Source organism: Petromyzon marinus, chromosome 46 (assembly GCF_048934315.1).
Source record: "Petromyzon marinus isolate PM22_M1 ecotype Great Lakes invasive population chromosome 46, UKy_Petmar_22M1.pri1.0, whole genome shotgun sequence".
Taxonomy (NCBI): Eukaryota; Metazoa; Chordata; class Hyperoartia; order Petromyzontiformes; family Petromyzontidae; genus Petromyzon; species Petromyzon marinus.
This window is the reverse complement of record NC_133712.1, coordinates 18,421,515-18,544,464: the sequence shown is the minus strand read 5'-3', so window position 1 is coordinate 18,544,464 and position 122,950 is coordinate 18,421,515. Positions and strand designations below refer to the sequence as shown.

Genomic DNA, 122,950 nt, shown 5'->3' with positions numbered 1-122,950 from the left:
GCTAAGATAGAATCCATCTTCTCGGTTGAAATTGTCTCTGTGTTTGTATATGTGGATAGCCTCATGAACGAATCTCTCATGGAAGCCAGATGGCTTACAAAGAACCTCCGTCTTGGAAAAGTCAATGGCATGTGAGCCTACTGAATTAGAACAATGATCTGCTACGGCCGAGGTGTTGGTCCAAGGTGTTGGTCCAACACCTCGGCCGTAGCAGATCATTGTTCTAATTCAGTAGGCTCACATGCCATTGACTTTTCCAAGACGGAGGTTCTTTGTAAGCCATCTGGCTTCCATGAGAGATTCGTTCATGAGGCTATCCACATATACAAACACAGAGACAATTTCTACCGAGAAGATGGATTCTATCTTAGCAATCATTGGAAAGATTTGATAAATCATTTCAGTTCTTGATTGATTGTTCACGCTTACAGTGGCTTTCAGACAGCATACATAAAAACAAATTTCGTCTCCCCCCTCCTCTTTTCAAAAAATAGATGGACTAGTCCTGGCAAACAGCCAATCGTTGCGCGTGACGCAAACGTTATTTTTATATATATAAATAAATAAATATGCCGTTTTCAAAATAAATTTATGCAAACCGACACACCTGATGATGACTGTTTGAGTTATGGTCGAAACGTCGTGAGAATTTTTTATTGTTTCATATATATTTTGTTATTTTGTTGTTTCTCTTCAACGTGACTTTACTGAAAAAACTAAGAATATGAGCTCCAAAGTTCATCATGCCGAATGGGTAGAGCACAAAAGCCGTCCCAGCCAATCGGTAGTCGGGAGGCTGGCAACATGGAGCCATGCGTTATGACGTCAGTACGCTCGCCCGCAATATACCCAGCTGACAAATCAGGCTCTGCCTGTCTCACATATAAACCATTGTGTGTAAGCTAACGCCGAGATTTTCGATGCCAACATGATTGATAATACAGTACATTTTAGTATTAAGCCCCGTAATCTGCAACTACAGGTGTACCTCTTATAGTGCTGCCTCGTATAACGCTGTTTCCTTACAACGCTGTTTGACCTGGAGGAAAATTTGTGTGGATCAGCCCATATATGTAAGTAGGCGTGGTGTTGCCTGTAGGGGCGTGTCTGACCATATGTGGACCTGTGGAACCTGAATGAAGGCGATTATTGTATTTATTCTGCTCATAGTTAATTCCCACAGCTATGTTAGAGTATCGATTTGTCGAGGGTTAATCAACTGCATCGATTCATTGGCGATCTTTGAATAGAGTAATCCCATTGTTTAGTATGTATATTGAACTTATTTCGCACCATATGTAACGCGCTAATCAGAGGTGGAAAGGAAGGACAAACTAAACACAAAGAAGTTCTAAAGAAATGAGTGTGCACTGTATAGCTTCCCACAGAACTTGTGTTTACGGAAAACATCTTTGGTAAGCTCCGACCGAATGCACTGGTGAGTACGGAACTTATTATACTTTTTAATTAATAATAAAGGTTTTTGGGTTCGATAGCATCATTTATAAATGTCACAACCCTCCACCACCCGACATGCCCAATCAGTAAAAAATGTGTCATGTTGACAAAAGACAAATATTTCACTACTTTAGCCCAATGGTGTGTTGAAGAGTGGATCCACAACATTGACAATGAGTTTCGTTGGAAATTACATCCAGCATCTTCGGGCGATTTGCCGGAATAGTGAAGCCATGCACCTGCTTCCGGTCTTAAATAGTACAGGATGACGTCATCATTGATGAACCCCATCAGGATTCGAGATCAGAGGCGGAGGTGGGGCGGGGGTGTATGCAATTATGTAATAGATCAGTAATGAGCCACTAAGCATGTGACTCACCTGTAAGGAATTGTGTGGTGCCACAACCGCAGAGCAACTCCGCAAGCGCTGTGATTGTCCACTACCCCCCACCCTGAGCACACGCACCCACGTAGTGTCCTGGCAGGGGAAAGCCTGGCACATCAGGTTTTAATCTGAAGGGCCCCTCGAGGGAAAGTCCCACGGTTTCCCGGTGCCAGAAGATTGGCCGACCCTCGCAGGACAGGTTACATTGCGATGCCCTAAAATTGGTTTAAAATTTTGATTTAAAGCTTTCGTGACTACAAGGATTAATCTTCTTTGGTTCTTTCGGTAAAGTCACGTATAATGAGAATAATAAAATAAAATAACACAAAATTCTCACGACGTTTCGGCCACAACACAAGTGGCCTTCAGGTGAAAGGAACAAACATGTCGGGACGACAGAGCTTCAATGAACGTTGTTAAGATTGGTAGCGTCTTTTAAGCTGGTTTAGAGAAGTGAGGCACTTTGACAAAGGGGTTTACATATCACACAGGAGAATTTAGCATTGAAATAGCTGAGGGATTAGCTTGTGACTGGTTACACAAATGGCTATGTTAAAGTCAAAGCCTACACATCCACAGAGGCACCTAGTACAAATCAAACAGGAGAATTTAGCATTGAAATAGCTGAGTGATTAGCTTGTGACTGGTCACAGAAATGGCTATGTTAAAGTCAAAGCCTACACATCTCCTGTTTGATTTGTGACCAGTCACAAGCTAATCACTCAGCTATTTCAAGGCTAAATTCTCCTCTTTGATTTGTACTAGGTGCCTCTGTGGATGTGTAGGCTTTGACTTTAACATAGCCATTTCTGCGACCAGTCACAAGCTAATCCCTCAGCTATTTAAATGCTAAATTCTCCTGTGTGATATGTAAATCCCTTTGTCAAGGTGCCTCACTTCTCTAAACCAGCTTAAAAGAGGCTACAAATATTAACAACGTTAATTGAAGCTCTGTCGTCCCGACAGGTTTGTTCCTTTCACCTGAAGGCCACTTGTGTTGTAGCCGCAACGTCGTGAGAATTTTATTGCGTTATTTTATTATATTATTTTATTCTCATTCTACGTGACTTTACCGAAAGAACCAAAGAAGATGGTTTAAAATTGTATGGGCGTAGACAGAAAAGGTTCCCTGGGCCAACCGCAATGAGTTACAACATTGGTGGGAGGGCGGAATATTAGGCAAGCAAAAGTGCAAGCGCCCTTCCAGACAATGGGCAACGAGAGGGATAATGGGTGGCCATCGCCGCTGTGCAGCAAGCACTTGAGGGAGGACACAGTAACGGGGGGGGGGGGGGGGGGGCTGTAACCGCAGGTAAGCGCACGATTGGCCACGCGGTACAATGGCACCACAGGCCTTTAAAGTTAAGGGAATAAAAATAGTAGCCCGGGACGATTTTGGGCTTGTCTTCAACCTCCGGGCCGTCAGGACCCACTCCCTGCTGTCCTGCCTCAAGCCGCTCACAGCATCCGTGTGATGCCAACGAGTACTGCTACGAGGCAGTGATAGGTGAGGTTTTCGCTCGTCCTTCTCCCTCCGACTCTCACAGCGTCCGTGTGATGCCGTGAGTACAGCTTCGAGGTACGTGGTTAGACGTTTGAGTGACTGGGTTCGTAGGCAGAGTTAGGCTAAGCTCTTCTCGCAAAATATTCCCCCAGGTGGTGTATTTGTGCCATTAATAAACTTTAGTACAGAGTATCGGTGCAGTGTGATTTGTGTGTGTGTGGGTGGAACCTCGACATGGTGTTGGTAATTTGAGGGTGTGTGTGAGGCGCGCGTGTATTACAACATAAACGGCTGCCGACGCACACGCGTTCGAGCAGCCGTGCCGCGCGAGTATTAGGGCAGGTACGGGGTAGCGAACGACCACCCGCTGGCATGCATATTCATACAGCCGCTTTAGCGCTAGTCTTTGTGTGAAACAAGTGCCTGCAGGGGCGCACGCGTGTACGCAGCTGCCTTCGTATTAATGGTGGTGTACTTGGGCGTGTTCGGAGTAACGCCGTGCGGTGATGAGCCAGCGCTGCAGCCATGTCCCTCAGAGAGAGCGCCAGAATGGGGGGGGCCAATCACCTGGTCGGCGGGGACCCGGCGGGAGCCAATCGACGCGGTGGAGGAGGGAGTGGAGGAGGGAGTGGAGGAGGGAGTGGAGGGGGCAAACGTTGCGCCCCACCTGCCCGGCGAGGGTGGTGGGGCGGACGTCGGCCCCTACAATGCAATATGTGTTGTGTATTACTTAGCAATACGCTTCCAGACTGCGCTGAGTCTATCACTATCACAGCGATTTAAATTATTTGAATTCTTCTCAATTTCAATTGATTCTCCAACTAATCTTGGCCAGTAATAATTAGTTCTGCATAACACTTAAACGTTATCAAAATATATGGAATGGCAACATTAGCGTGAGACTAAAAGACCACCAAAGGAACATTAAATTCTCCCAAACAACTGTCAGCAGTGGCAGAGCATGATTGCCAACAAGGCCATTCATTTGTCAATTGGCGCGAATGGGAATTTTCCCTGGAAGCCTCCCGCGCTTCAGAAAGCTTATGAAGGCTAAAGTGCACAGAGTCAGAAAATGTTTATTTAGCCTTGTTTGGGGTGGCTCGTAACTGGACTTCAATCGGGGGGTCGTGTTCTCTCCCATACATAAAAAACGGCGAGTAGCTGGTACATGTGTGAGGAGCCATTCTATATGCAGCCAGGACTTCGGGAATATGCAAATCCCAGTCAAGTTGAGACTCGCTGACCTGATGGCTCAACATGGAGGTCAGAGTCCTGTGCAGCCGCTTGACCATGCCATCCACCTGCGGGTGGTATGGTGACGTGCGTACTTTCTTTGTTCCCAACAAATTGCACACCTTGCGCAGCAATTTCGAATATTTTTTTTTGCCCTGATCCATCCAAAGACGTTCGGGAGCACCCTTGTCCATTACATAGCGATTGAGGAATGCCTCAGTGATCGTCGCCGCCGAATGGTTGGGGAGCGTCCAGGTCACCGGCCATCGTGAACAATACTCGACTCCCACAAGCAAATACTTATTCCCACGAGGGGTAGTGGAAAATGGACCAAGGATGTCCAGAGCAACCAGTTCATTTATGCAGGAGACCTGAATCGATTGCAACGGTGGACAACAGGGTTTCGACGGCGGTTTCTGCCGCGCGCACTGCACACACTCTTTCAACAAATTAGCGACATCTTCCGCCATGCCAGGCCAGAATAAGTCCAGCTTAAGTGTGGCCAATGTCTAATGCACCCCTAGGTGCAACAGTCGCTCGTATACTGGCCAAATGACCTTATCCCGCAGGGCAGTGGGCACAGCAATGTTATAACAGCGCAACCCTCCGTCCCAATGCATGAGCAAGCCGCCTCTGAGAATGACAGAGGCAACACCCCGTGGATCCCCACTCCCATCAGCCTCCCTGACACCGCGTCGCAATTTAAGCAGGGAAGCGTCCTCAACCTGGAGGCGCCCCCTTTCCTTGTGGTCTAACCCAATGACGGCGTCACGCGCCACAAGACCCTCGGCCACCTCAGAAGTTCCAATCTCGGCCGACGCCACAAGGGGAGGGGGCGAATGCTCGTCGGGTGACTTACAGCACCCAGAGCACGAAAAACACGCGCACCCATCGCTCGTTGGTAATCACAACATGGCGTCCGCGTTCGTGTGTCGGGAGCCTTTGTGATAAGTAACGTTAAAGAAGTAGTCCTGGAGGACTTCCAACCAAAGTGATAGTTGGCCAAGTGGCTGTTCAATACGCAATGCGTAATGTAGCGCTGCATGGTCAGAGCGCACCTCAAAGCGTCTACCATACAAATGGGGGCAATACTGTTGCGCGAAAAACACAATATCTAGCAGTTTCCGGCATGTGACACAGTACCGTTGTTCGGCCAGAGACAGTACTTTGCTTCCATATGCGACAACACTCTCGACGCCATTGACAACTTGAGACAGAACAGCTCCAATTCCTGTGTTACTAGTGTCTGTATCAAGGATGAACGGCAAGGAAAAGTCAGGGTAGCGGAGGGGTGTTCACCAAGCCATCCCGGAGCACAACAATTGCGGCCTCCTCCTCCCCCCAATAGAATTTCTGACCCTTCGCCATCAAGGCGTGGAGAGGTTTAGCGATGGTAGCGAACCCGGTGACAAAACGGCAGTAATAGGACGCGAATTCTATGAAACTGCGCACCTCCCCTACTGACATGGGGGTCGGCCAAGTACGAACACACACGGTTTTGTCCGGGTCAGTCACAATACCAGATTTACTGACTATGCGGCCAAGATACTGAACCGATTTTTGGAGAAGGTGACACTTCTGTGGTTTAAATTTTAGATTGGCCGCACGCATTTTAAGAAAGACAGCATGTAACCGTTCGAGGTGTTCGTCAAACATACAGCTGAAAATGATAACATCGTCGACATATATCAGGCACGAGTCTCACTGGAGACCAGCTAGAACCAGTTCCATCAATCGCTGCAACGTAGCCGTCGCGGAATGAAGACCCATTGGAAGCCGATTAAATTCAAACAAGCCTTGTGGTGTATGAAAGGCTATTTTGGGCTTAGATGCTTCGTCTAGTCGCAACTGCCAAAGCCCGGATAGGAGGTCAAGAGTGGAAAAGAACCATGCTCCTGCTAGAGCATCCAGGCAGTCGCCCATCTAAGGTAGAGGATACGCGTCCACAACAGAGATCTTATTAAGCTTACGAAAGTCAACACAGAAGCGCAAGCTACCATCCTGCTTTTTAACAAGGACATTAGGGCTCCCCAGGGGCTGGTGGATGGTGAAATAATATCCACGGCTAACATTTCGTCAACTGCCAGCCGTACATGTTATTTTTCCGTAGGGCTCAGCTGGTAGGGATTCTGCCGAATGGGAGCGGCGTCACCCATATCGATATGATGACTCAAAAGCATAGTGGGGCCGATGTCAAATTTGCCTTTGCTACAAACATCCGAGAATTCACGCAAAAGCGCCTTCAATTTCCCCCTCTGGACCTCGGATAATTCCGCATTTTCCGAACCAAGCGTATCCATCCACCCTTCATCAGAACTCTTGTGTGGCCGCGTATGTGATGCGGCCCCCACACTGCCAAGGATGCTTTCTTCATGAAGCGTTGGCGATGCATGAGCGAGCACGGTACCTTCCTGATCATTGGATACCAACGTCTGGGCCCCTACTAACATCAATCCACGAATGGCTTTATTAGAGGGTCCCAAGAGGATTCCTCCAGCTGTTGCCTCCTGGTCTAGCGGCTTCTGCAATCGCAAAGGGACCAACATTTGTGCGCCAGGGGGAATCTTTATTGTCTCACGTGCAAGTGCTTGCACGGTAGCGTTGGTTGTGCACAAGTGAGTGGGAGAAGGCAAAAATGCCAATCAACGGCCATAGGGTAATTCAAGGCACCCTTGGTCGATTAAAATTATCAGGGGCATCATTCCAAAAAAGTTGATCCCGAGTAAGCAAGGAATAGCAAGGGACATCTATACAAGAACCGGACCCGTCAATTTGACATCCACAATGCACACCTTCGCTGTTATTCTCCCAATGATACCCAATGAGCCACCATTTGCGGCGAAGCATGGAGCTTCGACAGGACATAAAGTACGACATTTAGGGGGCAAGATGTTATAAATCAACTCTGAAATGATGGTCGCTGACGCACCGGTGTCAACGAGCATTCTGATTTCAACCCCCTCTATCAATCCAAACCTGCGGTCGCGGCAACCACTCTATGGGCCAGCTCCGACCACTGACCCGGTTGGAGCGGCCAGTCGGCCCGATAAAAGTCCGAACTCTCCCGCACCGACGCACGACGGGAACGGAACCTGAACGAATGAGATGGGTGAGGTGGATTTAGGGGCCAAGTGTGTGATGCGTCGTGACTTGCCTTTGGTTATAGTGGAGTGGTGGACGGTCGGGTGGATGACAGCAGTGGTCCGGGGAGGCGTCGGTGTGGTACGCGGCAGCCCGACGAGACGTGACCTGGCAGGCCGCAGTTGTAGCACACGACGAGCCTGCTCCCAGGGCGAGGAGATGTCTTCCGCCATCGTTTTTCTTCCACCCGTCGCACCATGCCATCTTCTCGCCAGCCTCCGCCCTGGGTCGATGCGTAGGCTGGGACGGGCTCCACATCTTCAGGTGTATCGCGCGCATCACGAGGCGCGGTACTCGCCGCCAACACCATCTGCCGTTGCAAGAGCTGTTGTTCCTGGATGCATCTTGCAAACTTGATGGACGATAGATCGTCGTCGTCGACAGCTGGCAGGACGATGTTGAGTTGCTTCGCCAAAGCCAGCAATCTCTTGAGGACCAGCGAGTCGACTCTGTCGTGGTCCATCTTCGGAAAGGCAGCCTTTACTAGCGCCAAAAGTGCGCTACGAAAGGCGAGAGGCGTCTTGGCCTCCCCCCTCCTCCGTGCAGTGAACCTATGGTGCACGTTTGACGGCGGTTCGTAAATCGTCATTATTTGGTCAAAGGTTTGAGTCAGCGTGGCCCTCTCCGACGGCGGGATGGTGAGAAACGCCGCCAGGGCGTCGTCGTCAAGAGCGGCGGGCAGTGCTCTTAGCGCCTCCGCCTCTGTTCACCCCGCCAAGTCGGCGTTCGTCAGGAACCGCCGCTTGAAGGCCACCCAGTCACCTCCGGTGGCAGTAAATTATTTTACGAAGGGCAGTCGTCGCTGGAGATATGGGACGTCCACAGGCAACCCCGACGCAGCTTCAGATTTGGCGGGCTCCACGCTCCGCTCCTCCACCAAGATGGCGGTCGTAAGCACGGGCTGCGCCACGGAGGTTCCTGGTTGGCGGGAAATGACAGCGGGATCCTCATTCCCGCGCAGCTCCATTGCTCTCCCCTCCCCTGCTGGCTCCTCACGGTAGAGCTCCGCGACAATATACGCTGCGGCTTGGAGGAGCTCTGCGAGGCAGGAGTGTGCTGTCCGACGCTCCCTCCTCGACGGCGGTGAGCTGTCGCGTGCCCGGTCGGTGTGCTGCTCCGCCGACGGCGCCTCGCTTCCCTTCTCTGGGGTCACCATCCCCGAGGCTGTTTGAGGGATGAGGTCTTCGTCCTCGTCGTCCGACGTCTTGGTACGTGGTCTGCTTCTTGTAAACATAACCTAAGATGGCTAGCTTACTTCAAAGAACATTTGGCCACTTCCGACACCAGTTGTAGTGAGTTCAACTGAGTTGCAGACGCACTTCACGGAGGCAACACATTTATTAATACCAACACATGGGGTAACTGCCCCTTAACAACATAACAACCTATGGTGGTGGGCCACCAGGTTAACTGCACTAATTACACCGTAACTAGCTACAACGGACCGGACCACAGCTTCGGTCCAGGTCCACGTGTTGGTGACTCTGTAGGACGTAGAAGATAGAACGTAGATTATTCAGGATGAAAACAGCAGCCGGTCCCTCTCGAGGACCCGGCTTACATCCTCTGTGGCGTGGCTGGCTCCGCCCTTAGCCACGACCACCTTCTAGAATCCTCGAGCAGGATCTCGACCCTGACACTTGACCACCCCTAGCTCCGACTTGGGGGCCCTGTGTAGACTTAACCGGTCACGTGTCCTTCAGTGTCAACCAGAGTGCCATGGCCCTTAGTAACCCCATTTCCATGGCCAGCACTCACACCCTATCCTGTAGGGGTCGGCACTGCACGCAGAGTGTGGTGCCATCCAGCACTATCAGGCCATGCTCACCGAGCCCCTCGAGGGCCGATACTGCACCCACATATATGTGGTGTCCGCGATGTCAATACATTGCATGCCGTGCCTCTCTAGGGCCGGCATTACAGAGTGACATCCGCGATGTCACTACACAGGTGAGTCACATGCTAGGTGGCTGATTACTAATTTATTAAATAATTGCATACACCCCCACCTCCGCCTTTGATCTCGAATCCTGATGGGGTTCAACAATGATGACGTCACCCTGCACTATTTAAGACCGGAAGCAGGTGCATGGCTTCACTATTCCGGCAAATCGCCCGAAGATGCTGGATGTAATTTTCAGCGAAACGTCATGCTCAAATTGTAAATGTTGTGGATCCACTCTTCAACACACCAGTGGGCTAAAGTAGTGAATAATGTGTCTTTTGTCAACGTGACACATTTTTTACTGATTGGCCGTGTCGGGTGGTGGAGAGTTGCGACACATTTATAAATAACGCGATCTAATCCAAAACCCTTTATTATGAATAATACTGGTCGCGAAAGCCTACGTGTTGAATATATTTTTTATGTCATTCAAATGTATTATTTTCGTTTATAAAATGTGTTCATACAAGTATCATGTGTACAACATCATTCTCTTTGGTTCTTTCGGTAAAGTCACATAGAATGAGAATAAAACAATAAAATAACGCAATAAAATTATCAGTGACGTTTCGGCCACAATGCAAGCGGCCGTCTTCAGGTGAAAGGAACAGACCTGTCGGGACGACAGAGCTTCAATGAACGATGTTAAGATTCGTAGCGACTTTTAAGCTGGTTGGGAGAAGTGAGGCACCTTGACAAAGGGGTTTACATTTCAAATAGCTGAGGGATTAGCTTGTGACTGGTCACATAAATGGCTATGTTAAAGTCAAAACCTACACATCCACAGAGGCAACTAGTAATTTAGCATTGAAATAGCTAAGGGATTAGCTTGTGCAAATAGCTGAGGGATTAGCTTGTGACTGGTCACAGAAATGGCTATGTTAAAGTCAAAACCTACACATCCACAGAGGCAACTAGTAATTTAGCATTGAAATAGCTAAGGGATTAGCTTATGACTGGATCCCAGAAATAGATGTTAAAGTAAAGGCCTACACATCCACAGAGCTTCAATGAACGCTGTTCGTAGCGACTTTAAGCTGGTTGGGAGAAGTGAGGCCCTTGACAAAAGGGGGTTTGCATATCAAATAGCTGAGGGATTAGCTTGTGACTGGTCCCTCAGCTATTTGATATGCAAACCCCCTTTTGTCAAGGGCCTCACTTCTCCCAACCAGCTTAAAGCCGCTACGAATCTTAACAGGGTTCATTGAAGCTCTGTGGATGTGTAGGCCTTTACTTTAACATCTATTTCTGTGATCCAGTTACAAGCTAATCCCTTAGCTATTTCAATGCTAAATTACTAGTTGCCTCTGTGGATGTGTAGGTTTTGCCTTTAACATAGCCATTTCTGTGACCAGTCACAAGCTAATCCCTCCGCTATTTGATATGTAAACCCCTTTGTCAAGGTGCCTCACTTCTCCCAACCAGCTTAAAAGTCGCTACGAATCTTAACATCGTTCATTGAGGCTATGTCGTCCTGACAGGTCTGTTCCTTTCACCTGAAGACGGCCGCTTGCATTGTGGCCGAAACGTCGTGAGAATTTTATTGTGTTATTTTATTATTTTATTCTCATTCTACGTGACTTTACCGAAAGAACCAAAGAAGATGAATCCTTGTAGTCACGAAAGCTTTAAATTGAAAAATACAACATCATTATTAAGGTTATTACCAATACCCCAACGAAGCCATCATATATCGCTCATAGGTAAAAAATAGCAGTTGGGAACGCATCTCCATGAGAACTGTGGGGCCTGACGTCCACCCCACCGCCCTCGCTAGGCAAGTGGGGACGACGTCTGCCCATTCCGCTCCCTCCTCCACCGCGGCGGTCGGCCCCCGCCAGGCCCCCGCCGATTGAGTGATCAGGCGCCCCGCACTCGCACCCTCTCTGAGGGACTTTGCTGTGCTGCTGGCTCACTGCCGCACGGAGTTAACCCACACACCCGTGCACGCCGCAGCGTATCGGCTAACACAGCACACAGTGACACGCTCGCTCTCACACCTGTGAGCGATTCCCTCAACGTGCACGTACACTGCGGCTCTGCCCTCACTCTCGCCGCGCATTCGCCCATGCAGTCGCTCCACACAGGAATCACAGACACCATGCCTATGCTCCGTAATTACTTTGTTTGTCGGCCCAAACCCCGCACTGCCCGGAGGGAATATTCAGGCACCCTATCACGTACCTTGCAGCTGTACTCACGGCGTCGCATGGATGCTGTGAGAGTTGGAGGGAGGAGGACGAACGAGAACTTTACCTATCACTGCCTCGTGGCGGCACTCGCTGGCGTCGCATGGATGCTGCGAAAGACTCGAGAAGGCAGGACGGCATGGAGTGGGTCTTGGTGGTCAAAAGGTTGAAGACAAGATCTCATCTCAACGGTCCCAGGCTCCCCTTTTTATCCCCCCTTACTTCAAAAACCCAGGGTTACGTTAATCCTGCACGGCCATTCGTGCGCCTACTTGTGATTATCGCTCGTTTTTCTTCCCTTACATGGAGCGCTGCGACGGTGACTTCTGCAACCCATTGTCTATCCATCCGTACTCATTAATTTATTACTCTGCCTGGTTAGTCTGGAAGGATGTCCGGCTGGCAAATATGTGGGGGCTAACGCACCCCTCCTCCTCTCCCCCCTCCTCCTCCGCCCCTTCTCGCCGGGCTGCCGCCGATTGAGCGATCGGTCTCCCCGCGCCAGCGTCCTCTCTGTAGGACATGGCTAGTGGCTGGCTCCCCACCACCTGGAGTTATACCACACACTCCCCCACGTACACCACCACTAATGCGAAGGTGGCTGCGTGCTCGCGCGTGCCTGCATGGGCGCACCCCCCGCTCAACACGGCTCGCGCTAAAAATAGCCATATGAATATGCACGCGACCCTCCCCACCTCCCGTTGGGTCGGCTTTAATCCGCTGCGCAAACATGCACGCGGGCACGGGCACGCGGGCAAAACGACGGCCGGACTGATGATAATATTCGCGTGTTCCACCGCTGAGTGCTATCGTCGCTACGTGAACACACTGTGTAAAACACGCTATGTAAACACGCACGCAAACGTCAGCGATCGTTTATGATTGAATACATGCGCGCTTCACACGTACGCACGTACTCACACCACACCTACGCTCTCCCCACACACACAGAAATAACGCGGTGTCGGTGTTCTATGCTAAAGTTTATTAACGGCGTGCCTGAAGAAAAACCCTTTGTGGCCAGGAGCAAAATTCTCAGCGAGCAGCGCCCAGTCTATTCCTATTCAATCCCTGGGTGGATCCCTTACTCTGCTTCTCACCTCGCGGACGTACTCACAGTGTCGCAAAGACAGGGTGGGCGTTGGAGGGACGAGGGTCCGAGAGGTCTCTGCCTGGGGTCGAGTTGTAGCAGCACTCGCCCGCGTCGCTCGGACCCTGTGAGCGGCTGGGAGTCCGACCGTGTGCTCAACCGCTGCAGGAGAACTGACTAACGTTTTCCCCTCCCTCCTTGTGTCTTCTCCAAATCCAAAAATCTAGGGTCACGTGGTGTTACCCTGCCGGCCAATCTGGCGCCTACCTTTCGATTTTAAATCAATGCCCCACCCCCTACCTGGTGCGGCACCGCCGAAGCACCTTCACCCATTGTTTGCGCACCCGTCCTCCCCCCCCCCAGACCCAACCGGTTTCATCGGGGTGGCCATTCCGTAACCACGCAGGAATTTCCCTCTCACCTCGTATGTGCTGCTCGCTGAGCGTTTGCCCCCAAGGCCCTATTTCCCTGTGCTGGGTGTGTTCTCACTGCGGTTTGCTCGGTGAGCTTGTCGTGCCCATACAATTTTAAGCTAATTCATGAGGCCGCAATGCAATTCGGCCTGGGGGGGGGGGGGTCGGCCAATTTCCTGGCACTGGGAAACCGTGGGACGTCCCCACTAGGGGCCCCTCGGGTACAAACCCATGGTACCAGGTGACCCCCCCACGAGACCCTACGTGGGTGCATGTGTGTGTTTAGTGGGAGGAGGGCCAATTCCGATTGGCCCCTCCCCTCATGGCGCCTGTGACCACCACAGTGGCTAAACGGGGGCTCTGAATGGGTGCGAGGGGCTGGTAACCCCGCCACCTTCAAAAATATAGCACAAAACCACGCATTAAAAATGTAACTAATAAGCTTGTTCTGGAGGCCCAGGGAAGACAGGCGTCTATGACGTCTCCTGGTCAAACCCCAATTGGCGGAGCCAGGAGATTGAATCTCTACCCTCGGGGCTCCTCCAGAAACAACAAAAAGCCACTTCGTGTGGCCACGTTGAATGTTCGAACGCTCACTGCGGAGGAGAGGCTGCCACTCCTCTGTTGGGAGCTGGACCGGTACCGCCTGGATCTCTCTGGCATTCAGGAGGTCCGGTGGACTGGTTCTGGCTCCTGCCACCATGAGGGGTGGACAGTCCTCTACTCGGGGCAGCAGACTGCCAAACAACAGGGTGTGGCTCTTGTTTTGAACAAAAGAATGAAGGGGGCATGGGAGCGTGGCGGTGAGGTGTGGGAATCTGTAAGCCCCAGGTTACTTTGGGCTCGCCTTCCCATCAACCGAAGGCGAGGAGTGGTGGTCGTGGTTACTTATGCCCCCACCGAAGACGAACATCCGTGGAGGGATACAGGCAAAGCCGATGAGTCAGATGCCTTCTATGACCTCTTGTCACAGGTGCTGGCTAAAGTGGCCCCTCGGGATAGAGTCATCTTGTTGGGTGACTTCAATGCCCGAGTTGGTCATGATGTTTGCACCTGGTCTGGAGTGATTGGAGGGCATGGACCAGATCAGCTTAATAACAACAGTAGGAGGCTGCTGGATTTTTGTGCAGCCCATGGGCTTGTAATTACCAAGACGCTGTTCCAGCATCGGCGCATCCACACAACATCATGGATGCATGCCGGGTCCAAGCAAGAACATCTGCTGGACTACATAGTGACAGAACAGCGGATGCGAGCCCATGTCCTTGACACCAGGATCTACGGTGGAGCTGATCTGCCCTCTGACCATCGACTAGTCATCTGTAAGGTGCGCCTGCCATTCTTCCACTCCGGTGGTGGGTGTACACCCACGACCCCATTCCAACCTACAGTGGCCTGGTCTCAGTTATCTGATGAAAGTTGCAAGCAAGAATTTCATCATCGCTTGCGGCTGAGGTTGGCATCGTCCCCCACTCCTCCTGATGTCGAGGGTAAATGGGCGAGGTTTAGGACTGTGACTCATGCAGCTGCAATGGCTGCTTTGGGTACGGGGTCCAGACCTCCCCAGAGACCCTTGCTGACAGAGGAGGTGTTCAGGATGGTTGAGAAAAAGCGACAGGCCAACTATCATCGGCTACAGAATCCCACGTCAGAGAATGAGGAGGCTTACCGCAGCCGTCGCTCGGAGGTTCGGATAGCCATGAGGCGCTGCCTGGATAGGTGGTGGTCGCGGGTTGCTGAGGAGATGGAGTCTGCCTCAGTGGCCCGTGATCACAAATCTCTATTTAACTCCATCAAAAAAGTAACCTGCAGTGCCACACCTATTACCATCATTAGGGGAAAAAACGGTGATCCAATCTCCGACCCCCAGGAACAGGTTTGCAGATTTGCTGAGCATTTCTCTGAGGTCCTGGGGGAGGGGAAATCCCTCAGCCAGGAAAACATCGTGGTACAAAGTGGGGATGACCCTGCTGAGGCTGCAGTGCCTCAAATATTGGAAGAAGTCACCCCCTGTGAGTGGCTGGCTGAGGTGCTATCTGTTGAGGAAGTACTAAGGGCGATCTGGAGTCTGAGACCAGGAAAGGCACCGGGCAGAGATGATCTCCCAAGCGAAATGCTGAGAGAGGGTGGCGTTTGTGCACAGACTGCCCTATATGACATCATTTTAACAATCTGGACCACTGGACGGGTTCCGCAGGATTGGAAGGATGCCCTGGTGTAGATTTGAAGCTTTCGTGACTGCAAGGATCCATACTCTTTGATTCTATTCGGTAAAGTCTCGTAAAAGTATTTAAAAAAAACAAAAAAAGTAAAAATAAAAGATAAAATATTTTTTTTTTATCTTTTTGTTGTTTTATACTTTTACGTGACTTTACCGAATAGAACCAAAGGGTATGATGCCCTGGTGGTCCCCCTTTTTAAGAAGGGGGACCGCACAGACTGTAATAACTACAGGGGCATCTCACTCCTCAGTGTGCCGGGAAAGGTCCTGGTATGGATTATTCAACATCGCCTTGCCAGGCACGCTGAGGAGAGGCTTACGGAGCCATAATGCAGTTTCAGGAAAGGGTGATCCTGCACAGATGCCATATTTTCTGTCCGTCTGTTACAGCAGAGGTGTAGGGAATTCCAGCAAGACCTACATTTCTGCTTTATTGACCTGGTCAAGGCCTATGATACCATCAGTAGGCCTGGGCTCTGGGTTGTTCGTCGTGCTTTTGGAGTCCCTGACCCTCTGCTCACGATCATTAAGCACCTTCATGATGGTGAGCGGGCCCGGGTAAAACTACGTGGCCGGGAGTCAGAGCCATTCCCTGTACACCTTGGGGTGCGACAGGGATGTCCTCTGGCTCCCACATTATTTAACATCTATTTTGACCACGTAGTTTGTGAAGCCTTCAATAGCTGTACCGGGGGAATCTCCATTTGCTACAGATATAATGGGAGGCTGATCGATGCCCGGGTGCAGTCAAGGGATGGCTCCCTATTGCTCAACCATGTTATGTATGCCGATGATTTGGTAATAGCTGCTCATTCAGAGGAGGAGTTGGAGACGCTGCTGCTGAGACTGGAGCGTTCCACTAAGAGATGGGGCCTTACCATCAGCCCCACCAAAACTAAGCATCTGCCTGGGTATTTTGTACCATCAGACACTCCACCCCCACAACTCCCAATCTGTGATGGGGCAGTTGTGGAGAGAGTGGAGAGTTTCCCATACCTGGGTAGTGTGCTTATGACCGGCTCCATTTTAACAGCAGAGGTCTCACTCGGAATAATTCGAGTGGTGATATCTTTTCATCGGTTGCGTAACACTGTGTGGAAGCTACCTGGTCTGTCGCTCTGCACTAAGCTTCAGGTCTTCTCAGCCATGGTCATTCCCTCCCTTCTCTACGCTTGCGAAACGTGGACCTCCCCTAATGGAACATCTTCGCCGGTTAGAAACATTTAGGCTAGCCTGCCTACGATCCATCCTGGGTTTAACCAGGCTGGATTGTGTGAGGAGCTCACAAATCCTTGAAAGATCTGGGCAAGGTCCCATCGGTGAGCTCCTCCGGCAGGCAAGGCTGCGTTGACTGGGTCATGTAGCCCGCATGCCCAGCCACCGCATTCCGAAACAGTTTTTGTTCGGCCAGATCGAGGGGGCTAAACGGGCGCGGCATGGGCTAGAGAAGAGATGGAGTGATGTGGTACAGGAGGACGTGGAGCTGAGTGGACTTGTCGATGACTGGTACCAGCGGTGTCAAGATCGGCCTCTGTGGAGGAGGCTCGTGAAGGATGCTACTGGGCAGTTGGAGGCAGTCGCCCTCCAACAACAATGGAGGGCGGAGGAGCGACGCTCACAACAACGAGCGGAGCGCCGGGTGGCTAAAGCACAGCAGGTTGGCACAGTAGGGGGCACAGGTGGTGCATCAGCCAGTCATCTCAGTCATCTTAGTCAGTCGACCCGTGGCACTTGGGTCTGCCCCGTGACGTCATTCCAGCGGGCGTTCAACACTTCACGTGGCCTCAAGGTGCACATGGCCTGGCACAAGCGTCGTGGTGGCGATTGTTGTTGTTAGTGGAGGTGTGCATGCGTTTGTGTGGGGGGTGCGAGGGGATAGCTAGCAGAGTTGCTCCGTTGCTGTGGCTCGTGTGTATTCGGTCTGGGGCCGGGGGAGGTCATGGCGCTGCGATCCCCTGACCTCATGGCCTGCTCTGCTCGCTTAATATTCCACCCCCCCCCCCCCCCCCCCCACATGTGCATGACTCATTGCGGCTGGCCCGGTGTACCCTTTTGCACCCATATAATTTTAAGCCAACTCAGGGGCACTGCAATGTGACCTGTCCTGCGAGGGTGGGCAAATCTCCTGGCACCGGGAAACCATGGGACTTTCCTCCTAGGGACCTTTCGTATTAAAACCCGTTGTGCCAGGCAATCCCCCACTAGGACACTGCGTTTGTGCGCTGCGTGTGTGTGCTCAGTGTGGGGGCCAGGGGGGAGTCGCGGCGCTTGCAGAGTTGCTCCGAGGCCGTGGCACCACATAACCATGTTATATTGACCTATAGCGCTCCATTTACCAAGAATGAATTCTGAGCGCCTGTACTTAGATTGATCATCTTTATTCAGATTGGAGGAATCTGATAATCTTCAAATAGTCCAGGTGGGCGGGTCAGCAAATTACAACAACAAATAATGAAAAAACAATAGGAGTGCAACAAAGAAAAAAGGGAAGCCACGAAAAAGAAAGTATATACATTAAGTACAAATGCATAATGATGTAGTGACATATGATGTCACTACTGTGTTGGCTCGGTATGGGTGCTGTAGGCGGGTGTCACAGAGGTCATGTCAGGCCGTGACACTTTTCGTGAACCCAACAGGACACGTGACCAGACAAAGGGGGGCTAGGGGCCCCAGGGGGGAGCTTGGGGGTAACGTGGTTGGGGGCCTGGACCTTCTCGAAGGATCGAGAAGGGGGGAGTCGCCTGGGGCGGAACCGGCCACACCACGGCAGATATTAGCGGGGTGTGAACAGAGAGCTGGGCTGTTCAACCCCGGGATGAAGACGCCATCAACGGTCCACGAGTCTCCGATCATCGTTCGTGACCAGGCAGCCTATCACCTGGCTTGGTCATGCTGTGTAGTATTCCCCGAGTCTTAGTGAGATTAGGAACGGTGGTCACCACCTTATGTATAGTGTTCACGTTGGTTGTTATGTGTTAGTAAATAGTGTTGCCTCCAATTTGAGTGTGTGCCTCAATTGAACCCACTACAATTATATGAATTCCTGCTGATTTTCAACACTAAATGCAAGCTTGGGCAAGGCAGCAAAACAACAAAAACAGTCCCACACCACCAAGACAAATTGCACATTAAAATTGAACTATTGAAACACGAGTAAGGATCAACGTGACAATCAAATTTGCAAATGTAGTTTTATCCAACACTAATCTGCTTCACGATATGTTTTGAAAGAAGATTTCTTACGATCTTCAGGGGCGGAAACAATGTTGTTGTTCCAAGATGTTGGTGCTACAACGGCAAAGGATTTGCCACCTATTTCCATTCTTGTTCTAAAATTACACTTTTATACAAATATATTTTTTATTTTACCAGGTGAGCCCCACTGGGCTATATAGCTCTTTTTCATAAGTGAACTGGCCGAAATGATAGCTCAACGAAGTGGCTTATTTGGAAATTTATAGCAGGCAAATATTATTAATGCAATATTTACGTGGAGGGAAACCCCAGAGGACCTGGAGATAAATACGCGACCACGGGGAGAGATAGAGACACGCAAACTCCAAATATACAGCAGCAGGCATCATGGTCGGGATCGAACCCACGACCTCCTGCACACCAGGCGATGGAGTTAAAAGGCAATTAGATGAACGTTCTGGTTTCTTGCGTTTACACCCAAATGGTTGCATGGACGTCAACGTATAAGCTATGAGTCTTTTATTTGTATATAGCGTCATTAATGAAAATTACAGACCAAAACTATTGTTGTACAATTGTTAAGGCCACGTGCTGTGTTCACACGGAGGCGCAGGAACCCACACACAGGCGGGAGGGGAGGCAACCAGAAACGGTGCTCTACATCAATTGCCCAAGCTCTGTGGTCCTACATTGGGGACGTTTGGCCAACTCCATTCATACGTGGATACCAATTATAGAGGAAACCCGAGTAACCCTGAGACAACCTGCGAGTGCGAAGAGGTGGGGAAGGGGGAGAAATTTGATGGGAATCCACGTTTCCCTGACTACCCAGGGCCTTGGCAATCCAATCAGTTGCACGCAACCAATTTTTAATTGACATTTTTTAAGTCATTTATTTTACCTTTCCTATACTTTACACTCATATCGTGCTTTTGTATTGTTTGTTTTTTTATCTTGCTGACCCGTCCCTACTGGACATTCACCGGATTCCTGCAGAGTATGTTTTTTGAAATTCTGACCACAAGTATTGTGGTTAATGCAGAGATGATTCCTTGTAAAAGGTTTCAGTTTGGTGTTTTAACATCTTAACACCTGTTTTGTTGCCAGAAAAAATGGGAAAACCTTTTCTCAGTATAAAATTAATATTAAAAAAAAATTAAAACACGCTCTTATGAAATGTGCTAGTAATGGTAGAACTCCACTATTCCAGGAAGTGGCCCCGAAGCTTGCCATAACGTAAGGGACCGTGGTCAATTACACCCAACGTCAGTTGACCGTGAACAATTAGACCCAAGCCGAAACATAACATATAAAAATGTTTAAAAAATATGTATTTATGATAGAATATAGTATTGTCATCAGTATGACATAAGTATTCCAAGTTTGCAGTCTATACCACATTGGGAAGTGGGTTAAAATTTAGTTACAATATTTGAGGATGCGACAACAACGACAAGAACAAGAGTTAATAAAAAGCGTGTAATAAATTTTGATTTAAAGCTTTCGTGACTGCAGTAATTCATATTCTTAGCTCTTTCGGTAAAGTCACGTTGAAGGGAAACAATAAAATAATAATATATATAAAACAATAAAAATTCTCACGACGTTTCGACCATAACACAAACGGTCGTCATTAGGTGTATCGGTTTGCATAAATGTATTTATTTTTAAACGGTGTATCTATTTATTTATTTAAAAAAACGTCAGCGCCACGCGCAGCGATTTGGCAGTTTGTTTAGAAGGACTAGTCCATCTATGGTCTGAAAAGAGGAGGGGGGAGACGAAAAATTAATGGATGCTGTCTGAAAGCCACTGTAAGCGTGAACAATCAATTAAGACCTGAACTGGTTTATCAAATCTTTCCAATGAACCAACACCTCGGCCGTGGCAGATCACTGTTATAATTCAGTAGGCTCACATGACATTGACTTTTCCAAGACAGAGGTTCTTTGTAAGCCATCTGGCTACCATGAGAGATTCGTTCATGAGGCTATCCACATATACAAGCAAAAATACAATTTCAACCGAGAAGATGGATTCTGGCTTAGCAATCATTGGAAAGATTTGATAAACCATTTCAGGTCTTAATTGATTGTTCACGCTTACAGTGGCTTTCAGACAGCATACATTAATTTTTCGTCTCCCGCATCCTCTTTTCAGAACATAGATGGACTAGTCCTTCTAAATAAACTGCCAAATCGCTGCGCGTGGCGTTGACGTTTTTTAATAAATAAATACACCGTTTAAAAATAAATAAATTAATGCACACCGACACACCTGATGACGACCGTTTGTGTTATGGTCGAAACGTCGTGAGAATTTTTATTGTTTTATGTATATTTTATTATTTTATTGTTTCCCTTCAACGTGACTTTACCGAAAGAGCTAAGAATACGTGTAATAAATGTTACGATTCTGAAGTTGCAATTGATTTTTTTACGTCGTGACGTCGTTTTTTAAATATTCGCGATGACTCACCAGCGACGTGTTGACGTCATAGCGTTTCCCCCCCACCTCCCCTGGCCAGTCACGCGCGTCAGTCACGTGATCTCGTGAGCGCAGGCACGGACGGGAATCCGCCACAGTCGCAGCCATGCTCGCCTTCTTCAACCGCTTCCTCGACTGGATCCGCTCCCTCTTCTGGAAGGAGGAGATGGAGCTCACGCTCGTGGGCCTGCAATACTCGGGAAAGACAACGTTCGTCAATGTCATCGCGGTGAGTCGATCGAACCGGACTCGTTCGAGCTGGCCGCCCCAACCGGCCTCGCCTTCCCACCACTCGGACGCCAAGCGCGGTAGCCGCGCTAGGAAAGTCGTAAGGCGTGGTTTGGTGCTAGGCCGCGTATAGTGGAGCAGCAGTCGGGGTTGGGTGACGGACTCGGCGATTGGATTCGAAATAAACAAGAGGGCACAATAGGTGTCCTTCACGTGTCTGTCTCTACACATAAAGCAAAGTGTACTTTACGCCATTCCATCAGCCGTAGGGCCTTCTGGGAGTGCATCATTTCAACATGATTTGGTCAACACCGGCTGAACTCTGGACCAGTTTCAACATTCACTATCTCATCATTAGCTTGAGTCAGGCATGACTTGAATCAATGCTGGTGGACTGCTAGATGTTTATAGGCATTTTTAGATTCTTACGAGAATGGACCATTCTGTGGCTCGTTAGATGTTATACGATTTGTTTTTTCTGCATAAAGCAGTCCTGCTGGGACTGCGGATGAACGGCATAGACCGGACGGCATGAACAGAACAGTACAGTACCAACTAACCGTGTATAGAAACAAAGAACCAAATAGGCGAAACGGCACACGGTGTGGACGAGTCATTATCAAGAGGACTCGAAACATCTGATGCCGTCTGCTCTGTTGGCAGTGGTGCACAACCACAATTAAACTCAACACACTTGTCAATAAAACTGTTTCCTTAAAAGGAAACAATGTAATATGTTTGTGGATTTAATACTGTATCTTTCTACGCCTTGTTTAATCTACAACCCATTTTAACATTCTTTCCGACTCCACTGCTGGATGAAGCCCGCCTCAGGCCCTTTAGGTCATTGGTTTATTTGACCATACTTCTCCATGGTAGTCCGGATTTATGAAGGGGGAGGGCAGGACTAGTTCCGATCTCACTCGCCGGGCCAGAGTACTGAGCTGGCACCGATCGCTGAGATCCTTTCTTTCATTCGACCAAGTTCACCTCACGCTGCAATATATACACCATAATATTACAGTTGGGTTCTGGTAGTCGGTGGTGGGGGAAGAATAGAAATAATGGGACCGGGTTCGTAGCGTAGTGCCCAAACCACTCAGTCCTGCGAAACGATTGATACATTTTCACTCTTGTCATTTGTCTGGACGAATCGCCATCTGCTTCCATCTGTATAGGGATATAGTGTTGTCCCCACGCACACGTGGGTTTTCTATGGGTCACCTGGTTTCCTTCCACATGTATAAACGCTCATTAATTGGCCGAAAACATCTTTCAATTAAAAAACAGTGCAGGACGCAGCTGTAAAATACTCCCACGACTCAGTGTGGCTCTCCTGGATGAATAAGTAAAATAAGTTTCCTTGTGTTTTATTAATTCAGTCACACGATTGTTGCAATATGGAGGTGTATATCTTTAAATAGCAATTTATTATTTTTTCATGCTTGTTTACCCAGGATAGCCTGATTCATCCAGATTTTTTCGGGAGGGTGTTGCCAGGTTTTTGCAGATGTTGCAATGTATAATCCGAATTTGAGCACGTACTTTGCAGACATTCTTTCAGTCGAAGGATATTTGGCAAATACCAGTTAGATTGCGTGGTATTTTGAGAGGAAACTGTACAACCCAGCGGAAAACCCACGCACAACAGGGGGAGAACATTCAAAATCCATACAGAAAAGCACCCAAGTCGGATATGAAACTCAGGGCCTTCTTGCTGTGTGGCACAAGTGTTACCGATGTGCTGACACCCTGCCGCATAATCAGTTTAGTTCCAATGTTGACGTGTACTGTATATGTTTTAGTCAGGATTGTAGTGCAGATTGTAATAAACTGTTGACTGTATTCAAAACATTGCGACGCTATAGTTAAAGCACCACAATCATAAGCTCGCCCAGAGTTATCCTTCTGGGGTCAACTAATAAACAAATTTTGTTGAAGGTCAACAGTAATCCTTTGGATATACTGCTTCCAACCACAGCAACGTGGTATTTCCTGCACTGGCTTAGAGCCACATAAAAACGATCGCATTCCTCGCTTTGTTTTAACAGGTGACCGGCCACTTTGACTTGAGGCAGGTAAATGGCGGTACTTCTGAAAATGGTCTGGCGCCTGCCATAGCAATGTGGATTTATGTTCTTGGATCAGGGCTGGCAACAAAGATGTTTAGTTGAGCAAAGATGCATTGTCCTTAAGAATCGAAATATTTTTTCAGAATATTTACTTATTCTGGAGAAATACGACTTCTTTGCACTGATACTCTGCACAACCTTTTCACGAAGAAATTAAACATTGCTGTATGTATAGGAAAACGAGAACACAATATTTATTTCATGCTGATTCTGAACAGGAAATTATTGTCGTGCTATTTCAACGCGTGTCAATAAAATGGTGTATTTAGCACCACGTGCCGACCTTGGTAAGGAGCAACTAAGCTATCAGTTTAGCTCACTCTGCAGCTTAAACAATCAGTTTGCCACCTTGCATGAATGCCCAGCCTGAGCAATCATTGCATTGCCCGGTGTAATTCTCAATGTCAGCCTTTGTCGCTTTTCGCAAGAGGTGTGGATTTGTATTTATTGTAATGGCCGTTTCTGTGCAGTCATGCTTTAGACGAACGTGCAAAAAATATTGTTTTGGTCAATGTTCTGGAAGATGCTGCTGTACCGTGTCAAGCGAAAAGTGAGCAGTTTGCCAAATGACCGCCGTGTTAACATGCAAGCCAATGGGAAGGCGAGTCGCCAGCATCACGGGGTGGGGGGGGGGGGTATGAAGAAAGAGACAGAAACAGGAAAGGTAGGCCCTTTGAGACCCACCCTCCATTTCGCCCCTGGGTGATGATGAGGCTTTGGTCTTATGCTTGAGAATTGGTCTGCTGAAGAGTTGTGGTGCATCCTCATCCACACTAACATTTCGTAAACATAGAGTGAGGGAAAAAAGTATTTGATCCCCTGCTGATTTTGTACGTTTGCCCACTGACAAAGAAATGATCAGTCTATAATTTTAATGGTAGGTTTATTTGAACAGTGAGAGACAGAATAACAACAAGAAAATCCAGAAAAACGCATGTCAAAAATGTTATAAATTTATTTGCATTTTAATGAGGGAATAAGTATTTGACCCCCTCTCAATCAGAAAGATTTCTGGCTCCCAGGTGTCTTTTATACAGGTAACGAGCTGAGATTAGGAGCACACTCTTAAAGGGAGTGCTCCTAATCTCAGATTGTTACCTGTATAAAAGACACCTGTTCACAGAAGCAATCCATCAGATTCCAAGCTCTCCACCATGGCCAAGACCAAAGAGCTCTCCACGGATGTCAGGGACAAGATTGTAGACCTACACAAGGCTGGAATGGGCTACAAGACCATTGACAAGCAGCTTGGTGAGAAGGTGACAACAGTTGGTGCGATTATTTGCAAATGGAAGAAACACCAAAGAACTGTCAATCTCCCTCGCCCTGGGGCTCCATGCAAGATCTCACCTCGTGGAGTTGCAATGATCATGAGAACGGTGAGGAATCAGCCCAGAACTGCACGGGAGGATCTTGTCAATGATCTCAAGGAAGCTGAGACCATAGTCACCAAGAAAACAATTGGTAACACACTACGCCATGAAGGACTGAAATCCTGCAGCACCTGCAAGGTCTCCCTGCTTAAGAAAGCACATATACATGCCCGTCTGAAGTTTGCCAATTAACATCTGAATTATTCAGAGGACAACTGGGTGAAAGTGTTGTGGTCAGATGAAACTAAAATGGAGCTCTTTGGCATCAACTCAACTCGCCGTGTTTGGAGGAGTGCTGCCTATGACCCCAAGAACACCATCCCCACCGTCAAACATGGAGGTGGAAACATTATGCTTTGGGGGTGTTTTTCTGCTAAGGGGACAGGACAACTTCACCGCATCAAAGGGACGATGGACGGGGCCATGTACCGTCAAATCTTGGGTGAGAACCTCCTTCCCTCAGCCAGGGCATTGAAAATGGATCGTGGATGGGTATTCTAGCATGACAATGACCCAAAACACACGGCCAAGGTAACAAAGGAGTGGCTCAAGAAGAAGCGCATTAAGGTCCTGGAGTGGCCAAGCCAGTCTCCAGGCCCTAATCCCATAGAAAATCTGTGGAGGGAGCTGAAGGTTCGAGTTACCAAACATCAGCCTCGAAACCTTAATGACTTTGAGAAGATCTACAAAGAGGAGTGGGACAAAATCCCTCCTGAGATGTGTGCAAACCTGGTGGCCAACTACAAGAAACGTCTGACCTCTGTGATTGCCAACAAGGGTTTTGCCACCAAGTACTAAATCATGTTTTGCAGAGGGGTCAAATACTTATTTCCCTCATTAAAATGCAAATCAATTTATAACATTTTTGACATGCGTTTTTCTGGATTTTTTTGTTGTTATTCTGTCTCTCACTGTTCAAATAAACCTACCATTAAAATTATAGACTGATCATTTCTTTGTCAGTGGGCAAACGTACAAAATCAGCAGGGGATCAAATACTTTTTTCCCTCACTGTACGCCTTTCGTAGAGGCCAAGTTGTGTATGTTATTGTTCACTCTAACATGCACTGCAAGGTAATGTGTGTTTATGGTTATTACTATTAATTGATCAATACTTTTTTACGTAAATCCTATCCACAAATGAGACTAATGTAAATGTGCAGTTAAAAAGTTGGGGGAAATGGGCCATTTGTGTGACGTATAGATCAGTGCATTTGAACAGATTTAAATTTGGCTCTGTTTCAATCCTCTGTTCGTGAAATAAGTGCCACCTATAGTGATGGCCAATAGTGGCTGTCACGTGGAGATTGGCCTCAATCTTATGAACATATAATTTCCACCACTGGCTCTTAGCTGCCAACAGAGAGGAATCCCATCAATGCGATGTTTGAGCCTGGAGACATTTGTAATGTTTTCGCGTGCATTATGTACTATACATGGGTCCTGGATGAGCTCATAGTTTCAGTGGGCACTATTCATGGTGTACGGGAAGGTACGTGATAACAGTCGGCAATACCGGGCCATTGGAATGTCATTGAGTTCCCCGAGTTGAAACCTTTGGAAACACGGCTGCTGAATTTAACGGCAAGTGATACTACTGAGGGCACAGCTCTGACCTTTGGTTTGGTGCTGTAGACTAATTTGGCTATGTTGTTCAGTAAATTGTACTGGACCGTAAATTGTGTGCAAGGCAACCATGTCACCCATGCTGTAATGGGTGTGATTATTGATGGAAGGCTCACCCACCAAAAGAGTTTAAAGGCTCCAGAGCAATAATGTGGTTTTACTTTTCGTGGGTGTCGTTCACAGACACTTGTGGATTCAGTGTCAGGCTGCAGTCAGTAAACGATGCTGAGAGCTCGAACTGGATGTTACCTTAAATGTCCAAATCCAAGCCTTCTATTTTATGAGCACATTAGAGACATATATACAGTTTTAACAATACATTAGGCTGTAATTATATGTATGAAAATTGTTAGCAAAAAATATTCACATGATAGTACTTTGTAAAATAAATATTTAATTTCCTCATGTTCTTTAGACATCAAACTGCACTAGGTTTTCAACATATGCATAAATCTCGCACATTGTGCAAGTGTCCATACAGTACACTCAAGTGCATGCTTGATACAAACAGGATCACCAAGCCACTTGGTGGCTGATCGTTTCAGTGTAATATATGTGTCTTCAACTTGTGGCCCTTTAAGACCAACGCAGTGGCCCACAGAGATATGGCCCACCGAGAGATATGGCTTGTCAAAGCATAGAGATATATACTGTATTAGTAATATGGCATCGAGATAGAAAAATATATAGATGAGAGACCTGGAGAGGAAGTAGAGATTTAGTGGTCACGTGCAATAGGTGTGATGTCATGGTGTCATATGACCTGCCAAGTCATACCTGTTTTATTGTGGTCGGCTGGCAAATATAGTTGAACAACCCTTGACATGCATCTTCCTTTGATACATATTTTGATACAAAATATTAGTCCTTAATACAGTCACATTTTCAAATATCATTTGTAACTTTGATCCTTACCGATGTATCGATAGTTCAATTTTAATGTCAAATTTTATTGAGGGACTGTATTGCCTTGGTGTGGTCTGCAACAGTTTTTTTGGTCTTTTACTGCCTTTTCCAAACTTGAAAATTGATGTACTTATGCCTTTTGAACTTATATACTTTTTAATTTTTAATTCAGGGGTGCCACAGTGGCTTGATGGTATGCCGCCATTGTACTTGGAGTTTGCATGTTCTCCCTGTTGTCACGTGGATTATTTCTCCGAGTCCTCCTGTTTTTCCATTTATTCATAAAAATTCGTTTATATTATTTATATTATTTGGCTGCTTTAAATTTACACGTGATAAGCCACTTCAATGAGCTATCATTTATGATCAGATCACTTCTGAAAAGTCGCTAATAGCTCAGAGCGCTTTACCTGGTTAAATAAAAAAATGGTTACTTTTTTCTATATTGTACTCCAATCGTTTTTGTATTCTTTGTTGTTGGAACTTCCTGACCCGCCTGTACTGGACATCTGTGAAAAAGAGCTTCATAGCTCATCGCATTCTTCCAGTATATATTCAGATTCTGATAAGCAGAGCCAGCTTTCAGATTGACTTTGGCGAAAACACATAATTACTTTTCAAGGTTGTCAGTTCAAATCTCAGAAAGCGTGGCCTTCCTCTACTCATGGATGGATAAAGAAGACGCACTTTGTCGAAAGTAACCAGTCCCTGCCATGGGACTGTAGAATTTCCACCATTGGTTCTACGCCACTAACTCAATTGAGTAGGGAGATACTGATTTATTTTTGGCATGCTGTTTAGTAATGAGTCCGTAACGCCAGTTAAACCCCCCAGTGGCACAGCATGAGTACTCCGTGTACACCCTGTGAATTGCTTGTAATAGCCTGGTACATAATGTACATTTTTTGGGGTCTTTGAGGGTCAATGCCAAGATGTAAACATTTATGCATTTTGTTAGTTTCGAGGGACTTCTGAAAGGGGTTAACATACGCCACTTTTATTGTACCATTTATTCACATTTGCTTTTGGGGCTGTGATCCAATTATAATGGTTTCAAGGTGATCCACAGTAGACACAGACAATGCAAGAAGTGCTTTGCACTATGGCCAAATGCTCATTCGCCTGTAAGTCGAATGCATTCCCATAACACTGGTTGAGGTGTGGTTCTTCTGGTGGCACCGATGCCCGTGAGTGCTTGCCGCAGATCACGCACCCGACCTTGCCACACCTGCTGAGACGAGGGTCTCATGTGTCGCTTGATACCCACCAGTGAGTTTTGTGCTGTTGGCATAAAATATAATTCAAAATGTATTTAATTCAGTCCCAACACTGCAAACTTATTCGAAGCACAGTGAATGATGCACCTCCAAGTGAACTGCTGTATATACAGTGACATGCCTCTGCTGCTGTGTGAAATCTGAGATAAAATCCAAAGTTTCCCTGACCCTCGCTCTGCACAGGACCTTTCTGCATGGATTGTGACAGCTGCATGGTATATTTCTTACTTCAAATATTTAGGAAGCAGCACAGGTCTTGGTTCACAGCTGCACGGTTGAGGAGTGGGTGGTGCAAGGAAAGAGGTGGTGTGGTACGCGCAACGGTCGAGCTGTCCCACACTCCGCGTGTGACTCGCTCTCTCTGATCCTATTATTCAGTTGAGTCCGGGAAAAATGCCACACTCCTACATGCAAAGGGCTGTCTCACTTCTCCTTACCTTTTCCCAAAATCGTTCATGAAAGATTGGTCGTCCTGAGTTTGCCCTAGCTACTGGTGTATTGTTTTAGCATTTTGACAATATTTAAGTGAGATAAACCACACAAAAATAAACCAAAACTTTTCAAGATCATGGAGGGAGAAGTGAGGCAGCCCTCCATAGCCCATTGTTGAGTATGGATGCACGTGGCATTGTTTCCATAACTACCAGCCTTGTTGAGTACAGTACTTTTTGGTGAGTACAGTACTCATTTACTAATTTATCTTGTGTAATTATACAGCATGTCATGTCTTGTTTGTTAAACTGAGGTCACTGCTCCGTTTCGTGCAGTTAAACTGGGGTCACTCTAATGTCAGGTGTATTTTATTTCCTGCCTCAACACCAAGAGCACGATTGGGCTATAAATACCCAAATATATTGATAATGCTGGTGAAATCGCATTCTGCTGTCTACGCACTGATTTGTCCAAGCCCAAGGACGCAGTTTCATGATCACCAGCTCAACTTGGTGTAAGAAAGTTGGGTGTTGTGCTGTTGTCGCAGATAAAATCGCGCTGGATTTGAATTTCTTAGCCAACTAGCCTATAGCCCGTCCAAGGACGGGTGTATATTGCAGTTAATCTGATATATCCAATCGAAAATAATGACCCGCTCATGATTATCAATGAGGGGGTGCGGGCGGGACCCACATGAGTGACGTCATTAGCTTATGATTATTGATGAGGGGGGGAGCTCCATGTGCAGTGACGTCATCTGCTCATGATTATGAAAGGGGTGCGGCATGTGGAGTGACGTCACGCGTGGGACACATTCTTGGCTTATATTAGTAATGAGGCGTAGATAGATATTGGCGGCGCTGTCTTTGCCGAGCTGCCTAAACATCTTCGGCTGCTGGGGGGAAGGAACGCAGCACCAAAATAACCGGTGTCGGCACCATGGGAAAGGTAGCATTTGTTCATGCTGTTGATGAACAGCGACGTGAAGAGCTAACACGTTTTAGACAAACACATCAAATGCCTCGAGACGTCACTATGCCACGTGCCCCCCCCCCGCGCTGGAGGACTTTAGTTCAGCGGCCGTCTCCTCTGCGATTGGCCAGAGGTGGAGTTGCAAGTCTGCCCTCGTGTGACCACGCGTCATCGGTGTGAAACCCGGTCTTGTGAAACCGCAAAGTAGCGCCACGTTTGTGTCGCCTGAAGCGCCACCACAAAAATCCCAGCGGGGGAATTTAAAGTCCATGTAATTGACTGCAGCCGAGTGACGTGACCTGACGCCTCGTGTTTTTATGGTCCAAGACACCTGCTCAAGTAGCTCTGAACATGTCTTTATTTTACCTTAAATTTAAATACTGTTATAAATTTCACACGAGAAATATTGCCTAGGTTATTTTATAAAACAAGATGCTGCATTTGGCAAAACACGATATTGTTTCGTTAAAATCCTTTTGTCGTCAACATTTACCCAACGTGCTTTAATGATGTTCCATATTTTCGGTGTTAATTGTTTGTCTTGTTACATGTGGCATGAGCATTCTGTACGAGATATGATTCATGGATAGGGTTCCATTGTGAGTTTGCCAATGAATTGCCAGAATGTTAAATCAAGTGCACTAGTTCATGTTGAGGGTGTTTGCACGCTCTAAATGCATACACTGTTATTGAATAATGAGTTAATTCAGTGCTAGAATGCATCGTGGCCTGCGGAAGTGCCGTGTGCCTATTTGGCGCACTGCTCAGCACGAGTTGTCTAGTTGAGTGGCACGTCTGTTCCTGCCAGCATGTTTGTTTGGGTAAATCTTCCCGTTTGGTGACCAGACTCCCACGGTGGATTTTGGGTATATATCATTAGTATCTTCATATGCATCCTATTGTGCTTTTACGATTTAAAAATATTCCCCTCACCCCTATCCAGCAAGAAGAAATGAGAAACAAAACTCGGAGGTGCAGGAATATTTTCGTTCAAGCGAAAGTGCCAATAATAAATGTATTCTCTGTTTGTATTATTCACTTTAGAGAGCTATGTCGGTTAGTAGACAGGCAGGTACATAAACAGGTGTGTTTACGTGTCGGTATGCATGTATAGTGACATCGGGGATGTCACTGTATCGTGCCGGCCCGAGAGGGTCGTGCCGTTCGATGTTCCTACATTGTGGACAGCACCGTGTGGGTGGCTGTGTGTAATACCAGCCCTAGCGGGGCTTGGCGAGCACTGGGATAGTGCGGGCACCACGCACAGCGTGTGGTGGGGGCTCCCTCAAGGGGGAGGGGGTGAGTGTCAGCCCAGGGGCAGGGTTTGGCCGTGGCACTCTGGTTGACCCCGTAGACACGTCATCAGGAATGTCCACATAGGGGGCCCCAGGTGGGGGCACTGGTGGGTGATCACATGTCCGGAGGTAGCTCTTGAGAAGGTTCGAGAGGGAACGAGAATGTTCATGAAGGCGGGCGGGGCCGAGGGCGGAGCGGTTCCGACCGGAGAAGGATATAAGACGGGTCCCTGAGAGGGACCGGGGGTCTCTTCGTTCTACAAGCTGGAAGCTTTGCGTCTCAAGCTGAAAGCTCTTCGTCCTACAGGGGACCACGTGTTCGGAGACCCGAGTGAGGGTCCGACCCTTCGTAGCAGTAACTCCCCCTGTATAGTGTAGTGAGCTGGGTGGTCACCACCCTAGGTTGTATCTGGTAAAGGGGCAGTTACCCCTTTGTGTTACGGTGTTACAATAAATGTGTTGCCTCTAAAAGGAACAACGTCTGCGACTCAGTTGGACTCACTACACATGCATACAGACAGGTAGGTAGGTTGGAAAGCAGGCAGGCAGGTAGGAAGGCAGCTGAAACGGTTTTGCCCTTTGTAAAGGCAGGATGAAAGACCTGTGCAGGTAGTTTGCAGGCAGACAGGCTGCGAAGGTAGGTTGACCGGAAGGTTAGCAAGCAGTGCTTACTCGCCATTGGTAGTCCAGGTAACCCTACACCTGGGTTGTCATTGCCAAGTTTGAGCCAGTGTCCAGCTCCTGCAGAATACCCAGCCTGCAGGCAATGGCTGCCTGCAACGTGCACAAGGAAAAATTTTGAGCGTGCCCTGGCTGGTAATGCAAGAAAGTGACGTTCACAACCCTGGGTTTTATTTAGTTGTGGTAATGACACGAGCACACCACCACGACCAAGAGGCTCCTGCCAAGAGTGTCGTGGAGCGAGTTATGCCGACGTTTGTCTGGCGTCGTGGTGACGTTTGTTTTGGTAGCTCGGAAGCAGTGTGCCTGTTCGTACCACGTGTGGTATGTGTTTATTACGTTCAGGCACGAGTGCATCGATGAATCATCACTGTTTACATACAGGCTCTGCACACTTGGTACTCAGCAGCTGATTTTCTAAGGCTGGTCATGTCAATAATTGTTAATACGAGACTCATCACTCTTCTGTTGCTACTGCCATGGTTACTTTTCCCATCAACTTTAATTGTTGATTCCTCCACCACTCATGTTGAGGACCCGGGATATCAGACACTCCTCAACCACAACACTGCAGGTCAAAACGCACTCATACACTCACCCAACCACTCAAACTATGCCACACACTCAAACACTCACCAAATGACTTGCTTGCCCACTCACCACACTGAAGGTCAACACTCATCTTCTGCTTCTTTTCTCGCACTGCTCCACTTTGGAATTCCCTCCCATCGTATCCTTTCCCCAAGCTCTGAAAATAATAACCTTGCTCAATTGAAAACGTGTTACACTTTCTATTTAAACTTTGATAATCGTGCTGTTTGTTGCTGACCGCTTGATGTTTTTGGGCCGTTTCTCAACAACTTTAAAATAAATAAATATGTATAGCGAGCGGGGGGACTCACGTAAGTAAGATGAGGAACTCAGCTTAAACACGTGACAAGTTGACCCTGTTGCGCTTGCTCTACATTGGCGTATTTTCCTTTAGCGTGCCTTTGTGTGCCAATTGGCCGGGCGGCCCCTTTACTTTGAGCACTTAGCTCAAGATAAGGACGGTTCAAGTTTTTAATTCCACTCAGCTCATCCCATTGTAATGAATATCACTGGAAAGTTAACGTTGGTTGTTTTGCAAAATGTCTGCTGCTGACTCAGGGCTGGCTGCTAGTGGGGACGAGAACTGCCCCAACACTTCACTGAGCAGGGAGACACAGTCCCTTGCTTTTCTTTCATTGCAATGGAGTCGATTGGCTGCAGAAAACAAAGTAATAATAATTCCTTGGGCGGGTGGTGGGCACTTGCATAGCGAGGTTTATTATCAAACAGGTGTTATGCATGGTGGCGTAAGCCTAAATTATATTTTTGGGAGGGATCTTGGTGGATTGTATATAGTTACGTAAAATTACCAAATCTGCAAGGTGGTCAGAATAATGCAGTACAGCAAGAGATTTCTTCAACTAGTCTGCAAAATCCCCCCCCTATTAATTGTTTTCTTCGGGTACTCCAGTTTCCTTCCACTCGCTGAACACTCATTGAAATGTATTGTCTAAATATCCCAAAGCAGGACTCCTCTGAAATAGACTTGGTGAGCTTTTGTTGATAAATTACATTGTCGTTAATATTATTTATACACATGAAGTACAATGTCGGGCTGATGGTGTTGGGATCAAAGACGTGCAGTGGTGGAAGAGAAACTCATGTCTGTCAATTTATAATCATGCAGTTCAGACACACCACATATTGAACCCTCTGGGGCAGCTCACGCCTGATGCGCAGGACAGCTGGCAATGCTAAGCAGCTCCTTTTGCTTGTAGAGAAGCAGGAAAGAGCGGCTTGCATCCGTTCATCACACGTGGCCAGCTGGCCTCTCATTGAGCAGGTACGAGAGGCAGATAATGAGAAATGCAATCGTTCGCTGCGGCTCGGCAATAAGCAGGACGCGGCTCAAAGACTCCCGAACACAGTATCCCTACAGGACACACGAGGAACCCCTTAATGAACACGGGAGGCCGTGGCGGTGCGCACACGGCATCGGCGGAGCCGCTTTGGGTGCGGTAACGAGCGGAAGGTGGGAAGCCTGGCGTCGTGTAGCGAGGGTGCGGCTGCCCTGGGAGCCGCCGTGAAAACAAAAGACGATTGTTCATCGCGCGTCGCACGCGAAGCCACGATGATGACAGGAAAATGAACCGTGCCAAGAGGAGTCACGTTTAAGTCTAATTGGTCATTCCTGTGAGACCTTCATCCAGATTTAAGAAGCCGGGTCAGGTGACACTGGTATTCTGACTTCCTGGATATGCTTGAAGATGCTTGGTGCAGTTTCTTGCGAAATGCCATTTATGCTAAGTATTGGTTGTGAGAATTGTTTTCTAATTCACCATTGAGCTGAAACAAGGCCAACTGGTGCACACAGTTAAATGCTTGTACACATGACAATTTCATTTGTTTGGCTGTGTGAGTTGGTGGAGAGTTACATGACAAAACATTTTCAAGATTTCTGCGTAGCCTAAAACAAACATCAATTATGAAATAATAATCATTGACGTATTTAATTTTATATATTTTTTTCTTTACGCAACACGTTCTGTGATTTTCTCTTTTTACAAATCTGTGTATTGAGTGACTGATAGATGGGGGAGTTCACCACTTAGTATGAGAACATGCTTTTATCTGTGATGGCCACTTGGCATCCGAAGGTGGGGTGTGAGTGATGCTGGCTAGGTGCACTTCTTCCTGCTGCAAGCCCATGTGTGCATGCATCTGTGGTGGAGGTTGCTGTGTGGCAGGAAGCGTTTCCCAAGACACCGCAAACACGAGGAAGTTACTGCTCGTTCAGGATGAGAGACCGGGCAAACTGACCACGTGCCGCATGGAAGCCTAGCGAGGGGCTTTGTTATTTACTCGCCAGCGTACCTCCAATTCAGTTCTCACTTGGACACTTGGCTTATCCCATGAAGTCAGAGTGGTACTCATCTTACCGGTGACCTAGAGTCCATGGTGAAAATTCCACATCGCCATGGCCTTTCTCAACCCAGGACATCAATCCATTTCTTGGCTTTTATGAATTGTAATGGGTGTACGATTGAGCTTTCTGCTTGAGGCCTATGTTTTTAAATCATAATGTTTTTTAACTATAATAATGATAATTTAGCACATTTGCTATTCGCTCACACGAAGCGCAAGGCTATCACATACCTGTCAACCCCTTATCAGTGCCTATCTTATTACAGACCAGTTCAAACTGTATTGGTCACCCCGTGCCTTTATAAATATCAACGGTCATCCTACAAAGTCCCATCACATGGGAGAGACGAAAAAAATGTGTTGCCCATATTGAAATATAGACCTGAACTCAATTTCCCTTTTACAAGAATACGGGTAAACCGTATGGGTTGACAGGTATGCTATCATGGAAGGCGCTATGTTTCACAAAGATTACCATTAAGGGATGATTGCTCTGTGTAATCCCAATTGATTAATTATTGTGGGTGGTTTTTCCAGTTTTGGAAAATGTGGACCGTGATGCAGGCACACAATGGCCTACTTGTCACAAATTACGTCATGGGATCTTTAACAGCCGCTGTGAAGCAAACGGAGTGTAATGTTTCGTTTCGGTTATTACACCTGTTGTCATGACTAGGACAGCCTCCCGAATTCGAGCCTCAAACCTTGTGACAAGCGGCTATCGCACTATTGCTGGGCCATGTCACTGCCCACCGCAGTCGGGAGTGGTTGAGAATGGCTTTCCAAGGATTTCTGTCGAACGTGTAAATGTCGAGAAACTCATAACAGATGCATGAGCGCAGGCCGGAAAACCATGAGTTTCAAACAACACGCATTATGAAAAGACCATCAGCAGTTTTTGAAGTTCTGCATTGTGGTCCTCTCGTCTTCGGGTCACCATTTTGAGCAAATGTGGCCGTCTAACAGGGAGTAATGAGACACAACTATGAACCGATGTCGTCATAATTGGGACTCATCAGTACAGTATAGTAACTAAATCTGAAACAAAAGTTGTCTGATAAATTACTTTTAAGTGCTGTTCACCCACTTTCCTGTGAGGTGGGATCCATTATCGTTGTAACAAAATGTTAACGCCTTGCCAAGTGCTGCTTGTTTAATGGGATAATCTGACACTGGCCTTGATTTTAACTGACAATCTCAATTGGTAACGCAACAATATCTCGGCATCTTGAAGCGGTTAGCTCTCGTTACATTTCTGTGCAGTGGTGAAGTCCAGTGTGTGCATTGCTGGCTGTGGGCCTATACAAAAATGAAGGCTATTATTTCACTCTGCTTAATTCCCAGCCAGTGGTTTCACATGTGGAAATATATTTGGCCGAGCCATAAAATTGACGGCCGCACTTTCTCTGCACGTTAGAAATTAAATGAGCGATACTGTGGAAATGACAATTTGCAGTGTGAAGCCTAATGAATAGCCTTTGGCAAATCAGTAAAGGAAGCCAGTGAAAACCGCACAGTGAGCTCATGAGTCAGCCTTTATAAAGGAGGAACCAAGCTTTTCTATCTCCATACTTCTGCCAAAATGTCTTGAAAATACAGTGCAACATACCTGTCATGTGTGATGCTTGCCAGCTTGCGTACCAGTTCAAAGGCTGATGTGTCTTTCAAAACAAACATGGTTTCGTGTTGGATTGGGGGTTACCACTGCATCAGGTAGTTTGGGCCCTTTTACATAAGTTTATATTTTTACTATTGTTTTTTTTGCTTTTATCTCTGTCATAAAATGGCCACTTGCACTGTCTGCATCATGAGACGAAGACTTTCATTTGCAAGCTATCGCAATGAGCAGAGCACCACCTCGAGTCCTCGGAAGATTATATCACGGACTTCGTCTGAAGTCGCGTCGGTTGGCCTTTTCATCCACCTTGAAAATATGTTCTGAGAGAAGTGAACTTTCTTGTTTTGCAGCAGGTGAGAGGGTGGAGTTATATCCTGGTTTGCAGTCTTTACACTGCGCTACAACCATAACGACAGTTCAAGGCACATTTCATTAATTCCTTCCAAGGGCCCTGAAAATGAATCGCAGATCACTTGAACTATTGCAGAGGTACAACGCTTGGTGCATTGTGATCGCCCAATGCATCCGTCATTTAGAAGCACAGAGTGGCAGCTTGAGTGCATTCACGCCATCAGCTGCGGTATAAAGGTACACCATGGCTTTTATCCTTGCACACATTAATTTATCCTCCGCATTTCCATAAATGAGCACATTTATGTTTCGTTCCTTTATGACACGAGCGCAACACAGAGAACTAAGAGAGTGATCATGCCCATCGGCTTCTCCATCAGCAGCCTGAAACCAGCTGTGTAAATTTCACATCCTTCTGGAGAGGTGCATCTTCTCAATTGGACAACTGCTGGCAACTACTCGCAGAGACCGATTATTATTTTTATTGACTAAAAGATGATGAGCCAAGTGAACAGAATCCTTGACTTGGATCTGGACTTGCTACCCTTCTAAAGTGTGAGTCGTACTCTGGCACAGTCTTGCCCCGCTGGTTCCTGTTATAAATGAATGACCCTCACAGATAATTATTATTCGGTGACTTAAATGAGATGGATCTCCTCCCCACCAATGTGAAGCGTTGAGCCTTCTCCCCAAGTCCACCGTGGCTTTTGCTGCTTTGTGTTGTAAAAAATGAAAATGGGCCACCCATCTTCTCTTGGGCGGGTCTTTTTTTACGAGTGTGCCCTCGTGCATTTTCCGCCGCGGCTGTTGCTCACTTCTGCATCACTCGGCATGCTGCGCGTGGGAATCCCATTTCGGTTTGCTTGGAAGCCGACAGTTGGGATTGTGTCTGCACTGAACTATCCTGCCTGCAAGAGTTGAAATTAAATCAAATCATCCTTGTGCAATGATCGTCAATGTACACACAAAGACAAAGATCTCCTCTCCCCCTCCCATAGCCTTTTAACCAACTGCTAGGGATAAGTGTTTTTAGTGAGCATGTGGCAGCTGAATTGAAATTGCAATGAAAACGCCCATGTGCAGGTGCTGTGTTGAATGCACAACTCCGGTCTGATAAATGATTGTGTAGACTCGCCTGCATTGATCTTTGTGTGGTGGCTTAACATGGCCCAGCCACGGTGACATGGCCCAACAGTAGAGCGTTCGCCGCTTGTTGCAGAGGTTCGCTATTACAATCCGGCAGGCTGCCCTAATTAATACTGCGGGAGTGTATTGGCAAAAACAATACTACGCGCCATCTGCTTCACAGTTGATATTAATGATCCCCCCCGATGGCATTCGAAATTAGGAAGCCATTGTACGCTGATGCCTCGGTCAAATTTGCCAATTTTTTAAATTTACTCATGGGATTAAACATAGTAATCACCTCCCCTACTAGAAGACTATACCTGTCTGTGAAACATAGCACCCTGGACAACAAGAATGTAGAGAATACCCAATGTGCTAAATGCTTGTCATTAATCACTAAATTAGACTTGTGCCACCACAGGTTACAAGTGCTAATTTCAGTCTATGTTAACTCAGCCCATCATTCCTTCATGCTGAGTGAAATATGTACCAATTTGTGAGAAATCAGAAGTGATTGTTCAGTGGAGAGGCTGGCACCCCTACGCCTCCCGCCCACCACCTGCATCCTTCCTGGGACTTCCAACAGAGATGAAAGATGACCCACGGTCGTTACAACAGGGAAACACTTTTACTTTGAATTGTTCTAACTTTTTTAGACAGTATTTTAACCTACAAAGGCAAAGATCCTCCGTATAGCCCTAAGAGGCTGTAGGGCAAGTGCGGTTCGCGAGTACTTTTTAAGGCAGGCACAGCACACAAGCGGGTGGGGTGGCTGGTACTATGCCTGGCTGCCTTTGTACACCGGGTACTAATTTAAGGCTTAGTCGACCAAAGGAAGGCTCGCATCTGGTTCAGATAGTTGTCATCGATATTCGTCGTGAGTGGAAAGCTGGGTTCATAGCACAGTGCGCTAACCACTGCTTATTTTTGTCTTTAATACACACACACACACATATTCTTTGGTTCTTTCGGTAAAGTCACGTCGATAGAAAATATATATATATAAAAGCCACGACGTTTCGATCACAACACAAGCGATCGTCTTCAGGAGGAAAGAGGGGGAAGGTCACAGAAGGCGACCGCTTTTGAAGGCTTAAAATAAGTGGGCGTGGCACAACCGCTGTGGCGGCTGGCATGGAACATATGCAGGGCCACAAAACGTACGGGTGTCAGAACGAAGTAGGCGGGGCATATGTGCCCTGGGGTAAGGTAACAAGAAAACACATCACAAATCAAGTCATGACTTGACCTGTGCTCCCTTAAGAAAAACACAAATCAAGTCAAGACCCAAAGTGGTTGACGACATCTTTCCAATGATTGCTGAGTTTGTACCCATCCTCTCGGCTGAAGTTGTCTGTCTGTATATATGGATGGCTTCATGAACGAATCTTTGTTGATAGCCAGTGGGCTTGCAAAGCACCATCGCATTAGAGAAATCAATTTTGCGTGAGCCAGCCGCATTAAAATAATGATCTGCCACGGCAGAAGTATTGGTCCTACCGTGTTTCAAATCTGCCTTATGCTCACAAATACGGTCCGAGACATGTTGCTTAGACTTGGACCGTGTTCGTATATTAATTCTGTAACCGTCCCCCTCTTTCCTCCGGAAGACTATCGCTTGTGTTGTAATTGAAACGTTGTGGTTTTTATATTTTTATTTTATTTTTTCTATTTACGTGACTTTACCGAAAGAACCGAAGAATATGAATTCCTGGTAATGTAAGAGGAGGGGGTTCATCATCACAATGTCTGTGTGCAGTAGGCAAGTGAATGTTCATGTGGCGCTTGAATTTATTAAAATGCCAACGTGGAACAAATCCACCGTGGACTGCCTCTAGGACTTACTTTGTCTATGAAAGGGTGGCAAGAGTGGCAGGTGCAGTGTTAACACTCGTGCCTCGTAGCAAGAACCTGGGTTCGATTCCCAACTTGTGTGGCTTTCTTTCTAGAGTTTGTATGATCTCACCCTGTTCTGGATAGGTTACCTCCAGCTAGGTTCCTGCCAAAGTTAAAATTAAAAAAACACAATTTAACCGGTATTGGCCAAACATCCAATTGCTGATCATTTACCTCCAAATCACACATGGGGACATCACCCCCTGCTCTGAAGACATTGCAGGAGTCTACTGAAAACAGTCTTGAGATTCATTGAGGCATTCCTGGGTAAAAATGCATCATAATAAATAATGCAATAATTCAGAGCGCTGTTAGAAACAGACTCATTCAGGCTTCTGCCCAGCTACACGGCTCCTCCAGTGGTTTGTTTTAGCAGTCGTGCTGCAGCACCCTCCTTATGCGATTGTCACGCTCTTTTGATTTTCTCAGCGATTGTCACAGAAATGCATTTACCCTCTTTCATAGCCACAAGGTGAGCCTGATTGTTCTTTGGGGGGCGCGCTATTCAATTATTTGTGGACAGAAAATAGCCTGGCGACAGGGATTGTTCAACTTTGCTTCGTGGTGCTCATTTTTCTTGATTTTGTCTTGGCTGCGGAAGCTGTGTTCAGCATGGACACGACCCAGAGGTTACTAGTTCGAATCCAGTGGCTGCCTTGGTTAATGCTCCTATGTGTATGAGCGAAAAATATACTACTTGCCATCTGCTTCACAGTTGACATGAAAGATCCTAGTAATAGGTTTTTACCCTTTTATCTGGCACCAGAACTGACACCTTTATATATATCTTGCTACTGGCAAAGGAGGTCTCATAATGTCAATGCTTACCCCGAGCTCTCAATACTCTGATAGTGCGCTGTTTTTGAGTTGTACACCTTTTGGCGTCATCTGGTCCAACACCAGTGGAGACTAGGCTCTAAGAAAAGCCGTCTCAGGTGTGGACCAATCAATTTCAAGGACAGTGCATATCATTATCAGAGTTTTGATTTAAAGCTTTTGTGACTGCAGGGATTCATATTCTTGGTTTTTTCGGTAAAGTCACGTTGAAGGGAAACAATAAAATAATAACCGCCACTTTTTTCAAATTTTCTTGTGGTTTTCACACCTGATGATGATTGCTTGTGTTGCAGTCGAAACGTCGTGAGAATTTTATTGTTTTAGATTTTTATTATTTTATTGTTTCCCTTCTACGTGACTTTACTGAAAGAACCAAGAATATTATCAGAGTTTTCTCTTTTTGTTTGCATTTTGACTGCTTGTGTTGTGGTTATTGCAAACATGATCCCTTGTATAAAGGTGTCAGTTTTGTTGCTAGGTAAAAACCTCAGTTTAACACGTAGGCTTTCGCGACCAATATTATTCATAATAAAGGTTTTTGGGTTAGATCGCGTTTATTTATAAATGTGTCGTAACCCTCCACCACCCGACATGGCCAATCAGCAAAAAAAAGGTGTCACGTTGACAAAAGACAAATAATTCACTACTTTAGCCCACCGGTGTGTTGAAGAGTGAATCCACATTTACAGTTTGAGTACGACGTTTTGCTACTGGCAAAGGAGGTCTCATAATGAAAGATCCTGTGGTGTCATTTGTAAGAGTGCCATTGTGTGCCGGCGTCATGGTGCAAATTTGCCAAATTAAAAAAATTGCCTGCAAATGACTGTTGAAATATATATAGCAACATCTCCACCGACTGCCAAAACCTGGCAGGACCGTCCTGAAAAAAAATATTTGGTGAGGTTTTCTGGGAATCACAAGCAGAGCAATAATAATAATGAACCTTCACCTCACGGTGCCCAGCTGTTCACACTGTTCGTTTCGATGGTCAGTATGTCACACACTGGAGTGCTTTCTCATGGTTTGAGAATATCTCCTGTCTCGGCGCACAAAACAAATGTGGTGCACTTATTTCCATTGGTGGCCATGACTTTTTAGTAGAAATTCCACATTCCTCTGGTGGGCATCAGTCTCAATCTCCAGAACAATCTTGTTTAACTTCTCAGAGTAGTGCAGTGCAATTTTATCGACCACAGATATAATGAGCCAATCGCTCTATCTGCAGCACCTCCCCGCCACGTCAGGAATGTAGCAATTCACCCGTTCTTATGTTTAATAAACTATAACGATTTGGGATTTTTAATTTGATTAGTATTTTTCCCATGCATTGTAAACCTATTGCAAGCAGCATATATTAATGAGATCAAGAATTATCAGAAACAAATATATATTTGGTAGCTCGGGTTAAACACAACTTTGTTGCTTTCTACAAATGTTGCTTAATATCCTGTGATTTATGGTGCAACTGTGTAGCTTTTGTTGGGCAACAAAGTAGCACATTGCAGAGCCATTCAACTCATTAGAGGACCAGGAAGTCCGGTAAGGGTCCATCTAGGCAAGAAAAGGTGACTACTCACACTATGAATTCACAAACTCCAGGTGTTTTAGATCGGGAAATAAACCACCGTACGTAGCCAACCGTGCTAACAGGTGATTTCATTTTTTTTCCTTCATGCCTATGACGAAATCTTATCTTGCCAGTCCACTGCTTGATGAGGGCCTCCTCATGCCCAACACGTTGTGGGGGTTGTTTGACCATACTTCACCATGCTGGATAGTGTGGTTTGGTGAAGGTGGGGTACATAGATTTTGGAGCACAGTATAGTACAATGGCTTTTACTGTACCCTCCTACTGCTCACAAACGTCGACCCGCATAAGCCTATAGCACCTGTTATTTTATGCATTGTGATCTCTTATCTAAGCACTATCTACGCTCAACTCTGCTTTATATATACCTCTTACGATGTGGCTTAAATTGAGATGCAGATGGTGGCATGAGGTCACGTGGCTTTGAGGAGTGCATTATTTACGCTTGTTGTTGCATTTCTATGCTGTGGTATGCTGCTACTGTATGAGTGGGTGGTGGTACAGTGGTTAGCGCAGTGTGCGGTGAATAAGGTTTTTACTGGCTTATACACAGACCAAGCTCAGTCGTAATGATTGTCATGTTAGTGACCCAGGTCACTCTTTCAAATAGGGCTCATTCTGTTCTCTCACCTTGTTAAACGAATACACTTGAAACGTGATATTTCTCAGTCAGCCAAGGTCTATCGGAATTGTTCAATTCACTGGAATAAAGTTCAACACAAGACTGGAATGAGATCTCATTGCAAATGAATTTGTCCTGAACAAACAACAGATGCCAATTCCTGGATTGTCCAAATCAAACCCGGACAGGGGGCAACTCGAGCCATGAATCTACATACTCAACTGATTCCTAGCCACAGCTCACTCCCACCACCACCTTCACCAATCCACACTGACCAACATTCTGAAGTATAGTCACACAACCCCCCCATGACTGACATGACATGACGACGCCCTCACCCAGCAGTGGAATGGCAACAGGGCTGTACATGTGTGTATATGTGCATATGTATATATATATATGGGGTCTGGCAAAACAACCCCCTACCTCGTGCTGCCAGACAAGCAACGCTGTCATGGACAGTGCTGAGGCCCTTCCCCTCAGGGTGTTGGTAACCACCACAGTGGCCAAATGGGGGCTCTGGGCGGGTGCGAGGGGCTGGTAACCCCTCCATGTTCAATAAAGTGCCACAAAACCACGTAAAGAAATATATATCTAATTAATAAGCTTGTGCCGGAGGCCCTGGGGGAGTTTGGCGTCTATGACGTTTCCTGGCCAAACCCCATTTGGCGGAGCCAGGAGACTAAATCTTTACCCTTGGGGCTCCTCCAGAAACAACAAAAAGCCACTATGGATGGCCACGTGGAATGTTCGAACGTTCACTGCGAAGGAGAGGCTCTGACTCCTCTGTTGGGAGCTGGACCAGTACCACCTGGATCTCTATGGCATTCAGGAGGTCCGGTGGACCGGCTCTGGCTCCTCCCACCACAAGGGGTGGACAGTCCTCTACTCGGGGCAGGAGACTACCAAACAACAGGGAGTGGCTCTTCTTCTGAACAAAAGAATGAAGGGGGCGTGAGAGCATGGCGGTGAGGTGTGGGAAGCTGTAAGCCCCAGGCTACTTTGGGCTCGCCTTCCCATCAACCAGAGGCGAGGAGTGGTGGTCGTGGTTACTTATGCCCCCACCGAAGACGAACAGCCATGGAGGGATGCAGGCAAGGCCGATGAGTCCGATGCCTTCTATGACCTCTTGTCACAGATGCTGGCTAAAGTGACCCATTGGGATAGTCATCTTGTTGGGTGACTTCAATGCCCCAGTTGGACATGATGCTGGCACCTGGTCTGGAGTGATTGGAAGGCATAGGGCAGATCAGCTCAATAACAACGGTAGGAGGCTGCTAGATTTTTGTGCAGCCCATGGGCTTGTAATTACCAACACGCTGTTCCGGCATCGGCGCATAAACACAACATCATGGATGTATGCCGGGTCTAAGCAAGAACATCTGCTGGACTACATAGTGACAGAACAGCGGATGCGAGCCCATGTCCTTGACACCAGGACCTACCGTGGAGCTGATCTGCCCTCTGACCATCGACTTGTCATCTGTAAGATGCGCCTGCCATTTTTCCACTCCGGCGGTGGGTGTACACCCAGTACCCCATTCAAACCTAAGGGTGGCCTGGTCTCAGCTAGCTGATGAAAGCTGCAAGCGAGAATTTCATCATCGCTTGCGGCTGGGGTTGGCATCGTCCCCCACTCCTCCAGATGTCGAGGGTAAATGGGCGAGGTTTAGGACTGTGACTCAGGCAGCTGCAATGGCTGCTTTGAGTACGCGGTCCAGACCTCCCCAGAGACCCTGGCTGACAGAGGAGGTGTTAAGAATGGCTGAGAAAAAGCGACAGGCCCACTCTAATCATCGACAGCATCCCACATCAGAATGAGGAGGCTTACCGCAGCCTTCGTTCAGTGGTTCGGAGAGCCGTGAGGCGCTGCATGAATAGGCGGTGGTCACGGGTTGCTGAGGAGATGGAGTCTGCCTCAATGGCAGACTCCATCACCTATTACCATCATTAGGGGAAAAAACGGTGATCTAATCTGCGACTCCCAGGAACAGGTTTGCAGATTTGTTGAGCATTTCTGTGAAGTCCTGGGGAAGGGGAAATCCCTCGACATGCAAAACAACGTGGGAAAAAGTGGGGATGACCTTGCTGATGCTGCGATGCCTCAAATATTGGAAGAAGTCACCCCCTTGTAAGTGGCTGGCTGAGGTGCCATCTGTTGAGGAAATACTAAAGGCGATCCAGAGTCTGAGACCAGGAAAGGCACCGGGCAGAGATGATCTCCCAAGTGAAATGCTGAGGGAGGGTGGCGTTTGTGCACAGACTTCCCTACATGACATCATAACAACAGTCTGGACCACTGGATGTGTTTTGCAGGATTGGAAGGATGCCCTTGTGGTCCCCCTCTTTAAGATGGGGGACCGCACAGACTGTAACAACTACAGGGGCATCTCACTCCTCAGTGTGCCAGGAAAGATCCTGGTAAGGATTATTCAACATCGCCTTGCCAGGCACACTGAGGACAGGCTTGCGGAGCCTCAGTGTGTTTTCAGGAAAGGGCGGTCCTGCACAGATGTCATATTTTCTGTCCGTTTGCTACAGCAGAGGTGTAGGGAATTCCAACAAGACGACATCTCTGCTTTATTGACCTGGTCAAGGCCTATGATACCTTCAGTAGGCCTGGGTTCTGGGTTGTTCTTCGTGCTTTCGGAGTCCCTGACCCTCTGCTCACGATCATTCAAGACCTTCATGATGGTGAGTGGGCCCGGGTAAAACTACGTGGCCGGGAGTCGGAGCCATTCCCTGTTCACCTTGGGGTGCGACAGGGATGTCCTCTGGTTCCAACATTATTTAACATCTTTTTTGACCACGTAGTTCGTGAAGCCTTTGATGGCTGTGCCAGAGGAATTTCCATCTGGTACAGATATAATGGGAGGCTGATCGATGCCCGGGTGCGGTCAAGGGATAGCTCCCTATTGGTCAACCACGTTATGTTTGCCGATGGTCTGGTAATTGCCGCTCACTCAGAGGAGGAGTTGGAGGCACTGCTACTGAACTTGGAACTTGCCACCAAGAGGTGGGGCCTTACCATCAGCCCCACCAAAACTAAGCACCTGCCTGGGTATTTTGTACCATCGGGCACTCCACCCTCACAACTTCCAATCGGTGATGGGGCAGTTCTGGAGAGAGTGGAGAGTTTCCCATACCTGGGCAGTGTGCTAATGACCGGCTCCGGTTTGTCAGCAGAGGTCTCACTCAGAATCAGTCGAGCGGCATTATCTTTTCATCGGTTGTTTAACGCTGTGTGGAAGCTACCTGGTCTGTCGCTCCGCACGAAGCTTCAAGTCTTCTCGGCCACGGTCATTTCCTCCCTTCTCTACACTTGCGAAACTTGGACCCCCCTAATGGAGCATCTTCACCGATTGGAAACATTTAGTCTGGCCTGCCTACAATCCATCCTTGGTTTAACCAGGCTGGATTGTGTGAGGAGCTCACAAATCCTTGAAAGATCTGGGCAAAGTCCCATTGGTGAGCTCCTCCGGCAGGCAAGGCTGCGTTGGCTGGGGTCATGTAGCCCACATGCCCAGCCACCGCATGCCTAAACAGCTTTATTTTGGCCGGATCGAGAGGGCTAAACGGGCGCGGCACGGGCTAGAGAAGAGATGGAGTGATGTGGTACAGGAGGACGTGGAGCTGAGTTGACTTGCTGATGACTGATACCAGCGGTGTCAAGATCGGCCTCTGTGGAGGAGGCTCGTGAAGGACTGCTAGGCAGTTGTAGGCAGTCGTCCTCCAACAACAACAGGGCGGAGGAGCGACGCTCACAACAGCGAGCGGAGCGCCGGGTGGCTAAAGCACAGCAAGTTGGCACAGTAGGGGGCACAGGTGGTGTATCGGCCAGTCGTCTCAGTCGGTCGACCCGTGGCACCTGGGTCTGCTCCGTGACCTGCCAGCAGGCGTTAGACACTTCACGTGGCCTCAACGTGCACATAGCCTGGCACAAACGTCGTGGTGACGTCACCGCCACTTAGTGGCGTATGGCGGTTGTTGTAGTTGTATATATGGGAAGCATTAACGTCGTGATTCGCGCACTGCGCTACCAACCCGACTACCTGGGTTCAATTCCAGCTTGTGACCAATAACAGTGGTAAATATCTGAACTGGTCCTGGGCTTCCCCTAGGTCGACTCGGCTTTAATTGAGTACCTGGTGCGGTGTGTAAACATCGGCACTGGGGATACAAAGGTAGCCGGGTGAGGTATTGGCCACCCACCCCCCTCGTGCGCCATGCGAGCCGTCATACCTGCTCGCTAACAGCACTTGCCCCACGAGTCTGTTAAGACTATAGGGGGGATGTTTGTGCATATGTTGAATATAGTTGTGTATGTTCTGGTGTCTTTCTCTTTTTGCAGTCTGGACAGTTCAGTGAAGACATGATCCCAACAGTGGGTTTCAACATGAGGAAGATCACCAAGGGGAACGTGACCATCAAGGTTTGTTACACTCACTCACTTACACACTCGCTCGCACACTCGATATACAGTACGATATTCTTTGGGTCTTTGAGTAAAGTCTATCTACGTGACTTTACCGAAAGAACCAATAAATATGGATTCCTGCAGTCACGAAAGCTTTAAGTCAAAATTTATACAGTACGATGTTTCACTTTACATTCAGGTTTTATACACTGCAAACCAAACATATTTCTAGGTATGCCCATGCAGTCATGAGGCAAATAGAAATTGGAGCAAAAACAACCGCGTTGCAAGTAAAATCGTAAACCACATCCAAACATAATCAGTGTTAAATGAAATACATTTCCAGGAACTTTGACTAAGACGAATAACTTGTGAAAACCAATCATAGTAATATTATGTTCCAGAAACCTAAAAGATTCGAGGTGATTATTGCACTCATATGTAAACATACAAGCACGTATTACTTATGAGCTAACTCGTACTCTCTCGTACAAATGCTCCTGCTGGCCGGCAGAGCTGAGATCTTTCTTTGCACTCTGCACTCCTGAATTGTAGAGCCACCTGGTCAACCCTGCGGTGTTTTACCAAACAAGTCCAGCGGGCGGTGGCACAGATGATCACAATGCGGTACCGAGGCACGAGCCCTACTTTAAATGTGGTGTCGTCTTTATTTTTGCAGCTTTGGGACATCGGAGGACAACCTCGCTTCCGCAGCATGTGGGAGCGCTACTGCCGGGGCGTCAACGCCATTGTGTGAGTGCCGCGTGCGCCCTCAACCCTTTCCATGCAAGGGCGCTGATGAACGTTCCTGAAAATCAAAAGTCAAAGCGTCTCCCTGCTCAAACAAGTTGGCGGTCCGTATCCATTTACAGCCTCGAGCCAGTGGATGGAAATTCCCCTTTGCTCACGATGTGGCTAGTACTCTCAGTGGGGCAGCCAACGTTGAGACTCCCCGCAAAGCGGTACCTGTGTATACAACGTTGCGCTCAGTGGCCTACCCCAGTGGTTTTCAACCGGGGGTACACGGATTCCAGGTAACACGTGGCAATATCCCCTGGAGGTACGTTAGGTGATTTGTAAATGTGAAATTATATCGTACATGAATCATTGGTCAATAATTATGTATGAATCTCCCATTAAAAAATACAGGTAGACCCCGACTTACGATGGAGATGCGTTACAACGACCCCATCGTAAGTCGAAAATGGCCTAGCCTACCCAGGAGTCTTAAAGAATGGTGATAATTTAGCAAAACAGAGCAATTTACAGTACCGTACTGTATAAACTGTATACTGTATGTATTTATTAATTACAATACTGTATTGCACAGTAAAATTTAAAGTAAAAAAACAAGGTAAATTCTTAGCCTACCTACAGTGAGGGACAAAAGTATTTGATCCCCTGCTGATTTTGTACGCTTGCCCACTGACAAAGAAATGATCAGTCTATAATTTTAATGGTAAGTTTATTTGAACAATGAGAGACAGAATAACAACAACAAAAATCCAGAAAAACGCATGTCAAAAATGTTATAAATTGATTTGCATTTTTATGAGGGAAATAAGTATTTGACCCCCTCTCACTCAGAAAGATTTCTGGCTCCCAGGTGTCTTTTATACAGGTAACGAGCTGAGATTAGGAGCACACTCTTAAAGGGAGTACTCCTAATCTCAGCGTGTTACCTGTATAAAAGGCACCTGTCCACAGAAGCAATCAATCAGATCCCAAACTCTCCACCATGGCCAAGACCAAATACCTCTCCAAGGATGTCAGGGACAAGATTGTAGACCTACACAAGGCTGGAATGGGCCACAAGACCATTGCCAAGCAGTTGGTGCGATTATTCGCAAATAGCAGAAACACAAAAGAACTGTCACTCTCCCTCGGCCTGGGGCTCCATGCAAGACCTCACCTCGTGGAGTTGCAATGATCATGAGAATGGTGAGGAATCAGCCCAGAACTACACGGGAGGATCTTGTCAATGATCTCAAGGCAGCTGGGACCATAGTCACCAAGAAAACAATTGGTTACACACTATGCCGTGAAGGACTGAAATCCTGCAGCGCCCACAAGGTCCCCCTGCTCAAGAAAGCACATATACATGCCCGTCTGAAGTTTGCCAATGAACATCTGAATGATTCAGAGGACAAGTGAAAGTGTTGTGGTCAGATGAGACCAAAATGGAGCTCTTCGCCGTGTTTGGAGGAGGAGGAATGCTGCCTATGACCCCAAGAACACCATCCCCACCGTCAAACATGGAGGTGGCAACATTATGCTTTGGGGGTGTTTTTCTGCTAAGGGGACAGGACAACTTCACCGCATCAAAGGGACGATGGACGGGGCCATGTACCGTCAACTCTTGAGTGAGATCCTCCTTCCCTCAGCCAGGGCATTAAAAATGGGGTCGTGGATGGGTATTCCAGCATGACAATGACCCAAAACACACGGCCAAGGCAACAAAGGAGTGGCTCAAGAAGAAGCACATTAAGGTCCTGGAGTGGCCTAGCCAGTCTCCAGACCTTAATCCCATAGAAAATCTGTGGAGGGAGCTGAAGGTTCGAGTTGCCAAACGTCAGCCTCAAAACCTTAATGACTTGGAGAAGATCTGCAAAGAGGAGTGGGACAAAATCCCTCCTGAGATGTGTGCAAACCTGGTGGCCAACTACAAGAAACGTCTCTGACCTCTGTGATTGCCAACAAGGGTTTTGCCACCAAGTACTAAATCATGTTTTGCAGAGGGGTCAAATACTTATTTCCCTCATTAAAATGCAAATCAATTTATAATTTTTTTTATCATTTCTTTGTCAGTGGGCAAACGTACAAAATCAGCAGGGGATCAATTACTTTTTTTCCCTCACTGTATATGAACTGCAATTTCATAGAAAGTTTTTTTCTGGAAACAATCCTATCTGCTATAAAAACTTTTAACATGCGTTGAACGTATGTATCGTATCGTGGTAACTCTAAAATGAAATCGCTAAAGCTATGTATCATACATGCATTGAACGTATCGTAACGTATCATATGTACTCGCCAAGATTTGGTCCGTCGTCTGCATACTTGAACGATGTTAGGTTGTTGATGGCTACATGAACTTAGTTGTCTGAAGAGGCGGATGGCGATGATACAGTACAGTATCGTACCTCGTACGCTGCTGCGTTTGCCTACCGCGCGTAAGATCGAAATATCGTAAGTCGGACCATCGTAAGTCGGGGACTACCTGTAACTAGGATAACATTTTAATCCACATGGTAACTTGTAATGATATAAAATACCTTTCTAAACTCACTGATTGTAAAAAATGTGATTTTCAAGAGTAACCAGCGAACGCGAACAAATACGTCACGCGTGCACAGCGTCCATTGAATGTTTGTTTATTCGCTTGCAATTGGTTAAAATATTGATGTTCATTATTCATACATTTGTCTCAGAACCATTTTGGGTCAGGCAAGGTGTTACTCTGTTGAAACAATGCAACTTGGGGTACATTAGCCAACCAAGGTTGAGAACCACTGGCCGATGCGGTATGTGAGCCGCACCAATTTAAACGTGAATGTTGTAGCACAAGCAAGATTGCCAGTGCAGGATATGCACCTCTCGCTTGCCTTGGGGAAATAGCGGCGGGTACCCAGTTCTGTTTTCACAGCCACTCATTCAGCATTGCCCTTGGAGATTTCCAAAAAACACTGAGTGTTCTATAGCTCTGTAACTTGGTGTGCTCTTCAGCATAAATAAGTAGACAACAATACTCCACCTCCTCAAATCTGTCTGTCCATATAAAAACATGTTTTTACACATCCCACTAGCCACACAGCCTTCTAGGAGTGCATTGTTTCAGCATAATTTGTTCGAGAACTCTGGACTGCTTTTAGCATTCAATGTTTCATCAGCAGAGTCGGGCTCTCTTGAACCATTGCTGGTGAACTGCCTGATGGTTATAGGCAAGTACCCTCACTGTTAGGTATGTGTCCTAGAGTTTTACCCAAAATAATACAATGCACAACAATAATCATTTGTGACAGAAGGCCGTGAGTGAAATAAATGTATGTTTTTTTTATGTAGAGGGGGACAGATATGTGTCTGCTTGTTTATTTTGTTATTTATATTCTCAACATTGATGTGTGGAGTGATCTCTTCTGTTATTTTCTGAATGCAATGACTGTTTAGATAGGTGCTTCTTGAAGAAAACAAACTCCCTACTCGAACAGCCATGGCTTGGTGAACATATCCAGTTATAGCCCTGAGTCGGTGACATAAATTCCATATTTCTGTGGCATCAGCTAGTGTATCGATTGGGAAGTCACTCTTGAGCTTCCACAAAGTGGTACTAATTTTTGTCGACCACAGGTGATGCTTTGCTGAGTTGACTTCTAAGCAGGATGTGAGCTCTCGCCCTCCCGGTTGTCAGTGGAGCGCTGTGCTCTAGTATCGTAGAGCTGAATCCCGGATACATGGAGGATGGTGGCAATTCTCACTCGTTGATACGATTATTGTTATTATTGTCAGTGTATGACTGCACAAAGCATTTTGTGGAGTCATGGGCCATGCTGATGTGCCTCAGCATTCACTGCATGTTTCAGAGGTTCGCAGTTCAAACCCGGCGGCCACTCTGATTAATGCAGCGGTGCGCGTTAACCATAACGTGCTGTGTTCTGGCTGCTTCTCAGCGGACATTAAATATCCCCACCCCCACGACGTCATTCCGAAGGGGGAGGCCCAGCTGAGCACCAGCGCCCGTGCCCCGTGTTGTCTGTGCAGGTACATGGTGGATGCAGCAGATCTCGACAAGGTGGAGGCGTCTCGCAACGAGCTGCACAACCTGCTCGACAAACCGCAGCTCAACGGCATCCCGGTGCGTGTAGTGACAGAGCACACGCGCACCACGAGCGGCGCCCAATCACTCGGAGGGCTCTCGACATCCCTCGTTACGATTGCGCCCGAGTCCGGTGGACGGGCGACTGCCGTGTGTAGACCAGGTGCTGGAGACTACTCCGGGGCTACGTGGCGGGCGGTGGAAGGCAGTGCAGAAAAATCCATTGTTGAACTGTACTTCTATGCTAACCTCCCTTCACTGAGCCACACTGACGAGCGTGGTCAGGTAGTCAAATAACCCCCCAACACGTAGGTAAAAAAGTCACCTACGTGACTTTACCGAATAGAACCAAAGAGTATGGATCCTTGCAGTCACGAAAGCTTAAAATCTAGAACCCCCCAATAGCGGATTGGCAAAAGGGCCATGTTCTTAGAATGCAATGGACAGGCTGCAAAGCCGGTGTTATAATGGATTCCCCCCAACCCCCCCCCCCCCTCCTGAGAGCAGGGAATGTTTGAAGCCTGGAAGTGGAGGGTTATGTTGTGAAGGACAGGGAGAAGGTGGGGGTGGGAGTGGGTGGTGTTAATGGTAATAGCAGCAGTAACTAGTTGGAGGGTGGCAATTGATTTCAAATGGGATTTTTTTTTCACATACTTTTAACATTTTTGCAAGTGAGAGTCACATGCACAGCAGTTTTGATTTTCAGTGTTGATTAAAAAATAATCCGGCTGGGTTATCGCCATGAGTAGAGTTGCGCAGTTCACAAGCGGAAGGTCGCGAGTGCCAATCTCAAGCCGTCATCTCAACATCTCACGAAACATTTGTTTCAAGCAACAGAGTAGCCACCTGTGCTCGTAGCCTGACAATGAAGACAAACGTAAATTGGGCCTACATCACAGTGTAGAAATTGGGTTTGTTTACTTGTGTTTATGTTTATTTGTGCCAGGATTAGCTGAAGTTGCACCCATACTTGGGTTTCTTAAGTGTGGTTGCCAAAGTTGATGCATTGCACGATCTGGATACGAATTGGTGCATGACAATAATTACTCAGCACTGTGAATGCAGTGAAGATCGGTGGGTTACACACACAAACTCGTGAAATTCTCTCCCAATCCATGGGGGCCGAGGTCACGGTCTCCGGGCTTATAGCCAGGGTACAATGGCAGTACAGCAAGTGTGCGGGGATTGGATGTTACCCCCCCGTATGCTTGGGCTTTCTCCGGGTACTCCAATTTCTTCCCATGTGTTAATACAATTTTCCATAGATCCCAATGTTGGACCAAATAATTTGGGCGATTGTTGATGCTGGTTCTGGCTGCCTTCCCACTCGTCTGTGGTTTCCCAACACCTCTGAATCATGAACAAAACTGCACGTACTACAAATGTAACAATCGTTATGGGTGCTATCCTCTATGCTGAATCGAACTTGTTCCTAGTTGCATTGGAACAAGCTTTTGGATACAAACATCTGCCATAGGCAAGCTCCATGCAATGATTGCTAATCCCAGTATCTTCCAATCTCGGAGTCTTCGCGCGAGTCGTCCCTCCCTGCGAGTCGCCCCTGCCGGCGAGTCACCCCTCCCTGCGAGTCGCCTCTCCCTGCGAGCTGCCCCATTGGCTCAGCCCTGAACCAGTGGTGGAAATACCACATCCCTCTGGTGGGGGTCAGTCTAAACAAAGGATAACCACTGTTGACTTTTCCACAAAGTGGTACTCGTTTTAATGATCAATTTCTCGATCTACCGCTGAGCCACCAGGATCTATTATGGTAAAATATCCCTGCCATAAGAATGTGGAATACCCAGCATGGCCTTAGGACTGCCAGCAGACTACCAACAGATGGGCACTCCTTCCCACTCATGCATAACTGTGATATCTGTGTATGGTGCGTTTGAATATTGCATGAATAATAAAATGCAGCCATCAAATGTGCTAAATAGTATCTGTGCTTACAATAGCGGTTGTGTGTCTTGTCCAGGTGTTAGTTCTCGGAAATAAGAAAGACCTGCCCAATGCCTTGGATGAAAAGGAGCTGATTGAAAAGCTGTAAGTATTGCCTTTGGGTCGCAGTGACAACAGAGTGACTTACACAGACATCCATAATCACAGCTTTAAAATGTCAGCTGTAGCTTTTAAAGTACTCTCTAAAATGACAGCTTTTTTTGTACAACAGTCATGACCCACCGTTGTAGCTGAATAGTAACTGGGCCATGGCGTAACGATGGTCTCTGACGAGGAAGATGCCAGTGGACATTCGTAGCGCTATGAACTCCGCAAACTCGGGAACCAGTCTATTGATGGAGCCTCCGGTTTGCCAGGGGCCAAGCGACATGGCCCAGTGGTAGCATGAACACAGAGGTTTGTGGTTCAAATCCAGCGGCCGCCCTGGTTATGACTGCAGGTGCATTAGCCGTCAAAATACTGCTATGCGATGTCTGCTTCAGCAATGAATGTTGAATATTCCGTGATGTCATTGTGCGCCAGTTTCACGTTACAAATTAGCATCATTTGAGAGAAAAAAATTCTTCAAATTACTAGTTTAAAATTTTACAGTCACCATCGCCCCCTACTGCAGAACGCCTGGCAGGTCCCTCTAGAAAAAAAAGTATTGGGACTCAGTGAGGCTGTCCTGTGCAAACAGGTGCAATAATATAAAATAACAGATCAACTCCTGTTCCAATCTCCCCATCACTGTTGGGTTTGAGGAGTTCATTTGAGGTGGAGTCAACCTAGGGAGGCCTATACTTGGTTCATTTGAGGGAATCGGATCGTGCTAGGTATTTTCATGCACATTGCACTGCTCTCAGGGTTCGTTGTGATGTTGTCTGAATATCTGAACATCATCATTGGCCATTGTCCATCCACTGCTGGATGAAGGCCTTCCCAATCCTCCGCCATCTTGCAATGCAACAATCTGTCCAGCACCTGCCGCAAACTGATCTCATTGCTCCATCCCTACAGTGAATTCCTCGCGGATGCATTTCGTTCCATTGGCTGCTGCTCCATTCTTATTCTTGAGCGTCGGCTATCGTTCCGTCTAGCGATGTTGACGCTATTTAGACATATGGAGTCTTCCCCTTTTCTTCTCACCTCGCTGATACCAACTTAGTCCGTGTCTTGTGCGCAGCAATAGTCAAATTCACAAGGTGTTCGGATCATGCCCAGTGATGCTTCGCTCCCCCTGTACCTCCACCCACCCAGCCAAGGGCACAGAGATCGTCAGAGTCTCACACAGAGACCGGCAAGGTCTCACACGGAGATCCGCAAAGTCTCGCACGGAGATCCGCAGAGTCTCACACGGAGATTGTCAGAGTCTCACACAGAGACCGGCAAGGTCTCAAACGGAGATCCGCAGAGTCTCACACGGAGATCGTCAGAATCTCACACGGAGATAGTCAGAGTCTCACACGGAGATCCGCAGAGTCTCACACGGAGATCGTCAGAATCTCACACGGAGATAGTCAGAGTCTCACACGGAGATCCGCAGAGTCTCACACGGAGATAGTCAGAGTCTCACACGGAGATCCGCAGAGTCTCACACGGACATCGTCAGAGTCTCACACGGACATCGTCAGAGTCTCACACGGAGATCGTCAGAGTCTCACACGGAGATCGTCAGAGTCTCACACGGAGATCCGCAGAGTCTCACACGGAGATCGTCAGAGTCTCACACGGAGATCGTCAGAGTCTCACACGGAGATCGTCAGAGTCTCACACGGAGATCGTCAGAGTCTCACACGGAGATCGTCAGAGTCTCACACGGAGATCGACAGAGTCTCACACGGAGATCGTCAGAGTCTCACACGGAGATCCGCAGAGTTTCACACGGAGATCGTCAGAGTTTCACACGGAGATCATCAGAGTCTCACACGGAGATCGTCAGAGTCTCACACGGAGATCCGCAGAGTCTCACACGGAGATCGTCAGAGTTTCACACGGAGATCGTCAGAGTCTTACACGGAGATCGTCAGAGTCGCACACGGAGTTCCGCACAGATGCTATGGTTGGTGGATCTAGAGACGCTGGAAACTGGGGGACCCATGGTTTAGTTGGCAGGGGAATGACCGTACATCACCGCGCCGGTCAGCAGTGCGGGCTGAGTACCTGACTGTAATGGGTGGCCCTGTCCAGGTCTGCGGTGACTCAGGGCCACACGGCACTCGGGCCTCTTTGCCAAGTGTCAGATTGAATGAATGTTCATGGTGATTTTATGTCTGTGTAGGAATCTGTCTGCCATTCAGGATCGTGAAATCTGCTGCTATTCCATCTCCTGCAAGGAGAAGGACAACATTGGTATGCTGCTTGCATCGCATTGCTCTGCCATTAACACACTAGCAGTTTAATTGTTTGGGACTGTGCTGTCCATGCGCAAATGATACACAAACATTCAAAGTTTGTTCACTATCCATTGGCTGCTCATCTAATTAAACAGACACTTTGTCTCAAATATTCCTGTTTCCACGTAGACATAAATGATTTATATACACATCCCATCGACACACGGCCTTTTGGAAGTGAATCTTTTATTAAAATAAATTCCACCCACTCGCGCACACAGCACTCGCACGCACACAGCACTCGCGCGCACACAACACTCGCGCACATACAACACTCGCACACACACAGCACTCGCACAGCACTCGCACGCACACAGCACTCGCACACACACACAGCACTCGCACACACACAACACTCGCACACACACAGCACTCGCACGCACACAGCACTCGCACGCACACAACACTCGCGCGCACACACACAGCACTCGCACGCACACACAGCACTCGCACGCACACAACACTCGTGGCACACAAAGGGGTGGGTAGCCAGCACCATGCCTGGCCGCCTTTGTCTCCCCTGTGGCAATGTTACACATCACACCAGGTACTCATTTTTGAGGCCGAGTCGACCTAGGGGAGGCCCAGGACCGGTTCAAATATCTGTCACCGATGTTGACCATGAGCAGAAATTGAACTCGGGTCCCAGGGTTCGTAGCACGGCACGCTAACACTACCGCTCCCCCACACCACACACGTACACACACACAGACACTCCGCAGAACAGGAATATAAAATGTAAACAGCAGACAGGCACCCGAGTTGGGAGTCAAACCCAGGATACTGGCTGCGAGGCCCGAGTGTTCCCACCTTGCTGCCACCTTGCTTCCACCTTGCTCCCACCTTGCTCCCACCTTGCTCCCGCCTTGCTGCCACCATGCTGCCACCTTGCTCCCACCTTGCTCCCACCTTGCTCCCACCTTGCTCCCACCTTGCTGCCACCTTGCTGCCACCTTGCTCCCACCTTGCTGCCACCTTGCTGCCACCATGCTGCCACCTTGCTCCCACCTTGCTGCCACCTTGCTGCCACCTTGCTCCCACCTTGCTCCCACCTTCCTGCCACCTTGCTGCCACCTTGCTGCCACCTTGCTCCCACCTTGCTCCCACCTTGCTGCCACCTTGCTGCCACCTTGCTCCCACCTTGCTGCCACCTTGCTCCCACCTTGCTGCCACCTTGCTGCCACCTTGCTCCCACCTTGCTCCCACCTTGCTGCCACCTTGCTCCCACCTTGCTGCCACCTTGCTGCCACCTTGCTCCCGCCTTGCTGCCACCTTGGTGCCACCTTGCTGCCACCTTGGTGCCACCTTGCTGCCACCTTGCTGCCACCTTGCTCCCACCTTGCTCCCACCTTGCTCCCACCTTGCTGCCACCTTGCTGCCACCTTGGTGCCACCTTGCTGCCACCTTGCTGCCACCCTGCTCCCACCCTGCTCCCACCCTGCTCCCACCCTGCTCCCACCTTGCTCCCACCTTGCTGCCACCTTGCTCCCACCTTGCTGCCACCCTGCTGCCAACTTGCTGCCACCCTGCTGCCACCTTGCTGCCGCCCCGTGCCGCCCCAGTGTAACGTGCTGCTGCTTCCGCTGCTGCGATGGTCCTCCCCCGCCCTGCCCACAGACATCACCCTACAGTGGCTGATCCAGCACTCGCGGTCCCGGAGGAACTAGGTGCAACGGGGGCGGCGCCGGCTCTGCCAACGGGGACGGGCGGCCGCGCCACCGCGGGACGCTCGCGCTCCTACGGAGCACCGGACGCGGTCGCCGTTCGGCAAACGAGCGGATGGAGTTTTACAATGGGTAACGAACGGTCCTCACTACGGAACCTCCACGCGGACGTGACAACGACACCGACGGCCGCCGCACAGGCCGCAGCGGTCGGGGGGGGGGTGGGAAGCAAGAACACACGTCCAGCACCGCGCCGGGTGACGTTCACAGTTACAGAAGGCAGTTTTTCAGGGAGGGGTCAAGATGTCTCCTGTGCTTATCAATGCCTGCCACCCCTCCCCCACCTACCCCCGCTGCCACCCACAGTGGTATAATGGTATGCTCCGAAGTCTGTAAATCATGTTGCCACCTACCATAGCGGTGGAGGCAGCTTGTGAAGGCGCCGGCTCAGTGCTAGCCGTGGAGCGTACCACTTTAATGGGGTTTTTTTGCAGGGTCACGCTTAGCTTCGCATTTTGTTCCAAAGTGGCCGTGGGGGCGCACCACAAGAGCCGTGTGCCACGGCAGCCACCCGGGAGAGCTACATGTCTCTGCTTCGGCGTTCGATCTTCCACCAGGATCCTCTTGAGTTGCAATCCGGGCAGCGGCTGCTCTCGGTGCATTATTTACGGAATGACAACAGGCAGCAGATGCCAGACATCCAGTGCACTGTTACGCACGGCACAAAACACCGTCTACTTGCACCCACAGAAAGCAATTGCGCTGCTTTCCTCATTACTCGGACGCGAATCTTTTCTGTATTTTCTTATAAATGCCGATTGACCACTTTAGATATTTTTGTCATGAGTGAATGCAGCACTGGTGCGCAACTATAGAATATATTTGTGGATTTTCATGGGTTTTTTTGTTAGTTTCTTCATCTCTACATTTCTGTTTGCACCCCTGGAGAGACTTAAACACAGGATTGCTCCAGGGGCCTGTGTAGGCCTTGGCGCTCCGGTGAACGCAAGCATGTGATGTACATTCAAACAATACGGGAACTCGCGCCGTCTGACTTTAGTCTTTAGCGCCGTGCACACGGGACACGGCGTGAAATAAAATAAACCCCGTTCTGACGTCCGATTGTGAGACACAAGCAGAGCTAATAAAAACGAATCGTGGAAAAAGTTTGTGCCAGTCATATACTGTAAATTGAGATAAGATCCGGTGTTACGGGGGCTGGGGGTGCGCAGGGGGGGTGGGAGTTATAAAATAGTGAGAAAATATTGCTTATTATGAATGTGTTTATCCCCCATTTGTACAGTATACATGTAATCGCAGCTCACTGAAAATGTAATAAATAAATAATACGAACTGTGCTGGGACAGGTGGCAAGCCAACTCGTGCTTTTGTTTGCTTAGGTACTGGATTTCTAGACATTTGTGTTCCACTTGGTCGTGCTCTGCAGTCGCCCCGTGCATTTCCAAAGGGGGGGCCCGTGTTTGTATAGAGGCCCCCTACACAGCCTCCCACCCCACCAATGCCACTCAAGACAGATACAGAAATCGTAAACCTCTCCTTTGTGTGGTATTTCTATGATGGGATTGTTTGGCCGCCCGTGCTAAATTGCTGAAACCTCGAGGCTGCCATTTCAACGACCGCGACCGGCGAACAGAAGTTGGACTATGACGCAGAAAACAAAGCCAAAACAAAAACACAAAAACATGTTCTGATTTGGTCAACTCATTTAAGAACTCATTTCAGGATTTACGTGCACCCCTTTATGAGCGTTCAAACCGCAGCAGTGCCCATTGCCCAGATCGCCGGGGAGCATGGGCATTGTCTCGTTCACGTTGCTGCCGCCACTAAAGCCTGGGTTGTCTGCGCGCTCGCGACAGCCAGTCCCTTGTTTTGCATCCCACGGCCGCCGGCACCCGGTGCCAAATCATCAAAGCGAGCCGGCCCCTGTGAAACGCATGAAAGACGTCGTCTCTTTCACAGGTTTAGGCCGTTGTTGTGGCTGTGCCAGCACCAGCGTTAAACATTTAAAGCCACCCGACTACTTTGGGGCTGTGCGATCTGTAAGCAACCACCCTTGCCCGGTCGCCTTGCAATCATCCGAAATGGATCTCGATGCATTCACCTGGATTTAGAAACATGCTTAATCACGTGGTTGCGTTTCCTCTTTGGTGGCTCTCGAAGAACTTTCACGTGGCCTGTAATTACCGCGCGAGAGCTGGGAAAATACTATCGGTGATTTGAATGGAGATTAAATTTCAATTGAACCTTAATAATAATTAACATTATTTCATGAGGGTTGTTTGACCATGCTTCACCACGTCAGCGAGGGTTGGTGAAGTGTGGGATGGAGGGCGTGGACCAGTTCAGATACTGTTCACCGCTCATTTTCCCATAGCTGTGACCAGGAATTGAACCCGGATGCACGGGTTCACAGTGCAGCACACTCGCCACTGAACCACCGTTCCATTTTCACTTCATGCAAGTGGTGTTGATGCTGGGGTTTTAGGGGTAGGTGTAATGATAATAAATGCAAGTGCCATTGATTATTACTTTAGTCGTGCTCAGTGCTAGAGCGAGCGGCTCGCAATCAGAAGGTTATGAGTTGAAATCCTGTTTAGGGCTCGACTCCCAATTCATCAGCCCATCATCTACCTACGGTCCATAATATGGATTCCACTGCGTAGAGAAGTCAATAGGAGTTGCCAAATTGATAGGCTCGCCCCTGCCATAGGAATGTGGAGTTTCCACTACTGGCTCAGGGCTCGAAACAGATGAGCACCGTCCCAATGCTCATGAGCAGGCAATCACTAACTTGTTTACTTTCATATTCGTGCCTTATAAAGAGTTTCTCCATTCTCTTTTCGAAAGCATAGGCAGTGGCTGCTATGCTGCACGTGGCCTGGAATCAAAAATGGTTGAAGCAGCGATGGTTGGTGGATCACAAATGTTGCAAAATCCCTTCCTGTGGTCATTGTAGTGCCAGACCCTGCCTTGCCAGGAGAAGGCAATACACCAAAATGTGGACTAATCTCCATCAGTCCGATCTGTACGGGATATTGATGCCCACTGGCACGCGAGGGTTTTCTCGGGGTGCTTTGGGTTTTTCCCATATGCATAACACAATTTGGCTGAACACAATCATATACAGTATATACATATACGCCTTAATGTTTGCGCATTTCACAGCATTGTGTGATGCCTTGGCATAAATTACCCTCCTATATAAAAACAATTTTATATTATAAAACCATTGAGAAATGGCAGGACCATCGACCATTGGGTGAGACGAAAAATATTTTATTTTACCAGGTAAAGCCCACTGAGCTATATAGCCTTTTTTCAGTAGCGACCTGGACAAATGATAACGAAGTGGCTTATGTGAAAATGGTAAGATGCACCTCCTAACACCTGCACATCACATACACCGCCCAGCGGGCCGGGGTCCTGTAATCCTCCCTGGAGTCACCCGGAGATGCTCCTGATGGCCGAGAAGGACGTCCGCATTTGCTGGTGCTAAAGCTGGATGGCATGAAACTTCCCGACGCTCGAATGACCTGGCTTCAGTCTACTTATAATTTGGAACAAGTCTTAATACCAGATTTATAATTTAGTTCAAACAATGCCCGTAAGGTGCGGCCATCTCTTTCACACGTGGAAAATTAATTGTGAGGGGCCCTTTTGTAAATGTGGTGAATCGATTTGGTACCAACATTGCCTTGTTGAACTTTATTGCAGTACAGTGAACAATTTTGAGAACAGACCAAGTGCGACCTGCCAGGCTCCATTGTGGCACTAGCGGCCACGGGGAGGCCCTTCTAAACCTTGATCGTTACTCCACTGGTCTTCCGAGTTCTCGCCTAGTTACACAAAACACACTCGCTCACCTACCCATTCACGACTCAAACATCCCCCGTATCGCATTAACAATGTTGGGACAATGGCTGTTAGCGAACACCTATGAAGGCCGGCACGGCACATGAGGGGGTGGGTACCCAGCACCACGCCTGGCCGCCTTTGAGGCTGAGTCGACCTAGGTGAGGCCCAGGACCGATTCAGATAATCGTCATTGATGTTGGCCAATTCACCCACTAACCCATTCATTCACTTGGTCACCTACTCAATCTTCCAAATGGGGATCACCCTGGTCTCTTGAGTTCCCACCTGGTTAAACAAAATAAAGCCACATTTGTTGATGACCCATTGTACCCATTATTCATGGCAGTCATACACAGCGAGTGAGCTGAAACCATAACGATCGACGCATTGTGAACTACGTCACGTTATCATTTGTTTGGCTGTCTGGTGGTGGAGGGTTTCACGACAAAACTTTGGCCAGATCGCTACATGTCATAAACCAAAACCTATACGATAAATTATCGATGGTATTTCCCATCCCTCCAACTTTACCACCACTGCACTCACCGCCCTCCAAGCCTGCCCACTGGTTTGTTTTTCGCTCTTTGATTCGAATTTGTTTCCAGATCGGTTAACACTGCTGCATGTGGCCCACGGTTCCCGCACTGCTCACGGCGCAGTTCCCGTCTCCAAGAGTCTACGTCGGTCATCTCGCCCACTGACCGTAACTGGAATCCAATTTCCGATGTCGATGTTCGTTGTGTTTTATCGACATGAAAACTCGTCACAAGGTGGAGCCACCGCGAGGAGGACATGCCGTCTCCACCCAGAACAGAATGGAACAATGCGGTCATCCAGAATAAACACCTCATTCGAGACCCAAACGTCCTGGCTTTGCCATTGCTTCTCGAAGACCACTGGTGGTGTAACCATCAACCACACCAGAACATCGACAGCAGCATGCTGGTGCGGTACCACATTCATAAACAGAAAATTAAAGACAACCTGTGGCCATGGAACCCAAACTATGGACCGTCTCGTAAACCACTAGACTGCGCTCCGCAAGATGACACGAACTCTGCTGAAGCCCTCTCGTGGCCAGCAGCAGCACGATCTCGACATTGGCAACAAGCTCCTCGCACACTGCTGCCGCTGCCACGACACGCCAGGACCAGACTTGGTCCGCGTGTTCACTTCACAGGCTGTCGGCCCACGGTCCACCCGCACGTTCTGTCACAGTCGGAAATTTTACGCTCGTTCCGCTTGGCCGGCATTTGTTCAGCGGTGCGTGAGAGCTTCGGAGAGGAGAATCGTTCGCGAGCAACACCGTAGCGCTCCCTTGATGCCCACCTCCGGTGACCGTCAAAGATGCAGCGCAGTCTCCGAGCGGCTCCACTTCTGGAGAGGGGAAAATCCTCGGCTCGCGCTGATTCCACACCGTGTGAGACCCATTGCTCGGAAACGGGTTCAGCCAATCGGGCCACGAGAAGGGTGGGGGGAGGGGATTGAGTGCCCAGGGTGGTGCCCTGGATAATTAACTCGGCTGCTACTGCTGTATCAGGAGACTGGTGAAGCCTGTAGTTTTAACAATATTTGTACTATTTTATTAGGTAAGGTCCACTGACGTATATAGCTCTTTTTCAGAAGCGACTTGGCCACAAATTATAGCTCAATGAAGTGGCTTATGAGGTGGAAATGTATAGTAGCTAAATGCTCTTAAACACATGTTGCTAAATGTGAAAGGAAAATCCAGATGACCTGAAGAAAAATCCACACGACCACGGGGAGAGACACAAGCAAACTCCAAATATACAGGCGTCAATATCGGAATCGAACCCACAAACTCCTGTATACTAGGCGAGGTAGTTAACATCTCGCCACCCTGGTGCCCAGAGCAGACGGGAAGGAATTGGGAGTTGATCGGATTGTGGCTGTGCTGCCCCCCTGTGCAGGCAGCTGGCTGCTTGCCAGCTGCGCATCTCTACGCAACACATGGCCTGCATTTGCATTCCCTGTGAACGACCGTGCTGGGAAGCAGGGCCACGGTCAATGGCTGATGGGATCTAAAAAAAAAGTATCTTTTTTGTGGAAGGACGGATACGGGGAGAAAGAATAATTACTTGATCTGGTGGCCCAGTGGTTGTGTAATTGGCCGATCTTTCGGACGTTTGCTCTCATCTAGGGCAGAGAGAGGACAAAGATGACCTGCAATCTCCGTGCCGCGGCCGGAGATCACCCATCACACCGTGGGGACTCGACTTGAGAGCGAAAGCGGTTGGAATTGACGAATTACCGGATTTTCCCTTAGGGCTACGGCATTATTATTGACGTATATATGGTTTTGTTATTTGCGCTTTATGCACAGTGCCAAACATAGCAGCAGCATCGTCACTACAATAACATCAACCGTTTTTACTTTGCAACAACTCGATATTGCGTCGCTTGCAAATGCCTCTTGCCACAAGTCGGCATATTACAGTGCAGTACATACACCGTTATTGTGTTATGGCGCAGTGATCGTGATGATCACTGGTGGTGGTAGCACGTAGCTTGTAGCCCAGTGCTGTGGTTGCAGCCAATGCTGCGAAACTCCCTGTGTGAATCGAGGAGGAGCAACACCCTGGCTCGCCATCAGAAGGCAGTACAGCAAGTGGACTCATCGCCATCTGTTTCCATCTGCACGGGCACAGGGTTCCCCCCCTCCCCCCCTCGCGTGTGAGGGTTTCCTCCCACTTGTATAAAAAACAACTCATCATTAATTGCCTGAAAACATCTTAAAATAAAAACCCCAATGAAGTAGGACCCTCCTGAAAAGAGTCCTACCGTTCAGTTTGGCTCTCCTGGATAGATAAATAAGTAAACAAATTAATGAGTGCAGTGAGCGTCACTGCCAACAGCAGTCCCTTATTCTCACCAGGCATCGCTAAAGCGAACCGTGCCACGCGCACGTTAATAAGCCTTTGACCTGCTGCTGTCACTCTGTATGGCAAGTGCCCTGTCTCTGTGTGTCGACTGTGTCCATCATTGCTTCTGTGACGTGCTCAGTGGTCGTGGCTATCGAGTGTGCAGGCGGTGCGATCGCACCTTGGCCCTGTCGCACGTACGTGGCGTGCATGACGCGCCCGCCACTGCACGCAGCTGTTGATCGAGAAACTTAGCAGCAGCCAAAGGCGCAGCCCTGCAAGCGCTCACTCCTGCCACTGCTGGCCCGAAGAGGCCTCCACTAGAGGGAGCTCTGGATTGTATTTGGTCTAATCTTCCACGCTGCAAAGAGATCATTAGGCTTGCATGGAGATGCGTAGACTCCCAAAGATAACTTTAGACAGAGACCCATTGACACGGATCCATAAACTCAGATAATTAATCATACTTACACAGAGACTTATAGACGTACGTATAATCCTATAAACGTACACAGATACATGTACACTCGCACGGGGACCTATATACTTAAGATACAGATGCATAAACTCTGAGGCCCGTAGACTCGCACACACAGAGACCCATACATAGGCTGACACTGAGGCCAATAAACTCACAGAGACCAATAGACTTCTTTCCCCCGGTCGTATTTAGACCCTGTACAAATCCACATTGTAACTGTATTATACCCACACTTGACCCCACCACACGCGACCTGCCAGTTGGCTGTGGTGAACCCATCCACGCTGCTCAATGAAACACGAGGCGACGAGTGGCGAGCGCGCTAGCACGAGGCCACGTCTCAAGGGGCTGTTTGTGCGCTGCAGCCACTGCTCGGCGTCTGCTCATCGCCCTCATATAGAGAGGACTCGAGGCGTGTGGAAGAAGCACAAACGAGTGGGGAGGCAGCGGCTACGCGGTGAGCCGGCGCCAACAATTGCCCAAGCTCTGTGGCCCTCTTTACATTAAGGTGTTATCGGCCAATGAATGAGTGTTTACGTGTGGGAAGAAATTGGAACACCCGGTGAAAACCCACGTGTGCGAGGGGGAAACACTATCCCACATGGACAGAGCAGGTGGAGTCCATACTTGCTGTACCGCCTTCTCCTGGCAGAGCCAGGGTACAGCTCCTAGATATATGCACGGGAAGGGATTTTCACAACACGTGTGTGTGTGTGCGATCCACTAACCCTCGCTGCTGCCTCTGCCTCCACAGCGCGAGATCACGGGCAGCCGCGCGTACCACCAAATCTCCTCTCACTCGAGCCCCATGCTCTGGAGTCGCGCTTGGCCCTCCCTGGTGGAGGGAGCGATGGCACGGAGACCGCGCGTGGCCCGGCAGTCGGCACTGCGGTTGGCAGAGCCGACTGCCGGGGCCACAACTGGATTTTTACAAAAACGATACAAATTAAAAAGCAGTTGTTGAGCGCAGAGCCAAAGGCCACAAACGTCAAGTCGCTGGCAACAAACAACACGATTGTCCAAATTGTGAAGAGATACGAGTGTAACGTGTTTCTTGAATTGAGCGAGATTATTATTTTTGTAAGAGATTGGGGGAAAAGAGACGACGATGACGATGATAGTAGTCCGTCCTCGTTTTGGACTACGACAATTCTCTTATACTTGGTCTCCCCATTTACTCTCCCCCCCCCCCCCTTCAACACACATAAAACAACTCTGCTCGTATCATATTCAACCTTCCCTACAATTCTCATATCTCGACTCTCGTCACGCAATTGCATTGGCTCCCTGTGTACTACCGTTGCCTGTTCAAATTCCTCACCCTGGTCAACAAATCCCTTCATGGTCTTGCCCCACCATATCTTGCCACTCTTGTATCTTATGTCCCTTCCTCACCCTCTATGTTCTCAATCTTTGTTGTCTCTCTCTGTGCCTCCTCCTTGCACTCAATCCACGCTTTCGCTCTCTCTCTCCTCGCTCCCCTTCACTGGAACAACCGTCCCCTCCATGATCACCAGTCACCTTCGCTCACTAGTTTCCGCTCCTCACTAATAATTCACGTCTTGTTCCCTAGCTCACCCCACGACCCCTGAATCTCCCCCCTCATAACCACCGTTACTGTTCCCTCTTCTTAATCTCATAACATGGCTACCATTCCCTATTCATTCAATCTATTCATCATCATCATTTGCTCTCATCAATTTTGTTTTAAATAATTCACGCATCACAGATTTGCTCATTACTTCCTCACATCTATTGTATTCACCTCATCTCCACCATTACGTGTATATGTACCATTCCTAATTCTCTGTAAAGCACCTTAGTCAAGGTGTTATACAAATTACGTTAAAATAAGGTTGTGATGGCAGGAGGGAATTCCAGTGGAGCCGTGCAAAGGAAGAAATGCAAAGAGAAACGAGGTGACCTGCAGTGTGGTGAGTGCTTAGATGAGCGATTGCTTGGGTGAGCGAGTGGGTGAGTGAGTAGTTGGGTGAGTGGTTGGGTGAGTGAGCAGATGGTGGAATACTTAGGGCAGATCTATAGGTCTCTGTGTGTGTCTATGGGTCTCTCTGTGAGTCGAAGAGTAAATGGTGGAATATTGTTAGGGCACATCTATGGGTTTCTGCGAGTCTATGGGTCTCTGCGTGAGTCTATAAGTCTGAGTCTAAGGGTAGAAAGTAGAATTCTGTGAGGGCAGATCTTTGAGTCACCGTGATTCTATGGGTCTCTTTGAACTTATGGGTCTCATTGTGTGTCTACGGGCAGATGATGGGATACTATTAGGGATGATCTATAAGTCTATATGTGTATCTGTGGGTCTCTGTGCGAGTCTATGGATCTCTGTGCGAGTCAATTGGTCTGGATTTATGGGCCTCTATGCGAGTCTAATCGCAGATTGTGGGATACTGTTAAGGAAGATCTATTGATCTGTCTGTATGTAGGTCTGAATATGATTATGTAGGTCTCTATTTGATTCTGTAGGTCTCTTTGTGAGTGCTGGACAGTACGCTATGAACCGGAAAGCCTGGGTTCACAACTTCCAGTGACGGCCAAAGTCAGTGGCGATTCTCTGCACGGGTTCCTGAACGCTGTCGCCAATTACATTCATAAACTTCCAAGGACAGACGCGTGAAACGTGTGGGAGGAATGTTTTTTACTCCGTGTAAATTAACAGTGGAGGATGCGAGAGCTGCTTTGGAACCTTGGCTCCGGCTCGACTAACGGGGCCGTGGCAGGGAACAGAAGCAGCAACGCGTTCGCCGCTTGCATTTAAATCCGGTAGGCCGCCCTGGTTAACCCTGAGGGTATGAACCGTAAAATACTACGCGGCGTCTGCATCACAGCTTACATTACATATCCCGTGACGGCATTCATAAGTGGGGGCACCGTGTGCTGGCATTGGAGTCCAAATTTGCCAAATTCGAAAACTGCATCACCAACCGTTCAACTGGAATCAATGACAAAATAGCACAGATCGCCCCCTACTGGCAGACTATTGCCATTTGCAGACCGCACAGGAACAGCTGCAACTGGCGGTGCCCTTTCGAATGTGTCCAGGTGAGATGCAAGGCGCCTATCGTCGCATGTGAAGCGCTCTGGGACGCCCCGGTATGAAGGCGGTTCCGTCAAACATGACTCGTAGTCATTACTCCCACTCACAGAGTTCACGCAGCGGGTCGCTGACATAGACGCACGGCGCGGTGCTCCGGAGACCCCAGTGTACATCCTCATTTCGCAATGCACATGACACACACAAAAGACAAAGATTCCCCGTATAGCCATGCAGACTGTTGGGGCGTGTGCTGTTAGTGAGCACCTATGAAGGCCAACGTGGCTAACGAGAGGGTGGGTGACTAGCACCCCGCACGGTCGTATGTCTTCCCCGTGCAAATGCTTACACATCGCACCAGGTACTCATTTAAGGCTGAGTCGACCTTAGGGAGGCCCATGATTTGATCAGATGTTTCACTATTGACCGTGAAAGGGAATTGAACACGGGTCATGGGGTTCATAGGACAGTGCGCTAACTGCTACACTACCAATCCCCAACAACAGCCGCCATTCACTGAGTTGTCTTGACGTCACCACAGTGCTGGTGCCAGGCTAGGTTCACTCCGAAGCCAAGTAAAGTGTCGAAGGCTCGCTGACAGGAAGAGGTTAGGGGGCAGACCCAGCTGCTATGGCTTGACTGACTGAAATGACAGATACACCACCTGTGCCCCCTACCATGCCATATTGCTGCATTTTATCTGTACTCGTTGCGAGGCTTCTCTTCCCTCCGTTGTTGTAGAAGGGCGACTGCCTCCAACTGCTCAGGAGCGTCTATCACGAGCCTCCTCCATAGAGGCTGATCTTGACACCGCTGGTACCCGTCTTTGGCAAGACCACTCAGCTCCACATCTTCCTGTACCGCATTACCCCGTCTCTTCTCCAGCCCATGTCGTGCCCGTTTAGACCCCTCTATCGGCCCTAACAGAAGCAGCTTGGGTATGCAGTGGCAGAGCATGCGGGCTACATGACCCAGCGAATGCAGCCTTGCCTGCTGGAGCTCACCGATGGGAATATGACCAGATCCTTCAAGGATTTGTGAGCTCCTCACACAATCCATTCTGGTTAAACCCAGGATGGATCATAAGCAGGCCAGCCTGTGTCTAACTGGCGCAGATGTTCCATTAGAGGGATCCACGTTTCAAAAGCATAGAGAAGGGAGGGCATTATCGTGGTTGGGGTGATCCGATGCTTTATGTGGAGTAACAGACCAGGTAGCTTACGCACAATGTTACGCAGCCGGTGAAAAGATAATGCCGCCCGACCGATTCGCAGTGAGACCTCTGCTGTCAAGCCGGAGCTGGTCATAAGCACACTGCCGAAGTATTGGAAAACTCTCCACTCTCTCAACTACTGCTCCATCTCCAATGGGGAGTTTGGGCTGGTGGAGTGTTTGATGGGACAAAATACCCAGGCACGTCCTTAGTTTTGATGGGGTTTATGGTAAGGTCCCACCTTTTAGTAGCGCGCTCCAGGTTCAGCAGTAGCGCCCCCAACTCCTTATTTGAGTGAGCAGCAATCACCAGATTATCAGCATACAAAACATGGTTGGCTAATCGGGAGGCATCTCTCGACCGGACTTGCTATTGTTAGCCGTGATTGGGTATCTAACCTGGACCGCCGGGTTATATGTATGTAGCGTAATGCGCTAACAACTGTGCCACCCCTCCCCGTATGGACATCTACACGATCACAACAGCAGCCACCGGTGATGTCACCACAGCCTTTGTGCGAGGCGGCAAGGTGTACCTTGAGGCCGTCACGTGAAATGTGGAAGACGCCCTGCTGGCAGCAGGTCACGGGCCAAACTAAAGTGCCATGGGTTTACTGCAAGGCCGTAATTATAATATATTGGGGGGGGGGGAAATCCCCACCCCCATATACTATTAGACATTGTAAAAAATAAATAAAAAGGCCATCCTATGTGTTAGTGAATTTTTAAAAATATTTTAGGCAGGAAATTCGTTTTCAAATTTAGATATATATTTTTTTCTGGGGGTGGACCCCCATAACCCCCAGATTTGGTCCCCCCCCCCCCCAATGTTGACTCCATGGCTACGGCCTTGGTTTACTGAGACAACTGGTAGATACGCCTGTGGTGCACTCCAGTGCCGCGTTTTATCCGCCCGGCGCTCCGCTGTCGCTCCTATGCCCTACACTTTTGCTGGAGGGCGACTGCATCCAACTGGCCAGTAACCTCACAGTGCACGTAGCCTGGCACGGCCCAGGAGCGTCCTTCACAAGCCTCCTGCACACACTGACATACAACGATAGTCACAAAGACATCCGTATAATTACAGACTGCTGGGGCAAGTTATTGTTAGTGAGCACCGATACGGCGGCACCTATCAAGGGTTGTAGTGTGGTCAGAGCTAAGATTCGGCCGCCTTTGTCTCCCTCGCGCCAGGTATTCCTTGACGCTGGGTCGACCTAGGAGGGGAGGCCCAGGACACGCACACGACGAGGGAACGGGGCGCGCCATCCGCGGAACGTGTGGCAGCGCCCACTCGACGCGTCCGTGCGCACGGGGCGGCGGCGGCTGGAGCAAGCCCCCCCCCCCACACTAATCCGGCCAGACAGAGACACAGGCGGGGCCGCGCTCACCGTGAAACGACACCCTCCCTAGCGCCATCGCGCACTCGCGAGCTGCTTCCTTGCAACGAGCTAACGCGGCGGAGGAAGCGGCGCTTGACCCCCCCCGTACCCCGCCGCACTGCGCCCTCGCCGGGGCAGGTAGCGCCAGCCCCACGGCACCGCGCGCGTTTGCGCGCGGTGCCGTGGCGGGGGTCGTGCACGGGCTGCGCGTGAGCGCCGAGCGCGCCAGTGATGGCGCGCACATCCACACCGCACGGCGCTCACACGCAGCGCAAGGACCGCAGGCGCCGCGGTTCGGAATCGCAATCGCTCCGAGCGCCGAGGCCCGCGGCAGCGGCAACGGCGGAGGCGGCTCTCGCAAATCCGGCCCTCGTCGCACAGAGCCGCCGGCCAAGCCCCTTTAGACCCACCCATGCTCCCACCCACCCACGCAGCCCTGCACCCACCCTGCACCCACCCTCCATACACGCGCGCAGCGAGAGCCAGGGGGCCCTGTGTCTCGCCAAAGTGGCGCTCTATCGGATAGCCACAGAGCGCGTTCATCTTGGCGTGCGTGCGTGTGCGGGGTGCGTGCGTGTGCGGGGCGAGGCTGTCCCGTGTACGTGGTGCGTGGTGTGGAGGAGAGGGAGGAGGAGGAGTGGAGAGTCCGTGGGGGAGACTCTCGGTCGTTCCCTGGCCCTGGGCTCTGGCGGGTGTGGGGGATACAGTAGCTGCTGCTGCTGCTGGGCCCTTGTATCACAAGCACATCGCGGGCGGAGGCGCAACGCGAGGGACGAGGAGCGGTGAGCGGTGAGGACGGCGGCGCTCGTCCAGCATCGTGGGCCCGGCCGGTGAGCGCGCAGTGGCCGTGGGTGCGAGCCGGCCCGGGTTCTCACGCACGCACCACCGGCAGCACGCGGTTTTAGCGGTGGTGGTGCGGCGGCGTAATGGTCGGCAACGCCGCACTCGCAAATCCGGAGTTCGGTCGCCAGTCTCGGGTCGATTTCCCGGCGCGGCAGTTGAGAGCTGACGGACGCGCGGCGCAGGTGAGCGGGTCTCGTCCGCGGCCACTGGGCCGTGGTGCGCGCCCCCAGGGCAATGGCCTCTGACCGTCTCACCACGCTCCACGGGCACAATGCGTAATGGAGCGAGCAGCAGCAGCAGGAGAGCGCCGTGTTTCACCGCGATGGTTGGGGGGGAGGAGGACGGGGGGCGGCGGCGGCGGCGGCGATGATGATGGGGCGCCCGGGGAACGCACCAGCCATGGTGGGAGGGGAATGAGCGGCGTGCGAGGAGGGGATGGCTGTGTCCTGTGTATCTTGTGTGTCCTGTGTGTGCACGCGTGTGCCTCGCTGCTGGCCTGTGCGCCATCGCTAAGCGAGGACACGCCGCCTGCTGCCACGCCACGCGGAGGGGAGTGGGTGGATGAGTTACGTGGACGCATGGGGTAGAAGCTATCGGAGCCATGATGCGGTGGTGGGCGCGGTGGTGGACGCGGCGCGGCTCGCGCCGGTTTCGCCCGCGAGTCAATGGCGCGCGCGGCGTGGGTTTGAGTGTCCGCAGCCGTGTGGTGGTGGTGGTGCTGTTGTTGTTGTTGGGTACAGGCGGACGGGGAGGGGTGTGCGGTCTCGCTGGCCCCATCAGAGGCGCGCGCACCCCCCATGAATGGACGGTCCCAGACCCTCATCCCCTCGCACTTCAATGCCCCCCGCCTTTCCCCTGGGGCACTGCACCCCTGTGTAAACTCTGGCTCCACAAGTAGGGGTTACCACCTTTTGCTGCAAGAAAGCTCAATAAGAGCAAGCCCGGTACCGCATCTCCGTATAAATCAGCTGCCACCCAAATCCAAAAACTCTCCTGGGCAAAACCGGACAGGTGGCAACCCGAGCAAGCCCCGTGGGTACAGTGCACACTGCGCCATTCCACACCTGGCCGGGGGTGTGACCCGTTCGGGTGGACCCCAGTGCTGGTTGGGAGATATTCCCGGGTGCCGGTCATCAGCGAAGAAAGATAGCGAGCCGAGTTGTTCCACACTTTGTCACGGGAATGCAGCCGACTCCACACGCATCCACCTCCACGCAGTACTTGATCCATCCTGCCGCTGCTGCTCCCAGTAGCCACCATCTCCCTGTGCCATGCTGATGATGCCGCCTCTCCTGTTACACCACGGCGTGTTGTTGTGTGTGTGCGTCTGGCGGTCATCGGCTGTGTGAACTGGGGTTGTGTGCCTCGGGTGAGTTGGACCCGGGCACCTTGAGAGGTCGGGTCGGGGTGGGGGACTTTGGGGCCTAGAGGATTGGGGTTGCGAACCCAGGGAACTTGGGATCGGGGTCCTGGAACGTGCCGATAAAGGGTCTGGGTAAGAATGGGGCTGTCTGGTCGCCACCTCTCCCACTGTAAACCAAACCGGGACGGTCACCTCAGTCACTCCTCTCGGGCAGTCATCAACACTGCGCGGCAGTCTCCTGCAGAGAGGCTCGACGCAGCCACCCGGACCGTCCCGAGTCGGACCCGGACAGGTGGCAACCCCGGGTCGGGGTCTCGGCGCCCAGGACCGGGGTGGGTGGGGGGGTCCTGGGACCCAGGAACCCCGAGTGGGCGCCCCCAACTGCTCCCGGGTGCCAGGCGGCGGTGGTGTCCGGGAGTATCCACAGCGGAGCCGAACTCGCCCGGGCGGGAACGGGAGGCGAGATGCCGGGGGAGAGGCGGGGGGGGAGAGGCGGCTGAGACGGGAGAGGAGGTGAGAGGGACCGAGTCAGGGGGGACAGAGGGCGGAGCGGCCGCGCGGGGGGGAGGAAGGAGATGGAGGCAGGAATGGATGAGCTTGAGCCGGGCCCGGCCGCGGAGTGGGGTGAGAGAGAGAGAGAGGATTTTGAGTCCGGAAGAGAGGGGTGGAAGAGAGGGGTGGAGGAGGGGGTCCCGTCGGCACTGCTGGGCGCGGCCCCCGGGACCGGCGCGGGTGACGCGGAGGAGGCGGCCGGGCCCTGCACCGCGCTCCCTCGCAGCACAGAGGGAGAGGAGGGGAAGGGAGAGGAGGGGAAGGAAGCGAGCGAGTGAGGAGGAGGCCTCCATAGCGCCGGCGACTGCCGCGGCCTCTCGTAGAGAAATGGCCGGGTCTGTCGCAGCAGGCGGGCGACGTTTCCCGCGGGGCTGCCCCCCGTGAACCCCGCGGGAATGACGTCCCCGGCAGGTCGGAACCCGCAGCCGCCATCATATTCATCGTCGTTATAACCATCAGCATCGTCGCCATCTCCTGCTCCTCGCACTCCTTTGTGTCACGGCGAGCCGCCTTGAGGGGAGGAGAGGGCAGGCGCCGCGCGCCGCTCTGGATGGAGCTGCGCGCTCCATGTGCGCGCTTGCGCCTCGGTGCGCTGCGCCTCCTCCATCATCGTCATCATCCATCCCTCTCCTCCTCCCGCGTCGTCCGTTAACAACTCGCCTTGTCCACCCTCTCTTCCTTATTCACCATCACTTCGTCTGCCTCCATCAATGTTCCTCTTCCTCCACCCGCCTCCGCCTATTTTCTCGCATCGCTCATCCGCTATCTTTGATCATCCACCTTTTTTGCCTTCTCTTCCTCACCCTACATCCTCCTACTCCACTGTCCTCCATCCGCCTTCATCCTCATCCTCTGTTCTCAACTCTCTTCCATCAGTCCTCAGCCTCTTCCACCCTCCCCCATTCTCTTCCGTCATCCTTCCATCAGACACCTCTTCCACCACCCCCCAATCCTCCACCTACATTACTTCATCTGCCATTCTCCTGTGCCACACGTGGCCATGAGTGAGGGCGGCACGTGTGGTGGGGGATGCTGTGATTAGAGAGCTTGAGAGAGGTTGAGGGGCATTCATATTCTACGGTCTCAGCACCCAGCACTGTGGCCACTCCTGCGTCACACTCCGTGCCACGGCCCTTGACCCTGGCCCGGGTCCCCGTGTCCGTAGTGGGGGGGGGGGGGCGGTGCCTTTGTTATGGTGATGAGACTCGGTCGTTTTGCGTAACCGGTAACCGCATGAATAAACTATAAAATCGGTTCACCACAAGCATAGACACGTCTAGAGTAACAAACACTTTACCTTTGTATCTGAAATGTCGACGACTGGCAGTCCGTGTGTGGTGGGGTAAGGGGTGGGTGCGCCCACCTTTTCCAAGACGCCTGGGTCCGCGTGGAAGAGTTGGCCAAACACCACTCCAGGGCGTCCTCTCGCGGAGGCCCCTTCCGCCAGCAGCGGCGTAAACGAGACATTGCAGGGCTGCGCCTCTACATCTTAACTGAGAAACGAGGGCAAATTTACCGCGCTGCCACTTAGGCTGCCGTTCGGTTTGTACATCGGCGCATGCCAATCGGTGCTTTCGTTACTAAAGCTCCACTGGAATCGTTTAGCTGACTCTGGAACCCGGTTAACTGAATTTCAACCCAGAAGGGAGATTTGGACCTGGGTTAGTTCTGCTGGAATCCGCTTCTGCGTTGCATTATACTGCAGACCGACGTTCCCCGATGGATAGCCTGGCTCCTGTCATGGAAGTGTGGCAGTTTCACCACTGGCTCAGGGCTGCCAACACAGATAATACAATGCTATAAATTGTTGCTGTCATTATATTGGACCAAAGGCAGTGGTGGAAATTACACATTCCAATGAATGGGTCAGCTTTTTTCTAGAGGACAACCACTTGGTGTAGTAATTTACTTTATACAGGAAAGCCACACTGAGTTGTAGGACTCGTGTTCAGAGGTGCCTGCATTGGCTTTTTATTTTAGTATGTTTTGAGCCAATTAAAGATGACAGTGTTTATTATACAAGTTGGAGGAAACAGGATCACCCGGATAAACCCACAATCTATCTTCGTATAGATCGAGACAGATGGCAGTTCACTTGCTGTGCTGCATTCTCCTGGCAAGTCAGGATATGGCACCTGCTGCAGTGCGGTGATCCACCAACCCTTGCTCCCTCCACAGCGCTGGATAATAGGCCACGTGCATAGCCACTACCGAGTTGGCTAAATATTGGCATGCATTTATCAACCCTTGAGGGATGATGAGCCGCGTAGAGCTGCAGCCGATACTGGTGCCTTTACCCAGGAATGGCACAAAGGGTCTCGTGACTCATTTCCCGAGGGCCCTGCGTTAAAATGTTTGACGAGTCAATTTGTTGGCTGGTCAGTGGTAACGGTAACGTAGGAGTGGCAATGCGACAGCTTCCCCCATCATATTGAACGCCGATCTTCCTATCCATAGTGAAACCACGAATAACGGCTGGCTAAGGAGGCATCTGAGAAAACTGTTCTTTTCCGTGCCAATGACTTTATTAACTCAGAACGATCACCACTACTGGGCTAATTTACAAGGCGTCAGTTCAGCCCAAGTTGAAATCCTGCTGCTGTCCACATCGGGGGTGAGCACCCAGTTCCTACCTTGCTGCTGCACCCGATAGAAGTCACAGTGGAGTGGCAGTCAGGGTGGATCAATGATCGAACGTTCGTTGATTCTCTCCAGTTTGCTCGCTCACCAGCGGCCAGTCACCTCCTAATCACTCATCTACCGCTACTGCCATGGTTACCATTCCTGTGAACTCCACTCATTGATTCCTGCTCCTCCTATTTTGAGGACTCTGTACCAGACGCTGACTTTTTCGTCTCTTATCCACGCTGTTCAACCACCGCACTGCAGGTCACAACAACACACAAAGACAAAGATCCCCTGTATAACATGAACTTTTGGGGCAAGTGCTGCTAGGGAGCACCTATGAAGGCTGGCACGGCACACCAGGGGGTGGGTGGCCAGCACCACACCCGGCTGCCTTTGTCTCCCCAAGTGACAATGTTTACGCATGGCACAAGGTACAAATTTGAGGTTGAGTCGACCTAGGGGAGGCCCAGGACCAGCTCAGATAATCGTCACAGGTGTTTTGAGGACCCAGGGAGACTTTCCTGGATAAGGTAATATGACACTTTAATGGATTATTATGATGATCAAAATAAATAACGCCTTCCACGATTTGTCTCGCCACAGAAAAATAACTAAAGTATTTTTTACACATCCCATCAGCGGCACGTGCTTCTGGGACTCATTCACTTTCTCATCAGCAGTGTTGAGTTTACTGCACAGCGTTGATAGGTCGAGGCCAGGGGTCAGCAACCAAAATATAACAAGAAGAACCATTTTTATAGGTTTCGGTAAAAAAACTCAATATTTCAAGAGCTGCAATGCAATGTGAATACGAGACGGTCCTTAATAAATAACGTCACGAAGCAGTCCTTAAAGAGCTTCGGAACCACAGGTTGCCGACCTCTGGTCTAGGCAGACTGAGAAACGTGTCCGGGTTTGCTCTACACTGTGGAGAAGAAGGCACACCTAAGTTTTACATCAACACAAAACTCCATTGACTTGTGGAATGCAAGACATTAAATGAGGAATATTTATCCCGTTATTTAATAATAGGAATTATCAATGCCAGTTATATAACCAGAAAGGCTTTGCGAGTCTCAAGACCATTTTCCAGGAGTGTCCTGCATTGGGGTGTTTGGCCACTCCCGATGATGACTGTTAGGCTTCTTGTGGGAGGAACTTGGCGCTTGAGGTGGTGACACTCGCCGTCTTGCGTAGGGGTGGCTGCCGTTCACAACAACGGAGAGTTGATAACGTTCCATTCCTAGGCATGTTGGGGATGCATTGATCCATCGGTGAGTATCGCGTTATGCAACCTGCAATACATTCCCTGAATTACACACTGAAGAATCATCACAAGTCCTCAACTTATGAACATACACACGAACCAGCTGCCATGAGATAGGAAGTTGCGAGTTCAAATCCCTGTTGATATTTTGTTGCCTGTTGGGAGTTGACTCATCCCATCATCATCCCTCTTACCAGGGTCGATAAAATAAATACTACTTTATAGGGAAGATCAAAAGTGGTTGTCCTATGGATAGATTTTCCTCCCGCCATAGTAATGCAGTTTCCACCATTAGCTGCGGGCTGGAAATGGAAGGTGAACACCAACAGGCTATCACTTTGAGCAGAGCAGATGTAAAATCTCTGGAGGCTCAATCACAAACGGATCGAACGAGGTAGTCAACGTTGAACGTGCGTATGCACACACGCATACCGGGTATGCACGTGGTGGGAGTACGTTTGGTATTCGTGCCGTTTTTCATCGTTAGAGGCTGTCACTGTGAAGAAGGGTGCTGCTGTGTTTCACAGTCTGCAGTCGTTTCAGAGTCCGGGGCCATATTGCTGCGTGTGTTTGATTCCAATTGGGTAATTTTGCAGTGTAATTTTTCTCATTTGACAAATTGGAACGCTGATGCTGGCACACAATGGCCTACTGGCTTCGAATTACGTCACGGGATCTTTAACTTGAGCTGTGAGCGGACAGTGCGTCGTATTTTACGATTGATACACTCGCCAGTAGTAACCAGGGTGGCCTACCGGATTAGTACAGTGAGCATCTCATGCGGCGAATTTGCTGCAGATGGGCCGTGTTGCTGCTCAAAAAGAATCTACTCAGGGATTCTCACGAGCCCAGCTGCTGACACATCATAAGCCACAATGGTGTACATGAGTGTCTGGTTATTCCCAAACACGAAGCTTTAGTGTAAATTTGTTTAATATTCTATTGAAATAAGCATCGGAAGGTATCCAATCCCATTAACAGCCTTGTGCCATCTTTGAAAACTTCACATTGCTATGGCAGTGGCAAGTGTATCCATTTGATGACTGCTTCTCGCAGAATGCTACTCATTTTATTGTCCCCAAAGAGCTGACGATTGGGGCCTAGTTGACCCCCCGCAGGCTGGGATTTGAATTGACAACCAAACATTGGGCAAGCGTCTCCCTCTAACCGTGGCCCCACCACCCAGGTGCAGAGTTGCAGGGGCAGGTGGCCATTGTCGTGGTTTCTGTCCCTCAATTCATGCCGAGCGCAATCGCTCCATGGCCGGGGGATAGAGGAGTCCCTGCCTCGTGGGGTGTTGAACCACGGTTGGGGAACGGGACTGTTTTTGTCGTTGTTTTTCTTCCTTGCCCAAGTTTGCATTTAATGTTGAAAAATCGGCAGGAATTGATATACTTATACAGTTTGTACTTATAAACGTTATTTTTATTTATTTATTGACGAGTTTACCTTTTCTCTAATTTGCACTCCTGTCGTGTTTTCATTTTGTTTGTTGTAACTTGCAGACCCGCACCGACTGGACATCTATGAAAAGTAGATGTTTTATTGCCTCACTAATGCAAAGGAACAGAGCGGTGTGGCGTGGAGTGGTGGCGCAGCGGTTAGCGCACAGCGGTACGAACCTGGTGACCAAATTCCTATTCTCAGTTGTGAGCGATATCACCAACGTGGTGAAGTATGGTCAAACAGCCCTCCATGACTGTGATGGGATGGGGAGCCATCTAGGAGAGGATTTATTATTCTCAAATAACTTAAGTACTTAAGAATTTTGTAATGCACGCAGATTTCGTTCAGTCTCAGAAAGAGAGTGAGAGAGACGAAGACAAAGAGAATGATTCAGAGGCGTGGGAAACCGCAGACAAGTGGGAAGGCAGCCAGAACCGGTGCCACTAAGCGCCCAAGCTCTGCGTTCCTATATTAGGCTGTTTGGTCAACTCCATTATTGAGTTGTTTGTGAGAGGACACCAGAGTGGCTGGAGAAAACCCACGCGCCACGAGGGGGTAACACTAAAACCTAAAACCCCATACAGATGGAAGTTAACCTACTTGAACCAATGGTTCAAGCACGCCTGAACTCTGCTGATTAGGCACCGAATGTTGAAACCACTCCGGAATTTGCTTATGTTAAACCAGTGGTTTAAGCAAGCCTGAACTCTGCTGATGAGACACTGAATGTTGAAACCGGTCCATAATTTGCTTAAATTGAACCAATGGTTCAAGCAAGCCTGAACTCTGCTTATGAGATGCTGAATGTTGAAACTAGTGCAGAATTTAATTTTAATGGAACCCATTTTTGGGAGCGAGACTGACCTTGCTGACGTACCACGACGCGACGCACGCATATGTCCAGCGACTCGCTCACCTGTGACGTAGCCGAGGGACTTAGAAGGCATTTGCTGCGGCCAGAGAGCAAGGGCACAGTGACTTGACCCATAGTTGCGAGCAGCATTCAATAAGAACGATGATGATAACAAGCTTGATTTATCCCGTGCTTTTCACGTGAAACATCCTAAAGCGTTTAAGCAAGGTTAAATAAAAAACCACATTGAGCCAAGTAGTGGTGATGATGTAAACACAGCTCTGTCAGCTGCGCGGTGGTGGTGGCAGCTACACTGCTGCACGCGGCTGGCTGTGATCTGGCTCTGCCAGTAGAAGGTGGTAAAGCAAAGATTTGGGCTCCATGTGTTCTATCTCTATGGGATAGAGTGTTTCCCCCTCACATGTGTGGGTTTTTTTTCTAGGTGATTCAATTTAGTCCCACATGTAAACTCATTAATTGGCCAAAACACCTCAATATATAAAGGACTGCAGAGCTTGAATAATTGTTTGCTCCGGCTCCTCACCTCCTGGCTGCTGTTGCCTCCTTTCAACCAACCCACTTACCCACCCACCCAACTACCCTCTTACCCACCCACCCAACTATCCACCCACCTACCTAATTACCCACCCACTTAACTATCCACCCACCCAGAGCACAGGGGAGAGGGGGCATGTGGGTAGAGAAGGGTTTGTGAGTTGGGGGGGGGGGGGGCTAGAGGTTGTCACATGTGAGGGGGGGCACCCGGGGGCAAGAAGAGGTGGAGATGTTGGGGCTGGGCTGGTCCATCGGGACGGGTCCCTGCAATTGGCACTGCAGGCACAAAGCCTTCTCCCCTCCCACGCCTGCCCTTCCACGTAAACGGCACGGCCATCCTTCGCACATCCCGTCAGCTGCGCGGCCCAGTGGGAGTTCATGATCCCGATGCCACCCAGCGACTCACCGTGCTCGGGGCGACGGTTTCCTGTCATGCAGGCAATGGAAGCGGACGACCGCAGCGACGGGGAGGGCGCCGTGGCGGCCACGCGGCCGGGCGGAGACGCGGGCCGGTGGGAAGCGACAGCCGGTGATGGACCGGGCGACAAAACCGAGGAAAGCTCCCAGGGAGAGGAGCGTGAAGCCACCGCAACCGAGGCACCAGAGGCAAGCGCGAAGAGCCTTGGCCACCTCGAGGCGCGGACGCAGACTGAGGGGACGAGGGAGGTTGCAGCCAAGCGGAATGCCACGGTGGACAAGGGCATCCAGACGGATGGGCGGCAGCGGCACTGCTGCGGTGCAGGTGTGCAGAGTGTCATGCGTGACTGGGTGTCGCTGTGTGTCACTGTGTGTGTGTTACTGTGTCTTTGTGTCACTATGTCACTGTGTGTCACTGTGTGTCGCTGTGTGCGGGGGGTGGTAGTGTAGCAGTGAGTCGGGAAACCTGGGTTCCATTCCCGCTCATGACCAACTCCAGTGACAATTATCTGAACTGGTCCTGGGCCTTCCCTAGGTTGACTCAACCTCAATTGAGTGCCAGGTGCAGTGTGTCAACATCGCCGCTGGGGAGACAAAGGCGGCCGAGCATGTTGCTGACAACCCACCCCTTCGTGTGCCATGGCAGCCTTCATAGGTGCTCGCTAACAGCACTTGCCCCAATAGTCTGTTAAGGCTACACGGGAGGTCTTTGTCCTTGTGTGTCACTGTGTGTATTTACTGTGTGTCACTGTATGCATCACTGTCACACTGTTTTTGTCTTTGTGACAAACACAATGACAAAACAAAGATCTCCTGTATAGCATTCAACAGGCTGTTGGAGAAGTGCTCTTCACGAGCACCTATGAAGGCCGGACCAGCACATGAGGGGGTGGTGCGGTCAGAACCACACCAGGCCCCTTTGTCTCCCCAGTGCTGGTGTGGTGTACCTGGTGTGGTGTGTAAACACCACACCAGGTACTTGCCTGGTGTTGTGTGTAAATACCACACCAGGTTTACACACCACACCAGGCAAGTACCTGGTGTGGTGTGTAAACACCACACCAGGTACTTATTCAAGGCAGAGTCGACCTAGGAGAGGCCCAAAATTGGTTCAGATTTATCGACGATGTTGACCGCGAGTGGGAATTGGACTCGGGTCTCCAGCTTCGTACCAAAGTGCACTAACCACTACACTACCACTCTATTACTAACCACTACACTACCACTCCACTAGTTGCACAGTGACACACATGGACAGAACAAGAACCGCCATTCACCACGAAATGGATCATGTCACCACCTCAACTGTGCCAGCCTAGGTGGACGTTGAGGCCACGTGAAGTTTCGAAGGCTTGCCAGCAGGAAGTCACGAGACAGACCCAGTTGCCGTGGGTTGTCTGAGATAACTGGCAGATGTACCACCTGTGCCCCCCACTGTGCCAAATTGTTGCCTTTTAGCTGTCTTGCGCTCCTCTAATTTTAAAGTCCTCCATTGTTGCTTCAGGGCGACTGCCTTCAACTGCCCAGTAGCGTCCTTCATGAGCCTCTTCCATAGAGGCCGATCTTGACACTGCTGATACCGGTCTTTGGCAATTACACCAGCTTCACATTCTCCTGTACCGCATTTTCTCCATCTCTTCCCGAGCCCATGCTGCACCCGTTTAGACCCCTCTATCCTGCCAAACAGAAGTTGCTTGGGCTTGCGGTGGCTGGGCATGTGGGCTACATGACTCAGTCTTGCCTGATCACTGATGGAACTTGGAGCTCACTGATGGAAATATGCCCAGATCTTTCAAGGATCTGTGAGCTCCTCACACAATGCAGCCTGGTTAAACCCTGGATGGATCATAGGCAGGCCAGCCTGAATGTGTCTAACTGGCACAAATGTTCCATGAGAGGGGTCCACGTTTTGCAAGCATAGAGAAGGGAGGGCATAATTGTGGCCGAGAAGACCCTAAGCTTTGTGTGGAGTGACAGATCAGATAGCTTCCACACAGTGTTAAACAGGTGATGACTGATTCTGAGTTAGACCTCTGCTGCCAAACCGGTGCTGGTCATAAGCACACTACCTATGTACAGAAACTTCTCCATTCTCTCCACAACTGGTCCATCACTCATCGGGAGTTCAGGGGATGGAGTGTTTGATGACATAAAATACACAGCCAGGTGCTTAGTTTTGGTGGGGCTGATGGTATGGCCCCACCTCTTTGTGGCACGCTCCAAGTTCAGCAGTAGAACCCCCAACTCCTCAGTGAGAAGACATTTCCATATCATAGTTGACCAATAGGGAGCCATCCCTCGGCCTCAGTGACAAAGATAATGATTCCACATATAGCCTTTAACAGACTGTTAGGGCAAGTCCCATTAGCGAGCACATATGAAGGCCAGGAAGGTAGATGAGGTGGTGGGTGGCCAACACCACGCCTGGCCACGTCACTGTGTGTGAGGAGTAGTGGCGCACTACAAATCCGGTGACCCGAGTTTGATTCACGGTTGTGGTTAACGGCTAGCATCAGTGTCTAGGAGTGGTATCTAAACCTGGTACTGTGTCCCGCCGTAGTTCCTGGTGCGAGGTGCAAACATGATCACTGGGGAGACAAAGGTGGTGCCACGGGCCGTGGCTGAAATCCGCATTCGATCCCAGGATTTCAGCACTCTGACCTCCTGAGCCACTCGGCCTCCTGGCCAGATGAATTCATTGCTCTGACGCCGTCCACAAGGAACAACCGGGCTCCTTCACACGCCCGCCTGCCGAGTGCACACGGACACCACGGCGAGCTGCGCACCGCTGGCCGCCGCCCTTTGCACGCGAGGCTCGTTACGCAAATCCTTCCGCCGGTGGAACCAAAGGTTGGCCGGGCGGTGCGGAAATGCCTGGAATGCCAGGAATGCGATCCCGAGTGGGTGCACGCCACAAATCCGCGGCTCTGCTGCCGCGTCGTCGGTGTGAACCGCGGCGGCGGCGCCGGGGTGCGAATACGGAGATGGTGCCCGGCGATTGCATAAGCGACGTCGCTGGGATTTGGCAACGATTCCGATTCCACAAAGTCCACCGGGCCTCTTCGTGCCTCGAGGCAGCTTATAAAAAAATCCCTGCGCAGGTGGCTGCACGCGTCTTTGGAGAGCCGGTCCCCTCCACGCGCGCGCCTACTGCGTCGTCGTGATGACGCCCCAATTACCACCACCGGGAGCCCTGGTCAATGGGAGCGCAGGTACGGGGTGAGACACTGCAGTAATGTTAACGAGCCGCGCTCGTTGCCGAGGAGCCACGTGATCGCATCATGCATCATGTATCCCACATGCCCGGCCACCGCATGCCCAGCCACCGCATGCCCAAGCAGCTTCTGTTTGAAAGGATAAAGGGGGCTAAATGGTCACAATACGTTGAAGAAGAGATGAAGAGATGGACTGATGCAGTACAGGAGGATGTGGAGTGTACTTGCCGAAGACTGTACCAGTGGTGTCAAGATTGGCCTCTATGGAGGAGGCTCGTGAAGAACGCTACTGGTCAGTTGGAGGCAGTTGCCCTCCAACAACAACGGAGGGCAGAGGAGCGACGCTCAAAACAACGAACCGGGCGGCTAAAACGCAGCAAATTGGCCCAGTATGGGGAAAAGCTGGTAAATCTCTCAGGCATCTCAGTCAGTCAACCCATGGCACCTGGGTCTGTCCCGTGAGCTGGCAGCGAGTGTTCAATACTTCACGTGACCTTAAAGTGCACATATCCTGGCACAAGCATCGTGGTGATGTCCCCGCCACTTAATGGTGATTGGCGGTTGTTGTTGTGTACGTGTGTGAGTGCGTGTGTACATGTGTTTCTACGTGCGTGTGGGTGCGTGTGTATGTGTATGTTTGTACATGCGTGTGTACGTGCGTGTCCCCACAGCCGTAGAGGCCCCGGACCCCGCGCTGCTGCAGCCGCAGCAGAACACAGCCAAGTCTGGCATCCAGCAAATCATCGAGTGCTTCCGCACAGGTGTGGTGGGGGGGGGGGGGGCAGGGGGGTAGTGGTGCCACGAGATACTAGCGGGTGCACCACCCACCATGGGAACCTCACCCCACTCACTCACCAATACACCCACTCAGCCACATGCTCAATCACCCATCCAGTCACTCAGCCATGTCCTCACTCGTCCATCCACTCACCTGCGCGCTCACTCACCCATCCACTTACCTACCCACACGCTCAATCGACCCTGCAATCACTCACTCACCCACTCACTCACTCACCCATCCACTCACTCGCCCACACACTCAATATTTTAGATAGGCCTAGGCTTACGGAAAAAGTTGTCCAGGTTGGGTCTCCGGTGGAAGATGTGGCGACTCCACATGGCCTACCTTTTTCAAATAAGTCAGAAATGTAACGCTACCGCTTTTACCGCTTCTGCCGCTGTTCCCACTGCCACCGGCACTGCAGGCACGACGCAGCTGAAGCACCTGCTGCTAAGGGAGGTGGATACCATCTTCGAATGCCGCGCCTGCCGCAGCCTCTTCCGTGGCCTCCCAAACCTCGTCCTTCACAAGGAGGCCTACTGCTGCAGCTGGGAGCGCCTGCCCGGTCGGTCTCACCTCATTGGTGGCCTGTTTATTACCACCATCATCATTATCATTAGTAATAAATAGACACACTAGTAGGCTGAAAATCCTTGGACCCACCCTCCACCCCTATGGTTGTGTATCACGTTGGTGTGGGCGGGATCCATGGCCAGGGTGGAAGGGGGGTTGGGGGCGTGACGTTAGTGTTACGCACAAACCGGGATCAACACTGCAGATGAGGGTAACATCATTGCTCGGCGCGGGGTTCAGAAACGTCTGAGAACGGCGCCTACATGGCCAGAGAGAGATCACGTATGGCTCCCGGATTGTGGAGGTCGTGAGGTTACGAGGTCGTGGGGTCGCAAAGTCGGCTGGCATCCCGTGGGCAGATGTGCCCAGAACCCTCGCAGAAGCGGATGGTGTGGGAACCCAGGGACCGCGGGCGACTTAGCTCACTCCGCGCGTTGCTCCACGGAGAGTCAGCACGGTGAGACATCGTATCCGCTTGACGGTAATAGGGCTGCTCGCCGACCAGCACTGATCGCCCGGCTGCCGCAGCGATCTCTTGACCCTCGCGCTTGACCTTGCAGAGCCGTCAACCTCCGGTAAGGCGGACCGGCAGAGCCAGGCCGTCAAGGAGCTCCTAGAGGCCATCTACCCACGTGCCGACCGGCAGGAGTACGTCATCAAGCTGGAGCCCATCTCCTCCAACTCCAACGCGGTCTTCCAAAGCGCGCTGGCGCTCGGCGAGGCGCCGCCGGGCCCCACCGCCGTGGACCCGGAGTTTGGCGAGGCGGCACCGCCGGGCGACGGTGACGCCAGTGGCGCCGAGCCCTCGTCGCCGGAGACCGACGCGGCATCGAGCGGCCCACCGCAGCTGCCTCCACCGCCCCCTCCGGACGTCGCGTCGTCCGTCAACCGCATGTGCCGCATCTGCGGGAAGGTGTTCGCGTCGCGCAAGAGCACGCGCCGCCACATCAAGGTCATCCACCGCAAGCCGCCCGAAGAGGTCGGCAGGTTCATCGGCGGCGCGCGGCGCACGATGGGGGGCGGGGGAGGCGAGGCCAGCGCGGCGGCGGAGTCGCCGGCGCCGTCGCCGTCGCGAGCCTCGCCGTCGCCCCCAGCCTCGGAGGCGCTGGGGCCCCCAGCCTTCGCAGGGAAGTCATGCCCTCTGTGCAGCAAATCGTTCGCCACCAAGGCCAACGCGCGCCGCCACTTTGACGAGGTCCACCTGGGCGTGCGCCGTGACCCCGGCGCCATCGCCGCCACAGCCTCCGCCATCACGGGCTCCGTGTCGGCGCGTGGCTCCGCGGAGGAGGACGACGATGACGATGACTCCGACAGCAGCGACGGCGACGTCGACCTCTCTCTCTCCGGACGCCGGTCCGGCGAGCTGGAGGCCTCTGGTGATGCCAGGCCGCCGGCATTCCCCGCGGGATGGGGCGACCGCCCGGGTGCCGCCGCTGACGCTGGGCCAGGCCGGGGCGTGACCTGCGCGAGCGCGAGCACGGCCGCCAAGCGGTCGGGCGTGGCGCTGGCACTGGGCGTGTCGGACGCAATGGTCGGCTCTCTGGAGCCCATCGTCAACCTATCCTGCGTCGTCTCCTCTCGGCGCCCATGCTCGGCCAAGCGAGCGAGGGCGTCCGCAGACGACACTGGGCCGGACCGGGACCTCCTGCCTCCACCGCCGGCCAACGGCGCCGGCACCGTCGGGTTCCCTGAAGCGGTGGGCGACATCACGGTGGCCGAAACACCGCAGCCCGACCCGAGCGTCAAGCGAGTCTCCCGGCGCAAGTCCAGCACGCCCATGAGCCGCAGTGCCATGGAACTGCTAATGCTGCTGCAGATGGCACCGCATAGCCCCGCGTCCTCCTGCGATCCGGCCGACCCGTCGCTCCGCGAGCCTGGGGAGGTCGTGCGCGGTGGCGCGGAAGAGGAGCGGCAGCAGCGGCCACCGTTCCGCACGTCCACGGTGGAGACGCGTGCCAAGCGCCGCTCAGTCGGCGCCGATGGCTATGGCTACGGCTACGGCTATGATGGCGCCGGGCGCTCGGGCCCGGCCGCCGACTGGGACATGGAAACCAAGATGTGCCTGCGCTGCCACCGGCAGTACACAACGGCTCAGACGCTCAAGCGCCATATGCTGCTGATCCACCGGCGCGACATCGGCCGTGTGGAGGGCGACAGCGACTCGTCGTCCGGCGGCGACGGTGCCGGCGGCCGGCGCCAGCGGCGGCGGCGGTGCCGCCGGCGGAGAGACCGCACGCGCAGGAGTCGGCAGCGGGCGCCGCACCGCACCCACGTCGAAGCAGAGAAGGAGTCGGCGCCAGCGGGAGCCCCGCGCGACGCCGGCCCCGCGTCGTCCTCCGCGTCGTCCGCTGACGATTCTGATGGCGGCGGCGGTGGTGGCGGCGAGCGGTGCGACGCATGCACTCAGAAGTTCCCCACCAAGGCCGGGCTCAAGCGGCACGTGTGCAGCGCGCACGGGCGTCACGACGACGGGCTGGGCCGCAGCCAGCAGCTGCTGGCGCTCGCGGCGAGGACGGCGCGCGCTGCGCAGGGCCGGCGGCTCCGGCTATCGCTGGGCTTCGACATGAAGCGGCTGTATTGCAAGCTGTGCAAGCGCTGCTTCACCAACCGTGCCAACATGCTGCGCCACATCGAGCTGCACTCGGACCGCGACGAGGGCGGCGGCATCTATGTCAAGTTCTACCGCTGCCCGCTGTGCGCCTACGAGACGCGACGCAAGCGCGACGTGGTGCGCCACATCACCATGGTGCACAAGAAACGCTCGCGCGACCTCGCCAAGATCGTGGGCGGCCTTGAGAGCCGCGCCGTCAAGAAGCCAATAGACGCGTTCTTGAGCCGCGGCCGAGCCAAGGGTCCAGACGAGCGAGCGGGCGACCCGGCAGCCGATCCCGCCGGCACCGCCGCGATCGGGGCACCGTCGTCACCACCGCCGGCGCCGCCGCCGCCGCCGGCGCCCGCAAAGTTGCCGCCATGCCGGGCCAAGTCTCCGACGATGGCGAACGGGAGGGTGGAGGCGGCCGATGCGGCCACTGCGGCAAGGTCGGCGCCGGCGCCGCACAAGTGCCCCGTGTGCCGCAAGGCATTCGCCAAGAAGACGTGCCTCGCCTTGCACCGCCGGGCCCACCGGCACGCCGCCAGGGCCGTCGCCGCCAGGGCCATCGGCGCCGGGCTCGCGGCTCAAAGGGTGGCGGCGGAGGAGGAGAAATCCGCGACCAAGTCTCTGGTCCGACACACGCGCTCCAAGGCCTTGCAGCCAGGTGCGTACGTGCGTGCATGTTACCCGAACTGGTCGTGGGCCTCCACTAGGTCTACTCGGCCTCAATGATTACCTGCTGTGCTGTGCAAACATCCGTAGTGGGGATACAAAGGTGACCAACAATGACGCTGCCCACCCACTTGCCCCCAACGGGCTATATTTATCAAAGCATTGAATCACCTTCTTATGTTCACATGTGAATAATAGCAAGCAAACACATTTGTCATCATCTTCATTGGCCGTGATAAATCCACTGCTGGAGCCGCCATGCAAGTCGCTCATCGGCGTGTGAAGCACTCCGAGTTGACGCGCCGTGGTGGTGTGAAGGAGGGCGGTGGGGGTAGAGCCGGCCAAGGGCAGCAGGGGGTGGTGGAGAAGGCGCCCGAGGACCCGGCGGTGTGGGAGGGGGGGGGTGGCAGAGAAGGCGGGTCAGGGGAGACCTGGCCGGAGTAGGCATGGCAATGGGAGGGGGGGGGGTCTGCGTCCCCGAAAGGCCAATAGGGATCAAGATACGATGGGGTGGGGGGGATAACAGGTGAGACCATCGGGGAGTGGGTCCCAGTGACCTAAGGGGGAGGGAGGTTCTAGTGGAGTGGTGTGAAGTCGCGTTTTGGCTGCTGTGACGACGAGAGAGGGAGTGCCAGGGCATGGGAGGAGAGTGAGGGAGGGAGTGCCAGGGTGAAGGAGGTTGGCAGGACTGACGGTGATTGGTGAGAGAGATCGCGAGCAGTGAGGGAGATTCGAAGTGTCCGGGTCAGCGGGTGGATGTGGAGAGGACGAGTGGCGGAATATTCAAAGCGCCGAGGCGCCCGGTTGGATAACGTGTAGGGTTCCGAGTAGCATGCAGGTGTGGAGCGGGATCTGTATGTTGAGAGTTATGCGCCACGGCGATAGCCAGGAAACAGCTCATGCTGTCTAATGAACCCTGCGTCGAGAGAGAGAAGACCGGAAGTCACAGCCGGTCGTCGTGGTGGCTTCTACAGAAACAGATCGGTATTTCTGTTGTTAACATTAGGGCCACGAACCCTCGAGATCGACGTCCCGTTGCTCATTCAAGGAGCGAGACCCCCTATCAGACTATCCTCCTGCTCGTGCTGCTGTCTCGTTATAACGAACGTGCGTGCGTGTGTGTGCGTGCATGTGTGTGCGTGCGTCACGATGTGCCTTGCCCAGGTCACTCAAGATGAGACGGCCATGAGAAGTTCTGGAGAAGTCCTCCTCACCCAACGCGGCAGAAACCACCACCACCTCCATAAACCAAATTCTCTCGGTGGCAGAGCAAGCGGCTCGCAATCAGGAGGTTGCGAGGTCACATCCTAGATTTAAAGCTTTCGTGACTGCTAGGATCCATACTCTTTGGTTCTATTGGTTAAAGTTACGTAGGTGAAAATAAAATAACAAAAAATCACGACGTTTCGGCCACAACACAAGCGGCCTTCATCAGTTGAAGGGACGGGACTGTCAGGAGGACAGCGCTGGAGTGGAAGAAGCCACGCTTAGATCACGACCTTTAAGCTGTGTGAGAAGAAAAAGACCACGCGCCTTGACAAAGGAATTAGCATATAATTTAGCATTGAAATGGCTCATTGAAATAGCTAAGTTAAAGTATACACATCCGCAGAGGTACCCCTTGACAAAGGAATTAGAGCTGCTTGACAAAGGAATTAGCATATAATTTAGCATTGAAATGGCTCATTGAAATAGCTAAGTTAAAGTATACACATCCGCAGAGGTACCCCTTGACAAAGGAATTAGCGCTGGAGTGGAAGAAGCCACGCTTAGATCACGACCTTTAAGCTGTGTGAGAAGAAAAAGGCCAAGTGCCTTGACAAAGGAATTAGCATATAATTTAGCATTGAAATGGCTCATTGAAATAGCTAAGTTAAAGTATACACATCCGCAGAGGTACCCCTTGACAAAGAAATTAGCATCGAATTTAGCATTGAAATAGCTGAGTGATTAGCTTGTAACTGGTCACAGAAATAGCTATGTTAAAGTTAGAGCATATACATTCACCGAGGCACCTAGTACTCATCAAACAGGAGAATTTAGCGAAACACAACCATGCTCAGACATCGGACCTGTGTGCGAGCAAACAAGGTGTTCTGACAAAGAAAGTAGCATAAAAATTAGCATTTGATTGGCGGATTTTAGGAAAGAGGTGGTGTACGTGCCGGTGGACTTGCAGTTTGGCGCGGGGGGAAGGGGGGAGTTTACCTATTGATGGTGTGAAAAGGGGGAATTTATAAGAGCTGCGAAAGTTTGGGGTACCACTACTTGAAAAATATACTGTACCATTGAAATTAGTTTAATGTTTAGTTCGATTTAGAACATCTTTCCAATGGTTGCTTAATTTGAAACCATCCTCTCGGTTGAAATTGTGTCTGTGTTTGTAGATCTGAATTGCCTCATAAACAAATCTCTGATAAAAGCCCGTGGGTTTGTAAAGAACCTTGGTATCGGAGAAAATTATATCGTGATCCCCCACAGCGTTGTAATAGTGATCAGCCACGGCAGAAGAATTCGTTTTGCCGTGTTTCAAATCTGATTTGTGCTCGCGAATTCGGTCAGAGACATGTCGCTTTGTCTCACCGATGTAGCAATCACCGCAGGTACAACTCAATTTGTAAACCCCGGGGTACTGTAAATCAGGAATGACATCCTTCATGGATAGGATCAGATCACGAATTTTGTGTACTGTATTGAACCGGACCTGGATCTTGTGTTCTTTGCAAACCCACGGGCTTTTATCAGAGATTTGTTCATGAGGCAATTCAGATCTACAAACACAGACACAATTTCAACCGAGAGGATGGTTTCAAATTAAGCAACCATTGGAAAGATGTTCTAAATCGAACTAAACATTAAACTAATTTCAATGGTACAGTATATTTTTCAAGTAGTGGTACCCCAAACTTTCCCAGCTCTTATAAATTCCCCCTTTTCACACCATCAATAGGTAAACTCCCCCCTCCCCCCTTCCCCCCCCCCCACGCCAAACTGCGAGTCCACCAGCACGTACACCACCTCTTTCCTAAAATCCGCCAATCAAATGCTAATTTTTATGCTACTTTCTTTGTCAGAACACCTTGTTTGCTCGCACACAGGTCCGATGTCTGAGCGTGGTTGTGTTTCGCTAAATTATCCTGTTTGATGAGTACTAGGTGCCTCGGTGAATGTATATGCTCTAGCTTTAACATAGCTATTTCTGTGACCAGTTACAAGCTAATCACTCAGCTATTTCAATGCTAAATTCGATGCTAATTTCTTTGTCAAGGGGTACCTCTGCGGATGTGTATACTTTAACTTAGCTATTTCAATGAGCCATTTCAATGCTAAATTATATGCTAATTCCTTTGTCAAGGCACTTGGCCTTTTTCTTCTCACACAGCTTAAAGGTCGTGATCTAAGCGTGTCTTCTTCCACTTCAGCGCTAATTACTTTGTCAAGGGGTACCTCTGCAGATGTGTATACTTTAACTTAGCTATTTCAATGAGCCATTTCAATGCTAAATTATATGCTAATTCCTTTGTCAAGCAGCGCTAATTCCTTTGTCAAGGGGTACCTCTGCGGATGTGTATACTTTAACTTAGCTATTTCAATGAGCCATTTCAATGCTAAATTATATGCTAATTCCTTTGTCAAGGCGCGTGGTCTTTTTCTTCTCACACAGCTTAAAGGTCGTGATCTAAGCGTGGCTTCTTCCACTCCAGCGCTGTCCTCCAGACAGTCTCGTCCCTTCACCTGATGAAGGCCGCTTGTGTTGTGGCCGAAACGTCGTGATTTTTTGTTATTTTATTTTCACCTACGTGACTTTACCCAATAGAACCAAAGAGTATAGGTCACATCCTGGTTGGCGGGGTTTACTCAACCCACCATCATCCCTCCCTCCAGTGTCAATAAATTAAACACCACTTTTGCATGGGGAAGTCAACAGTGGTGGTCCTATGGATAGAATCATCCCCACCAAAGGAATGTGGAATTTCCACCACTAGCTCTGCAGGGCTGTAAAAGGGAGATGAGCGACCAACGCCTCAATGCTCGTTTTGGCTGAAATTAACTTTTTGGAGACACAACAGCAAACATCCAACCGTGCGTAGCGGCCACCATGACTGCTTTTGTCGTTATTTATGACGCGTCCCCACTTACCCTGTAAGCTATTGGGTGTCAATATTCAAAGAGATTTCGTCCCTAATTATGTGGACCTGCTAGGAGTTAATTGAAACTGGATTACACGCTGAACTCAAACTTTAATTTAGCAGTTTATTCCAACTGTATCGCTCGGAATCTGGGTCGGGTTTTCCGGGTCAGGCTGCGGACGGGCGCTTATGTTTCTCTGGCCGTCGCTACAAACTCCCACGGCGTCTTCCGGGAGTGGAATCGGCACTGTCCTTGAGAGATTTCTCAACGCGCAGAGGCTGAGCCCAGAATCCACGCGTGTGTCACACATCGGTGCTCTGTGGACGGCACGCGTGGAGTTCCGGCTTAGCTAATCTGTGAACAAAGTGTGCACGTTGCGTTCATCATAAAACACGGTCGAGGTAGTAGCTCGCGTCAATTGGATGTTGTTACGCACGCCGGTTTTACTGTGGGTGGTTCTCGTTGTTGAGGTTCGTGCGAGTACTTAGGTCCGGTGCTCTCTTCAACTTGATTTCACTTGTCACGGTGATCATTAGAATTTGGCATCAGGACTTTGAATCTGGACTTAGCAATTAATTGTTTTTATTAATATATTCACAAAAAGGTTCACTTATATTTTAACAATTCTAGCATCAGTCCTTATGAGTCTTTATTTATTTGTTTGGTCATAAAATTACATTTAAAAAGTTATACTCTGTACGTTTAGGAACCAGATCCTTACTTTTAAGCCACTATACTGGAGGCACACACAGCCACGTGGCCATGGGAGCTGGGACTCGAGCACCAGATTCCTCGCAACAACAACGCCACAAGTGCTTCACATTGTACTCACTCAGTCTCATCCTTAACAACACCCACTATCACCCTAATGTCACCAAAACACCACCACACCTCTTGTGCCAGACTAGGTGCACCTTGAGGCGACGTGAAGTCTGGAAAGGCTCGCTGCTGCCAGGTCACGGGAAAGACCCAAGGGCAGTAGGTTGACTTTCTGAGATAACTGGCAGATTGCACCACCTGTGCTCCCCACTGTTAGCGTAGTTCCTCCACTGTCCGCTGTTGTCAGAGGGCGACTGCCCCCAACTGCCCAGTAGCGTTACAGTGCACCTAGCCTGGCACTGCCGAGTAGCATCCTTCACGAGGCTCCCCCCACACAGATGCTCACACTGTAAATAAAAAGCCGCTCCCTCACGTCTCACATCCCAACTCCGCGTTCGAGAGCGGCCCCCAAGATTCAGCCACTCTCTACCGCTGCGGGCAGGTGATCACATTCGTCTGCAAGTTTTACGAATGGATTCTTTGTCTCCTGACCGTGTGATGCCAACAGCAGTGCAATCAGATACACTTGGAGGGAAAGGACGATGGATAAGAAAAAGACGAGGTTACTATCACCTCTTCCAAGTCGTGTGGTAAGCGTGGAAGAAAGAGCCAAATACCCCATAGCCAAGGGCTCTATTGCGCTTCCTCTGGTGGAGACCCGCCAGCAGAGGACGGGAGTGAGCAGTTGCAGGGTTTGCCCCTTTGTCTTTTACTATCAAGCGGAGACGACGTCTCCCCGTGTCGACTCTCCGTGGAGTAACGCTCGGAGCATGCCGAGTTGCCCACGGTCCCCAGACCTCCACGCCATCCGCCACCGCGAGGATTCTCTGGCGCGTTCGCCCACGGGACGGCGGCAGGCCTCGCGATTCCACGACCTTGCGACTCCACGACCTCGCAGCCTCCACAATCCGGGAGCCGTGCGTGACCTCTCCCACCACATGTGCGGAACGTAGGCTCCGTTCTCGGATGCTTCCAAAACCCACCCCGGAAGCTTGGACTCGCTGCCGTCCTGCGTCGCCGTGTTCATCCATGCAGACCGGGAGGGGGGGCCCAGGCACCTCCTCCCCGTCTGCTGGGCACCGTCATGAACCCCCGAGTACCGACCCTGCAAAACTTTTGCACCTTGCCGTGAACAGTTATCAAACGTTCCCCATCTCTCTCTTTTCTAAGGCTCGGCAAACCCAGAGCAGCCTTACATCTCACATCTCATCTCAATGCCTTCGAAGGACACCCCCAGTGCCAGCTGTCCCTGTGCGGCACAAGATGACTTAGAACCTGGCCTGAAAGTGTGCATTAGTCTGCGGTGTCATTTTTCGAATTTGGCAAAACTGGACCATGACGCCAGCACACCACGGCCTGCACTTGCGAGTGGCGTCAAAGGATCTTTGATGTCCACTGTGACGCGGACGGCCCAGACGACGTGGAATATTCGCTCGAGATTCGATCGAGGGCCAATCGAGAAGGCACAGCTCTCTCTGAGCGCACATTTGGTCACGTTACTTTGTTTTGTCAAATTTACAGAATTAGCGAGGGGCTGAGGCAGCATGTACCGGAAGAGCGAGGGATTTTATATTTCCTGAGCACAGGCCCACAACGTGGGCAGCAACAAACACATGGCACTGTCATCAAAGTTGTAATAGGAAAGAGTTGCGGTGTTTCTTGGGCGAGGTTGAGAGCTTGGGGTAACGAGCGATGGGAGTGAGCTCGGAAGGGGCCTGGACTGTGTTTAGTTCAGGCTCACGGCTCAACCCCTGGCTCATTCACGTCGACCCTTCCTCTCTCATTCACATCGAGTTTGTCTCCGCACGGAGCCACAGTGAGCACTATTCCGACGAAGCATGGCACATTGATTGTTGGTAGCTGTAATCTATGTTTGTGTTTGCGGTCGTTGTCGGTATTGTGTTTTCATGCCACACGGCGCCTGGCGCGCTCAGAATCGATGCCCCTCGGACAGCGCTGGGGTTGGGGCGCTTTACTCATGATTGGGGAGGTAAGTCGCGGGTGTAAAATCTTGGTCGGAGCTCAACTTTTCCCACCATCCCTCCACAGTTAATAACGCAAAGTACCACTTTGTGTAATAGTCAACAGGAGTTGTCCTATGGAGACAATGTTCCTTGCCATGGGAATGTGGAATTTACGTAATTGGCTCCGGAGTAAGGGGCTTAGACTTGTTTTAAGATAGTGACGACAGAGGGCTGTGTTGCGTTGCTCACACACAGCAGGAGGGCTTCCCCCACATTGCCTGGCATGCTTGTCACGTGACCAACAATTTTCACGCTCTTGGCCTTGTTTAGGCCACCACCTCAAAAGTGCCGAACCCGTGACACTTCATGTTTAAGCGACCAACTAAAAAAATATATGAAAATGTGGCCATCCCAACAGGTGGCAGTGGATAAGGAGACAACAGTATACGGGGTTCCTTTTCGTTTGGACTCATCAATACCCTACAGGCATCAATTTTCGCTGCTGCTCTATGTCTCTGGGGGATCCCACATGGAGAGAGCTGTAACCTTTTATCTTTAAAGCTTTCGTGACTGCAGGAATTCATATTCTTGGGTCACGTGACTTTACCGAAAGACCCAAGAATATGTAACCTTTTCTCTTTGGGGGGCCCATTGGCACTGCCGAAAGACAACGATAACTCAAGCGTACCCCTCTGTAAAGTGATAAACTCATCCCAAGAGTCGGTACACTGTGAGGACACGGAGTCACCGCTTCATTTCCACGCATCTCGGCTCGTTCGTTGCGTGTGATAAATAACCCGGCCTCTCCTGAGCCGCGCCGGGCTGACTCGGCAACGGCCCCGGCGCCGCTCGGTTGTTCTGTGGAAAAACAAAAAAAGAGGCATTCGAGTTTGTGATTGTGCGTAAGAAGACAGCGAGCCTTCTTGCTGAATGGTCGTTAGCTTGATAGGCGCACTAGTCGAGTTTGTAATTTTCATTCGAGATACAGGGCCAAGAGTGGCTTGTGTTAGAGTTGAGCGGCGTTGTTTAGCACTGGAACTCGGTTAGCGCGGTCAGCGTTGAATATTTACGATGCAACGAACCGCGACGCTTGTTGCGATGCTTGCCCGTGCTACGAAATCTCATGTTTAGAGTTAATGTGCACTAATACATTTAAATGCCTGTAAGTTTATTTTTCCGCATGTCCAAGTAAGCATGTGTTTTTGATGTGAGGTTGCCCGAGGTTCTGCTCCCGGTGGAGTTTGTGGACACCGCGAGTTTAAAACCAGTAAAGTTGAATCCCTAAATCGATGGTATTGGTGATGTGATGTTTCGGTTTGCCTGTCACACCAATTGAATTAGGACAGGAACACAAGGCTGCTTGTTTGTAGGAGAGTTTTTTAAGCGTTTGTTATTGTGTAACCGGTAACCGCATGCCAAACCAGTATCACGTTGAGGCATAACCGTTTGCACAGTTTATCTTTTTAATTGCGAGACGAAGGGAGCTGCCACTGTGCCGGTTCGAGTCCACCTCGCGGCACGGCAGTTGAAGCAAAGCGGGCCTGTGTGGCTGCGTGTAGCTATTATCGAGATGGCTCACACACGGGTCTACATATTTATTAAGAACGCGTTTGAGCCATTTTCCCGTGCCATCGAACATCGCCCCAGCCAACATCTGACGTGATGTCTCGACGACCAGGCAGCACCAACAAGGTGATGGACAACAACGCTCTGCCGCTCCAACAACAACCTACAATAAAGAATTAAAGCTTGCGTGACTGCATAAATTACTCATTGGTTTTTTTCGGTAAAGTCACGTGTGTAGAAATACCATAAAGTTATATTGAAATAAATCAACCACGACGTTTCGACCGCAACACAAGTGATTTTCATCAGGTGTAAAAAACAAATAGCGAGGGAGCATATAGGGCGACACCAACGCAACACATAGAGAGCGCCAAACTGCACGGAGGTAAATACAACAAGAAGATGAGAGACGAGAATTCAACAAACCTAAGAAAATATTCCGCGATGCAAAACCAGTCAGGCCAACAACACAGACACTTGCCTGGCGGACCACGAATTTCAGAAGATTGCTACATTTCGTGTTCATCCTCTGGATTGAACATACCAGCATTGACAGTGAACAAATACGAGGTACAAGTCAGCAGAAATACATATACAGGGACACCAAGAGGCAAGGAGAGGAAAGACGGACAGAGAAGCAAGTATGTTCAATCCAGAGGAGGAACACGAAATTTATCACTCTTCTGAAATTCGTGGTCCGCCAGGCAAGTGTCTGTGTTGTTGGCCTGACTGGTTTTGCATCACGTAATTTTTTATTAGGTTTGTTGAATTCTCGTCTCTCATCTTGTTTTATTTACCTCCGTGCAGTTTAACGCTCTCTATGTGTTGCGTTGATGTTGCCCTGTATGTTCCTTCGCTATTTGTTTTTTTACACCTGATGAAGATCGCTTGTGTTGCGGTCGAAACGTCGTGATTGATTTATTTGAATGTAATTTTATGGTATTTCTACATACATGACTTTACCGAAAAAAACAATGAGTAACAACCTACAAGTTAACACGCGGACTTTCGCGACCAATAGTATATTCATTATAAAGGTGGTTGGGTTAGATCGCGTAAATCACGGTAAATGTGTCGTTAACCCACCACCACCCGACGCAAACCTTACTAATTGGTTGTCGGGTGGTGGTTGGAGTAACGACACATTTACGCGATCTAACCCAAACACTTTTATTATGAACACCTTCAAGAACCTCGCCATTGGGTAGAATCCAGGAAACCTTTTCTGAATGCGCGCCTCTGATCTCGCAGCCGAAACTGAAGACATTGGCACTAACGGGACGAGATTGTGGGCAGTTATGGACGCGGTAAACAATAAAACCCCACAGAGGATGTGACTGTGGAAGTACCGGGCTCCCACGACTACTGTGAAACGATAAACATTTTTTTTATTTTACCAGGTAAGGCCCATTGAGCTATGTAGCGCTTCTTTCGAAGCGACCTGGCTCATCATGTGGAAATGTAAAGCAGCCAAACACTCCAAACGCGTAATGTTGATTCTAAATGTGGAGCGGGGGGGTGGGGGGCCGGAGCAAAATCCAAGTGACCACAGCAACGAACGCGCCCGCCCGTGCGGCACCGCTGCGACCCGCGCCTCCTGCTGCTGCCTGCTCCTGGTTTAACACAAACTCGGCGTTTTCGTCCTGCCCTACGAGAGTAGACACGGACCGGTGGAGAAGCCGTTCGTCTCCAAAGGGGAAAAAGCGACAGCGACAATCGCCTTGCTTCTTCTTAACAGTACTCCTGTACTCGGGACTAAAATTAATCGGCTTTCTAAAAGTAATCAAATGTACCGTGAGAGCATCACGCTCACCACCAGAGGGCGCACGCGGTGCAGAATGTGAAAAAATGTCCTGGGCCTTTATTTTCATAATTCTGGCTACTACCCGATACTGCTGCTGGTTGTAACTATGAGTGAAACGTATCCATTTAAATGTTGAGACTGCTCTCCAATACACCGGCGGTGCTGTAGTAATACATTGGTAGGCTTGCTCATCACGTGACAACTTTATTAATTGGCTGTTTAAAGTGAAGGGTGGATGACGCAGTTTGGGGGGAAAAACCAACCATTTGCTGAATGTCAATTACGTGGAAATTCACTCTAAACATATCCCTCTGTTATAATGCATCTCCAATACACAATCATTGGTACCAGCGGTGCTAAGATCGGCTTTATATGGAGGCTCGTGAAGGACGCAGTTTGAGGCAGTCGCCTGCCAACAACAGCGGAGGACAGACAGGCGAGCGACGCTCACATAGAGCGTCGCGCCGGCAGGATGAGATGCACCGAATTGGCACAGATTTTAACAGGGGCGCAGGGGAAATCTCTCCCTCAAAGAGTATCATGTTGATCAGAATATGAATCATAATATTTATATATACTGGAGGAATCCGATGAGCTATAAGGCTATTTTTAGTTGTCCAGTATTTCCACAGATGTCCAATATAATTCAATTGGTTAAGACATGACAAAGGTGCAATAAAGACAACACAGTATCGACATGGGATGGTTTTATAACAAGATTGTACCTTATTTACATTCACACCATTTGTTCACGAATGCCACGTCACCTTTGAGAATAGTTTGGGGTTTATTTCACCACTCGCGGCCGTCCGTCCAGTGGTGTTGCAAATCTTGCAGTGCAGGCCTGCCACGAGGCGAAACAGGAAACCTCCGTGTTGTATATGACGTCTGATAGCATGACCGGCATTTGGGGAAGTGTCTGATAGCCTTGCCCTCGACTCAGTTTTCATGGTAAACAATTGGCCTATTGTTCCAAGTTACCTAAACAAATTAAAACAGAAATACAGTTATAAACTGTAAAATTCAGACTTAATTCAATGCATCCACTATTTCCGTAATAGTATATATTAGTATTACAAATACCAAACAATAAGCACCACATTGTTTATTTATAACACAACTCGTTTAACGATTACAGTAGAACGCCAATAAATCCAGGAATTCTAAAATCTGTGGGAAACGCGGTTTACTGCAACTCCCGTAATCTAAAATCATAACATCTGAGAATTTGGGGATATTTGGAGGGCAGCTAAAAAATCCTATAATCTGCCAAGTAAAATGTCTCTTTCACAAGACACCAGCGATGGCATTACCCTTTGTTTGAGGTAAAAGTCACAATGGAGATGTGTTTGAAGTGCTTTCGAGACAAAGACACGCAGAGAGACACATGGAAATACAGGGAGAAAACAATATAAACAGATGTCACTGTGCTGACAATTTGCTCTGGAGTATCACGTGCTTCCCTGCTTCTATAATCCATATATTTTTAATGGATTTATGGAGAGGCGTGGCTAAAACCTCAAAGTCCACAATTTTTTCTCGCGGATTTTCCACATTAACGTAGAGCATTGTTGATTACGCAATCTGCGAAAAACCCATTCCCATATTTCCGCAGATTTTTTGGAGTTCTGTCGCAACATTATTATATTGCTATGCAACATACATTTTCACTGTTCATATTTTTGCTATGAAACCAATCTCAATATGTTATGATTAACCAATAACAATAACCAGGATTGCGTCGAATCCTGTTGGATCTCGGAAGCTAAGTATGGGTTGAGGCTGTAGAGTACCTCGATGGGCGACCACAACACACGAGACAGGTGTTCTAGGCTGCTGCACCACCATGTTGCGGGCAACAAAGGGCAATGCAGCAACATCCATTGTTGTACTGTATTACCCTCCCACGTTTATGGTCCCTGCTTTTATCAATCGGCACCGATTATTGTGAAGTAAACAAAAACTGAAGTTTAGGAGTGGCATATATTTGTGACCAAACAATTGTCCCCACAGTCCATCTAAATTTGTAAAACTTTATACATTACATATTTATTGGGCATATAACAAATTATTTAACATGTAAATTAATTGAATTACAATTATTACATGCCAGATCGAGTCTTGTGCTCACAATACACGCATCGAATTGTGCGTCCGAGAAACGAGAAATGTATTTATAATGAATGTGGATTATATGCTCATGTCCCTTCAGGCCAGGGCTCTTCAAAAGGTGTGCCAGATGTAGGCCCTTTGGAGGGGCCCGCTGAGCTATGGCCTGCTAATAAATCTGGCTCGCTGGGACATGAGAAAATACAGATTAGCGAGAAGAGAGAAAGAAACAAGATATCGCGAGATGAGAGACCTAGGGACAAGTGATTCACATTCGTGGTCACATGTGCAGTAGTTGTGATGTCAAGTGGCTTGCCAGCACATGCCAATTTTACGTCAAAAAAGCCCAAGCGGTTTCTTTTCGAATGAGCATTGAAGCATTGGTGCTCATCACCTGTTTACAAGTCTGAGCCCATGGTGGAAATTCCACGTTCCCATATCGGGGTCGGGTATATGAATAGGGAATCCACTGCTGACTTTCCCCATAAACTGGTACTCATTTTATTGACCCTAGATGATTGATGAGCTGAGTGAACCCATAATCAGGATATGAACTTCAACCTTCCGATTGCAAGCAGCTTGCTGTACCACTGAGCCACATGTGCTCCACAGGATATTACAGATTTATGATAATGGAACAAACAAGACCCCGATAACACTGGGTAAACAAAACCAATGAGACAATAAAAAACGAGACAAAATTGCTTGAGGCTCGAATCGAACGACTCCAAATCGTGACAATTCATCCAATCGCCTATTGGAATGAATTGTTCAACACCTAGCCAATTTTCTATTTTTAAAACCCGATTCAAAATTGTAAATAAGAATACCCAGAATTACAAAAACCAACAAAAAACGTTGTAAACAAATTAACAAGCTCCTACCAGTACCGTATGTTTTCTTTCCAGACGGCTGTACATCACTTCAAATGATTAATAATTTGTAAACACAGTCAATAGCTAAATGATAAACTATGAGTAACGTTTATAGAGTAAACTTTTGAAAGTTTAACACAGTGCCCCTTACAACAGACATGAAGTAGCAATAGAATAATCAGTAACATTGATTGTGAATTCAAAGGAAACTATCATACGTTAGAGAACTTCCATCCCACCATTAATCCACTCAGAGATAAATATCCTTCTGAAAATATCTTAATGCTTATTAAACCGCATATAAGGTGCATAAAAAAATCTGTAAAGGTGGCACATGGATCAGAGGTTCTCAAGTGTTGTTAGTCGATGGCCTCAGCCCGGTCAAAAACTGCACAAAAATATCACATTTCATTCTGATTAAATTTGCCTATTCCAGCTTTCAGAATTAAATGCATGGGTTTGACTGTCTTGCAACGAACATTACTCTCAGTGGCAGGGCGGGTAGGAAAGTACTGCCCCCATAATGGGTACACCAGAGGCCACTTGAAGGCATCTCAGAGGTAGCTCAGCGATGCCCACTTCTGTAAGCCGTTCTCTAACACGGGGATAACGCACTGCGCTGTCAGAGTTGTGAATGGATTCATCCTCTCATGACATTATGCCGGGAACACAACTAATAAAATTGGGAAAGATTACAACATGTAAGAATTCCGTAAGCAGTTGAGATGGTCATTTGAGCCACAGATCCGAACGTGGCGAGAGCTCCCATGGGCATTGGTGGAGGACATACTCTGCTGATGAGACCCAAATAAAGTCGAAACCGGTCCAAGGTTTACTTCATATAGACAAATGCTCTGGACAGGAGCACTATTTTATTTTGGCCGCACCTTAATTATATATGTACCCACAATCCACTATATTGCACACATATCGAATTTGCATTCAGACCTCATAAAACCAAATTGTGTAGTAGGAGTGTAAAGATGTATCATCGTGGAGACATTTCTTTATGTTATGGGTACGATATGGACACTCGTACGATCATTATTATTATTCTTGCATTATTACGTTTTATGGGTTAAGTCTTCCTTTAACGTGAACTGCCTTGCCTACTTTACCCAGCGAGCTACTGTTCATTAGCGAGCGTTGTTCTGCTATGGCGTGCTACAGTACCAGCAGTAAAAAGGCCATCAAGGGATCACAGTTTTTCCATACACACTCCTACACCTTGTTTCATGCACTGCGCAATATTATTAAAATGTGGAAAAAATCATGCACAATTCATCCTTTATTCTAGGAGTAACTGCGCAGGTGACTTCGTATCCCAATATGCAACAGGGACATGTTTACCTTGTGTCTACAGAGCAATATTCAGTATCCATTGCATGTGAAATGACAGCAGGTAAATGTATACAAATACATATTTCAGGAAAGAGCCTCCCTTCTCCAGACCCGTGGTATAACCTCACCATGACTGCCAGCGATCGACCAAACAGGACAACAGCCAGGCTCTTTGGTGTAATAATGAAAGAGCCAGCTTTGAGACAGTCAATGTGTCTTCCCTGCTCAACTATGTCATGACTGGTGCTCATATCCCAGACTCAGCAGTGTAAATGCCACCCTCCGGTGGGAAACACGCTAGAGAGAGCACGTCCGCCGAGGAGATGTAGCGATGAAAGTGGATCGTGTGCAGGTACCATGGTGGATATTCCCCTCTCAGGGAGCGTGTAAAATGACAACTGCTTGGCGAGGCATGATGATGATGATGGTGGGACCAGTGACTCCAAAGGACAACTCCTATCAGTTTTCCACAAGGTGACATTCTTTTGACCCAGGACGGATAAAACACTGAATTCTGTCCACCGCCCCCTATACTAGGATTCAAACTCACGAATTTCTTTTTGGGAATTGGCTGTTCTAAGCAGAACCCAGGTAACGCATTTAAACAAGCAATAAGAAATAAAGGGCTCAGGGTTATGCGCTCCAACCGCCATGGAAACATTTGCTTGCTGAGTCAACTCCCTCCCTGACCGTCCTTTGACCTCGTGACCTCCCGACCTGCAATCCACGTGCTCTAACCACAGCAGTGTGGCAACACGACGCATTGGCCGCTCGTAGCATTGGCTCGCGGTTCTGGCCTGGCGGTCGTCCTGATTGCTACTGCGCATGTGTTTAACTGGACTTGTGCTCCACCTGCTTCGCAGTGGATATTGAATATTCTGTGCCGATTTTCAAAAAATAGTAGGCAGCATGTGGCGGCGTCGCGGTCCGAATTTGCCACGTTCAGAAGATTACTTGCAAATTATTTAAATGCATGAAACCACGGAGCAACATCACCCCATACTTTTAAACCACTGCAGACTATGCCTGTGAAACACAGCAGCATCTTCCTTCAAGATAGCCTTGCGCTATGAGAATGGTGCGAACATGAAATGTCATCCATTTTTTTTCACAACTACCCGAGGCCACACCGAAGGACCGGCGCGCAAGGGTCTCCTGTCCCAGCGTACCGGACTGTAACCAGCACAGTGGCGGCGGTGGCGCCGTGCACATCACCAGTGCATGAAGGCCAGCCCGGCGGGCAGTGCGTAGCCGACCGCCAGCAAGGCGACCTTGAGCATGCGATCGCGCTGCCCGTGTGCCATCTCCTTGGCGAGCACCTCCAGGAAGGCGACGAACAGGAAGGTGCCGGCGGCCAGGCCCTGTAGCACCAGCGAGGCAGCATCACCGGCCAGCCCCGCAGCGCCGTTTTCCACGGCGGCGCCGATGGCGACACCCACGGGGATGGCGGTGCAGAATGCGGCGGCCAGGCGTGCGGCGCGGCAGGGCGCCAGCCCTGCGCGCGCCATGCTCGCGCCCAGCGCCGCCGCCGCCAGCGTCTCGTGCACGCCCACCGCCACCGCCAGCCCCACAGCCTTGGCCGCCGTCTCCTGCAGGCCGAGCGCGACGCCTTCGAAGGCCGAGTGCGCCGATAGCGCGAGCACGAGCACGATGAGGCGCAGCGAGCTCGACTCTGCCAGCTCGGCCGCGTCCAAGTGGCTGTGGCCGTGCCCGTGCTGCGGTTGCTGGCGGTGGTGGCGGTGGTGGCGGTGGCGCCGCGGCTGCTGCTGGCGACGGCCGGGTGGGGGGCGGACGTGCTTGAGCGGCGCTGGTGACCCAGTCTCGTCGGCGTCCTCCTCCTCGGCCTCCGTGTCCGAGTCGGCACCGGCGTCTCCGTCGAGCGAGTCGAGCCCCACGTAGGCGGCGCGCGGGGGTGGCTCGGAGCGCCGGCAGACGAGCACCAGCTGCTCCAACAGCAGCGTGAGTAGCAGGCCGAGCACCATGCAGCACTCGGCCAGGGGGTACTGATCCGGGAGGCCCATCGCCTTCCCCACGATGAAGGCCTGGATGGGAGGGAGAGGACGCTCCAATAGTCTTTGTCACGGGCGGCAGCACATCGCTAGAATCGGCGTCGCTAGTAATAATAGAATAATAACCATCATTTACTCGAATGTCTGAGCAACTCCAAGCGCTTTACATCACATCTCATATAAAATATTCGAAGGGCACCTCCAGTGGCAGCTGCCCCTCACTCATCACCACCACCATCATTACCGCCACATTCACCATCTCACTCACTTAATCACCACCACCATTGCCACTGCCACCATCACCACCATTATTACCGCCACATTCACTGTCACCCTCATTCACCACCACCACCTTCACCATAACCCTCACTACCGCCGCCGCCGTCACCACCGCCGGCCCCGCCGGCCCCGTGGTGTTTTGCGAGCGCACCTTCTCGCGCACGGACGGCAGCAGGGCGCAGAAGCAGGTGCCGAGGAAGACGCCACCGGCGAAGGTGTTGGCGGCCGCCATGAGGCGCCGGGCGCGCCGCGACTCAGCTGCCTCCGCGCGGCGCAGCAGCCACACGGGTAGCAGGCAGCCCAGCGACATGAGCACGAACATGGCCAGCGCGCACAGCGCCTTTAGCAGCAGCAACGCCGCCATCGTGGCGCGGATAGAAAGGTGAAGTGGGGTGGCCGCGTCGAGCTTGGCACATCGATCGTTAGCGCCTGCGGGGGATGGGGGTGACAGAGGGAGGGGGGCTGAAAGAACGCGAGACACTTAAACGCCTTGCGGGCGGGCAAAGCAGGCAGTCAAAACGTATGATTTCTAAAATCCTTCCATCTCTGTCCACCACAGCAGGATCATTTGGTTACAAGAGTCGATTGGCAAGCTGCATGTCGCGAGAAGTGTGGGTACTCGCACATCTTCAAGACGCCTGGCCAGTGTGTAAGCGAAGGTCAAACATGTGGTATTGTAAGTCAATGTGGTCATAGTGCGTCGTGACGCAAAACAGTAACTGCTCATCTCCACCGATGGCTCGAGGGTAATGGGGATTTCACACAGGAAAGTCTTTCCATAGCATATATTTTACATGCGTGTCCATATCTATGCTGTGTTTCCATACTTATGGCACTCTGAGCACAAAACTCAAAAGTGCACAATGTGAGAGGGGGCAAATGTTAAAAGTGACTGGGGTGGGATTGAGGCCAAGAGTCGAGCCAGAGTCCGGTTGGCAAGATCATTAAGAGCAAGGGCTCTAATTTGTTAGGGTTAGGGATAGAGTCCGGTTGTATAGCGTACTCGAACCCCTGGCAGCGATACCCTCCACCACTGTCAAGAATGACCTTTCACATTTTGTTCACGTTTCTCCGTTTACGAATGAGGTGGCAGTCAAGTCCGTGGGTGGCTCTGAGCTTTACCAAAAGTGCGTTCACACTTCCACAATTAATCAATAACACTGTCAATAAGACATCAATAACACTGTTATTGACAGTGTTATTGATGTCTTATTGACAGTGTCAATAACACTGTTATTGACAGTGTTATTGACAGTGTTATTGATGAATGTGTTGAGTGTTTTTGCATGGACAATAGATTGTCGGCCTCCAACCAGGATCTGAACTTGAGTCAACTGCTCTAAGACGGTTCCACTCAATTAGAGCCCGGCAGTCAAAATCTCTAAATCATCATCATAATATGCATGGGGTGTCGTTTCTAAGATCTTTGTGGTTTTAGAAAATGTGACTTATTTATGGAATAAGTCGATGGTTTGACACGTACACAAAACTAAATTCACCATCACCACCATCCCAGCGTGGATGAAAAGGTCAGTGTGACCCAGTACACATCTGACACCAGTGGTTTGAGTATTTTCCACTTGCCAACCAAGGTGGACAAATGATTTGTCTCTGACTTGCAGTCAAACATTAGTTGACATCATGTGCGCACGTAAGAAGCCACTTTGTGATTTTACAAATAATTGCCCACGTGTTTATAGTCCCTGAACTGTAAGTTCAAAGTCGTGGAAGTGTGAACACACTTTGGGAAGAGCTCAGTCACCCACGGACCTGACTGACACCTCATAAACAGAAAACGTATAATAACACTGTTATTGACGAATGTGTTCAGTTTATAACAGTGTTTTTGACAAATGTGTTACCTTTATAACAGTGTAAGTGACAAATGTGTTAAGAATATAACTGTGTTATTGGCGAATGTGTTGAGTTTATAACAGCATTAACGACGAATGTGTTGAGTTGTTAGTTGTGCTTGTGCACCACTGCCAGCGCAGCAGCAGCACCACCAGATATTATTAATTTCATTGTCCGTGCAGGATTGACAAAATATGAAGCAGCGCTTTGTGGCAATTCAACACGGCACTGGCATGGTCAAGAACAGCTTGCTGCCAGGGGAATGTGGAATACTCCACAGCTGACACAAACGATGGCACCACCAACACAGCGTTGCCAACAGGAGACGGTCACCACCTTGACTACTGAAAAATCTCATTAGCATATATATTTACTCGTGTAGAAGGGTAAAGGCCGGTGGTAAGGCCTTCAAAGCAGTGGTTCCCTACCCTGGGTAATTGTAGTATGTTTATTTATTTACTAGCCTGAATTCTCCAGGGTAGCACTGCTATGTTACTAGCACTGTGCTGCATTGGGTTTACAAACATGTCTGCTGCAACACGAAGATTAAATATAAGTCGAATTAATTTACACAATGCTACCTCAGCAATATCCATCAGAGCCGGTGTCATTAAACACATGTACACCCCGAGGCACACGCATTGGGTACTGTAATCCTAACGGCTTTTACCCAGAAAAGCCTCACCAGGCCTCAAGACTCTATTTCAGGAGGGTCTTGCAATGCAACGTTTGGCCAATTCCCATGAATGAGACTTTGGCTGCATGTGAGAGGCAACTAAAGAACCCGGAGAAAACCCACGCATATGAGGAAAAAACACTAAAAAGTTTTGCACAGATGGTTATTCAAGAATCCAATGCTGTACTGCCATCTACTCGCCACCTCACAGTCGATTCTGTTGAATCTAGATAAGTAAGCCCTTAGTTGAGTTATATGTGTACAGGTTGTGGGGTTATTTGACCATACTTCACCATGTTGGTCAGTTTAGGTTGGTCAAGTATGGTGCCAAGGCTTTTTAGAGTATACAACTGAATCCTGGAGTCTGTGATTGCCACACTTGATCCTCCCACAATTATTTTTCGCCTGAGCCCAAGTGCCAACCAGCGGAACCTCCGATTAACCAGCATTTCGTTTCGTGCAAATCACACGTGCACCGCTTGCGTACAATATTCGAGGTTACCGAGGCTCTCCATATCTAACTTTGGAAGGGCCTGAGGACGGACCCCTGTTGTACGCAATCTAGGCACGGCATAGGCAATGACTGTTTGTCACCCAGCTTGACGAATTGTGATCGACCATGTAGGTATGACTTAATCTACCCAAGTGCCGTACCCGATACATTAAACCTTGACTTTAGCCTGCCGATGAGTATCTCATGGTCGGTTTAACACGTAGGCTCATGGTCAATGGTGTCAAAGGCGGCTGAGAGATCAAGGCCAACCAACGCTGTGGCACTCCAGTAATCCATGATCTTGTAGAGGTCATCGGTAATCTTAGTAGAGCCGTTTCAGTGCTGTGGAACTTCCGGTACACCGACTACAATGGGTGAAAAACTGCCCATCAAAATAATGTGGGTAAATAAACCGCTTCAGACGAAGGCACTCAATGACCTTTGAAATCGTTGTCAGGTTTGAGATTGGGCGATAGTTTGTGAGGTCACTATGGCTCATGCCAACTTTTTTCAGGAGTGGTGTTACCTACGCCATTTTGAAACCAGTCTGGGAAAAAGCCCTCACTGAACAAAAGATTTTCCAGGTGGATAATCAGCGGCGCAAGCAACGTTCGAGCATGATTTGGGAATCAACGTGTGGATGTAGTCGAGCGTCGACTTCTTATTTGGCAGCTGTGCGTAGAAAATGTACACCTCTGCCACTTTACATTGGTGCCAGGGTCTCGAGTTTGGCATTGGTTCCAGCTTGATCAAACTCAGATGTCAGACTGGGAGAATGCGTTGCCTTCAAGTTAGAAACTGCCATCGTGATCGTCACTATTGTATTGGCGAAGGTCGCAAGTACTGTGCACAGACCGGGTTGCTTAGTTGATGGGTGGTTGGAGTGCAGCAGACGCTTCACGATGGCGATGGGCCATAGAGCACGGGGGTTGTGAGCTGACTCATTGACGCTCAGAGCATAGAGCGATCTGCGAGACTCAATAATGAGTCGGTTGACAGGTTTGCAGGGGGCTCTGTAATCGAGTCGGACAGCTTTAAAGCAGTTTTCTTCGAAAGATGCTCCAGCCTCCTCCAGGTCTGCTTGGTTGCGATTGCCTCCAGTGACAGCCAGGTACTTTGTGCTTTCCTCATTATTTCTGTGCTTGTTCAGATGGGCACGAGTTTCTCCAGAATGGCGGTTATGTAATTTTCGAATTGAGCTGCAAATTAATCGACTGTCGATTGAGGATTTAGACATGCGGATGATGACCGGATCTTCTGACCGAAACCATCGTGGTCCAGTCATTTCCAGTCTTTGAGCGACATGTTGCGCCGCTTATGTGCTGGGTTAAACTCTTGACTGTCGATAATGTCGGCGAGATCACTGTTGATTTTACCACAAGAACCGGTCAGTCCGGGCAGTTCAGGTCACCACAGTTGATGTAACAAGAGCCAAGTGACCCACAGTCTTGCAGACCAGAAAGCTCGTAAAATAATTCCTAAAGTGAAGACGGCGGTCAGTAGATGACAGCGATCGTAAGCCCCGCATGCTGTTTGTTATTGTCACAAGCAGCAGCGAATTACATGATTGTTAATGAGTCACTCAGAACTTTCACGCACATGTCTTCACGGTGAATCAGTGCTATCCCACTACCATGTGGACTGCCGGTGCTAGGCTTCCCGCGACGGTGCTGATGTACAATAGCATATCCATTAAGTGCAGCCTCATGTTCTTTGGTTCTTTCGGTAAAGTCACGTAGAATGAGAATAAAATAATAAATTGATAAAATAAAATAACACAATAAAATTCTCACGACGTTTCGGCCACAACACAAGCGGCCTTCATCAGGTGAAGGGACGAGACTGTCTGGAGGACAGCGCTGGAGCGAACAAAGCCACGCTCAGATCGCGACCTTTAAGCTGTGTGAGAAGAAACAAAGCGCCTTGACATAGGAATTAGCATAGAATTTAGCATTGAAATAGCTGAGTGATTAGCTTGTGACTGGTCACAGAAATGGCTATGTTAAAGTCAAAGCATCCACATCCACAGAGGCACCCCTTGACAAAGGAATTAGCATAGAATTTAGCATTGAAATAGCTGAGTGATTAGCTTGTGACTGGTCACAGAAATGGCTATGTTAAAGTCAAAGCATACACATTCACAGAGGCACCTAGTACAAATCAAACAGGATAATTTAGCATTGAAATAACTAGGAGAATTTAGCATTGAAATAACTGAGTGATTAGCTTGTGGCTGGTCACAGAAATGGCTATGTTAAAGTCAAAGCCTACACATCTGAGCTATTCACAGTAACTGGGTATACACTGCACTATATAATGAATACTATATAGTAAACCAATAAAAAACTAAAATATAAATTACCTCAATGTTATCAATAAACTCTATATATTCTCCAATCAGCTAAGCTACCAACAATAAGTCGTTATATATCACAATGCTATATGGCGAAAAAATGGGTGGATTCTTACCCTCAACTTTAGCACCACGGATAGCTACGAACCCCGTTCAGACGGACGAGTTCATCCATGTTATTTTATTTTATCAATTTATTATTTTATTCTCATTCTACGTGACTTTACCGAAAGAACCAAAGAAGATGAATCCTTGCAGTCACGAAAGCTTTAAATCGAAATGCAGCCTCATGCTTAATTTCATCTGGTGAGTTGTCATATACCCAGGTTGTGGCCAATCATTGATCAGATCGTGGATCAGCACCGTCTTGTTGACTATGGAGCATGCGTTGACCAATCGAACATTGAGGAACTCTGGTCCAGGGTTTGGCCCGATACCCTATGTGATGGGATCGGGCACGTTCCAGGCGATGTGGTCATAAGCACAGCATTGCAGTGCAGTACACAGTACAATACTGTTATTGATATCCCCAAAGACATTGAGTCATAAGAAGTCTGGAATACTTTGAATCACTTGGAGCCATTACATATGGGCAAAACTGGCATTTCATTTGTTACTTCCAGAGAGATACACGGTGTCTGTCTAACTCTCCCACATTGATTAAAAGATCCACACAACGCCCGACCCAGAGTCTTAATTATAATTCAGCCGTGCCCTTGACAACTGCTGTGGGTTTGAGTTCTGGCTATGATCACAAGGACTGATCAGTCACAGAAACGCTTACTTCAGTCTTATGATGTATGCAATTACAGCACAGTATCGCATTTACATTGATTCTGTTGCATGAGGAATGCAGATGAGGTATTTAAGGATTTACGGAGCCTTTTGTTGCCAAATAAAAATAGTTACAAAACATACATGTTCGCATAATCTCCAATTAGGTACCGTCTTTTTTTGAGAAATGGTCAAGTAATTGGATGTTGTTACACAAAAACCTGGTCTCGTCCAACTAAAATAAAAGAGAGTGAATATGATTTCAACTTGTAACGCACACAGCATTCGCTCGCTCTCTTTCAGAACGACAGAGGCACGAGGAAGAACCACAGACGAGCGGGAAGGTAGCTAATGCGACAAGCCCAAGCTCTGCATTCCTCTATTACTACTATAATGAGCCAAGAACGTCTGTGTGTAACGCGCGTGATGTCACTCCACATGCTGGTGGCACGTGCCCCCCCCAATGATCCGATCGAAATCAGCATTTTGCGACCCCCACTATCACTGTTTAGCATATTACGTGCCAGGGACTCTATGAGATGATAGGACAATAGTCCGAGTCCATAATTGGCAATAAGTAATGGAAAAGCAGTTATAAGTGACTCAGAATTGTACGCAGTTGCGTATACAGTACACGACTTCCCTTTAGGCAAACCTCCAGCGAGCGTGATGCCGATCACACAACGCGTTTCGAATTCGACCCTCAATCGATGGCTGCGCCATCGCCGCACACGCGTCGAATAAAAAGCAAGGGACAAGTCCTTACTAACTCCTATAATTTTTCATTGCTGGAGGGGTTGCCCCCCCTACCTGAAAAAACTGGCTCCGCCATTGGGAGCACCACGCCCCCCCCCCCCGTCATTAACATTCATGAGCGGGTGGATTTTTACACTCACGCAGGAGGTCGAGCGGAATTTTTTTTCGCAAATTCATTTTAAGTTTGACGTTTCTTTATTGAAAGTTAATCTAATAAATAATTATACGCAGCAACAAAGTGGATTTGGTGTCTTTTTTTATTTCTTCAGCACTTGAGACAAAAGGTAAGTCTAATTTATGCTTCTACATTATGGTAAAATAGACATTTCTCGGTGATTTTCCAGATATTGTATCGAATTCCAATTTATTTCAACCCCAGCGACTGAAAGCAGAAGAGAATAAAGTATCAGAGCAGTGAATTTGAACAAATTGAAGGTCAGTTATATACAGTGCTAAAGTGACATGAAGTGAGGTGTTTTATGATGTAGTTTCGTGCAAGAATCACTGCTTTTCTAGATTTAAAGCTTTCGTGACTGCCAGGATCCATACTCTTTGGTTCTATTGGGTAAAGTCACGTAGGTGAAAATAAAATAACAAAAAATCACGACGTTTCGGCCACAACACAAGCGGCCTTCATCAGGTGAAGGGACGAGACTGTCTGGAGGACAGCGCTGGAGTGGGAGAAGCCACGCTTAGATCACGACCTTTAAGCTGTGTGAGAAGAAAAACACCAAGCACCTTGACAAAGGAATTAGCATATAATTTAGCATTGAAATGGCTCATTGAAATAGCTAAGTTAAAGTATACACATCCGCAGAGGTACCCCTTGACAAAGGAATTAGCATAGAATTTAGCATTGAAATAGCTGAGTGATTAGCTTGTAACTGTTCACAGAAATAGCTATGTTAAAGTTAGAGCATATACATTCACCGAGGCACCTAGTACTCATCAAACAGGGGAATTTAGCGAAACACAACCACGCTCAGACAGCGGACCTTTAAACTGTGTGCGAGCAAACAGGGTGTTCTGACAAAGAAATTAGCATAAAAATTAGCATTTGATTGGCGGATTTTAGGAAAGAGGTGGTGTACGTATCATTGATATTAGTTTAATGTTTAGTTCGATTTAGAACATCTTTCCAATGGTTGCTTAATTTGAAACCATCCTCTCGGTTGAAATTGTGTCTGTGTTTGTAGATCTGAATTGCTTCATGAACAAATCTCTGATAAAAGCCCGTGGGTTTGCAAAGAACCTTGGTATCGGAGAAAATTATATCGTGATCCCCCACAGCGTTGTAACAGTGATCAGCCACGGCAGAAGAATTCGTTTTGCCGTGTTTCAAATCTGATTTGTGCTCGCGAATTCGGTCAGAGACATGTCGCTTTGTCTCACCGATATAGCAATCACCGCAGGTACAACTCAATTTGTAAACCCCGGGGTACTGTAAATCAGGAATGACATCCTTCACGGATGGGATCAGATCACGAATTGTGTACTGTATTGAACCGGACCTGGATCTTGTGTTTGTTTAGAATTTTGGAAATCTTTTTAGTAACGCCTGCTATAAATGGAAGTGTGATGGTTTTGACCGGAGTATCAAGTGGTTGTTTCTGTATGGAGGGAGAGACAGCTTTGCGGATGGTACGGTCAGAGTAACCATAACAAAACTAGATGTTAACAAAATCGTCATTAATTAGAGTAGCACCCCGATTTCGGACAATCTGAAAACAGTACTGGCTAGGGGACTAAATTTTGCTGTCACCCCAAAACACATACCAATAGATGATATCATCTCTCAGGTCGATGTAGCCCTCAAAGGCATAGGACACATCCAAGCAGACGTTGCGAGAGCTGAAATAGCCACTATTCTTAAGAATGCTAAGAAACCCATTAGTAACATCAGCAAAAATGAACGCTCTGAACTCGCACATTTAAAAAACAGAAGTGATATAGTCATCCTCTCAGCCGATAAAGGCAACGCAACTGTTATTATGGATAAAGATTCATACAACAACAAATCCAGAATCTGCTCAACGATGGAAGTTACTCAAAAATAAAAAAATGACCCTACTAATAGCCTAGCGATAAAAACCAACAAGATCATCACAAGTTCGACCTCCCTAATCGACCCAACTAAACGTCCCTCCCTAAAACCTTCTGCTGCAAGACCCCCTAGATTCTATGGTCTTCCCAAGATTCATAAAGGCACCCCACTTCGACCCATCGTATCCACGATCAACTCCCCTACCTATAGACTAGCCCATTTTCTGTCAGATACCTTGCTGCCTTTCACTGGCAAGACCGCCTCAGCAGTACTTAACTCAGCCCAATTGGTCTCTATGGTCAAAGACGTTGTACTGTCCCCTGACGATATCCTTGTCAGCTTCGATGTGGTCTCTTTGTTCACCAAGGTCCCAGTACCTGATACCATTGAAATAATTGAAAATTTGGTCCAACATGGACTAGACCCCGACACACCATGCTAATTTCTTTGTCAGAACACCCTGTTTGCTCGCACAGTTTAAAGGTCCACTGTCTGAGCGTGGTTGTGTTTCGCTAAATTCTCCTGTTTGATGAGTACTAGGTGCCTCGGTGAATGTATATGCGCTAACTTTAACATAGCTATTTCTGTGAACAGTTACAAGCTAATCACTCAGCTATTTCAATGCTAAATTCTATGCTAATTCCTTTGTCAAGGGGTACCTCTGCGGATGTGTATACTTTAACTTAGCTATTTCAATGAGCCATTTCAATGCTAAATTATATGCTAATTCCTTTGTCAAGGTGCTTGGTGTTTTTCTTCTCACACAGCTTAAAAGTCGTGATCTAAGCGTGGCTTCTCCCACTCCAGCGCTGTCCTCCAGACAGTCTCGTCCCTTCACCTGATGAAGGCCGCTTGTGTTGTGGCCGAAACGTCGTGATTTTTGTTATTTTATTTTCACCTACGTGACTTTACCCAATAGAACCAAAGAGTAATCACTGCTTTAATGCAGTGCTACAGTGAACTGCAGTGAAGTGTTTGAGGACATACTTTTGTGCAAGATTCACTGCCATTAAATTTACACAAGATAAAATTATACTCTGCTCATTTTTTTCGTAAATATTACAGCTTCCGTCCTTAGACGGGCAAACAAGCAAGTGCATATGATGTTGTCAGCCAATTAATTAATTAATGTTTACATGTGGGAGGAAACTTCAGCACCCAAAGATAACCCACAAATATGAGGGGGTAACTCTCTATCCCATACATACAGATGGTACAGGTGGAGTCCACATTATTGCTGTACCAACTTCTCCTAGCAAGCCAGGGTATGACTCCTCCTCAACACCCACGGGAAGGGATTGTGAATAACATATGTGCATATTCTTAGAATATGAATTACTGCAGTCACGAAAGCTTTAAATCAAAATTTAACATATGTGCAACCTACCAACCATCAGCGCCTCCACGGTGCTGGACTAGAGGCCACGTGCATTGCCGCCACCCGCGAATTATTTTACGTAAGGCTGGCTTCTCACATAAAATGTGACAATGGTATTCTGAGTGTGGCGCCCTGCCTGTCCAGTTCCTCGATCCGATGGCCCCAATGTACAGACCTTAAAAAGGCGACCTGACCATCACGCTTAGCCATTGTAAAACCATTAATCTGCTTGGCACAGGAATCCCATCTGGGCTGTGTTATGGAACGGCTGCTACCTCAGGAGGCAATTAGGTAGTTCTGCAAAGCCTTAACTCCAAACAATGATTATACTACTCTGTAAGCCAATTATTACTGCTACACAAAGTAAACATTTGACCAAAGGTGGAATCACGTTGTTACATCTCGGGTGGAGCACCCAGTTGCCTACTTCACCACACCGGATCGGCATCAAGAGTGAAGCGGTAATCAAGGTGATGGAAGCTCCACCACCATTCACCAAGCCACTCGCTCACCCGCAGGAATTTCGCCTCCTTGTCACTCTCAAATCGCTACTACTCATATGGTTCCTATGCCCATGAACGTCACTCGTTGATTCCTCCTCCACCAAGTTCTCATCCACACCTGCAACAATCGTATAGGTCACAGCAACACATTCACCTACTAAACTCTTTATAACTAGAACACGTTTGCAAAGCGCTAACTTGATGGGTAATTGGTATTTTAAATGTGATTGTCATATGAAGTAAAATGTTTAAAACTTGGCAATGACTATAAATATTAGTGCAGATATTTAAGTAAATTGAGGAAAAATAACCACGATATTTTACAACACTAACGATACGATTATCGTAGGATACACAGTAACTTATTATCGTAACACCGCGGCAGGCCTCACGACTCAGTGCGATGCTATCCCACGAGCATTGTCGATACTCTCGATCCTCTCCTGTTCACAGCCCTGCAGAGCCAGTGGTGGAATGTCCTCCTTATGACGGGGTCGAGTCTCTCAACATGACAACAGCTGCTGACTTCCCCACAGGAATGGTATTCGTTGTATCGACCCCGGAGGGATGATTTAAACTAGCGATCTCCGTTTCGGAATCAGAATGTATTATATACTGGAAGAATCCGGGAGCTCGATCTCGCGCTGAGCCACCCGGCCGACAACACGTCAAGCCGTGTTGTACAGACTCCTGTTAATATACAACATGAGGACACACTCCCGTATTATGATTAATAAGATACCTTGGGTGTCTTAGTTGTGAATCGTCATTGAACTCACGTGTACGAACGACTCTTTTTATCACCTGGATCAACCGTCACACCATGTTACACTTCGATCTTTAACGGTTACTGAATTGAGCATTGGAACAAGTGCACCTGCGGGCACAAGTAAAACACGTGGCTGATTTTTTTTGAAGTCGTTATCTCGGCTTCTCCGGTTTGTTAAGAGCCACTTATACACAACGAGCCGAATCACAAGGATACTCGACAGCCTCTGATGGACCGGACCCCGAGCAAAGACATAACCCCCACGTAAACGCGTGACGTGCGCCGCACTTCCCTACCCAACATGGTTGCCGCTCCTCACAACCCACGCCAGTAACGCAAACGCGACGCCATCTTGGGTAGGGAACACAGTTGGGGTAGGCGCAGCACGAGCCGGAATCTTCCGGGTATTTTTATGCGGCGAGGTCGCGCGCTGATGATGTCACAGCGATGGCTGTCCCTGCCAAATATGGCCGCTGCCGTACAGTGCGGCCCCACGTGCGTGTACAGTACGTGTGCTTGGAGTCAATCGGTGCCTCGTGCGGTCTGGACGGGCTTGTGAGGGTGATTTCACCGAACAGAGTGGAACAATGCCGTTGAATTTCTATTTAAAGCTTTCGTGACTGCAGGAAATCATCTTCTTTGGTTCTTTCGGTAAAGTCACGTAGAATGAGAATAAAATAAAAATAAGACAATAAAATTCTCACGACGTTTCGGCAACACAAGCGACCTTCTTCAGGTGAAAGAACAGAACATTGAAGCACTGTCGTCCCGACAGTTCTGTTCTTTCACCTGAAGAAGGCCGCTTGTGTTGTGGCCGAAACGTCGTGAGAATTTTATTGTCTTATTTTTATTTTATTCTCATTCTACGTGACTTTACCGAAAGAACCAAAGAAAATGCCGTTGAATGTTCAGAATAAACACATCATTGGAGATCCAAACATTATGGCTTTGATATTCCTCCTTGAAGATACTGGTGTAACCATTAACCGCATAGGAACATCAAAAGGCCGATGCACGCATCTTCATAAATGGGAAATAAAGACAAGCTGCAGTCGTGAGATTGTGGCCACGCAACGCAAACTATGGATCATCCAAATAGTAAACCCTGTGAGACAAAGAGATGCAGTCTCACAAGGGGCCGTCCATAAATGACGTCACGCGATTTTGGCCGATTTTTGACCCCTCTCCCCCTCGTCACACGGCGTCACAAAAAGTCAGACTCCCTCAAATATGACGTCACAAAGCTATGCCCCCCCCCCCAACCATATTTCCATTTTGAAAATAAAACATGCTTCAAATCACTTTAAACTATTGTCATTGTAGTGCGTATTTAATGTGGCGCTGCACTCTGATGTTGTAGAAGAAAACATTAAAAAGGCGTTGGAAAGCTGAAATTTAGCATAAAATTAACTTGAAAATATTCAACGTCTAACTAAAATTGCAGATGTTCAGAATATTATATTTAAATTATCTTATAATTATGTAATATTAAAAGTAATTATAACTATAAAAAATACTTGAAACTTTGTAGTAGAACGAAGCAAATTGGAAATTACAATTATTACAATCATTCATTCCACAGAATGAAAAGCCCTGGTAGAATCATTAAAATCAAAATGTTTAATAATAATAAAAAAATCTATGCTTCTCAATTCTCCCATGGAGAAGCAAAATTATCCTTCATGGAATAAATAAACGGTGACCTTAGTCAAGTTAAATAATAAAATAATTAATAATGAAAACTAATAAAAAAATTAGTGTTATAACAATTATTCAATTCAGTAGAACGTATTTATATTTATTTAAAGTTGCGCATTTTGAGGTGACGTCACATTTCTCAAACCCCTCCCTCTCCCTCTCGTCACACATCGTCACAAATGTCTGACCCCCTTCCCCCCCTAGGTGCGTGACGTCATTTATTGACGGCCCCTAAAATATTAATTGAGAAACAAAGCTATATAGAGACGACAGAAACCCAGACACATTAAAAACAAGCCACAGCAGTGCGATTGTAGGCATGCGACCCAAACTACGAAGAGCAAAACAACAAAGTCTCCTAAGCGCTCTCATGGCGAGCAGACTTCCACATTGGCATTTAGCTCCTTAAGTCAAGTAAGCTTTATTGATCACATACCCATGCATACATGAGGTACATTGCAGTGAGATTATCTGTTCCCGTGTCGCTCTCAACTTGTGCAAATTAACAACAATACAAACAGCAGCAACAATATTTAATAATATATTTAAAAAAATGTTTAAAAAAATATTAAAATCGCTGTGCAGATTATAAAAGTGACATGTGCATAGCAGAAATAGGGTCCCCCTACGGGTGAACTTCATAAATGATCTTGTTATGCGAAATGTTCTTGTTTGGTTACTGTCTTGTGCAGTCGGTGGGGGGGGGGGGGTGTAAATGGGGGTAGGGGGTAGCAAAATCAGGGTTGGTGGGGCTTGGGCAGATATTGCACGGGGCTCTGCTCAGCTCAGCATCCGGATGGCCTGGGGATAGAAGCTGTCCCCCCTGAGGTGGTTGGCGGTAGGCGCAATGCTGATGTAGCCGGGCTTCCTCTTGCATTGTTTCCTGATGAAAAGGCCATGGCCCGGGTGGCTGGAATCGGCAAGGATCATTTGGGCCTTCGTGATGCACCTCTTGGTGTATAGGTCTCTCAGGGTGGGCAGCGGACTGCATCACCCTCTGAAGCCTCTGCCGGTCCCGTTCAGTGCAGTTACCATGCCAGATGGTTATGCAGCCAGTCAAGATACTCTCAATGGTGCACCTCAGCCTTTTGAGGTTATAAAGGCGCTGCTGGGACTTCTTCACCAGTGTTTCCTCGTGCCGGGACCAATTCAGGTCCTCTGAGATGTGAACTCCGAGGAACCTGAAGCTGTTGACCCGCTTCACTGAGGCCCCGTTGATGGTTAGTGGCACCTGCTTACCCCTCTTCCTAAATTCCAGAATCAGCTCCTTAGTTTTGCCGACATTGAGCTCAAGGTTGTTTCCTTGACACCACGTTGAGAGTGCCGTCACCTCATCCTTATGATGGCGTTGGAGCTGTACCTGGCTGTGTACAATCGATAGTGTAGATGGAGTACAGGAGGGGGCTAAGCACACATCCTTGGGGGGGCACCTATGTTGACGGTCAGGTAAGATGAGATGTTTTGCTTACCTTTACTGCCTGAGGTCTTCCCGTTACAAAGTCCAGCATCCAACTGCAGAGGGTGGCGTTCACACCCAATGCCTCCAGTTTGGAGATTAGGATGGAGGGCACTATGGTATTGAATGCTGAGCTGTTATCGATAAACAGCATTCTCGCATAGTTACCCTGCTTCACCCCCAGGCGGGACAGTGCCTGATGCAATGTGTAGTGGATTCAACTGAGTCGCAGATGTACTCTTGGAGGCAACAACACAGGGATAACTGCCCCTTAACAGAATAACAACCTATGGTGGTGACCACCAGACTAACTACACTAATTACAACGTAACTGCTACTACGAACCAGACCACAGCTCGGGTCCAGGTCCACGTGTTGAAGACTTGGTAGAACGTAGGACACAGACGAAGGTTTCTTCAGGATGAACAACGCACTGGTCCCTCTGGGGGACCCGGCTTATATCCTCTACAACGCGGCTGGCTCCGCCCTTGGCCACGGCCACCTTCCAGAATCCTCGAGCAGGATCTGGCCCCCGACCACGTGACCACCCCTAGCCCCCACTTGGGGCCCCTTTGTAGACTTAACTGGTCACGTGTCCTCTTGGGTCAACCAGAGTGCCAGCAGTCCCACACCCTATCCTGTAGGGGCCGGCACTGCACGCCAAGCGTGGTGCCATCCAGCGCTATCGATCAACGTTCACCGAGCACTACTAGGGCCGGTACTACACCCATACCATTGTGGTGTCTGTGATGTTGTTACATCGCACGCCGTGCCTCTCTAGGGCCGGCACAGGACAATGACATTCCGCGATGTCACTACAAATGTAATAGCAATAGCTTCATCCGTGGACCTTTTAGTGCGATACACAAACTGCAGGGGGTCCAGTGTATCTGGTAGGATGGAGCAGATGTGTTTCTTCATTGCGGTTTTGAAGCACTTCATGATGATGATGTTGGTGAGCGCTACGGGTCAATAGTTATTAAGGCACGTAATTTTGGCCTTTTTAGGGACCAGAATGACCGTAGACGTTTTGAAGCATGTTTGAACAACAGCCTGGGCGAGGGAAAGGTTGAAGATGTTTGTTAATGCAGGGGCCAGCTGGGGTGAGCATGCCCTAAAGACACGCTCTGGTATCCCGTCTGGGCCGGCTGCCTTGTGTATGTCAACCTGCCGGATGATCTTTGTCACCTCGGCTCTGTTGAGCCTAAGGATGCCTGCAGGAGAGCTGTGGTCGGTGCGATGGGGGGAAGATGGAGGTGGGGAACATAGGGGGAGGCAGGGGGACTGTGGAGCTGGGGGTGCAGGGACAGCTGTGTTTGCCTCAAACTGTCCGTAGAAGGTGTTGAGCTGGTCGGAGAGGGAGGCGTGGTTGATTGCCTCGCAGCTTATTGGCCCTTTGTAGTCTGTGATGGATTGTAACATATTGCTACTTCCATCATGTGCAAAAATATATACATAGCCTTGACCATACTTCACGGTGGTCAGTGCGCATTGGGTGTATAGTTGGGTAAATCAGTCGGTAAAGCAAGTTGCATGTGGTGGAGTAAAATGTGGGTAACATTTTTTTAGATAAGGAGGATCTCCCAGATTGTATAATTGATGTAATTTACTCAATGCGCATTACAGTATGGCATATAGAGAGTGTGGGGCCCAACGTCCACCCCGCCGCCCTTGCTAGGCAGGTGGGGCGCGACGTCCACCCGTTCCGCTTTCTCTTCCACCGCGTTAGTCGGCTCCTGCCGGGTCCCCACTGACCGAGTGATCGGGCCCCCCACGTTAGCGCCCTCTCTGAGCGACATACTCGTGCTGCTGGCTCGTAGCCACATGGAGTTGAACCACACACCCGCGCACACCACAGCTATCGCTAACGCAGGGGGGGTACGCACACGCCCGCACCTTGGGCGATTACCTCTTAACGCACGCCCGTGCACACCGCAGCTATTGTTAATACAGAGGGCGCAAACGCGCTCGCACCTCCGGGCAATTATCTCTTAACGCGCACACGCTGCGGCTCAGCGTTCACTCTCGCCGCACGTTCCCCCAAGCAGTCGCTCCACACACAAATCACAGACACCACACCTATGCTCTGTGCTAACTTTTATTGTTGGCGCAAACCCCGCCCTACCCGGGGGGAAATATTTTACGAGAAGAGCCTAGCCTACTGCTGCCCAAGTCCACAGATACTCAAACGCCCTAGCACGTACCCCGTAGCTTGTACTCACGGCGTCGCACAGACGCTGTGAGAGT

At 49.3% G+C, this 122,950-nt stretch overlaps 3 protein-coding genes across 11 annotated transcripts; 2 read left to right on the top strand and 1 right to left on the bottom strand.

Annotated features, from left to right (window-relative positions):
• The first annotated feature begins 21,283 nt into the window (after nt 1-21,283).
• On the top strand, nt 21,284-59,776 carry LOC116952396 (ADP-ribosylation factor-like protein 8B). Its single transcript, XM_032971743.2, has 7 exons — nt 21,284-21,493; nt 47,533-47,613; nt 48,278-48,351; nt 52,357-52,450; nt 54,390-54,457; nt 56,634-56,704; nt 58,366-59,776. The coding sequence occupies exons 1-7, from the start codon at nt 21,371-21,373 to the stop codon at nt 58,413-58,415; spliced, it is 561 nt and encodes a 186-aa protein (XP_032827634.1). The 5' UTR covers nt 21,284-21,370; the 3' UTR covers nt 58,416-59,776.
• Nucleotides 59,777-71,486: 11,710 nt separating this feature from the next.
• Nucleotides 71,487-97,256, top strand: LOC116952279 (zinc finger protein 800). Of its 4 annotated transcripts, XM_032971484.2 has the most exons (7): nt 73,998-74,463; nt 79,453-79,561; nt 81,240-81,543; nt 85,105-85,194; nt 85,639-85,779; nt 86,348-89,044; nt 90,217-97,256. In XM_032971484.2, exons 3-7 carry the CDS (start codon nt 81,243-81,245, stop codon nt 90,228-90,230), a joined length of 3,243 nt encoding a protein of 1,080 aa, XP_032827375.2. In that variant the 5' UTR covers nt 73,998-74,463; nt 79,453-79,561; nt 81,240-81,242; the 3' UTR covers nt 90,231-97,256. The 4 variants fall into 4 exon arrangements, with proteins under 4 accessions (XP_032827374.2, XP_032827375.2, XP_075930381.1 ...); XM_032971483.2 differs by lacking the exons at nt 73,998-74,463; nt 79,453-79,561 and adding an exon at nt 71,487-72,124; XM_076074266.1 differs by lacking the exon at nt 79,453-79,561.
• A 2,770-nt stretch (nt 97,257-100,026) lies between these two features.
• On the bottom strand, nt 100,027-117,868 carry SLC39A3 (solute carrier family 39 member 3). Of its 6 annotated transcripts, none has more exons than XM_032971343.2 (3): nt 117,585-117,868; nt 106,101-106,411; nt 100,027-105,703 (listed from the first exon to the last, which is right to left on the bottom strand). In XM_032971343.2, the coding sequence occupies exons 2-3, from the start codon at nt 106,311-106,313 to the stop codon at nt 104,873-104,875; spliced, it is 1,044 nt and encodes a 347-aa protein (XP_032827234.1). In that variant the 5' UTR covers nt 106,314-106,411; nt 117,585-117,868; the 3' UTR covers nt 100,027-104,872. The 6 variants fall into 6 exon arrangements, with proteins under 6 accessions (XP_032827234.1, XP_032827235.1, XP_032827231.1 ...); XM_032971344.2 differs by having other exon boundaries at nt 106,101-106,378; XM_032971340.2 differs by having other exon boundaries at nt 117,523-117,866.
• Nucleotides 117,869-122,950: the final 5,082 nt, after the last annotated feature.

Coding starts and splice junctions, on each gene's coding strand:
- LOC116952279 (XM_032971483.2), top strand. CDS start 81,243: ATGGAAGCGGACGACCGCAGCGACGGGGAGGGCGCCGTGGCGGCCACG. Junction 85,195..85,638: donor CATCGAGTGCTTCCGCACAG/GTGTGGTGGGGG, acceptor CCGGCACTGCAG/GCACGACGCAGCTGAAGCAC. Junction 85,780..86,347: donor CAGCTGGGAGCGCCTGCCCG/GTCGGTCTCACC, acceptor TTGACCTTGCAG/AGCCGTCAACCTCCGGTAAG.
- LOC116952396 (XM_032971743.2), top strand. CDS start 21,371: ATGCTCGCCTTCTTCAACCGCTTCCTCGACTGGATCCGCTCCCTCTTC. Junction 47,614..48,277: donor AGGGGAACGTGACCATCAAG/GTTTGTTACACT, acceptor TTATTTTTGCAG/CTTTGGGACATCGGAGGACA. Junction 56,705..58,365: donor CAAGGAGAAGGACAACATTG/GTATGCTGCTTG, acceptor CCCTGCCCACAG/ACATCACCCTACAGTGGCTG.
- SLC39A3 (XM_032971343.2), bottom strand. CDS start 106,313: ATGGCGGCGTTGCTGCTGCTAAAGGCGCTGTGCGCGCTGGCCATGTTC. Junction 105,704..106,100: donor TGCCGTCCGTGCGCGAGAAG/GTGCGCTCGCAA, acceptor CCTCCCATCCAG/GCCTTCATCGTGGGGAAGGC.